A 144,179-nucleotide genomic window follows, 5' to 3' on the forward strand; every position below is an offset into this window, starting at 1 on the left:
ACTGACAGCTCTGGCTGCTCCATGCAGACTGACAGCTCTGGCTGCTCCTGCAGACTGGCAGCTCTGGCTGCTCCATGCAGACTGACAGCTCTGGCTGCTCCATGCAGACTGACAGCTCTGGCTGCTCCATGCAGACTGACATCTCTGGCTGCTCCATGCAGACTGACAGCTCTGGCTGCTCCATGCAGACTGACAGCTCTGGCTGCTCCATGCAGATTGACAGCTCTGGCTGCTCTATGCGGACTGACAGCTCTGGCTGCTCCATGCAGGCTGGCAGCTCTGGCTGCGCTAAACAGGCGGGAGACTCCGGCAGCGCTGGAGAGGAGGAAGGCTCTGGCTGCGCTGAACAGGCGGGAGGATCCGGCAGCGCTGTAGAGGAGAAAGGCTCTGGCTGCGCTAAACAGGCGGGAGACTCCAGCAGCGCAGGAGAGGAGAAAAGCGCTGGCTGCGCTGAACAGGCGAGGCACACTGAAGGCCTGGTGCATGGTGCTGGAACTGGTGGTACTGGATCGAGGACACGCACAGGAAGCCTGGAGCGGGGAGCTGCTACCGGAGGACTGGAGTGTGGAGGTGGCACAGGATGGGCTAGACCGTGAAGGCGTACTGGAGATCTTGAGAGCAGTGTTGGCACAGGATGTGCAAGGCTAGGGATGTGCACAGGAGGCCTGGTGCGTGAGGCTGGCACCAACTTCACCAGCCGACTAACACGCACCTCAGGACGAGTATGGAGCGCTAACCCAGGTGCCATCAAATCCCCAACACGTTCCGTCGGGCGAATTCCATGCAAAAAGCACCAACACAGCAACTCCCTCATTTCTCTCTCCTCCAATTTCCCCATTAACTCCTTCACAGTCTCTGGTTCTGGTCTCCTCCTTGGCTCCTCACGATAAACAGGGAGAGTTGGCTCAGGTCTGACTCCTGACTCTGCCACACTCTCCCTGAGCCCCCCAAGAAATTTTTGGGGCTGATTCTCAGGCTTCCATCCGCTACGCCGTGCTGCCTCCTCATATCTGCGCCTCTCAGCTTTCGCCGCCTCCAGTTCTTCCTTGGGGCGGCGATATTCTCCAGGCTGAGCCCAGGGTCCTTTACCGTCCAGTTCTTCCTCCCATGTCCATTTCTCCAGGTGGTGCAGCCTCTCCCACTGCAGCTGCTGCTGCTCCTGCTGCTGCTGCCTCTGTTGCCTCTCCTGTGGTTCCTGCCTGTTAACACGCTGCTTGGTCCGTTGGTGGTGGGTGATTCTGTAACGGTTTTCTAGTGGTGATGAAGGAGAGTCGGACCAAACTGCAGCGTGTCGATTGCGATCCATATTTATTAAACAAAACGTAAACACGACTAAACACTAAACACTACAAAACAATAAACGTAATGAAAACCGAAAACAGCCTATCTAGTGCAAACTAACAGAGAGTACAAGTAAGACACTAAGGACAATCACCCACGACAAACTCAAAGAATATGGCTGCCTAAATATGGTTCCCAATCAGAGACAACGATAAGCACCTGCCTCTGATTGAGAACCACTCCAGACAGCCATAGACCTTGCTAGACAACCCACTAAGCTACAATCCCAATACCACCACCAAAACCCCAAGACAAACACACCACAATTACAAAAACCCCATGCCACACCCTGGCCTGACCAAATACATAAAGATAAACACAAAATACTTTGACCAGGGCGTGACAATAAATTCATAAAAAATCCTACAATGTGATTTTCTGGATTTCTTTTCTAATTTTGTCTGTCATAGTTGAAGTGTACCTATGATGAAAATTACAGGCCTGTCTCATCTTTTTAAGTGGGAGAACTTGCACAATTGGTGGCTGACTAAATACTTTTTTGCCCCACTGTACATTATCGAGCACATACTGTCTAGTCCAAATACTGACTTTTAGCACATGGGGGTTTATAGCAACTTCCTATGAGAATAGCCTTTAGGTGAGGCAGATGAACCTGTAGCCATATTACTTCCACATCATATGACATGAGATACTCTCTCAGCCTAACAGGAATATGACTCTGGATATATAAGTACAGTGCATATAAGTATGCCCCCAATGCAGTTTTGAAGTGTAATATATCCACAGTGCAATCTCAACAGATATCTATATATATATACATTTTGTTTTTCAAATTAACTAATTGTCTTTTGTTTAATTTATATAATATTCCAACCTTGTTAATCATTATCTAGTCCACATGTGTCAAATTCCACAAAGGGCCAAGTGTCTGCAGGTTTTCGCTCCTCCCTTGTACTTGATTGATGAATTACGGAAACTAATTAGTGAGGAACTCCCCTCACCTGATTGTCTAGATCTTAATTGAAAGGAAAAACTAAAAAACCTGCAGACACTAGGCCCACCATGGAATGAGTTTGACACCCCTGGTCTAATCCAAATATGGCATGTTCCACTATTTTTATCAGTTTCAATCAGTTTCAATTAGGACTTTTATTTTGAAGGCAAACCGCAAACGTCATTATTGTGGCTAAAACGTACTGAGGCTAGTTTCACACAGATTACACAAGTAACGTGTGTTCACTGAAGTACAATGGAACTTGAACTGGGTTCTTTCGCTAGTTAGCAGTGTGGAAGCAGCGGATATACCACGTGGGTGAATGCACCTCAATACCACTTGAACCATATTATGTGACATTTTACTCTTTGTTAGTCAATTGCATGAATTAACAAACACCGCATTTTAAATATTGTACAGAACTATGGACCTAGTATTGAGATGTTTTCACATAGGTGGTGGTAGCTCCAAATGAGGCAGTCATATTTCTGATCAGTAAGTGCACAATTCCAGTGTAGTGAAGTGAGTGAACGCGAGACCATTGCAAGCACCACTCCAATTATGTGAGGAGCATATATATTTTGATCTACTGTATCTCATCCTTAAGAAATTAAGAAAGTGTCCTTTCTATGATCAACAATCGATGTTCAGATTATTGAAGAGGAAATGTTGTTTAGCCTTGAACTCTTGAACTGAGCAGAGATCTGAGGTGGTTCATGCCATAGCTGATGCCTAGTATGCTATTTTTGAACTGTGGTACAACCTGTTAGTTTCACCCTAGTCAACTCAAAGACAGTGAATGCAACAGCCATAGGTGGCCACAGTGACAGGTCACCTGTGAATGCATAGTGCACATGGGGACAGGATAGTGGGTATGGTGCCTTTTCTGGGGATGAAAGAAGAGGCGATATGTAACAATTGTCCTCTTCTTCTGACGAGGAGTAAGAGAGGTCGGACCAATGTGCAGCGTGGGAGGTGTCCATTTTAATATATAAAACCGAACACTACAAAAATACAAAATAACAACGTGAATGAACAAACGAAAATCGAAACAGTCCCGTGTGGTACAGACACAGGAAACAATCACCCACAACTCAAAAGTGAAACCAGGCTACCTAAGAATGGTTCTCAATCAGGGACAACGAATGACAGCTGCCTCTGATTGAGAACCATACCAGGCCAAACACCGAAATCCCAAATCATAGAAAAAGGAACATAGACAACCCACCCAACTCACGCCCTGACCATACTAAAACAAAGACATAACAAAAGAACTAAGGTCAGAACGTGACAGTACCCCCCCTCAAAAGGTGCGGTCTTCGGCCGCAAAACCTGAACCTATAGGGGAGGGTCTGGGTGGGTGTCTGTCCGCGGTGGCTGCTCTGGCACGGGACGTGGACCCCACTCCACCATAGTCTTTCTCCACCTCTTTAACCGCCTCCGTGGCCTCTTTAGAGCGGCGGCCCTCGCCGCCGACCTCGGACCCCCTAGCCACGGGTCCTGAATGGACGGGAGATTCCTGCAGCACAGGACAGGCGGGAGACTCCGGCAGCTCCGGAGTGAAGGGCGATTCTGGCAGCGCCGGCAACCCCTGACTGACGGACGGCTCTGGCAGCTCCTGACTGATGGGCGGCTCTGGCAGCTCCTGACTGACGGACGACTCTGGCAGCTCAGGACAGACGGGAGACTCTGGCAGCTCACGACAGACGGTGTCAGGACCCGGTTACAAACCCGGGTCTCCGGTGTGAGAAACAGTCACTTAGCAAACTGAGCCACGAATAGTCGGCAGAACCCAGAAGATGAGGCAGACACAGCAGTACTTGAGACAGTGTTTTAATAAAGTAAAAGGAAACTTCTTCAGGCAAAAATATAAATCCACAACGTCAAAGTAATTCCAAGAGAACAAAGGTAATCCTCCAAGTCAATGGTAAATCCTCAATTGGCAGGACCTCCTTTCGGACCCGGTTCAATAGCTTGTGCTCGTCTCACGGTATCCTCAACTTGCCACGAGATCGGGGGCCACGATCTTAGCAGCAGGAAGGACACGCATGTCAGTGTCGTCTCGAATGGCAGGAGCGTAGACTCGGGACAAGGCATCCGGTTTGAGATTCTTCAACCCGGGCCGATAGGTGAGGATAAACTGGAATCGATTGAAGAAAAGAGATCATCGAGCTTGTCTGGAGTTCAACCACTTCGCCTGCTGGATATACTCCAGATTTTTGTCTTCACCCCTCTGAGACAGGACAGCTCCAACACCAACCTTTGATGCGTCTACCTCCACCACAAAAGGTTCATCCGCAGTCGGTAGTGTCAGGATGGGAGCAGAGAGGATGCGCTGCTTGAGTCCTTGGAAGGCCGTCTCAGCTTCTTTTCCCCACAAAAACCTTGTGTTGCCACCCTTGGTTAAAGCTGAGAGAGGAGCTGCCACCAAGCTGAAGTTCTTGATGAACTTGCGGTAAAAGTTTGTGAAGCCCAGGAAACGCTGAACTTCCTTAACGGACTTGGGGGTGGGCCAATCCGCTACCGCCCCTACCTTCCTGGAGTCCATTTGGACTCGACCGGGTTCAACTACAAATCCCAGGAATTGTACTCGGGATGAATGGAATTCACATTTTTCCGGCTTAATGTACAAATGGCTGTCTAGGAGGCGTTTGAGTACTTGTCTGACATGCTTTGTGTGTTCTTGAAGGGAGCTCGAAAAGATGAGGATGTCATCCAAGTAAACAAACATAAATATGTTCAGCATATCCCTAAGCACATTGTTTATGAGTGCTTGGAACACAGCCGGGGCGTTGGTCAGGCCGAAGGGCATCACCAAGTATTCGTAGTGACCAGTAGGCGTGTTGAAAGCGGTCTTCCACTCGTCACCGGGTCTGATCCGCACAAGATGGTATGCGTTCCGCAGGTCAAGCTTAGTGAAGACAAATGCTTCCTGGAGCAGCTTAAAGGCTGTGGCCATAAGGGGTAGCGGTTACAGACGGTTATGGCATTGAGTCCCCGGTAGTCGATGCAAGGATGTAATCCACCGTCTTTTTTGGCCACAAAGAAAAACCCTGCTCCCGCCGGAGAGGTGGATGGACGCATGAGGCCTGCTGCCAGAGCGTCCTTGATGTAGGTATCCATAGCAGCTCGTTCGGGAGGAGATAGGGAAAAGATCCGACCCCTGGAGGGGCAGGTGCCCGGAAACAGGTCGATGGGGCAATTGTAAGGTCTATAGGGTGGTAGCATGGTGGCCCTCTGTTTGCTAAATACTGGCTTGAGGTCATGGTAACACTCAGGAACTCGGGACAGGTCGATGGATTCTATAGACTCGGGAGTAGAACTCGGGGAACTCGGGAAGATACAAGTGGCTTGGCACGTAGGACCCCACTGCTTGATAGTGCCCACAGACCAGTCGATGTGAGGGTTATGGCTGTGAAGCCAGGGGTATCCAAGGACGAGCGGGAACTCGGAACAGGAGATCAGATGAAAGTTCATCACTTCCTGGTGTTGGGAAACTGAAAGTCGCAAGGGGGTAGTGACATGAGTGACAAGTCCTGATCCCAAAGGGCTTCCACCCAATGTAGTAACCCTCATGGGGTCACTTAGAGGTTCAGAGGGAACGCCATTCTCCTTCGCCCAGACACCATCCATGATGTTACCTGCGGCTCCAGAGTCTACCAAGGCTTGAAGGTGAAGCTTGTGGTTGTCCCAGGAAAGGGTGACTGGAATGAGCAGACGGGAGTTGGATGGGAGGAGGTTATGTTTCCCATTACAGTCCCCCCAGGTCTGCACGGGACAGAGCGTTTCCCTGGAGCCTGGGACACGTGGAGCGGAAATGGCCCGGTTTCCCGCAATATAGACAGCATCGCTCCCTCATCCGGTGGTCTCTTTCAGCCTGGGAGATGCGTCCAATCTGCATTGGTTCCGGTGGAGCCAGCGAGGATAAAGGTGGGGACTCGGAGCTGGGACTGATAGGGGCTAGGGCGAGAGGTCTACGGTTGAGTTCTCTCTCTCTCTCAGATGCTGGTCAATGCGCGAGGCCAACTTGATCAGGGACTCGAGATTGTCCAGTGGTTCCCGAGTGGCCAGTTCATCTTGGATAGTGTCGGAAAGACCCTTCAGAAAGCACACCGTGAGCGCCTCGTAGTTCCAGCCACTCGCTGCTGCCACCGTGCAGAACTGGATGACATAGTCCGTCACGCTGCGCCGACCTTGGCGGAGAGTCAGGAGCTGTTTGGCTGAGTCAGGGCCTTGAAACACTTGCTTGAATTCCTCAGCAAAGGCAGAGTAGCTGGCACAGCAGGGACTTTGGGCATCCCACACAGCAGTAGCCCAGGCCACGGCTTTTTCCGACAGCAGGATGATGATATATGCGATCTTGGACCGGTCGGTGGGAAACGACAAGGGTTGCAGCTCGAAGGAGAGAGAGAACATTGGGTGAAAAACACCTTACAAGCACTCGGATCACCTGAGAACCATTGGGGAGGCGGAAGATGAGGTTTAGCCAGGGGGTTAACTGAATCTGAATCTGAGGTACTGGGGCGGGAGCTGTTGCCGGGGGAAGTCGATCAGATATCTGCTTTATGGAAGTCAGCATCTCCGACAGAAGATGAGAATGTCTAGCCATTGAGGCCTCTTGCTGAACCAGAGCGGCTTCGCGGCGTTGGACAGTCCCCTCGTGGTGGGACAGCGTGGCAAATAAATCCTGGGAATTGACTGCCTCTGTGTTCATTTTGGCTCTGTGTTTCTGTCAGGACCCGGTTACGAACCCGGGTCTCCGGTGTGAGAAACAGTCACTTAGCAAACTGAGCCACGAATAGTCGGCAGAACCCAGAAGATGAGGCAGACACAGCAGTACTGGAGACGGTGTTTTAATAAAGTAAAAGGAAAGTTCTTCAGGCAAAAATATAAATCCACAACGTCAAAAGTAATTCCAAGAGAACAAAGGTAATCCTCCAAGTCAAAAAGGTAAATCCACAAGGTGGTAGGTACAGCAGAAAAAAGCCTCAAAAGATAATCAAAAATAAATAAACAAGAACAAAAACAGAGTACCACAAGAGAGTCCAACTGGAGCAACAAATGTTCACAGCATCACTGGGGCTGGGTGCCAACATTCAAACACAGAGCAAAGAACTGAGGAAAACTAAGGGTTTAAATACAATCAAGGGAAACGAGGCACAGAATAACTAAATAATAACTGGGAACAAGGGAAAACAAAAGGGTCAAAAAGCACAATGAGGGCATGTAGTGACCAAAACCGGAACAACCCTGGCCAAATCCTGACAGACGGGTGACTCTGGCAGCTCAGGACAGACGGGAGACTCTGGCAGCTCAGGACAGACGGGAGACTCTGGCAGCTCAGGACAGACGGGAGACTCTGGCAGCTCAGGACAGATGGGAGACTCTGGCAGCTCAGGACAGATGGGAGACTCTGGCAGCACTGGACAGGCGGTAGCACCTGTAGGGAGTAGATGGAGAGACAGCCTGGTGCGGGGGGCTGCCACCGGAGGACTGGTGCGTGGAGGTGGCACTGGATAGACCGGACCGTGAAGGCGCACTGGAGGTCTCGAGCACCGAGCCTGCCCAACCCTACCTGGCTGAATGCTCCCCGTAGCCAGGCCAGTGCGGCGAGGTGGAATAGCCCGCACTGGGCTGTGCTGGCGAACCGAGGAGGGCTGGTGCCATGTACCCCGGCCCGAGGAGAAGCACTGTAGACCAGATGCGCTGAGCCGGCTTCATGGCACCTGACTCGATGCCCACTCTAGCCCGGCCAATACGAGGCGCTGCTATGTACCGCACCGGGCTATGCCTGCGCACTGGGGACACCGTGCGCCTCACGGCATAACACGGTGCCTGCTCGGTCCGCCTCTCTCCACGGTAAGCACGGAGAGTTGGCGCAGATCTCCTACCTGGCTTCGCCACACTTCCTGTGTGCACCCCCCCAAGAAAGTTTTTGGGGCTGACTCTCGGGCTTCCATCCCTGCTTCCGTGCTGCCTCTTCAAACCGCCGCCTCTCCGCTTTGGCTGCCTCCAGCTCTGCCTTGGGGCGGTGCGTGTCCAGAGCCCAGTACTCCCTGTTCCTCCTCCCCGCACTCGCCCTGAGGTGCGTGTCCTCGGCCCAGTACCATTTTTCATCTTCACAAACTCTATTTTTTAAACTTATTTTGTACATAATGTTGCCGCTACCGTCTCTTATGACTGATAATAATTCTGGACATCAGGACTGCGATTACTCACCACGGACTGACAGAATCCTTTTTTTCCTTTAACGTGTCTGACGAGCCAGACGCGAACGATATACTGCTTTCTCTGGAACAGGCCTAGATCCCCTTGATTTGAGTGAAGAGAAGGTGGAGAAAAAGAGTCCGGAGGGTGGGCTGCCTTCTGAGAATTCATAGGTGATCGAATAAACCCCACTTCCTTCCATTCTGCTAGCAAACGTGCAATCTTGGGACAATAAAATAGATGACCTATGCGGAAGATTAAACTACCAATGGGACATTCAAAACTGTAATATCTTATGCTTCACGGAGTCGTGGTTGAACGACGACACTAACAACATACAGCTGGCTGGTTATACGCTGCACCTGGAGGATAGACCAGCGGTGTCTGGTAAGACAAGGGGAGGCAGACTATGTATTTTTGTAAATAACTGCTCGTGCACGATATCTAAGGAAGTCTCGAGCTATTGCTTACCCGAGGTAGAGTATCTCACGATAACCTGAAGACCACACTATCTACCTAGATAGTTTTCATCTGTATATTCTGTATTTTTCTGTATTTTTTCGTAGCTGTTTAAATACCATCACAATCAGAGGCTGGCACTATGACAGCATTGAATGAGCTATATTCTGCCATAAGCAAACAGGAAAATGCTCACCCAGAGGCGTCGCTCCTAGTAGCTGGGGACTTTAATGCATGGAACCTTATATCTGTTTTACCAAATTTCTATCAGCATGTTACTAAATGTGTAACCAGAGGAAAAAAAACTCTGGACCACCTTCACTCCACACACAGAGATGCATACAAAGCTCTCCCTCGCCCTCCATTTGGCAAATCTGACCATAATTCTATCCTCCTGATTCTGCTAACAAGCAAAAATTAAAGCAGGAAGCACCAGTGACTCGATCAATAAAAAAGGTGTCAGATGAAGGAGATGCTAAGCTACGGGACTGTTTTACTAGCACAGACTGGAATATGTTCCGGGATTCCTCTGATGGCATTGAGGAGTACACCACATCAGTCATTGGCTTCATCAACAACTGCATCAATGACGTCAACCCCACAGTGACTGTACATACATACCCCAACCAGAAGCCATGGATTACAGGCCACATCCGCACTGAGCTAAAGGCTAGAGCTGCTGCTTTCAAGGAGCGGGACTCTAACCCGGAAGCTTACAAGAAATCCCACTATGCCCTCAGATGAACCATCAAACAAGCAAAGCGCCAATACAGGACTAAGTTTGAATCGTACTACACCGGCTCTGACACTCGTCGGATGTGGCAGGGCTTGCAAACCATTACAGACTACAAAGGGTAAAACAGCCGAGAGCTGCCCAGTGACACGAGCAGACCAGACGAGCTAAACTACTTTGATGCTCGCTTCGAGGCAAATAACACTGAAACATGCATGACAGCACCAGCTGTTCTGGAAGACTGTGTGATCACTCTCTCCGCAGCCGATGTGAGTAAGACCTTTAAACAGGTCAACATTCACAAGGCCGCAGGGCCAGACGGATTACCAGGACGTGTACTGCAAGCATGCGTTGACCAACTGGCAAGTGTCTTCACTGACATTTTCAACCTCTCCCTGTCCGAGTCTGTAATGCCAACATGTTTTAAGCAGACCACCATAGTCCCTGTGCCCAAGAACACTAAGGTAACCTGCCTAAATGACTACCGACCTGTAGCACTCACGTCTGCAGCCATGAAGTGCTTTGAAAGGCTGGTCATGACTCACATCAACACCATTATCCCAGAAACCCTAGATCCACTCCAATTTACATACCACCTCAACAGATCCACAGCTGATGCAATCTCTATTGCACTCCACACTGCCCTTTCCCACCTGGACAAAAGGAACACCTATGTGAGAATGCTAATCATTGACTACAGTTTAGCATTCAACACCATCGTGCCCACAAAGCTCACAAATAAGCTAAGGAACCTGGAACTAAACGCCTCCCTCTGCAACTGGATCCTGGACTTCCTGACGGGCCGCCCCCAGGTGGAAACGGTAGGTAACAACACATCCGCCATGCTGATCCTCAACATTGGGGCCCCTCAGGGGTGCATGCTCAGTCCCCTCCTGTACTCCCTGTTCCCTTGTGACTGCACGGCCAGGCACAACTCCAACACCATCATTAAGTTTGCCGATGACACAACAGTGGTAGGCCTGATCACCAACAACGACGAGACGGCCTATAGGGAGGTGGTCAGAGACCTGGAAGTGTGGTGTTAGGACAATAACCTCTTCGTCAACATGATCAAGACAAAGGAGATGATTGTGGACTACAGGAAAAAGAGGACCGAGCATGCCCCCATTCTCATCGACAGGGCTGCAGTGGAGCAGGTTGAGAGCTTCAAGCTCCTTGGTGTCCACATCACCAACAAACTAACATGGTCCAAGACAGTCATGAAGAGGGCACAACAAAACCTATCCCCCCTCAGGAGACTGAGAAGATTTGGCATGGGTCCTCAGATCCTCAAAAGGTTCTACAGCTGCACCATCGAGAGCATCCTGACTGGTTTCATCACTGCCTAGTAAGGCAACTGCTCGGCCTCCGACCGCAAGGCACTACAGATGGTAGTGCGAACGGCCCAGTACATCACTGGTGCCAAGCTTCCTGCCATCCAGGACCTCTATACCAGGCGGTGTCAGAGGAAGCCCCTAAAAATTGTAAAAGACTCCAGCCACCGTAGTCATAGACTGTTCTCTCTGCTACTGCAGGGCAAGTGGTACTGGAGCGCCAAGTCTAGGTCCAAGAGGCTTCTAAACAGCTTCTACCCCCAAGCCATAAGACTCCTGAACACCTAATCAAATGGCTACCCAGACTATTTGCATTGACCCCCCCTCCCCTTTTACACCGCTGCTACTCTCTGTTGTTATCATCTATGCATAATCACTTTAAGAACTCTACCTTCATGTACATATTCCCTCAACTAAACGGCTAAACAATGACTCTGTACCGGTACCCTGCTATTGTTATTTTACTGCTGCTCTTTAATTACTTGTTACTTTTATTTTTTATTCTTATCTGTATTTTTTTAAACTGCATTGTTGGTTAGAGGCTCGTAAGTAAGCATTTCACTGTAACACCTGTTGTATTCGGCGCATTTGACTAATACAATTTTTTATTTTTATTTCAGAGATTTATGTTAAAATGAATGTCCTTATTTATTGGAAAGGGGAACAGTCAGAGATAATCTACATTCTAGCACATCTTTAAACATGGTATAACATCTTTTTTTATACTTCCTGTACAGGCTCAGTTATTCAAGAGGCTGTTACATGTAATATACAAGTAACCAATCTCCATTATTGTTACATTACTGATTGTTACAAGGTTGTAAACTTTTCATAACACCCAGTTACAGTTTTTGTGACCCTGATGCTTGGGTCACCAATGGTAACATTGACGTGAAGCACTACCTGTAGTACGCATAAAAGGGATGTTGATGTAGGTGTGTTTTTAGACTTTGCGGTTGTGTGTGTGAAAGAGATAAGCTCAAAGCTCTGTTTGTTTGCACAAGGCTTTGGCCCTTTGTGAGATACATGACTGCCATATGCATATGGTGCAGCAAGTCAAATGCATGGCAGCTGTAATTCATAGTAAGCCTACAATATATAATACATTCCTATTTTTGTTAATGCAATAGCATTTTTTGGGGCCAAACTGTAGAACGGTAATAGTGTTGTAATTTAAGTTAGATACAAATTCAGAAGGGGATTAGAGTGCAATAAAATGACAAAAAATATGTAATGCAGACTTTCAGAAAAGGATTATTGAAAAGGTTTGTCATAGATAGCTATATGACCCCTCTCCTATATTCACTTAGTGCCAGTTTCTGACATGTAGAATGTAAATGTAATGTTCTAAGATTTGATATAGTTGGGTGAAAAAATAAAATATTTCGATAGGATACATTCTTATATTTGGCCACTAGATGTCGGGCTTTACATTCAAACCAGGGTGGAGCAGGGATCAAAGCAGAGGAGGATAGCACAGGAACCATAGAGGACCAGATTCATTCAGTGATGATTTTTACCTGAACCGCTGCCATTGATCATCTCAACACCCATCTACATTCTCACATCCCAGAAAACGACCCCACAAACACAATGCAACATCAGGGACTTGTAGGAGAGCCACCAATGTGTTGCTGCATCATCTGCTTGTCTGTCTACCAATTAGAGTAATCTGAATATTATTTTCCTTTTTATGCCTAAATACATGTTTTTCAGTGAGGAAGTGAGCTATAGAGACAAACAGAGAGAAGAGAAGACTGAGGAAGCGGGAGATAGAGATAGAGCGATGCCTGCTGTTAGATTTTATCTAGGTCAACAGGGGGAGTGCTCATTCTCTGATGCACGCCTGTGTACCAAATCTGTGATTGAACATTTTCTGTTACTCAGGCCTGCCACCCACTGTCTCTGCTCTCTGCTCTCATTGTTTCACGTGTCATCCCTGCTTCATTAAATACCCATTCATCACCAGTACATCTGTCCTAGCTGCCATGATGTAGAGCATCCAAGCTCTGGTTGGGGATGTATCGCTCTTAACCATTTCATGTGGAAGAATCTTTATCGCTCTCTCTGTCTAATGAAGGCCAAGGGCACAGGGATGAACTTCTCGAAGGAGAAGCACAATCAGAGTTATACCAATGCAGCTAATTTTTTGGAGAACTGGTGGGTGATCAAATGTGTTAGTCAAATATGTAATCATCTCGCCAACTGCACTGTGCTCATTTCTGTTTCAAAACCCCCCCCCCTGAAGGAAATGAGCAGTGGTTTGAAAATAATCTGAAGAGAGAGCGAGTGAGAGAGGGAGATGTAGAATAAGTTGTGGTGGTGGGTCCTATCAGATGCTGCACATCCTGTTCACAGCTGGGCGACAGTCTCTCAGGCTGATTCAAAACACCTGATTACATTTCTGAACGGATTATTAAAATGGGGTGTCAGTATTGTAGTGGATGCAGGGAGAGAGCTCCAGCCCGCCGATCATGTAGAGTAAGGGGAGCGACATCCCTGTTAACACTGCCACGCCCTATGTTCCTCTGTCTGATAGCATTATGCTCTTTTACACCACATATCCCAGACCTTTAACCTTTTATGTTATCGGAAGACATGCATTACCCATTTACAGCAGCATTGGGTGCCTGACAAAAATTTGAGAGAAAAAAAAATAAGTTGTTTATTTTCCATAGTACTAGTACATGTTTTATTTATCACATGCACCAAATACAACTTGCATAGACTTTTTATTTAACTAAACAATTCAGTTAAGAACAAATTCTTAATTTCAATGAGAGCCTACCAGGGAACAGTGGGTTAACTGCCTTGTTCAGGGGCAGAACAACAGATTTTACCTTGTCAGTTCAGGGATTTGATCCAGCAACCTTTCGGTTACTTGTCCAACACACTAACCACTAGGCTACCTGCCGCCCTGTAGACTTCAAAACTGAAATGCTTGCTTACTAACCTTTCCCAATGATTCAGAGTGTAAAAAAAATATTATAAAAAATAAATAGTAACTAATACAAGGGATAAAATAAAATACACAAGAATTGAGCTATATACAGGGAGTACCAGTACTTGATCAATGTGCAGAGGTACGGAGTACTTGAGGTTCTTGATAAGGACAGGAGTCCGAGACAGGGAAGAGTGTGGGTGTCAGGGGGAAGCCGTTTGACACAGTACAAGCTGTGTCGTGTCTGGACCTTTCTCTGGTGGGTGTCCTGAGCAAACCTGACCTTTACAGGAGTCTAGCTTTCCTGTTCCTGTCACATTTGTGCCACCTTACCAAACAGGTGTTGGGTGGCATCACTGCCACGGGGCGGGCAGCAGATATTATCACTGGCTGTGCCACACAATACCAGACACCACACCACAAACTCATTCTCAGGGACGGGATCGACAACAACAGTGGCTGTTTTACGAGATCCATACAGATTTGAGTCACATTGTCTGGGGATGGAAGATCTTCTTTGAAACTGAAAGCCACTGCTTGCCTTAAGTGGAAAAACAATGCAGATATCACATAGTGAAATGATACAACAGGGTTACTCAGTTGTCACTGATGCCGTTGTGATGATGCAATGTTTGGAAACGGAGAGGCTGGTGTCCTGGTGCTGTGGCTGAGGTGGCGGTCTGCCTGTCTCCCAGGGCGGGCTGGGTGGCTGGGTGTGTCCTCTTGCTTGGAGCTCCTCGACTCTGCTCTGCTTGGCTCCGTACTGCTGGGCTCCAGGGTTCTGTGGGATCCGGGGGAGCCAACACTGTTACCACGTCTGATATGAGAGCCTGATCAAAGCTGCCCCATTCCGCCTGACCGATTTCCACAGGATTAAGGATTAGAGAGACAGGAAGCTGGGAGAGCGGCATAGAGACCATCTGAGAGAGAAGGGGAGAGACAGAGGAAGGGTGAGACAGAATCAGAGGGAGAGAGGGAGAGAGAGAGATGAAGCAATAGTGTTAGAGAGGGTAGAGAGAGAGAGACAGAGGGGAGAGGGGGGATGGGTCACGAGGGACACTGGAAGGGACAATCATTATTATGAATCTGTATCTAGTACTTGTATCTGTCCCTAAATGAGAGCAGCGGTGCTCAGAAGGCACACAGAGGGTCATGATGACAAACAATATTGAGAAGGTTACCTCTGGCTTTTAAATAAACAATACTAGTAAATTCATGTTTCTGACAGTTTGTCAGGAAATACGTGAAAAAAATGTTTACAGTCTACAAGTTGGAAAATGCCACTCATTTTTTTTGTCATTAGCTGGATGTGTGCTTGTGCTTTGCGGTGCGGCAAAATGCTTCTGTCAATGATATGACATTGATAGCTGGTGATCATTTGCCCTTTCAGTTCATCCTCTATTACTGGAGATGATGCTGAGAAAGTGAGAGCTCCGCCAAGAGGATAAACACAAGATATGCAGAACTGGTTGCATGACTTAAAGGTTTCTAAACAGATATATTTCCTGTATATGATCAGATATGCTTCTTGGTCAAAATGCTACTTTGTCAAAGACTGTATGTCTCAGTCTTTTTCCCACACACACACTTTAATTTACTCATAAGGGCAAATATCTAGACATTCTAAATGTAGTTTACAGTAAATCCACAGTAAATCTTTCAATGACAGCCATTTTAGCATAACCCATTTTCCTCTGTAGATTGAAGAAAACCACGTGACTAACTGACACAGGAAGTACTGTATGTATGGGCACCAGAGCAAATATTGTATACCTTGTATTTTCAGGTGAGATCAGAACTAAAGTAACAAAGATAGACCACAATACTGTCTTAGGCATTTTCGGGACCTTTATATACTTTTTGGTCAACATCTGTGTTTTATTCCTCAATGCAAATAACTGTAGGCTACGCACTTTGCACCAGTGGCAATGTGTGATAAATCAGGCCATGTACTGTATGTCAAATCAACTGTATGTGTAAATGTACTTATCTATTAAATCCTATTAGGTGTAAGATGACAAGATGCTATACATACATAAAGACTGTCACAAAGACCGGGTTCTGTAGGTGAACCACAGGAGGTTGGTGGTACCTTTGTTGGGGAGAACTGGGTCATGGTAATGGCTGGAGCCACCCGCCCCTCAGCAGCCTCCTGTAACTGGTGAACGTGTTGTGGTGAAAGCTGCATGATAGTGGCAATGAATTGGGTCAAGAAGACATTGTTTTCATAGGAGGTAACCTCGTCTCCAGGCTTGAATTGCCAGCGCGAGCCGACTGGTGCGTGAGATTACTTATGAGGCAACTTCAGAGAGGCTTTTTCATGCCAATTGTTCATGTCATTACTCGAGAGACATTGGAATGACAGGGTCAATTTTGGTGGCAAACTGTGGATTGGGTATGGAACAAGAAGGCCCCCACACTGTTAAAGGTCCCAATTCACCGCTTTATTGGCATTTCGAAACGTTGTCATAAGGTGGTGAATTGGGAGCTTTAACAGTGTGCGGGCCTTCTTGTTCTATACTATTATTCTTTATTCGCCCAGCACCTATGTTTTTTAAAGATGTGCGTTTGACCACAAACTTTTCTAAACTGTGGATTGGACCATATGCCCTCTCTATATTTAGGTTTTGCCACATCACATTGTCTTATTGGAGGTTATAACTTTCTAGTAGAGAGACAAATAGGTTGAGCCTGTCTCTTCCTCTTCATTTCTAGCTCTCTGCCGCTTTACCTCTTTTGAACTCAAAACACTGACAGATTACTGATTCTTAAATTGGAAGGATTATGAAGAAGATGAAATTCCTCACTTTCAGTCTTCCTTACAGGGTGAGAATGAGAGGCAGACAGAAAGAGAGAGAGAGAGACTAGAGAGAAACTGTCTGATAAGGTCGAGTAGCTAGCATTAGCTCATTAATGATCCATAACTCAGCAGCCAACAGGGAGGGAGGGGCTGCGGTGGGACAATGACAAGCTTCTGGTCCCCGTCACAACATCTGCCTGTCAGGCTGGATTATCAGAGGCTGTGCATTATCATGCTGAAATATGAGGTGATGGCGGCAAATTAATGGCACGACAATGGGCCTGTCATGCCAAATAGTGTCCCCCTCTACGTCACAATGGGATTCCACAGTATCTCGTTACGGAAACCGGGACTCATCTGTGAAGAGTATACTTCTCCAAGGTGGCTGTGGCCTTCGAGGGTGAGTGTTTGCCCACTGAAGTTGGTGACGATGCCGAACTGCAGTCAGGTTAAGACCCTAGTAATGACGACGAGCACGCAGATGAGCATCCCTGAGACGGTTTCTGACAGTTTGCTCAGAAATATTTCAGATGTGCAAACCCACAGTTTCATCAGCTGTCCGGGTTGCTGGTCTCAGACGATCTCGCAGGTGAAGAAGCTGGATGTGGAGGTCCTGGTCTGGTGTGGTTGCATGTGGTCTGCATTTGTGAGGCCGGTTGGACGTACGGCCAAATTCTCTAAAACGACATTGGAGGTGGCTTATGGTAGAGAAATTAACATTCAATTCTCTGGCCTCTAGTGGACATTCCTGCAGTCAGCATGTCAATTGCACGCTCCCCCAAAACTTGAGACATCTGTGGTATTGTGTTGTGTGACAAAACTGCACATTTTAGAGTGGCTTTGTTGTCTCCAGCACAAGGTGCACCTGTGTAATGATCATGCTGTTTAATCAGCTTCTTGATATGCCACACCTTTCAGGTGGATGGAGTATCTTGGTTAAGGAGAAATGCTCACTAACAAGGATGTAAACACATTTGTGCACAACATGGAACATTTCTGGCATATTTGATTTCAACTCATGAAACCAACACTTTAGGTGTCGCGTTTTATTTTTGTTCAGTGTAATATAATTTATTGATAGCATGGTATAGGTGTTCTAATTACAGTTCTCATTTCCTCACTACATCCCCAGCAATCTGATACTGGGTTTATTTCCCCTAGCCAGGGGTATGTGTGTGGCGGGAGGAGGCTCCTTACACACAACCCATATCCTTATTGATGGATGTGCAGTTAGCCTCACGCAGCAGCTTAAGCACTATAACCTGTATGTATATGTGTGTGTGTGTTACCTTATTATGGGTATAAACAGGCCACAAAAGGTCAGTTTTTACCAAAGATAGATGAGAGCTGAGGAGAACAGGAAGCCCTACCCTTTCACATCGCATAGTAGGTAGGATTTTTTATTTGTCAGCATATCTATTTGTTCTTGGTTAGAGCCAATAGCAGTAAAGGAAGTGGTCCCTCTGTCACAGAAACAGTTGGCACGGAAACAGCACATTACACCATTATCCAATCCCCCTCCCAGCCCCATATCGTCATCACTCCTCTCCCTCCCTTCCTCTCCTCTCTTCTCCTCTTCTCCTCTTCCCACTCTCTTGCTCTCTCTCTCTATCGTGCATGCTATTTCAGCCATCAATGAAATCACAACCAATCTTGCTGTTGACTTGTCATAGACCAGAGAAATAGAATAAGCAGGGCTGTTATACATTGAAACACACACATAAGCTGTCCTTTCCATTGCTTCTCATAGGGGTCTCTGTCTGTTTCCCCTTCTCATTGCATGCAGCAGACAGCTTCTATTGTATCCTGTTTTTGTCACAGCCCAGTGTTCTGTTTAGCTTGGTGCCCTTTTACCTCTTTCTCTGTTTCTCTCATGATTTAATCCTGTCCATTTTCCCCTTCTCTCTCTATCCCCACTGACTCCTCCCTTTATTTCTCTCTCCCTCCGCTCTCTGACACACTCAAACACGCATGCACACATACACACACACCCTCCTCCCCCACCGCTGCAGTGTCTCAACTGCCTTGGAGCAAACAAGAGAGGAAATAGAACACAGACAATAATAAGAAAGGCGAGAAAGAGGGGAATAGAAAGAGAGAGAGAGAGAGAGAGAGAGAGAGAGAGGGTGTGAAAGACAGGAGAATGTTGGACTAAGGGTGGAGTGCACACAGCCGTTCTCTTCCAGCAAGTGTTTGTCTGCAGTATCCCTGGTGAATGGATGCTGGACGGTGAAACGGTAAGCCTGCCTGCTTTATTTTCTCACACACCCTTTTTTCTGTCATCACTGCTAAGTTGGCCTCCTTTGGGCCACCTTTGTTTTTCTGGGGGGGGGGATTGCTATGTGACTGTATTCATAATACGGAGGAACAGAACATTTTTCCTCTCCGCTGAGCTCAGGATGGTGATGTTCTGAGATGGAGCCAAGGCAAGGCTGCTTCTCCTGTCCCCTCCTCCACCCTGCCTGCTCTCTATGTAGACCTAGACATGTACAAGGAGAGCTGGTGTCTGCCTGTCTGTGGTGCACATCTCCTCCTTGATACATCCTTGATACATATGGTTGTCTGTAGTGTTGGGTTTACGTGAAATGGGAAGGATACCTCAAAGGTGTATGTGTGCATGCTCTGTCCATCCCAGTGACCATGAAAGAGAGAGAAGAGAGCCAGTAAAAGCACTGTCACGTAGGATCTGCTGTATGGCTCTCATGACTGCCTTAGTTAGACAGTGAATGTGACACTGCGGTGGGAGGAGCACACACCCCGTGGAGCGTTGCTCTGCAGGCAGGCACTGGACTGGACATTGGCTTCACATCGGCATTTAGCAGCACTCCGCCTGCCAGCCCACATCAACAATAACATCAGCACTTCGATCGATAACCGTTTTGACCCAGGATGGGTGTGTGTGGAGGTGTATTTGTGATGTGTGTGCATGAGTGTGATTCTGACAAAGTGAGAGAGTGTGTGTGTTCGCTGCTCTCCATCGGCCACAGCACTGAGGGTCATTTGTTTTATTTAAAAAATCCCTCATATCTCTAATGAGGCATTACCGTGGCTTGTGGAGAGGGGTCAGAGTCAGCAGTGCAGTGCCAGGAGTCTGTCTGTGTGTGTTTGTGTGTATGTGTGAGTGAGAGAGAGAGTGATAACCTGCGCAGGGAGGGGTCGAGGGGCTAGGGGGTTTAACAGCGGGGAGGCAGATGAGGTTGATGCAGTGGAGAAAGAGAGAGAGAGAGAAATGGGGAAAGAGAGAGAGAGAAACGGAGAGAGAACAAGATTGGGAAACAGGAGGAAAACAGGACAAGAGAGGAGAGATGGAGAGAATGTAATGAGAAACATTGAGGGGACAGGGCTGTTTAGCTGAGTGTCACCGGAGATGATGGATGATGCAGACTAAAGAACTGGCTGCGTGCGATAGTCCGAAAGAATGAAGTGAAACAGCCAACATCCAGGCCCTCAGACATCTAAAAATGGAGGCACAAATAGTGGAAGAAAATCCCACAATGCTTTGGGATCTCTGGAGGAAGACAGATCAAATCAAATCAAATGTTATTAGCCACATGTGCCCAATACAACAGGTGTAGACCTTACAGTGAAATGCTTACTTACGAGCCCTTAACCAACAATGTAGTTTAAAAATTCAAAAATAATAAGAAATATGAATAAGAAATAAATGTAACAAGTAATTAAAGAGCAGCAGTAAAATATCAATAGCGAGACTATATACAGGGGGAACCGGTACAGAGTCAATGTGATGAGGTACCAGTTAGTCGAGGTAATTGAGGTAACATGTACATGTAGGTACAGTTATTAAAGTGACTATGCAAAGAGGATAACAGGGAGTAGCAGCGGTGTAAAGGGGGGGATAGCCATTTGATTAGATGTTCAGGAGTCTTATAGCTTCGGGGTAGAATCTTTTTAGAAGCCTCTTGGAACTAGACTCAGCGCTCCGGTATCTCTTGCCGTGCGGTAGCAGAGAGAACAGTCTATGACTACGGTGGCTGGAGTCCTTGACAATTTTTAGGGCCTTCCTCTGACACCGCCTGGTATAGAGGTCCTGGATGGCAGGAAGCTTGGCCCCAGTGTTGTACTGGGCCGTTCACACTACCCTCGGAAGTGCTTTGCGGTCGGAGGCTGAGCAAATGCCATACAGGCAGTGATGCAACCAGTCAGGATGCTCTCGATGGTGCTCTTTGAGGATCTGAGGACCCACCCCAAATCTTTTCAGTCTCCTGAGGGGGAATAGGTTTTGTTGTGCTCCCTTCATGACTGTCTTGGTGTGCTTGAACCATGTTGGTGATGTGGACACCAAGGAACTTGAAGCTTTCAACCGGCTCCACTGCAGCCCTGTCGATGGGAATGGGAGCATGCTTGATCCTCTTTTTCCTGTAGTCCACAATCATCTCCTATGTCTTGATCACATTGAGGGAGAGGTTGTTCTCCTGGCACCACACGGCCAGGTCTCTGACCTCCTCCCTATAGGCTGTCTCGTCGTTGTTGGTGATCAGGTTGTATCATCGGCAAACTTAATGATGGTGTTGGAGTCGTATCTGGCCGTGCAGTCATGAATGAACAGGGAGTACAGGAGGGGAGTGAGCACGCACCCCTGAGGGGCCCCTGTGTTGAGAATCAGCGTGGAGGATGTGTTGTAACCTGCCCTTACCACCTGGAGGTGGCCCGTCAGGAAGTCCAGGATCCAGTTGCAGAGGGAGGTGTTTAGTCCCAGGGTCCTTAGCTTATTGATGAGCTTTGTGGGCGCTATGGTATTGAATGCTGAGCTGTAGTCAATGAATAGCATTCTCACATACTGAAGGTGTTCATTTTGTCAAGGTGGGAAAGGGCAGTGTGAAGTGCAATAGAGATGGCATATCTGTGGATCTGTTAGGGTGGTATGCAAATTGGAGTGGTCCTTTTGTTCGATTAATTCCGTCAATATATATCCAAAATGTCCATTTATTTGGCGCGTTTGATCCAGAAAAACACTGGTTCCAACTTGCGCAACGTGACTACAAAATATCTCAAAAGTTACATGTAAACTTTGCCAAAACATTTCAAACTACTTTTGTAATACAACTTTAGGTATTTTTTAACGTAAATAATTGATAAAATTGAAGACGGGAAAACAAACTGTAGCATGCTTTCTAGTCACGCGCCTCTATCTAACAGTACACTTCAAGTGACCCACGTTCAAGATGGCCGTACTTCTTTATTACACAAAGGAATAACCTCAACCAATTTGTAAAGACTGTTGACATCCAGTGGAAGCGATAGGAACTGCAAGAAGGTCCCTTAGAAATCTGGATTCCCAGTGAAAACCATTGAAAAGAGAGTGACCTCAAAAAATAAAATCTGAATGGTTTGTCCTTGGGGTTTTGCATGCTAAATAAGTTCTGTTATACTCACAGACATGATTCAAACAGTTTTAGAAACTTCAGAGTATATCCAAATATACTAATAATATGCATATCTTATCTTCTGGGGATGAGTAGCAGGCAGTTGAATTTGGGCATGCATTCCATCTGGACGTGAAAATACTGCCCCCTGTCACCAAGAAGTTAAAGGTCTTACATCGGCTTCGGAGAGCGTGATCACACAGTCTTCTGGAACAGCTGGTGCTCTCATGCATGTTTCAGTGTTATTTGCTTCAAAGCGAGCATAGAAGTAGTTTAGCTCGTCTGGTATGCTTGTGTCGCTGGGTATCTTTTGGCTGTGCTTCCCTTTGTAGTCTGTAATGGTTTGCAAGCCCTGCCACATCCGACGAGCGTCAGAGACAGTGTACTGCATTTTGATCTTAGTCCTGTATTGGTGCTTTGCCTGTTTGATGGTTCGCCGGAGGGCATAGCGGGATTTCTTATAAGCTTCCGGGTTAGAGTCCCGCTCCTTGAAAGTGGCAGCTCTTGACCTTATCTCAGTGTGGATGTTGCCTGTAATCCATGGCTTCTGGTTGGGTACGGACAGTCACTGTGGGGATGACGTGATTGATGCACTTGTTGATGAAGCCAATAACTGATGTGGTGTACTCTTCAATGCCATCAGAGGAATCCCGGATCATATTCCAGTCTGTGCTAGTAAAACAGTCCCGTAGCTTAGCATCTGCTTCATCTGACCCCTTTTTTATTGATTGAGTCACTGGTGCTTCCTGCTTTAATTTGAGCTTGTAAGCAGAAATCTTGAGGATAGAATTATGGTCAGATTTGCCAAGTGGAAGGCGAAGGAGAGCTTTGTATGCATCTCTGTGTGTGGAGTGAAGGTGGTCCACAGATTTTTTCTCTTTGGTTGCACATTTAACATGATGATAGAAATTTGGTAAGACCGATTTAAGTTCCCCTGCATTAAAGTCCCCGGCCACTAGGAGCGCCGCCTCTGAGTGAGTGGTTTCCTGTTTGCTTATGGCAGAATACAGCTCATTGAGTGCGGTCTTAGTGCCAGCATCAGTCTGTGGTGGTATGTAGAGAGCTACGAAAAATACAGATGAAAACTCATTAGGTAGATTGTGTGGTCTTCAGCTTATCATGAGATACTCTACCTCTACCTCTTAAAATTTGAGATTTTTGGTTCCAACAGCTGTGTCTTTGTAAGACGCAGAGTAGGTGAACGGATGATCTCCGCATGTGTGGTTGCCACCGTGAAGCATGGAGGAGGAGGTGGGATGGTGTGGGGGTGCTTAGCTTTATTTAGAATTCAAGGCACACTTAACCAGCATGGCTACCACAGCATTTTGCAGCGATCCCATCTGGTTTTCGCTTAGTGGGACTATCATTTGTTTGTCAACAGGACAATGACACAACACACCTCTAGGCTGTGTAAGGGCTATTTGACCATGAAGGAGAGTGATGGAATGCTGTATCAGATGACCTGGCCTCCACAATCACCTGACCTCAACCCAATTGAAATTGTTCGGGATGAGTTGGACCGCAGAGTGAAGGAAAAGCAGCCAACAAGTGCTCAGCATATGTGGGAACTCCTTTAAGACCATTGCAAAAGCCTTCCAGGTGAAGCTGGTTGAGAGAATGCCAAGAGTGTGCAAAGCAGTCATCAAGGCAAAGCGTGCCTACTTTGAAGAATATAAATATTTGTTTAACAGTTTTTTAGTTTCTACATGATTAAATATTTGTTATTATATAGTTTTGAGGTCTTCTAATATTCTACAATGTAGAAAATAGTAAGAATAAATAAAAAACCTTGAATGGGTAGGTGTCCAAACTTTTGACTAGTACTGTATGTCTAGTGTAGATATTCAGATATTCATGTTAAATCTAAATGGCTATCACATGGCTATCACATACTTTCTTACACATTGAAGATGAAACTATCATAAGGTACAGTTTACACGTAGAATGTACTAGAACACACAGAAGGGTAAAAATTAGACGTGGACCAAGCAAACGTAATAACGTCAGGTCAGACATTTCACATAGTTTAAAATCTTTGTGTGCTTTACGTTATGGAGGTATGTCAACAATTTAAACTGGTAACTCTACAGAGAAGAAATGTGACCCATTGTGATGTCACTTCTTGGAAGGTTGGTGCTGCCATGTCAGACACAGCTCCTTCTGCACTATGGGAGATGTCCACCAAAGACAGAACCACATGCCTAATCAGTCCTACAGTACATCATATCACCTCAAACAAAAACGTCATGTAGCCTAGGACCCAGCATTCTGTGTCTGTATTTTCTGTTACGCAATAATAAGTATATCTCAGGAAATAACTACCGGACCACAGGTCAGAGATCTGAAAAATATTTCCTCACATATCCCATTTTCCCATTTCTATTTGCAGATTTGCTTTTCAAGCTAACAGCCTAGATGACACTCTAATATGATGTAGCTTGATAACCCATGCAATTAGAGTGGGATTGAAGCCTGAAGTTGGACTGAGAGGAGAGGGAATTGGAAAGGGCAGTAATGGGGCTTAACACAAAGTCAGAGGTCTCTGGTAACCTTGGCTGTAAGAATGGATGACAGGGATGATATCAAAGTAAATCACATCCCTTCATTGAGCGCTCGCTAAGGTTTTGCTGACACAAATGAGTTAAACTCACACACTCACATGATGCCATTGCCCATGTGGTGTCATACAAGACACAAACTAATATAATTGCCATATTGTCCACAATATATCACATACTTGGAATTTGGGCACAGCAGTACTAGCATAGCACAACACATTTCTGCCATTTTGAATGGGGCTTTTAATAACATGCCAGTAAAGTTCCCCAAAGAACATATCCAGTAGGAAAAACAATGGTTAAGTTCATTTTGACCCCTCCTAAACCCTCTGTAAGGTTGCCTCTGCCCCTCCATTGTGAGACATAATGGCTTGGGACAGCTGTAGCTTTATCGTGACAGTGGCCGGTTTGTCTCTATGTTTTTTGGTCTGAGAAGGACAATGGGGTTGTATCATATGCTTCCCTCATCTATGCCCTTGTAGGTTAGAAGACTTGGCTGACTTTACCACTTAAATTGATTATATTATAGTACGGGGAAATGATACAATATGTCCATCTCCTCTTACACTTAAGAACAATGATTTATGTGGACACATTTAATGTTATACTGTCTCATATTACTCTAGGCCTGCAGGTTGTGGGAATATTCACCAAACCGGCCTCTATGAAATTGTTCTGCTAATTCCTTTAGCAATTGGATAACTCTGATAACCTACTCTGGAATGCAGTAAACACAGAAATAACGACTACTGTGAACCCTTTTTTGAGCAGGATATACCTTTATTATTTGTTATTCTGCTAGGTCCAATACTGTGCCAAGCCTCTTGTGACCCATCATGCTGACTGGCTTCCTAGATTTCTGACTGTCAACTGGACTGAACCAAATTAGGGTGGGGCTTTATCTGTTTGTAGTAACGTTACAGTAAGTAAGGATTAGGTTATCGTTGAGATTTATGTGAATCTACAGAAGTGAATTTCTCTTTCTCTCCTTCCCTCCTCTCTTTCTCCCTCTCTAATCTGTGCTGGCGCTCAGAACTAGGACCCTGTGTGTGTGCCTGAGGACGATGGGCCCTCTTCCCAGCACTAATTACTGAGGGCAGAGCAAAGGAACTAACAGAGCATCTTTGTGTTCCATTCCTCACACATAACATCAGTCATATGATAGAGTACAAGGAGGAGGTGGGGGAGGAGGTAGTGGAGGAGGGGAGAAGAAGGAGGTGGTGGAGGAGGGGAGAAAGAGGTGGTGGAGGAGATGTGGAGGAGGTGGTGGAGGAGGGGAGAAAGAGGTGGTGGAGGAGAGGAGGAGGTAGTGGAGGAGGTGGTGGAGGATGGGAAGAGTGGAGGAAGAGGGGAGGTGGTGGTGGAGAAGGAGGAGGTGATGGAGGAGGGGAGGAGTGGAGGAAGACGGGAGGAGGTGTTGGAGGTGGTGACGGAGGAGGAGGAGGTGGTGGAGGAGGTGGAGGAGGTGGTGGAGGAGGTGTTGGAGGTGGTGGCAGAGGAGGGGGAGGTGATGGAGGAGGGGGAGTGGGGGGAGGAGGGAAGGAGATGGTGGTGGAGGAGGGGAGGAGGTGGTGGAGGAGGAGGTGATGATGGGGAAGAGGTGGTGGAGGAAGGGAGGAGGTGGTGGTGGAGGAGGAGGAGGTGGTAAAGGTGGTGGAGGGGAGGATGTGGTGGAGGAGAAGAAGGAGGAGGAGGAAGGGAGGTATGGGGGATGCTCTGGACTGAAGGACCATTGGGGGTGTTGGAGAGGGTTTGAGAGGTGACAGTTTTTGAGTGTGTGTGTTGGAGTATGTGTATGTGTATGTGGGTGTGTACACTATGTTTGTGTGTGCTGTGACCATAGCTGCTACTGGCTTTAGGTCAGGAACCTTGACAGCACATCCAAAATGTCCCAGAACAACACATGAAGCCTGCATGCTGATGGAAGGTGGCAAGTCTGCAAGGACACCACTGTCTGCAGGTCTAGTAAGTTTTAAGTTTTAAGTCTAGTACGTTTTAAGTAGTAAGTATTAAGTTGATGTGGAGGTCATGGGCCAACAGAAGTCTGTAACTGTGTGTATGTGTGTGTGTGTTTGTGTGTGTGCACACGTGCATGTGTATAGATACCCTTGAACACTACGTTAAATTGGATAATGACATCATATCATTCTTTGTCTGCATCAGAATTTTAAAAAACGTCAAGGTTTGGAGGAAACAAAGTATGTCAGATTGCCTTGTCTTATGACTGATAGCCTTGTCTTATGACTGATAGCCTTGTCTTATGACTGATAGCATCTGCTGTCAGCATGATCTATGGAAGTACTTATGGATACATTTGACTGAGGGCTTATCCACTGTGGAATAATACGCTTTTTGTGAGTTGGTGTATATGGTGCAAAGTTTCCCTGTATCTTAACATGCCATTAATTTGATTTATACACATCTGATACTGTAACGGCTTTCCTCTTCCTCTTCTGAGGAGGAGTAGCAAGGATTGGACCAATACGCAGCGTGGTAAGTGTTCATCTTGGTTTTTAATAAGAACACTGAACATAACAATAAACGACAACGTGAAAAAACAAAACCGAAACAGTTCCGTGTGGAAACAAACACTGACACGGAAAATAATCCCCCACAACTCAAAAGTGAAACCAGGCTACCTAAGTATGGTTCTCAATCAGGGACAACGATTGACAGCTGCCTCTGATTGAGAACCATACCAGGCCAAACACAGAAATCCCAAAACATAGAAAAAGGAACATAGACAACCCACCCAACTCACGCCCTGACCATAATAAAACAAAGACATAACAACAGAACTAAGGTCAGAATGTGACAGATACTGCTCGTCAGTAACCTATACTGCACATTGATTGTAGTCTTTTCCATAGTCTTGCTTGCCAGACTCGTGGTGCGGCAGCTGTGTTGAGAGACTGCCCTACACTGACCAGTATTCTTTCAATACGGCACCCATATTGATGACCCTGTTGCAATACTGGTGTTTCCTATTGCAGTGTATTCCAGCTAAGTTTCCTCATCCTGACCCAATGATGAAAGCACCAACTGCAGGATGTTAACTAACAGTCAGTGGCTTACAGCAGACACAAAATGGCTGTTCACCCACAGTTTCCCTTCTGTTCCAAGAAAACAGTGGCGGCTGCTGAGGGGAGGACGGCTCATAGTAATAGCTGGAATGGAGTATAATGGGCTGGTATCAAACACATGGAAACCAGGGGAGTCGGTCCTCCCCTCAGCAGCCTCCACTGGTCGTGAGAAAAATATAACTGTGTTTGTGCCTGTGTTAGTGGAAAGATAAGTAGCCTGAGCCTTGTCCTGAAATATGATTATGTTAAATAAGAATACTATCAACTGGTATTGAGCAGGTTGAAGAGTGAATAAGCTACAAAGCAGCCTGACTGAGTGTTTACTTTGTCACTCAAATAACTATCCCAGTTTTGTTTCACAGACATTGAGACACACACACACACACACACACACACACACACACAAGTAAATAGACAGACAGACATAGATACAGGCACATATAGACAGACACAACACACGCACACACAGATTGCTGGACTTGCTCCACCTTCTACCATCCTTTCCCTTGAGTGGGCTGGCTCACAGCTCTGTCTGTGCACAAATGTGCCATTGTCAGCGCCGGCTGGCCTTGTGACTCAGTGTGACCCGCTCCATCGGCGGGACGGGAAGGCAGAGGGGCACAGGCAGGCGCTGAGGCGAGGCACACCAAACACAGTCCCTTATCACATAGGATCTGCTAGTAACTACACTGAGCCCCCACCACTACCCTGCTCCCAACCCTCTCTACAGCCCACTGTTTTGGAGGGATGAAAAATGAACACTGCCTTTCATTGTTTACCATGATGTAGGAACAGTGTACCCATGTGACCTACTTGTTGTGTGTATGTACTGACATGTATGTGTAACTGATAGATGCACACACACACACACACACACACACACACACACACACACACACACACACACACACACACACACACACACACACACACACACACACACACACACACACACACACACACACACACACACTACATGTTAATGTTTTTAATGTATGGAAAATGCAACGTTTTTCGTCTGTAATGTATTTTTCATTATGCGTCAGACCCGAGTAAGACTAGCTGTCAACATTGGTGTCGGTTAATGGGGATCCTAATCAATCAAAACCTAGTATCTGCCTCCCACCCAGGGCCAGAAAGCGAGAGAGTGAGTGTACCAAATCATGAACAAACACAATGGTCAAGGCCAGATCTTCAGCCTAAATTTTAAGTGGTCCATGCACAAATGTTCTCAAACAACTGAATGATTGTCGGGGTTAAAAACCAAAACATTTATCAAATAATTCAGTTAAATAACTATTATTACGGCTCCTGGGGATATGTGTGGCGCAAAAGCCCCCAGCATGCAGTGGGTGTTTTGAGAGAAGCTGAGCCAGAGTACTGGCTGAGGAAGCATTCCTTTATACTGTGTGCTTTCTGTGTGTGTGTCCATATTTGGGATGTATGGGGTGAGGCAAGGACAACAAAAGTATTTTTTGTATTCTTAGTTTAAGACATGGGTTTGGTAACACTTTATTTGAATGTTTCATCCTAATCCCTACATAAGATAATCATGAACACGGTTTAGTTATACTTGAATTGTAAGTCTAACAACAGTTCATGACAACAGTATATCACACTGTTAGTCTGTGCGGTAAACATGTTATGACAGAACAAGTGTCATTTCAGCAATGGCCATATTCCCTCCATGATGTTATCCCTGGTAATAAAGAGTAATTGTGAAGTTGGCCAGAAGTCCTACCCCAGCAGCCTCAATAGGGGAGTAAATGCTCTCACTATGACCCAATCCCACACATCCTACACCCAGCTCCCAGAACATGGGAGGACGCCTGGGATTTCCTGAGGCCAATTAAAAGTTCTGGCACGAGTCAGGAGACAACAGAAAGAAACTTATGGGCGACCTCTGATGTACCCCAGAAGGTTTAGGAAATTAATGATTATAATACATTTATTGAACTTGGGCCCAGATATGGTTACAGCACTGATTAATTTATCCATATAGGATCTAAGGAGGCTGCCGGAGGCCCCTCCCCTCACCTCATCCGACAGGAATCCTGGGTCATTCTGGGGGGACTTTGTCAGATGACACATCTTGGGGCAGTAACACACACTCCCCCCTCACTCCCCCTAATCACTGTCATACACACACACCCCCTCTCCCCTTAATCACTGTCATACACCCCCTCCCCCTAATCACTGTCATACACACACTCCCCCCTCCCCTAATCACTATCATACACACACACACCCCTCTCCCCTAATCACTGTCATGTACACCCTCTCCCCTAATCACTGTCATGTACACCCTCTCCCCTAATCACTGTTATGTACACCCTCTCCTCCTAATCACTGTTATGTACACCCTCTCCCCCTAATCACTGTTATGTACACCCTCTCCTCCTAATCACTCTCATGCAACTCTCCCTCTCTCTCCCTAATCACTGTCATGTACACCCTCTCCCCCTAATCACTGTTATGTACACCCTCTCCTCCTAATCACTGTCATGTACACCCTCTCCCCTAATCACTGTTATGTACACCCTCTCCTCCTAATCACTGTCATGCAACTCTCCCCTCTCTCTCCCCTAATCACTGTCATGCAATTCTCCCCCTCTCTCCCCCTAATCACTGTCATACACTCTCTCCCCCTAATCACTGTCATACACCCCCTAATCACTGTCATACACTCCCCCTAATCACTGTCATACACTCTCCCCCAATCACTGTCATGCAATTCTCCCCTCTCTCCCCCTAATCACTGTCATACACACTCTCCCCCTAATCACTGTCATACACTCTCTCCCCTAATCACTGTCATACACTCTCTCCCCCTAATCACTGTCATACTCTCCCCCTAATCACAGTCATACACTCTCCCCCTAATCACTGTCATACACTCTCCCCCTAATCACTGTCATGCAATTCCCCCTCTCTCCCCCTAATCACTGTCATACACTCTCCCCCTAATCACTGTCATACACTCTCCCCCTAATCACTGTCATACACTCTCCCCCTAATCACTGTCATACACTCTCCCCCTAATCACTGTCATGCAATTCTCCCCTCTCTCCCCCTAATCACTGTCATACACTCTCCCCCTAATCACTGTCATACACTCTCCCCCTAATCACTGTCATACACTCTCCCCTAATCACTTTCATACACTCTCTCCCCCTAATCACTGTCATACACTCTCCCCCTAATCACTGTCATACACTCTCCCCCTAATCACTGTCATACACTCTCTAATCCCCTAATCACTGTCATACACTCTCCCCCTAATCACTGTCATACACTCTCCCCCTAATCACTGTCATGTACACTCTCCCCCTAATCACTGTCATACACTCTCTCCCCTAGTCACTGTCATGTACACTCTCCCCCTAATCACTGTCATGTACACTCCCCCTAATCACTGTCATACACTCTCCCCCTAATCACTGTCATACACACTCTCCCCCTAATCACTGTCATACACTCTCTCCCCCTAATCACTGTCATACACACTCTCCCCTAATCACTGTCATACACACTCCCCCTAATCACTGTCATACACACTCTCCCCCTAATCACTGTCATACACTCTCTCCCCCTAATCACTGTCATACACTCTCTCCCCTAATCACTGTCATACACTCTCTCCCCCTAATCACTGTCATACACTCTCTCCCCTAATCACTGTCATACACTCTCCCCCTAATCACTGTCATACACTCTCTCCCCTAATCACTGTCATGTACACTCTCCCCTAATCACTGTCATACACTCTCCCCCTAATCACTGTCATGTACACTCTCTCCCCCTAATCACTGTCATACACTCTCCCCCTAATCACTGTCATACACTCCCCCTTAATCACTGTCATACACTCTCTCCCCCTAATCACTGTCATACACTTTCTCCCCCTAATCACTGTCATACACTCTCTCCCCCTAATCACTGTCATACACTCTCTCCCCCTAATCACTGTCATACACACTCTCCCCCTAATCACTGTCATACACTCTCTCCCCCTAATCACTGTCATACACTCTCTCCCCTAATCACTGTCATACACTCTCTCCCCTAATCACTGTCATACACTCTCTCCCCCTAATCACTGTCATGTACACTCTCTCCCCCTAATCACTGTCATACACTCTCCCCTAATCACTGTCATACACTCTCCCCCTAATCACTGTCATACACTCGCCCCCTAATCACTGTCATACACTCTCCCCCTAATCACTGTCATGTACACTCTCCCACTAATCACTGTCATGTACACTCTCTCCCCTAATCACTGTCATACACTCTCCCCCTAATCACTGTCATACACTCTCCCCCTAATCACTGTCATGTACACTCTCCCCCTAATCACTGTCATACACTCGCCCCCTAATCACTGTCATACACTCTCCCCCAATCACTGTCATGTACACTCCCCCTCTCACTCCCCCTAATCACTGTCATACACTCTCTCCCCCTAATCACTGTCATACACTCTCTCCCCCTAATCACTGTCATACACACTCTCCCCCTAATCACTGTCATACACTCCCCCTAATCACTGTCATACACACTCTCCCCTAATCACTGTCATACACTCTCTCCCCTTAATCACTGTCATGTACACTCTCCCCCTAATCACTGTCATGTACACTCTCCCACTAATCACTGTCATGTACACTCTCTCCCCCTAATCACTGTCATACACTCTCCCCTAATCACTGTCATACACTCTCTCCCCCTAATCACTGTCATACACTCGCCCCCTCTAATCACTGTCATACACTCTCTCCCCCTAATCACTGTCATGTACACTCTCCCACTAATCACTGTCATGTACACTCTCTCCCCTAATCACTGTCATACACTCTCCCCCTAATCACTGTCATACACTCTCCCCCTAATCACTGTCATGTACACTCTCCCCCTAATCACTGTCATACACTCGCCCCCTAATCACTGTCATACACACTCTCTCCCCTAATCACTGTCATACACTCTCCCCCAATCACTGTCATGTACACTCCCCCTCTCACTCCCCCTAATCACTGTCATACACACACTCCCCTCTCTCTATCATGTACACTCCCCTCTCTCTCTCCCCCTAATCACTGTCATGTACACTCCCCCTAATCACTGTTATACACACACTCCCCTCTCTCTGTCATGTACACTCCCCTCTCTCTCCCCCTAATCACTGTCATGTGGAGAGCGAACGCAGACCCAGTTCTGATGTTGGACTCATTTGGGGCTCTTTGAGAAGTCACTGGTGCTCTAAATGTACAGTCTAGTCAAATGAAGTATTCTATCTGTACATATTCTGGGTGTCTGACAGTTGCACTAATGTCTGATAATGTGCTCTGATACTGTATATAGAGGCCTGTTTAGAGGCCTGTTTCTAACGGGTTGATCTATTTTAGCAGCATTTCATTCCTCAAGGACAAACGACATTGAGGACGTCAGGATTGTGAACTGGGATCAGATCTGGGTTATTATGGGAAACCCAGAGCTAGTAGGGAACTAACTAACCAGCATATTGAAGCAACAACTCTATTCAGGCCAACCTCTCAATCTTGCATAATGCAACACAAAGTGCTGAGTCCTGAAGATCACTCAGTCTGCGACCTACATCTACTATGGCTCTGACGTAGGATGGTATGAGTGAGCTCACCGGCAGTGACTCACTACAGCGATACAGGACATTTTTTAGGTTGAAACATTTGCCTCAAGCATGCAAAGCATTCTCATGAAATGTCCATGTTTATTGAACATGTGAAGCCAGTCATAATTTTTGGAGGCAGGAGGACATTGTGCTGTCTGTTTGTGATGGAAGGTTGTAGTGGAGTGACATTGATCTTTTTCTCTGCTGCCTGAGGGATATTATATTGACTTTCTGGTTGTTGTCCGAGTTTTTTGAAGGCAGCCTGCTGGTATCTGCGTTTTGGTATGTGTGTTTTGGTATGTGTGTTTTGGTATGTGTGTTTTGCCTCATTTTAAAGCTATATTTTAACACATTTTTTGAATGAGCATTTCCACTTTATTGGATCAAATTCAATACACTTTGAATTATTATACAATCCAACACTAATGAAACCAAAGTTGAATTACGCCTCAGAACATCTAGGGTGGTCATGGGTCATTTCTCCACCAGCTCTTAACCAAATACTGTAAATCAATCATCTCCAGTTACTGAATTGCAGGCTATGCATAGATAATTAGTCATTTCTCAGTGTTCCAGTAACAGCGAGTTTATCTTTGAAAGTTTTCACCACAATCTCAATCTCAGTACTTTTCACTCTGAATCAGTTATTATTTTGTGACTTGATCTTATTTTCTTATAGCTACAGATCAAATCAATTTTCGGGTTTTGCTCCCTCTAAATTCCCAAGATCCAGCACAGCTCCTAATCTGTTATTAAACTGTAGTGAGGTTAACCCCCTAAATATTGAATATTAATCTTACCAGCATTATGTTCTTAATAATCTAGACCTTTTGTACCTTTAAAGGGATACTGCGAGATTCTGGCAATTAAGCCATTCTCTATTTACCCAGAGGCAGATGAACTCGTGGATACCATTTGTATGTCTCTGTCTGCAGTATGGAGGAAGCTGGAGGTAGTTTCGCGAGCCAATGCTAGCGCAATGACTGGAAGTCTACAGGTACGGTAGCATATGCTAGATTAGAGGAAGCATAGGCCAGCCTATAGATTACCAGTCACGCACAAACGCTAGTTAGCATTAGCTCGTGAAACTACCACTTACAGTACTTCTCCACTAAACATGATAGTGGGTGATGCAACAATGGAACCCATTCATTTTCAATGGAGAAAAGCGAAGTGGGTCCCCCTGTTGGACGATGCAAGCATAGGCAAGGCAGCGTGAACTGGGTGGGACCTAAATTGGGGAAAATTGAATTTTACACAAATACTCAGCGATATCGCTGTGCGATTGACCAGTTTGCTAGAATTGGATAGTGGGTCATCCCCTGTAATGTAATCCCCTGTAATTCCCTTGTATTTCGAATCGCCACGCTAGCTTCGCCCTCATGTATGTGCTAGCAAGCATGCTAGGTAGTGCTTGGTATCAACAGCCAATCCAGTAGGGACTTGACGATAAAGTGAGCTTCGATTAGTCAATCGCTCTGCGATATTGAAGAGTATTTGCATAAAGTTCAGCTTTCCCAAATGTAGGTCCTGCCTTGGTTGCGATTACTTGCCTGTGCTCGCATCGCCCAACGGTCCCCCACCCACTTTGCTTCTCTTCCATTGAAAATGAATGGCTTTCTGTAGTTTCATCGCCCACCTTGTATTCTATTAATACGTACCATAACTTCCTTCATTCTGCACACAGAGACATACACATGGTATCCACAAGTTCATCTGACTCTGGGTAAGTAGAGCAAATATTACAGAAACAATAACAAAGCATTTTCCCCACCCCTGTTTCAGTAACAAGCTGAGGGATGGGTCTGGAGAAATGTAATCACTCTCAAATTCATAGACAGAGTTATGGACGCAAGGACTGGCAAACCATGATTGAACCATGTTTTGAGGCTATATAGTGTTTGTTTACATTCACCTTGATTACAAACATTGGAGTAAGACAAGTTCATGTTTTGGGTTCTGATGGGGTACGACAGTTGAACTATGCTCATTTGGCATTTGTAAGTACTATTCTTCACGAATAAATTCCAATTAATTTATAAGTCCAAAAATGGATGTAGCAACTGCAGATTGCCCCTTTAAACACAAATAGTGACCACCCACTTAAAGGTCTTTTTCCCCACCCCGGCTCTAGAACTAAGACCACTGCTTGGTAAGGTCAGTGGGATTTGTGTAAGTAATACAGATGTAGGATCTTAATTTGATCAACCTGTTGCACTAGAACTTTCCTGCAATGCAGGAAATGTAAAACTTAGTTGTGTATTTGAGGTTTTAAAAAGATTCTGAAGTTTGGAATTTCCACTTTGAAATATCAGACTTGATTTTCCCTTACAAAAAATGTATCAACCCTTTTGTCTTTCTCTAAACTCTATATGTATCTTCCTTTGCCTCCCTGTCCCAGAGTGCTTTGCTCTGAACTGGAGTTATCATAAACAATTAACTGGCTGATTTAAGTCATGTGTACTGTCTCAATCAGTCAGACGTCACAGTGCGCCTCAGAATCCCTAGCTTGTTGCGGAGAAAGATAGAAAACTTGTGTCTTCAATCCAAAAAATAAATGCTCTATAGACCAGAAAATTCCAGGGCCCTGCTTTTTCAAAGTAATTGAACAACATATACTTTATGTGCCTCTGATTTATCGGAACAAAAGGCCTGTGTTGGCTAAAATGAAGGCCCAGATCCATCTCATGGGAAATGTATTGATTTACATTTTTTATTGCATTACTAGTTTGTTGACAATGGTTTCATTGGTCAGTTGGTTGGTCACAAGGCTGGCAAGCCATCATCTCCGTGTCCTTTACGGGTGTTAAACATTTAAAATAAATTAGGATCGTTAACAACTAGGAAAAAAACGTTTTTTTGATGGGGTTTTACACAAAATGTAAATCAGAGTACAGGGAGGTACTGTGAGACCCAAACCATTGCTGGCAGTAGCACAGGCCCCCAACAACAGACATTAGACAGGTAATCACAGTGCTGATTACAGAAATGATTGCAGTTCAAATGCAGCCATTGTCATTGGTAGAGGATGTCGGCTTCAAAGCCCTGATGGCATATCTAGAACCAGACTGCAAGATGCCATGTCGAAAAAAACTGACGGCCCGGATGGAGAAAGTTCTCTTCTGGCTGTGCCGGGTGGAGATTATAACAGTACATGGCCAAGATGTTCAAACGTTCATAGATGACCTGCAGGGTCAAATAATAATAATCACAGTGGTTGTAGAGGGTGCAACAGGTCAGCATGTCAGGAGTAAATGTCAGTTGGCTTTTCATAGCTGATCATTCAGAGTTAGAGACAGCAGGTGTGGTAGAGACAGAGTTGAAAACAGCAGGTCCGCGATAAGGAAGTGCACATCCGGTGAACAGGTCAGGGTTCCATAGCCGCAGGCAGAACAGTTGAAACTGGAGCAGCAGCACGACCAGGTGGACTGGGGACAGCAAGGAGTCATCAGGCCAGGTAGTCCTGAGGCATGGTCCTTAGGCTCAGGTCCACTGAGAGAAGAGAAAGAAAGAGAGAGCGAAAGAAAGAGAGAGAGAGAATTAGAGGAAGCATACTTAAGTTCACACAGGACACCGGATAAGACAGGAGAAATACTCCAGATATAACAGACTGACCCTAGCCCCCCCAACACAAACTATTGCAGCATATTTACTGGAGGCTGAGACAGGAGGGGTACCATGTACTAACCACTTAGAACATGGAGGAGAGGCACACAGAAGAGAACGTAAAAACGGCATTAACCACTATCGTTGCTGAGTGGGAGGGGGTCTAATTCAATCACTTTATTCAATATGGAAACAATCTGATTGGCATCTTACTTTTAGTTTGACGATGACGACAAAGAATAGATTAAAGGACATGTTAAGCTGCTTGGATCTCATTTCTAAGTACAACTGCACCAGGGCAGTCATTGATTCACATGCCGCTGTATAAACGTCAAAGCCAGATAAAGGCCGTTTGGACAGCCTCACGCACACCAACATTTATCTGTCTAAATGATCACGAGTCCCATCAGGTCAGCTCTTCTCACTCCCAACTTTCTGTTCCCGTAATGTCGTTCACCAAGCCAAGCCTACTCACAACCTATTTAGGTTGCGCTGCTTTTCTTGTTATGGTATTTTGGTATTTTATTAGGATCCCCATTAGCAGTTGTAAAAGCAGCAGCTACTCTTCCTGGGATCCACACAAAATATGGAACATTAATAGACAACAACAGCTCAAGGACAGAACTACATAAAAACGTTTTTTAAAAGGCACATGTAGCCTACATATCAATACATACACACAAACTATCTAGGTTAAATAGGGGAGAGGCGTTGTGCCGCGAGGTGTTGCTTTATCTGTTTTTTGAAACCAGGTTTGCTGTTTATTTGAGCAATATGAGACAGAATGGAGTTCCATGCAATAATGGCTCTACATAATACTGTACACTTTCTTTCTTGTTCTGGTTTGGGGACTGTGAAAAGACCCCTTCTGGCATGTCTGGTGGGGTAAGTGTGTGTGTTAGAGCTGTGTGTAAGTTGACTATGCAAACAATTTGGGATTTTCAACACATTAATGTTTCTTATAAAAAGAAGAAGTGATGCAGTCAGCCTCTCCTCAACTCTTAGCCAAGAGAGACTGGCATGCATAGTATTCATATCATCCCTCTGATTACAATGAAGAACAAAACGTGCCGCTCTGTTCTGGGCCAGCAGCAACCTTAACTAGGTCTTTCCTGGCAGCACTCGACCACACGACTGGACAATAATCAAGATAAGACTAAACTAGAGCCTGCAGGACTTGCTTTATGGAGTGTGGTGTCAAAAAAGCAGAGCATCTCTTTATTATGGACAGACCTCTCCCCATCTATACAACCATTGAATCTATATGTTTTGACCATGACAGTTTATAATCTAAGGTAATGCCAAGTAACTTAGTCTACTGTTGTGTCTTTGGCTATATGACATGCTATTCTATAAAATCCTTTCTCTGTAATTGATATTACCTGATTGAGGTAATTATGTAAATGTAATTAACTAGAAAGTCGGGCCACCACGAAAGAGAGTTTATAGAGCTGTTATCTTCCGAATAAACTCTGAAAGACCTAGTAATATTTTACATCAATAGCAGTCAATATTAATCGTCACCTTATTTCAGTCTCATCTGAACATCGTAGAATTTTTGGTTATCTTCACAAACAAGTTGAATCAGCAATACAAAATTGGGTTTAATTATTTATTTACTAAATACCTAACTAATCACACCGAATTATATATACACAGAATGAATCATACCTTGATTACAAATGATGTCATAAAGGAAAATGTCCCTTACGGACGGAACAGATATGACAGCTGGTTACACAAAGAAAAAGGGGTTGGGTTTGAGTGAAAGAGCGGGAAGACTGAGGAACAAAGGGAGAAGCTCTGCTATCGTAAATACAGTATCTTATGCATTCTAAATTACCGCCCATTTGGAAAAGGAAAATGCAATAAATATTTACTCTGAGCTGCGCTTCGGTAGGTTGGTCGTAGATGCTGGCCGTGTTGGCCAACAGAGATCTTCCTGTCCTCGGAAGAATGTCACTGGTGGTAAATTGGATTACGTTGTAGTATCGTCGTTGTGTGTTAGACTGGATACGTCGTCCGTTCTTTCCGAGCCCATGTTTACAGCTGCTGTTGCTAACTCAATGGCTAGGATGTCTCACTTCTGTAGTGAATAAGAGTTCAAAGTTTATACCATTCACAACCAAAGCTCACGCTGAGGTTGGCTTAGTTTTGTAGTTGACATCTTAGTCCTTTTCAACGTATGGACCGTCGTCCTATTGTCCTCAGATCAGATAGTTACATTTTCGTCAAGGGCTTATATAGTGGAGGGAGAGAAGGGTGTGTTTCATAGTTTATAACCCATGTCTCTTCACAGGGGCGGGCCACTGATTGAGCAGAGCTCTAACTTTATGAAAACCCAAATCTCTCATTTGGAAGCTAAAATTACATTGAATCTTTTCACAAATAGTGTCATATTTAAACATTTAAATTGCACAACAATTCCATGTGAATCTGATAACTAGAATGTGTAGACTTTCCCAGATACAGTTTATGTCGTACTGTCATCAGTCATAATGTCTCAGATGTCAACGGAACTGACATCATATTCATTAAGTACCCATGCATATTTTCAACTGGTTCTATAACCGAAATACAGTATGGTTCCTTTCCCCCACTTGTTTGATGTTCCCAGACTCTCTATGTTTAACAAAGGCTATTCAAGAGTCCTTCAGTAGAGTCAGAGAGAGAGGGAAGGGAGAAAGGTATTTATTGGGAGGTCATAAACCTTACCCACAGGCCAATGTCATGACACTACTCAACTTGCTCAACAGCCATACCATTCATTACCAGATTCAGCTGAGGTCTAGAACTTAGGGAATGATTTGTACCAAATACAATGCTCTGAGTTTTAGAGATGTTCAGGAACAGTTTACTACTGGCCATCCATTCCAAAACAGACTGCAACTCTTTAAGGGTTTCAGTGATTTCATTAGGTGTGGTTGCTGATGTGTACATCAGCATACACGGACACACATGCTTTGTTTAATGCCAGTGGCAGGTCAATGGTAAAAATAGAAAAGAGTAGAGGGCCTAGAGAGCTGCCCTGCAGTACACCACACTTTACATGTTTGACATTAGAGAAGCTTCTATTTAAGAAAACCCTTTGAGTTCTATTTGATAGATTGCCGTATCGTCGATTCAGAGCTGAGGTCGAAAAGCCATAACACAAGTTTGTTCAACAATAGGTTATGGTCAATAATATCAAAGGCTGCAATGAAATCTAACAGTACAGCTCCCACAATTTTCTTATTATCAATTTCTTTCAACCAATCATCAGTCATTTCTGTCAGTACAATACATTTTGAGTGCCCTTCTCTATAAGCATGCTGAAAGTCTGTTTACAGAGAAATAGTATTGTATTTGGTCAAACAATTCTTTCCTATAGTTTGCTAAGAGCTGGTAGCAAGCTTATAGGTCTGCTATTAGAAAGAGGAAAGGCTGCTTTTACCACCCTTTGGTAGCGGAATTACTTTGGCTTCCCTCCAGGCCTGAGGACAAAGACTTTCTTCTAGGCTCAGATAAAAGATATGACATATATAAGAGTGGCTATAGAGTCAGCTACAATCCTCAGTAACTTTCCATTGAAGTTGTCAATGCCAGGAAGTTGGTCATTATTGTTCGTTAACAATATTTTTGTTGGTTGAAAACAGTGGAGGCTGCTGATGGGAGGACGGTTCATAATATTGGGTGGATTGGAGTCTATGGAATGGTATCAACCATATGGAAACCACATCGTTGATGTGTTTGATCCCATTCCATTGTCTCCATTTCAGCCATTATTACGAGCCGTCCTCCCCTCAGCAGCCTTCACTGGTTGAAAACACTATAGGCTAATGTGTCACACAACTCAACTGTCTTCATGTCTACTGGGGAAGCTAGGTCAGGGAGGGTAACTGTAACTGACTGACTATTTAGTCTGGTGTCCTCAGTACCCTCAGTCTGCCAGGCTGCTCTGCTACCACAGGAACCCCAGCCTCCAGCAGGTAGTAAACCCCCTTACCCTCCCTCTCTCCAAAAACCACTGTCCCTGTCCCTGCACTGTCATGGACCAATGGGTAAATGGAACATTAGAAACATAAGCGTGTGCAAAACGATCCCTATTTCACAGTTTACTGTCTGTGAGGTTCACGGAGGACCGTTGAGAGAGAGAGATGGGAGAGAGAAAGGGAGTGAGAAAGAGAGTGTGAGAGAAAAAGAGAGAGAGGAGGGAGAGGGAAGAGCGGGAGAGGGGAGAGGGGGGAAGTAACCTCAGCATGATGTAAAGTAACCAGTGACTGTGATTGTTGGGAAGAGGCCTGGGGTGTTCATGTGTGTTCATGTGGTATGCGCGTGTGAGGAGGGGGGCATGCATGTGTGTGTGTGTAGACATGAGTGAAGAGGGACTGGGGCATATCGCACAATGCTGGTGAGATGCTTTACGTAACAACGGTATTCATCAATAAGACAGAGATGCCATTGTGCTTTTTGTCAGGACTTACATAATCTATTTATTGCCAGAGCCAGGCCTGTTCAGTGGCAGGAGAGATGGAGCAGTGGCATACAAGGTAGGCATGGTAACCCTGGGCCTGGGGGAGCTGCTGCATGCTCTCGGAACAACTAGTATGCAGAGTTTATCATATCTAAAACAACACACCTCTTCAGGTGTATTTTTATTTTGAAAATCATACTCCTGTATACCTGTATTTCTACTTGATTATTTATGTTTATTTCAACACATGTCAAGCTGGATGTTGTGTCAGAAACCTTTGGACAATGGACAGTACAGTATGTTTGCTCTCCTTTGAACACCTAACATGATCCCTCTTCAAATACAAAACATGAACACACACACCTGTTCACCTCATTTTTAAACCATTGGTAGTTAACAAAAACCATACTCATCACACACTCTGCTCTGAAAACATAATGACCTGAGAACAACATTACTCCTCTGTCTAGCAACTCTATCATCACTAAACATGACATGAGCACAAAAACAGCACCTGCCTGTTCCTCAATTCTTAAATTGTCTGGCTTTCATTGTCTCGCTCTACAATCTGTATGTGCCTCTCGATTAATTCTATTTAATTCAGCCCAGCCCATCGGATAAAGGAAGGCTAGCAGACTGACCCCATTGCAACCTCTTTCATAGTCCTTTTTTATTTATTAGGAAAAGATCATGTCCACAATACATGTGAAAAGAGTGGTGATTTGTGGATACTCCTGGTATCATATAACGTTACTGAACAAAAATATAAACACAACATGCAACAATTTGTTACAGTTCATATCAGGAAATCAGCCAATTGAAATAAATTCATTAGGTCCTAATCTATGGATTTCACATGACTGGGAATACAGATATGCATCTGTTGGTCACAGAAAATGGGCCTCACAATTGGCCTCAGGATCTCGTTGTGGTATTTCTGTGCATTCAAACTGCCATTGTTAAAATGCAATTGTGTTCGTTGTCCGTAGCTTATGCCTGCCCATACCATAGCCCCACCGCCACCATGGGGCACTCTGTTCACAACGTTGACGTCAGCAAACCGCTCGCCCACACAACGCAATACACGTGGTCTGGTCTGCGGTTGTGAGGCCAGCTGGACGTACTACCAAATTCTCTAAAACAATGTTGGAGACAGCTTATGGTAGAGAAATTAACATAAAATTCTCTGGCAATAGCTCTGGTGGACATTCCTGCAGTCAGCATGCCAATTGCACACTCCCTCAAAACTTGACACATCTGTAGCATTGTGTTGTGTGACAAAACTGCACATTTTATTTTCCCCTGCACAAGGTGCACCTGTGTAATGATCATGCTGTTTAATCAGCTTCTTGATATGCCACACCTGTCAGGTGGATTATCTTGGCAAAGGACAAATGCTCACCGACAGGGACGCAAACACATTTGTGCACAACATTTGCGAGAAATAATATCTTTGTGCGTATGGAACATTTTTGGGATATTTTATTTCAGCTCATGAAACATGAGACCAACACTTTACACGTTGCGTTTTGATGTTTGTTCAGTATCTATCCACTGTACATTAGGACATGGGACGCAAATAACACAATTGCTTCAAGAACATCATACATAACATTTTGGATTTCCATTTGAAGTAATTGTTCATGAAGGTACTAAAGGTCTGTGCGTGCATTCTGTCCGTTAACCAGGAATGTTCTATTTCCCTCTGAGGATTACCATCACCTCCCAATCTAAAATGGTTGACTTTGTTCTGATGGCAAATTGGTGCTTTCCACTATCATGACAGAAATAGCCCATTACACTACCGTGACAGTAGTACATCTGCTCATTTCTAATAATGATTAGATATTGTAATTGTTCGCGGCATGGTCGAATTAGAAATAGGAGAGGAAGCCATTGGTGTCGGTGTGCAACAAGTAGTGAAGGAGAGGCGAGAGAGTGACAGAGCTGGTCTCACCCTGACTATCACATTACCTCAGTGCTCATTAAACATGAGCCTGGCCTGGCCTCTCTCCACGGCCCCTTCCGCGCTCCCTCTCCCTCCTCTCACGTACTCTTCAAAGGGACACGCCCTCACTACGTCACACAACGCCATTATTCTCCACATCACAACTACTCTCCTTGATTCAGTGAACTGGTGAAGTGTGCTCTGGGTAACCAGGTTCAAAGTGTATCCAGTTACACGGTTTCAAAAAGTATGGTTTCATTTGGACACAAAAAGGGTGGGGTATTGTAGTTGCCTGAAATAATATTTGTGAAGTGATACTAACCCCATATGCCCCCCTCTCACTTGGCACGTGCCTTACGAGAAAGAGTGCAAGCAGTTCTGTAGTTCCGTAAGCAGCGGAGGCGCTCCACTGTGCCCATTATACCTGACTATCTGCAGTGTTCAGAGCGGAAGGCCTGCCGAACGACCTCCGACCTCGGGCCTTATCTTGCCCCTGGTGTTTGTGCTTCCACACTAACATAACGCATACCTTGTCATGCCATCGAGTCAGTGGCCTACATGTAGAATTAACTGGTCAACTGAACAATGAAAACAAGCCAAAATGCAGAGACAGGGAGTAAAGTGATACTTGAACTGATCAAAATAATTTGCCCATTGGTGTGTTTCAGCTTTGATCATTTAGCTCAGTTGCATGTTTGCCTTTAAATGCTTGCAAAAGTGTAATGTTAACACCAAAAGACAAATACCATGCTAGTTCGCCATTCAACTAATACCTAAACCGTCAATCTATCTAATCTAACGGAACAAATAAACCCACCATTAAGTGTACAACAGTCTGTACATTCAGAGAGGGAAATGGGTAATATCATTCACAAGAGCCTGCGTTAAATGTGGGGATATTGTTGCGTAATCATGAAGAAATACACATCCCACCACCTCCTCAGCAATTATCTAAAGAAGCATTACCTCTGAGGCAGTATGGCAATGCTGAAGAACGCTGAAATTGCACATTGAAATGAGCTCATGCACCGTTCGTTGTAATAACTCCTTTTATGGCCTCTGAAAATCAGTGATGTGCAGCTTTCTAACTGGTTTGGCTCCGCCATTTTGAGAGCTTGGGCAATCAGGTGCCTGAGGCAGAAGAATAATACTGTCTTTCCTGTTTGCGTTGTGTGGTGCTTCTGCTGTGTCAGACAGTCCTCCGAGTCTTTCTAAGAGTGGATCTCACTAACTTTGGGGAATGCTCTCTCTCTCGGTCTCTCTCTCTCTCAGTCTCTCCCTCTCTCTCTGTCTCTCCTCGTCTGTCTGTCTCTCTCTCTGTGTGTGACAGGTCTGAAGAGTGTAGTCTGGCCAACAAAACTAGGCCACAGCGTGATTTCACATTTGTTACACAACCAATAGCATACGGTCTGTCCTGTCACAATGTGCATCTATTTATCAGAGTCCCAGAGTCCCAGAGTCCGAGCTCAGAATGCAGTCCATTCACTGTAATATACAGTCAGGTCCAAAATGATTGGCACACCTTGGTTCTGATTAGCAAAAAAGACTGTATAAAATAAATAATACAAATACTGAGCTACACTGAGTGTACAAAACATTAGGAACACCTGCTCTTTCCATGACCTAGACTGACCAGGTGAATCCTTGAGAAAGCCTTGATCCCTTATTGATGTCACTTCAATCAGTGTAGATGAAGGGGAGGAGACAGGTTAAAGAAGGATTTTTAAGCCTTGAGACAATTGAGACATGGATTTTATTTGAATGCCATTCCGAGGGTGAATGGGCAAGACAAAATATTTAAGCGTATTTAGGCGGGGTATGTGTGTCAAGAACTGCAACGCTGCTGGTTTTTCACGCTCAACAGTTTCCCGTGTGTATCAAGAAGGGTCTATCACCCAAAGGACATTCAGCCAACTTGACACAACTGTGGAAAACATTAGGAATGGTCTCCTAATATTAAGTTGCACCCCATTTTGCCCTCGGAACAGCCTCAATTCGTCGGGGCATGGACTCTACAAAGTGTTGAAAGCGTTCCACAGGGATGCTGGCCCATGTTGACTCCAATGTTTCCCACAGTTGTGTCAAATTGGCTAGATAGCCTTTGGGTGGTGGACCATTCTTGATACACACGGGAAACTGTTGAGTGTGAAAAACCCAGCAGCATTGCAGTTCTTAACACAAACCGGTGCCCCTGGCACCTACTATCATACCCTGTTCAAAGGCACTTACATCTTTTGTCTTTCCCATTCACCCTCTGAATGGCACACATACACAATCCATGTCTCAATTGTCTTAAGGCTTAAAAATCCTTACTTAACAGGTCTCCTCCCCTTCATCTACACTGAGTGAAGTGGATTTAATAAGTGACATCAATAAGGGATCATAGCTTTCACCTGGTCTAAGTCATGGAAAGAGCAAATGTTCCTTGTGTTTGGTTCACTCAGTGTCATTATTATTTATTTGATACAGTATTTTATTGCTCATCTTTATCAAGGGCGCCAAACATTTTGTGCCAGACTACCTGCAGTATTCCAACACATTAAATGCAGTGTATTCACACAGTGATTATATGACGTAAGAAAATGTTAATAATTCATAAAAATTCACACGGTAGGAAATGTTTTCAGCATTTTTGTAGACAGTATTTTTGTAAGGCAATCTGTTTGTTTTCTGCTCAATATCCAAAGCTGCGATTTTTTTTCCTGACAGTTTTGAACCATGCACCTGCAGGATCACAAATTGGAGGTTGAGGCAGAGATCAGGCTTTGCAGTGGAATGAAACAGTGAGAGGCACCTGTCGGCTTGAGGCAGCTATTTTCCACTGTGATAGTAAATAAACAGCACACATGACATCAGCTTGCAGAGCCTTAGGTAGACAGGAGAGCGGGAGAGTCCAGGGGCGAAGTGAGGGGAGAGCGGCTAGGGGGAGAGACATTCATCTTGCATGTGTTTCCGTTTCACACCCTGGATATCTTTTGGGTTTGCTTTTGTGTGTGGGGATGCGTGTTTGTGTGTATGTGTGTGTGTGTTTTCTTGTGTATGACTCAGCTCAGACTAGGTCTATGGTAACACAGGGCTGCAGATGGAGATAGGAGAAATGCCTGTTAGAAAGAAACAGTAAAGAGGAAGTGAGCACTGGGAGGGACAGTATGGCGACACAGCTGAGGATCTGAGATACAGGTCTGGGCTTTGACCAAGAGAACGGGTGCTGTGTGCTCCACATGCATTGTAGTGGAAATACACTGTCAGTTTTGGGGGTATGATATTTTGTGTCCCTTGTGTGTGTCTCTCTCTACATGTTTGTTTGAGTGTGTATTTTAGTATCTGCATTTTGTGTGTTTTGTGAGACAGAAATGAAGCAGCTCAACTCCACTTCTCGGTTTCCTCTCGGGCTCCTATGCTCTGATTCATCATGACTGTGTTCATTGATCATGTCTCTCCTCTCCCTCTTTTGTTGGCAGAAACGGGGACCTTCAGTTTCCTGAGACGCACCACTGCGAGGAGGAAACGGAGCAGAATATAGCCCAGAGAGGAGGCAGACAAGGCGTGAAGGACTGCCCTGGATGACTGCTGTCACCAAGATAGGGAGCGGTGACGTGAGAGCCATGAGGGAGGAGAGCGAGGGGGATTTGCTGCACCTACACATCATCCCCGAACACTGTCTTCACTAACACCTCCATCCCCATTCCTGCTCCGTAAGTTTCCTCAGGGGGTGACCCCTGATATGACCCCCAGCACCTGTGGAATTAGGCAGTCCAACCCAAGCCCCAGCTCCAGGCTCTGTGTGGGCATCCCACCATGTCCTGGTAGAGCTCTGTGCCAACGCCAGTTCCAAATCCTGGGATGAACCCACAGAGGACCAACGCACAGCCTCTAGATCACGAGGAGAATGAAATATTCCTGAGTCATTCCTGCTCTATGGTTCTCGTTTCCCTCTGTTTGCTCTGAGTGGAAGGTGTCTCTCTTGCTTCCCATCAAGCCCCTGCAGCTTTGAAGATTCCAACGTAATCCTATTCCTGCTCTGACATCCATCCCTCTCTTCGTTACTCTCTTATCTCTGTTCCTTTTGATCTTCCAGATTATTTTAGTTTGACCCCCCCATACGCGCCCCCTTTTGCCACCCGGCACGTTCTCCTCTGTGATCACCACGTTTTCCTCGGTGTTCACCGCGTGGCAGACGACCATGGGTTGCCGGCAGAGTTCGGAGGAGAAGGAGGCGGCGCGGCGCTCCCGGCGGATCGACCGCCACCTGCGCTCGGAGAGCCAGCGGCAGCGGCGCGAGATCAAGCTCCTTCTGCTGGGCACCAGCAACTCTGGCAAGAGCACCATCGTCAAGCAGATGAAGATCATCCACAGTGGAGGCTTCAATCTGGACGCCTGCAAGGAGTACAAGCCCCTCATCCTCTACAACGCCATCGACTCGCTCACACGCATCATCCGTGCCCTGGCCACGCTCAAGATCGACTTCCACAACCCCGACCGCGCCTATGACGCCGTGCAGCTCTTCGCCCTAACCGGGCCGGCCGAGAGCAAAGGGGAGATCACAGAGGAGCTGCAGGGGGTCATGAAGCGCCTGTGGGCCGACTCAGGCGTGCAGGAGTGCTTCTGCCGCTCCAACGAGTACCACCTGGAGGATAACACTGCCTACTATCTGAACGACCTGGACCGCATCTCCTCCAACGAGTTCATCCCCACCGTGGAGGACATCCTGTGCTCCCGCGACATGACCACGGGCATCGTGGAGAACAAGTTCACCTTCAAGGAGCTCACCTTCAAGATGGTGGACGTGGGGGGGCAGCGCTCGGAGAGGAAGAAGTGGATCCATTGCTTTGAGGGCGTGACCGCCATCATTTTCTGTGTGGAGCTAAGTGGCTATGACCTCAAGCTATACGAGGACAACCAGACGGTAAGGGAAGCCATTGGGCAACACATGCAACATTAGCCATTACACAACCAGCCAGTTCCTGTCCACACTCTGTCATCACACCCTTGGGGCCTGCTGTTAGATATGGCACTGTGGTGTTCTCCTTTTCACACTTCTCAGGGTGCATTACATCTAGGGCCACACTACTCATTTCTGCAGAGTTTAATAGACATCATGTGACTTAAAATGGCAGGGGCCCAAGTTGACCTCTAGCATGTGTCCTCAAAATGTTGGAGTTAAAAACAGGTAAATGATCAAGTGACAAACCCTATCTAACCCTTCAACGAGGATTATACTGTATCTGACATTCTGTGTGGATATGATAGCTTTACCCCATGAAAGCATGAAAAGGGAAGACTATTCCTAGATAGAGGGCTAAAAGTTTATTTATTTTTAGTTGTATTTATTTGCACAAAAAAAGGGCTACCTTTTGTGAGAAGCATTAGGAGCAGATAACACAAGAGCACGAGCCTGATGTTATCTCTGCTACGTCAACACTACTCTATACCGCTCTTTACAACCTCCTGCATTTCCTGCATCTAAGGATGAGTCGGACCACAGAGTGAAGGAAAAGCAGCCAACAATTGCTCAGCATATGTGGGAACTCCTTCAAGACTGTTGGAAAAACATTCCAGGTGAAGCTGGTTGAGAGAATGACAAGCGTGTGCAAAGCTGTCATCAAGGCTATTTGAAGAATCACTTTTCTGGTGACTACATAATTCCATATGTGTTATTTCATAGGTTTGATGTCTTCACTATTATTCTACAATGTAGAAAATAGTACAAATAAAGAAAAACCCTTGAATAAGTAGATGTTCCAAAACTTTTGACCGGTAGTGTATATACCTTCCTGTGGCCTGATAATTCACATATAACATAAATAAGACCAGCTATATTAGGCACTCGCTGATTTAGTACATGAAATCAATTATTTTACATTTTAGTCATCTTATCCAGAGCGACTCACAGGCTCAATTGCCTTGATCAAGGGCAGATTTTTCACCCACTCTACCCCGGGATTCAAACCAGCGTCCTTTCAGTTACTGGCCCAATGCTCTTAAAGCTACCGGCTGCCCTTTTTAGCGAGTTATAAATACCTTCTTGAGAGGATAATGCAGTTAGGTGTAAATTGAGTTCATAGTGTAAGGTGTGAGGGTGTACCTGTGAGAATTAGCAGCTTGCGATGGCACTGTTCAGCTGTAGGACGTCACAGGTGCACGAACAATTGACTGAGAGGGGGGTGAAGAGAGAGAAGGAGAGGAAAAAAGGGGATTGTTTGGAGGAAATCAGAGGCCCCACCCTTTTCCTCCCCTTGTCTGGACATTATTTCTGAACTCCGGGTGTGGTTGGCAGCCACGGCTGATTTGGGCCCTTATTAGTGAAGTGTCTGTTGGAACAGTTTCCACAGCTTTCCCCATTATTGCAAGAGGCTTTTTCAACCCAAAGTGGTATGAAGGTTTGAGTGATGACCATGAATAATATTTCATTAATTAGATGCTATGTAATAGGCCTACACAGTGGCCAGTGGCCTACACAGTGGCCTACACAGTGGCCTAGTGCCCCAATCAGCATCATATGAAGTATTCTGTTTATAGAAACATTTGTTTCTGGTGCAAACTAAGTTCTGGTGTATTTCAAGCCTTCAAGCACATACTATGTTAGAAATGACAAAAACAGCTCTAGAAGTATTAGTGTCTGACTCAATGTAGTATTATGTCTCAATGTGTCTCATAAATCCTTGGAGGAAGATGAGAATGCATCTGAAGACAGGGAGACAGGCAGAAAGGCAGGGAGTCAGAGAGGGAATCAGAGAGGCATGGAGGGAGAGAGGGAATCCGAGAGGCAGGGATTCAAAGAAGGAATCAGAGAGGCATGGAGTCAGAGAGGGAATCAGAGAGGCATGGAGTCAGAGAAGGAATCAGAGAGGCATGGAGTCAGAGAAGGAATCAGAGAGGCATGGAGTCAAAGAAGGAATCAGAGAGGCATGGAGTCAGAGAAGGAATCAGAGAGGCATGGAGTCAGAGGGAATCTGAGAGGCAGGGAGTCAGAGAGGGAATCAGAGAGTCAGAGAGGGAATCAGAGAGGCATGGAGTCAGAAAGGGAATCAGAGAGGCAGGGAGTCAGAGAGGGAATCTGAGAGGCCGGGAGTCAGAGATGGAATCAGAGAGGCATGGAGTCAGAGAAGGAATCAGAGAGGCAGGGAGTCAGAGAGGGAATCAGAGAGGCAGGGAGTCAGAGAGGGAATCAGGGAGGCATTGAGTCAGAGAAGGAATCAGAGAGGCAGGGAATCAGAGAGGGAATCAGAGAGGCAGGGAGTCAGAGATGGAATCAGAGAGGCATGGAGTCAGAGAGGCATGGAGTCAGAGAAGGAATCAGAGAGGCATGGAGTCAGAGAGGGAATCAGAGAGGCATGGAGTCAGAGAAGGAATCAGAGAGGCATGGAGTCAGAGAGGGAATCAGAGAGGCATGGAGTCAGAGAAGGAATCAGAGAGGCATGGAGTCAGAGAGGGAATCAGAGAGGCAGGGAGTCAGAGAGGGAATCAGGGAGGCATTGAGTCAGAGAAGGAATCAGAGAGGCAGGGAATCAGAGAGGAATCAGAGAGGCAGGGAGTCAGAGATGGAATCAGAGAGGCATGGAGTCAGAGAGGCATGGAGTCAGAGAAGGAATCAGAGAGGCATGGAGTCAGAGAGGGAATCAGAGAGGCATGGAGTCAGAAAGGGAATCAGAGAGGCAGGGAGTCAGAGAGGGAATCTGAGAGGCCGGGAGTCAGAGATGGAATCAGAGAGGCATGGAGTCAGAGAAGGAATCAGAGAGGCAGGGAGTCAGAGAGGGAATCAGAGAGGCAGGGAGTCAGAGAGGGAATCAGGGAGGCATTGAGTCAGAGAAGGAATCAGAGAGGCAGGGAATCAGAGAGGGAATCAGAGAGGCAGGGAGTCAGAGATGGAATCAGAGAGGCATGGAGTCAGAGAGGCATGGAGTCAGAGAAGGAATCAGAGAGGCATGGAGTCAGAGAGGGAATCAGAGAGGCATGGAGTCAGAGAAGGAATCAGAGAGGCATGGAGTCAGAGAGGGAATCAGAGAGGCATGGAGTCAGAGAAGGAATCAGAGAGGCATGGAGTCAGAGAGGGAATCAGAGAGGCAGGGAGTCAGAGAGGGAATCAGGGAGGCATTGAGTCAGAGAAGGAATCAGAGAGGCAGGGAATCAGAGAGGGAATCAGAGAGGCAGGGAGTCAGAGATGGAATCAGAGAGGCATGGAGTCAGAGAGGCATGGAGTCAGAGAAGGAATCAGAGAGGCATGGAGTCAGAGAGGGAATCAGAGAGGCATGGAGTCAGAGAAGGAATCAGAGAGGCATGGAGTCAGAGAGGGAATCAGAGAGGCATGGAGTCAGAGAAGGAATCAGAGAGGCATGGAGTCAGAGAGGGAATCAGAGAGGCAGGGAGTCAGAGAGGGAATCAGGGAGGCATTGAGTCAGAGAAGGAATCAGAGAGGCAGGGAATCAGAGAGGGAATCAGAGAGGCAGGGAGTCAGAGATGGAATCAGAGAGGCATGGAGTCAGAGAGGCATGGAGTCAGAGAAGGAATCAGAGAGGCATGGAGTCAGAGAGGGAATCAGAGAGGCATGGAGTCAGAGAAGGAATCAGAGAGGCATGGAGTCAGAGAGGGAATCAGAGAGGCATGGAGTCAGAGAAGGAATCAGAGAGGCATGGAGTCAGAGAGGGAATCAGAGAGGCAGGGAGTCAGAGAGGGAATCAGGGAGGCATTGAGTCAGAGAAGGAATCAGAGAGGCAGGGAATCAGAGAGGGAATCAGAGAGGCATGGAGTCAGAGAGGGAATCAGAGAGGCATGGAGTCAGAGAGGCATGGAGTCAGAGAAGGAATCAGAGAGGCATGGAGTCAGAGAGGGAATCAGAGAGGCATGGAGTCAGAGAAGGAATCAGAGAGGCATGGAGTCAGAGAGGGAATCAGAGGCATGGAGTCAGAGAGGGAATCAGAGAGGCATGGAGTCAGAGAAGGAATCAGAGAGGCAATGGAGTCAGAGAAGGAATCAGAGAGGCATGGAGTCAAAGAAGGAATCAGAGAGGCATGGAGTCAGAGAAGGAATCAGAGAGGCATGGAGTCTGAGGGAATCTGAGAGGCAGGTAGTCAGAGAGGGAATCAGAGAGTCAGAGAGGGAATCAGAGAGGCATGGAGTCAGAAAGGGAATCAGAGAGGCAGGGAGTCAGAGAGGGAATCTGAGAGGCCGGGAGTCAGAGATGGAATCAGAGAGGCATGGAGTCAGAGAAGGAATCAGAGAGGCAGGGAGTCAGAGAGGGAATCAGAGAGGCAGGGAGTCAGAGAGGGAATCAGGGAGGCATTGAGTCAGAGAAGGAATCAGAGAGGCAGGGAATCAGAGAGGGAATCAGAGGCAGGGAGTCAGAGATGGAATCAGAGAGGTATGGAGTCAGAGAAGGAATCAGAGAGGCATGGAGTCAGAGAAGGAATCAGAGAGGCATGGAGTCAGAGAGGGAATCAGAGAGGCATGGAGTCAGAGAGGCATGGAGTCAGAGAGGGAATCAGAGGCATGGAGTCAGAGAGGGAATCAGAGGCATGGAGTCAGAGAAGGAATCAGAGAGGCAATGGAGTCAGAGAAGGAATCGGAGGCATGGAGTCAGAGAGGGAATCAGAGAGGCATGGAGTCAAAGAAGGAATCAGAGAGGCATGGAGTCAGAGAGGGAATCAGAGGCATGGAGTCAGAGAGGGAATCAGAGAGGCATGGAGTCAGAGAAGGAATCAGAGAGGCAATGGAGTCAGAGAAGGAATCAGAGGCATGGAGTCAGAGAGGGAATCAGAGAGGCATGGAGTCAAAGAAGGAATCAGAGAGGCATGGAGTCAGAGAAGGAATCAGAGAGGCATGGAGTCAGAGGGAATCTGAGAGGCAGGGAGTCAGAGAGGGAATCAGAGAGTCAGAGAGGGAATCAGAGAGGCATGGAGTCAGAAAGGGAATCAGAGAGGCAGGGAGTCAGAGAGGGAATCTGAGAGGCAGGGAGTCAGAGAGGGAATCAGAGAGGCAGGGAGGGAGACATGGAGAAAGGGGCTGTGGTGAGCCTCTGAATTAGATTACTCAATGAGCTCTCAACTTGATGCCACTCAGTCTCAAATGGAGTTCTCTCTCTCCTCTCTCTCTCTCTCTCTCTCTCGACTCTCATGCATGACAACAGAAAGGGGGGGGATCAGAGAGGGCCTGAATAATTGAGTCTTAAACATTAATATATTTTAGGTACTCTTTTTTTGTGTGTATCCTTGATGGACTGTCTGAGACAAGAAGGGATACCTGAGGCCCTGACACTATCTCTAGGCAGTTTACTGATTCCATTTTTTTGTTGTCAGTGTATGTTTTATGGTTTAGGTTTTGGGACTGTTACTAATCAAAAGAGATGAGTTGAGGTTGAAAGACCATGGCAAATAGAATGGGACTGATAATTACTTTCACGTACATTTCAAATTAAGTATTCAGATATTTTTTTATTTTAAAAGTAGTTGAATATTGGAATGTACTTGGAAAGTATTGGCATGTATTTGAAAATGCTCAAATACACTCCCATGCATTTAATCCAGGTATTTGAAAATAGTATTTGAAAATACTTTCAAAGAGTAGGCTATTTTATATAACAAATAATCAAATACACATGTATTTGAAACCCGGACTGATTAGGTGAGAGATAGGAAAAGGGAAGGACACAAAGGAGCAAGATAAAGCTTCCTAGAGAGTGTAGCAGAACTGGGAGAAGAGTGCTGAGGTTTCGACACTGAGAAAAAGCTCTGGATCTACAATTACTTAATTAATGGAGATCGTACGGCCCTATAGTACAACCTCCATAACTCACTAACCACAGTCATCATTCAGCCATGCTCTATAACAAAATGGACTCAGTTGCAATGGTGGCCTTAAACTTAAACTCTTAAATCTGTTTTAACATGCGCAATTGGCTGTTAAATGCAAAATGTTAAAAAAAACAGGAGTCTAGGGGAACACATGATGACCTCAGATTATGATATAGTAACATGGAATAGAAGGCTGAATGACATCACCACCTGAGAAACCAGCAGGAAATGAATGGGCAGAATCAAGAGTACTGTAACCATGAACTAGGAAAAGAGACTCGGCTCTCTCTTATTCCATCATATGGAGTGTAGTACTGGATCACTGGTAGGACATGCTACACAGGGTTTTTCAGAGAGGATGGCTGTCTTTGTGAGGAAAAATTAAAGTCTTGCAATTCTTTCCCCACCCACCCATTCCCTGATGCATTTTTCCTGTCCCATCCCTGTCTTCATAATGAATTGGTTGCCATGGCTTCAGTTGCCTAGTAACAGACCAGTCAAATGCTCCTAATAATCCTGGGCTGTTGACAGTGAGCTGTGACTTAGGGAGGGTGTGTGTGCGCGTGCATCCACATGTGTGTGTTCTGCCTGCGTGCGTGCGTGTACTGTAAGCGAATAAATGTTTATATGCGGTAGTGTGTACTGTGTGTATGTGAGGAGAAAACAAAGTACAAGTGATTTCTGGTTGGAGTGGTGTACAGGGGACATACATTTCACAGAGCTGCTACAGTGACATGTGATTGCACTCTAAGCCCCATAGACATAGTAGAGGTGTTAAATTAAAGTGTCCCCGTGACTCCAGAGGATCCAAAATAGGACCACACGTTCTACACTTCTAAAATCTCCTAACAAGCGTAAGCACACTTTCTCACGCTGTTAATATGAAAGTCATAATTGACAAAGTTAAGCTAATAGAATTTCATGTTAATGAATGGGGAATTGTGTCTAATTGGAAACTGGGTTTCACAGCAGATAGGATGACAGAGTAGGACCATTCTTGGGTTAGCTACTGAAACACTGACCAACTATGAGGTGTTTAAACAGAATTTAACATCAGAGTTTAAGATCTCAATAATGCTCTTGTGGCAACAAGCAGGTGTCCACATACTTTTGGTCATGCCCTGTATGTTATGAATTCTAGCTAGGTGTTAGGGTTAAGGGGTTAGGGTTAAGACTTTGAGTTAGGTTAAGGGTTAAAGTTAGGGTTAGGGAAGGGTTAGCTAACATGTTAAGTGGTTGCAAAGTAGCTAAAAAGTAGTAAGTAGTTGAAAAATTGCTAATTAGCAAAAATGCGAAAGTTTTCCGTGATGAGATTCGAACTCGCAACATTTTGGTTGCTAGACATTTGCGTTATACGACCACCCATCCACCCCGACCAACCACTGCCTTAACTAACCACATGACTTATGTTACCATACCAGACATAACACATCATACTAATTTGGGTGTCCTGAATTTACATTTGCTATGTTAAGTCTAGTCTATGAGACCAGGCTGCTGTGAGAGTAAAGCATAAATCATAGTCCACAGACACTGAGACGCGACAGTCCGGCGTCCCATTGTGACATGGCACTCAGACCACCACCGAATGTGCATCTTGCAGTAAACCAACCTCGACTCTGGAACGCGTACTCTATTAATTTGAATGTGTTGGCAAGTTGGAGAAATTGCTTGAGCTGCGCTGAGAATTCGAAAAGTTTGAAAGCCAACGGTGCAATATTCTAGAACACTGGTGTGTGTAGGCATACACGTTTTGGACTATGATAGACACTTTCGACTTTAGGGTCCACGAGGAATGTATACATTGTAAATCACAATTTGTTATGGTATGGGGGTGTATTGGGGAAATCCATCACAGTAAAATGTTGAATCCATTCAAATGAATCATGGAAGCTTCTTGAATTGAATTTATCCTGGAATGAAATGTTGTTTATAGGCTGCACATTTAATTGAATCTTGCAGAGCCCAGAGATTGAAGGAGGCTGCAGTGAGCAGCAGCACAGCGTACAGACACAGAGAGAGTAGAGAGGGGTGGGGTGGAGTAACAAGCACTAAAGACAGCTACAGAGCATCGGGTGAAAAAATGTGAGGTAATGCCAGCTCAAAATATTCAGGTAGCATTACAAAGCAGGGAGAGAGCGATACCTTGATTCAAATAAACGTGTAGTGTGTATAGAGATACCTATTTTTGAGGCTCTGGCAATTATAATGAAAAATAATGATGGAATACGTTGTGTATGATATTCTTGAGGCAATTGTATTATTTGTGTCCCATGCCTTAATGTACAGTGTATATACAGTACCAGTCAAAAGTTTGGACACACCTACTCATTCAAGGGTTTTTCTTTATAAAGGGTGGCTACTTTGAAGAATCTAAAATCTATTCTGATTTGTTTAACACTTTTTTGGTTCCTACATGATTCCATGTGTTATTTTGTTATTTGTATTTTTATCATATGTGTTTTTTCCACGTGTTATTTCATAGTTTAGATGTCTTCACTATTATTCTACAATGTAGAAAATAGTTTTTTTTAAATAAAGAAAAATATAAACTCAACATGTAAAGTGTTGGTCCCATGTTCCATGAGCTGAAATAAAAAATCCCAGACAGTTTCCATACGCACAAAAAGCGGATTTCTCTCATTGTTTACATCCCTGTTTTTGAGCATTTCTCCTTTGACAAGATAATCCATCCACCTGACAGGCCTGGCATATCAAGAAGTTGATTAAATGGCATGATCCTTACACAGGTGCACCTTGTGCTGGGAACAATAAAAGGCCACTCTAAAATGTGCAGTTTTGTCACACAACACAATGCCACAGATGTCTCAAGTTTTTAGGGAATCCATAGATTAGGGCCTAATGAATTTATTTCAATTGATTGATTTCCGAACTGTAACTCAGTAAAATCATTGAAATTGTTTCATGTTGAGTTTATATGTTTCTTCAGTATATAAGGTAGTGCCATTCGAATCTAACCTTAATTGAATTATGTAGGGGTGGCTCCTCACTCACTCCAGAGATTTGTATTTACTTGAAACAAAGCATTAACACAGGATTGAACCTCCTCATTAATACTTCATCTTAATTAAGGCCTGTGTGTCTAGAGTGCTCAGGGAGGGGGGCTCTGCCGGTTGGCCACGGGGTGGGATGGTGAGGGGGCTCTGCCCATAGGCCACGGGGAGGGATGGTGTGTTCAGGGTCTAGGGGAGGGGGAGCTTCCTGCTGTGTGCTGCTACCCTAGTATCTACTCCTCTTTCCCCTCTTCCCTCCTCTCTCCCTCTGTAACTCTAACGATGACGGAGTGAACAGGTAAGGAGTGTAGAGAGTCCCAAAGCACAGTGGGTGGGCTGCTGCCTTCCTCTCCACGCAGCAGGGTTCTGGTGTAGACACCCTGAGAACAAATGGAGGGGGAGCTTCTGGCTCTGACCTTATTTAGTGTACACTGCTTAGGGTCCTAAGCTCAGTCCCTAAGGATGCCTACTTATGCCAGAGAAAAGAGGCTTGCGTCTCGCGCCACAGCACCGGATCCATAACAAGTCTGTATATTCATATGATTGGTTCCTAGAACTTATATAGAACATAGAATGTACAGTATACAAATGAGTTAATTTGCCTAGTCCCTTGTTTAACATTGCAAAACACTACATATTGTACGCAACAACAAATAAGTGTGGATGGTTTATAGTTCAAGTAAATGAGACAACAGTGACTTTATAACTTACAACCCTCTTGTTGTTACACTATGTTTAATTGCACTTGCCCACCTATTGCTCTCTCTCCTCCTATCGCTCTCTCTTTCTCTCTCTCCTTCAATCTCTCTCTGAGCATATCTTGTGATTTGCTCAGAGCACCATGATGTTTTGTGTAACCTTTTAAACAGCCGTCCAGTCTTCAAACTGAACTCCTCACTCAGTCACAAGCTACTGGATTCACACCACATGCCTGCAGCCTCCCATATCTCTCTCTTACAGACACACACACACACACACACACACACACACACACACACACACACACACACACACACACACACACACACACACACACACACACACACACACACACACACTCTTGCAGTATGTCTAGTATTAATAATTTTAGTACCGGGGACTTTTAATGGAATATGAAATCTATCAGGCCACAGATTTTTGTTAATCTCATAGATATTGTACATCTTGGGAAAAGCCTCATGCATGACAGAGCTCTACTTGCTGCATCTGTACTGATGTCAGTCAGACTGTTCTTTTCACATTTGGCTTCACCAACTGCCCAGCACTCCCCTATGCTCAAACTATGATTCACTGCATGACCAACAACTGTTTCCTTGTTCTTCTTTGATATATAACAACTCCTCTCCCCAGTAATATATGAATATATATTTCAGTATGACAGTGATTTAGGGAGCTGTTAACTTTTTACACGCATGGGAATTGGCCTACTGTATATGGATAGGGCTAAATTGAAATGTTTCTTACAGAAGAAATATGAAAAGCATATGCATAACCATGGTAGCAATTGAAAGGGAACAGTTTGGAGATTATGGGGAAATTATTAGACCAAAGGTCAGGACACAACAGTTGACCTGACACAAGACTGATTGTGTACAGGTTTGGATAGATTTTAGCCATGTTGTCAATTTAAATGTAAAATTACAATAATCAGTGCAGCTTCTCAAGTCCATGGGCATTGCATTCCAGTATATTGTAGCTCTAACAGAGAAGTCCGATTTTACTGTGTTGAAAAGGGACAACACAATCCCCTCTAGTTACTGCTTGTTATCCTGGAGGTGCTTTTCCTTGAGCATGATATGCCGGCATAGGGGTGGAGGGGCAAGACCATGCAGGATCTTAAAGACAAGGCGTGCATCTACATTCTGCTTAAAGCTATCCAGACTAAATAAATTATGTTTGTAAATGATATGACAATGGTGGTAACTGTTTGGTTTGTTATCAAAAATCTTAAGTGTTTGTTTGTAGAGTGATTCAATTGGTTTCAGGATAGTAACTCCTGCTTGTGACCAGCATGTGAGGCAACATCTCAGATGTGAGATATATAGCATGCATATATAGTTTGGCGGCCTCCAGAGGAAGGAAAGGTCTTGACCGTGTTAACCACCTTCATAAAACTTCATAAAAATGACAAGGGTTTGAGTGAGAGGACTAACTGAGTTCTCCAAGTGGCCACACTCCTCTCCAAAGTGTGCACAGTCCCTGAGTCATTTCAATGCACTTGTATGACACAAAGAAGAGTCTTCAACTATAAGGTGCTTTTTTGAGCTCTCCTAACTGTGCCTCTGAGGAACTAGAGCAAGCACACTTGTCATTGTTTTGTTTGGAACACAGACCTGTATCCCCACCATCACACAATTACTGTTGTTGTTTACACAATCCAAAAACGGCCCAATATTAATTAGCAATCTGGGTCAGGTGAGCATAATTTGAAAGCTTGTTCTACTGCCAACATGACTAGCTAAATTCTAAAATACGATGTTATAGTGTTAGGCTTTCACAAGGCAATTCAGAGAAATGGAACGTAATTGTGATGCACATAGAAAGGAGTCATGAGTGCATTCAGGTGCACGTTCTGAGACAAATTTTCTTCAAAACAGACAATCATAGGCTCATTGTGTTCAGAACAACCCAGGCTATGACACCATTTCATGTTGTAACTGTATATCAAACAAAGTGATCATAAACATTGACACTGTATATGACATTAGTTTCATGATATGGAAATGTCAAGTGCACATTTGGACTCATGGGTGTTTGGCTTGCTTGTATGACTGCGATCTGGACTCAGGGGTAGACATAACATAGTAAACGAAAATCCAGGACACTCAAATTAGTATGATATGTTACGTTTGGTATGGTATGTATTAATTTGTGGATGTCTATCATCCATTTGGTATGATATGTTACAAATTCCAATTCGTATGATAGAGTATGTTACGAATTGCAATTCGTACAGTATTTACGAATTTACAATACGCAAATGATATGCTACGAATTCCAATTTATTGTGGCTAAAGTTAGCTAGATGGCTAACGCTAACGTTAGCTAGGCTAGGGGTTAGGGTTGGGGGTAAGGTTAGGGTTGAGTTTAGGAGTTAGGTTAAAGGGAAGGGTTAGCTAACATGCTAAGTAGTTGAAGGTAGCTAAAAAGTAGTAAGTAGTTGTAAGGTTACAAAAATGCTAAAGCTCTCTGTAATGAGATTGGAACATGCAACCTTTGGGTTGTTAGACGTTCATGTTTTTCTTCTTAAGTTAAATTCTGTCTTATGTAGCCATACCAAACATAACATATCATACTAATTTCAGTGTCCCGGATATTTGTTTATGTCTAATCTGAGACTAGCCTGTTGTATGACATCAAAGCAGTAGTTATTATAATCTTTAACGTCTCATTAATTTACAGCATTTCCCTCACTCAGATGACAAAATTGTCCAAAAGTTGCTCAATTAGCGGGAGTGATGGGGCAACTTGTCTCATGTGGTGCTCATGTTCAGAACAGCTGTCAGACAAAATCCTACAGCGCTGTGAAGTGCAGAGCATTTTTAGCATTTTATAGCATTTTACTGTACAGCTACTGCATTCCAATTTAGGCGATTATCAGGGCCCAAATCTGCCATTTTCAACACGTATATGGGTACAAGTGTAAAGGTCTACGGTCCTCTTTGGTTTTTCATTTTGTATTTCATGTGTTTTAGAGGTTTGAAACACAAACCTTCACAACAGATTGCATTTTTGGGAGCATGTGATCTTGACAGTTATGACTGTGGCCCTCATGGCTACACATTTGAACAGAACTGGCTCCCATTCATGAATTTGGAAAACATCCTAGGAGGAAAATAACATTTATCCTAGGGGTTTGGATAATACACAGCTGACATCTCCAAGGCAACACAAACAAATGGGCCTTGGTCTGGTAGCAGAAAACTAAGAACCACAAGATTGTATATTGCTTAATTTAATATGCCTCCAAAAACACAATCTTGCAATCATAGAAAGAAAACAGGCAGTGAAGTTGTGTTTTGGGGCAAAGCCAATGTCAGGCAGGCTATGCTTTTGCTCCCATGGCTAAAGCTCAAAAGTAGAGTAAATATGTCATCCCTGGGATGGGCTTAAGAGATGTACTCAACCTATCAAGTTTATTCTGTCGCTTAGTCCATCTGTACACACTGAGAATTGTTCCTGTTCATGGTTATGTTCAGTGTAAAATACCATGGAAATTCCCTGAAACGTATTTCAAATCAACGGTATTACATTTCATACTCATTTCACCCATTTGTCTTGCGTCAGAGAGGGCAAGGCTATCTGTACATCTGTACATCATCTGACCTCAAAAACAAGACTTTGATGTGTTTTTTAACTGTGCACAGTTCCAGTAACTCATTTAGTGCTCATCATGTGGGCAGTAACAGTTCTCTACTCATGCTAAGCTTGAAGTGAGAGAGAGAAGACCTGCTCTGTTTGTTTCCGGGTTGAGAGTTCAAGTGCAGGTCTCCAGCCCATGTTTACACAACACATGAACCACACCTTTGGCTGCTCGAGTGGAGATTTTTAATCTACACTACAGGGTCAAATTGTGTTCTCATTTTCAATTCGTTTTTTGGAAACATATTTTATTTTTGGGAAGATTTAGCAGTTACAGCAAATCATACTCACAATCACTAAAAATGACTAATTTAACGTCATCTTCAGCTTTAGCCCAACGTCAGCCTCTTTCTCTTACATGCCAATAGGGTGTGTCTCACGTGAGGGAACAACAATTTTCTCATGATTGCCTCTTCTCTCTCCCTTTCCATCCCTCCTCTCTACAGAGTCGTATGGCAGAGAGCCTGCGTCTGTTTGACTCCATCTGCAACAACAACTGGTTCACCAACACCTCACTCATCCTCTTCCTCAACAAGAAGGACCTGTTGGCCGAGAAGATCAAGCGCATCCCTCTGACTGTGTGCTTCGCCGACTACAGAGGTCAGAACACCTACGAGGAAGCGGCAGTCTACGTGCAGCGGCAGTTCGAGGACCTCAACCGCAACAAGGAGACCAAGGAGATTTACTCGCACTTCACCTGCGCCACAGACACCAGCAACATCCAGTTTGTGTTCGACGCCGTCACGGACGTGATCATCCAGAACAATCTCAAGTACATTGGGCTGTGCTAGGACTGGGGATAGGGTGGGGAGGGGAGAGAGGGCTGCATGGCAGCAGTAGACCCATTCGCTACCAGGCCCGTTACACACAAAGCCTGTCTGTCAGTCTCTTTGAGGAAGTGTAGGAAAGAGAGAACCTGCAAGGTGGAGCAAGGGGGTTGGGATTGTCAGAGACGGCTATAGGATCAACTGATCTGCTTGAAATATTAGAGTTGAGGGTCAATGGTCAAGATGGGATTTACCCAAGGTCAGCATAAATGTGTTTGCACTGAATATATGAGTATGTAGAGACACACACGCGCACACACACACACACACACACACACACACACACACACACACACACACACACATGCTTATGTTTGCTCACACACAAGGACTTGGGATCAACTGTCAAGCACTTGTTTGGCGTGGAAACAATGGAAACTGAAGACAACCCCTACCCTCTGCCTGCCAAACCTGGTATTGAACAGGAGTTCTTGACTGGCAGTTTCAGAGTTACGTTTGTCATTTTAGGTTGTTTGATTTGCCTCAGTCAATTAATGCTGCTTTGCGAAAATCAATAAATTCCTGTGGATTTTCCCCTAAAAAGCTGGACAGCGGGTTTACCTGGCAAGGTATAGGGAGATGGTGAGTCACAGGTGTCCTGGGAAAATAGTTGGAGGACATGACTTATGTCACAGGGTTTCTATCCAAAGGAGAAAACTGCCACAGTTGAAAGCTGAAGTAAAGGGTATTTTCTACACACACTGTATCTCATTTCTTGAGGGCTAAATGGCTCTTTAAGGTTATTTGTTGTCCCTCTTCATTTTGTTTTCTGTTTTTGTTTTGTTTAAAACATTTTTTATGTTTGTCAAACCTGCCCCTTAGAGCAGGTCTCTGACCTGCCAGGAGAGTGTTACACTCCATAGAGTGGATGGTGTTCTCTAAGATCATTCCAGTTTCCAGCAACAAAGACATCAAAAACAGTGCCAATTTTAGTGTAAATAAAAACAGATCCCATCAATAAATGTTGGTTTTATTGACAGAAACATTAAAACATGCATGATTTTGTTAATTGGGATATTGATCATTTTTTTAATTTTGGATTTGTTTTCTGTTATTTTAGGTTTAACTAATATATTCCCTGAAATATATATACAAGTCAAACACTGTGTACGATAGTACAGCTGTTGTCTAAGAGGAATTTATTGAAAAGAGTACTATAAATTGAGATTATGATGAAGATGGTGACGATGATGATGCCAATGGCAAGCTCATTACAAACCCAGCATGAGATGATAGAGTGGGGGGTTAAAGGGAAAAAAGTTTGAAGACTGCAAAAAATATGAATGCGAAAAAACAAACGCTTCAGTTTAATCCTCCTTGCGCTATCTACATGGTAATTGTTATACAGTGGGTATGATGTGTAAATATACTGTAAGGTTCACTCTGTTAAAACAATAAATAAAAGGTTGAGCTGGAATACTGTAAGTGAGAGAGAGAGAATGTGAGAGTGAGAGAAAGAGAGAATGTGTGTGAGAGAGAGAGAGAATGTGAAAGAGAGAGAGAGAGAATGTGAGAGAGAGAGAGAGAGAGAGAGAGAGAGAGAGAGAAAGCCCTGCTCTACTTCTCTCCTCCAACCCTCACCTTTTCAGCGAAGAGGAAACAACTCAGCTAAGGGCTTCAGGCTTGACTTTACAGGATGTTCACTTCAACAAAAAACAACCAATTTAGCCAAACAATAAAAATAATAAATAAAATGAATTATGCAAATTCTGGTTGTGCAGAGAATGTGTTTTTGGGTGGTGGTCATGGGTAGGATGGGAGTACAGGGACATACAGTACACACTACTATGTTTCAGATCTTTATGAGAACAGGCTCCACACCATGCTGATGAAGCACTGGTATTATGTTTTGCTGTCTCGTATGCCTTTAATTCTAATCTAACACCACACCCGCAAACAAAAAAAGTATTTTCTCATTTTTGAGTGGGACATGCTGTTCCTAAGCCATCTCTCTCTCTCTCCTAAATCACAATTAAAAGAGCCTGTTCTTATCTGAGCTACCATGCTACACTACAAGGGAGGGACAAATAACTAATACACAATTAGAGTAGGCAATTAAATTACGAGTAAATTGTTGCAGCAAGAGATTTGACAGGGTGGCAGAGGTGGTTGGGATAGCCACAAATTCAACTCGGGAGCACAAACCCTGATTGACCCCCTTCCTACTGCTAATGGTTCCACGGGTCATTGTTTGGCCAGCCACAGCGCCTGCTTCTTATGGCTGGTTTACAGTCTGTAGACAATTGTCGTAGCGACATCACGAACATTCCATTGTCTTCCGACATCAAACTTGTCATTGTTATTATGAAAGGCCAGTTTAACGACACGTCTGTAGACAATTACAATGCGATTAGTGGCGCTGGTCAAAACAACATTTCATTTATACTCTGGTGAAATGTCTGTAGATTGTGACTGTCAGTTTCCTTGTAGCACATGAAAAAAGTCTCTGCGACTGTCGCAACGTCCATTGTCGTGGTTACCGGACTGCCACAGTTCTAAAATGATCAGATAGAATGAGCTACTTTTATTTCGTCACACTGTGGCCGTAAGGGATTTTCTGTAAGCTCTCCATTACCTTGCAAATAATAATGTTGTTGGGTTTACTTTCTTGTAATAATGAATAAAAAATATGCTAAAGTTAAGACATTGTCAGCTACCCTCTGGTCATTATTTGAACTGGCTAGCCAGCTAGCTAACTAGTATTTAATAACGAACCAAAACATTGTTTAAAAAATTGCTTTTAGTTGCCTGGCTTGATGATTGGTTGACATTTACCAAATTCATTTTTTAAAAACAGATGGGTTTATTGGTGTTAAAATAGAGAAATTATGCTATCTGGAGCACCTGACTGCTTATACTTTTTCATAACGTTCATAAGTTTGGTGTCGGACGACAATAGAATGTTCATGATGTCGCTACGACAATTGTCTACATGTCGAGAGACGGACTGTAAAACCAGCCATTTAACTTTTTTCATGTCAGTGCTACAAGGAAACTGATAGTTGCAGCGACAATCTACAGTCATTCCACCGGAGTATAAATTAAATATTGTTTTGACCAGCAACACTTGTCACATTCTAATTGTCTATAAACATGTCGTTAGACCAAGTATTAACCGGCGATTACATAACATGTATAGCAACAGAATCGATGCATTTTTGCTTCATGAAGTAAGCTCACATGGAATGATAGACGTTTCTGAAAAATAAAAATAATGTATCTTCCAGCTCATCAAATAACAATGCATTAAAATGTGTTAAAATGCAATGCATTTTAGTCAATAATGTATCAAGTTTCAAGTGTAATTATTAGTTGTATGTGCATGATACGCATGGCAGGCGTAGTACAATGAAATGCTCACTTGCAGATTCCTTCTCAAACAAATCAAAAATCAAATACAATTTTATTAGTCACATGCTCCGAATACAACAGGTGTAGATCTTACAGTGAAATGCTTACTTATACGCCCCTAACCAACAATGCAGTTGAACAAAATATGAATAAGAAATAAAAGTTACTAGTAGTTAAAGAGCAGCAGTAAGATAACAATAGCGAGACTATATACAGGGGGTACCGGTACGATAGCACCTTCCTCTGACACCGCCTGGTATAGTCCTGGATGACAGGAAGCTTGGCCCCAGTGATGTACTGGGCCTTACGCACTACCTTCTGTAGTGCCTTGCGGTTGGAGGCCGAGCAGTTGCCATACCAGGCAGTGATGCAACCAGTCGGAATGCCTTCGATGGTGAAGCTTTAGAACCTTTTGAGGATCTGATGACCCATGCCAAATATTTTCAGTCGGAGGGGGAATAGGTTTTGTCGTGCCCTCTTCACGACTGTCTTGGTGTGCTTGGACCATGTTAGTTTGTTGGTGATGTGGACACCAAAGAACTTGAAGCTCTCAACCTGCTCCCCTGCAGCCCCGTCAATGAGAATGCGGACATGCTCAGTTCTCCTTTTCCTGTAGTCCACAATCATCTTCGTTGTCTTGATCACATTGAGGGAGAGTTTTTTTCCCTGGCACCACATGGCCAGGTCTCTGACCTCCTCCCTATAGGCTGTCTCATCGTTGTCGGTGATCAGGCTTACCACTGTTGTGTCATCGTTAAACTTAATGATGGTTTTGGAGTCGTGCCTGGTCGTGCAGTCATGAGTGAACAGGGAGTATAGGAGGGGACTGAGCATGCATCCCTGACAGGCCCCTGTGTTGAGGATCAGTGTGGCAGATGTGTTGTTACCTACCCTTACCACCTGGGGGCGGCCCGTCAGGAAGTCCAGGATCCAGTTGCAGAGGGAGGTGTTTAGTTCCAGGGTCCATAGCTTATTGATGAGCTTTGAGGTTACTATGGTGTTGAAAGCTGAGCTGTAGTCAATTAATAGCATTCTCACATAGGTGTTCCTTTTGTAAAGGTGGGAAAGGGCAGTGTGGAGTGCATCATCTGTGGATCTGTTAGGGCGGTACGCAAATTGGAGTGGGTCTAGGGTTTCTGGGATAATGGTGTTGATGTGAGCCAGGACCAGCATTTCAAAGCACTTCATGGCTACAGACATGAGCGCTACAGGTCGGTAGTTATTTAGGAAAGTTACCTTAGTGTTCTTGGGCACAGTCAATATGGTGGTCTGCTTAAAACATGTTGGTATTACAGACTCAGACAGGGAGAGGTTGAAAACGTCAGTGAAGACACTTGCCAGTTGGTCACTGCATGCTCGCAGTACATGTCCTGGTAATCCGTCTGGCCCTGCGGCTTCGTGAATGTTGACCTGTTTAAAGGTCTTACTCACATTGGCTGCGGAGAGTGTGATCACTCTGTTGTCCGGAACAGCTGGTGCTGTCATGCATGTTTCAGTGTTATTTACCTCGAAGCGAGCATAGAAGTAGTTTAGCTCGTCTGGTAGGCTTGTGTCACTGGGCAGCTCTCGGCTGTGCTTCCCTTTGTAGTCTGTAATGGTTTGCAAGCCCTGCCACATCCAACGAGCATCGGAGCCGGTGTAGTACGATCTTAGTCCTGTATTGACACTTTGCCTGTTTGATGGTTCCCCGGAGGGCATAGCAGGATATCTTATAAGCTTCCGGGTTAGAGTCCCGCTCTACTCTTTAGCTCAGTGCGGATGTTGCCTATAATCCATGGCTTCTGGTTGGGGTATGTATGTACGGTCACTGTGGGGACGACGTCATCGATGCACTTATTGATGAAGCCAGTGACTGATGTGGTGTACTCATCAATGCCATAGGAAGAATCCTGGAACATATTCCAGTCTATGCTAGCAAAACAGTCTTGTAGCTTAGCATCTGCTTCATCTGACCACGTTTTGATTGACCGAGTCACTGGTGCCTCCTGCTTTAATTTTTGCTTGTAAGCAGGAATCAGGAGGATAGAATTATGATCAGATTTGCCAAATGGAAGGCGAGGGAGAGCTTTGTATGTGTCTCTGTGTGTGGAGTAAAGGTGGTCTAGAGTTTTTTCCCCTCTGGTTACAAATTTAACATGCTGATAGAAATTTGGTAAGACCGATTTAAGTTTCACTGCATTAAAGTCCCCGGCCACTAGGAGTGCCGCTTCTGGGTGAGCGTTTTCCTGTTTGCTTATGGAGGAATACAGCTCATTGAGTGTGGTCTTAGTGCCAGCATCAGTCTGTGGTAGTATTTAGACAGCTACGAAAAATACAGATGAAAACTCTCTAGGTAGATAGTGTGGTCTACAGCTTATCATGAGATACTTTACCCCAGGCGGGCAAAACCTTAAGACTTCCTTAGATATCGTGCACCAGCTATTGTTTACATAAAGGCATAGTCCGCCACCCCTTATCTTACCAGACGCCGCTGTTGTATCCTGCCGATACAGTGTATCAACATACAGCTGGCTGATTATAATGTCGCCGTTCAGCCACGACTCCGTGAAGCATAAGATTTTACAGTTTTTAATGTCCCATTGGTAGTTTAACCTTCCCCATAGGTCATCAATTTTATTTTCCAATGATTGCACGTTAGCTAGAAGAGCGGAAGGCAGGGGGGTTATTCGATCGCCTACGAATTTTCAGAAAGCAGCCCGACCTCCGTCCTCTTTTTCTCCGACGTCTCTTCAAGCAAATGACGGGGATTTGTTCCTGTTCCCGGGAAAGCAGTACGGCATTCACGTTGGACTCGTTAAAGTAAAAAAATAATAATCTGCCAGTTCGTGTTGAGTAATCGCTGTCCAGAAGTTATTTTCGGTCATAAGAGACGGTAGCAGCAACATTAGAAACAATGCAAAAAAACTAACATAAAAACACAATCGATTAGGAACACATAAAACGTCAGCCATCTTCTCCGGCGCCGTCACTGATTGCAACAACAATAAGACAACAATAAGAAATAAAAAAAGATATGAATACAAACATAAAATAAATGGCTCAGTTGAACAGAATAAACATTTTAGCATAAGTATAATACAGGAAGGAACCATTTATAGTATTTACACGTGTATTGGGGAGGGGGGATGGGGGCCAGTGATCAATGGGGGCCAGTGATCAATATAATAAGAGTCTGGTAGCAGCAGTTGTGATGTGTGTGTAGCATGAATGTATATGTGTGTGTGTGTATATGTCTGTGTCGGTGTGTGAATGTGTGAGTGAATGTGTGCTCAGGTGCGTAGAATCAGAGCAGTTGGTCAGTCCAGTTCAAGTGTTCCACCATCTGATGGCTTGTAGATAGAAACTGCCTCGGAGCCTGTTGGCATCACACCTCATTCTCCGATACCGTCTGCCCGACGGTAAGGGAGTGAACAGCTCGTGGCTGGGGTGTGTAGGGTCTTTGATAATGCTTCCTTCCTCAGGCACCCGTTTCGAGTAGATGTCCTGGATGGGTGGGAGCACGATATATATCCATCCCTAATTTCTACATCTCAAATTATGCTGATTGAGCTATGCAGCTCTGAGGGGGAGGATGCTCAGTCTGACCCTCAGCAGATGAACAGAAATTACTATTCCAGACTGGGGACTGGACAGTGGCTGTAAGAATCTGATTCCTTCATCTCAACCCTGACCTAATGACCCTGTAGCCGCACATGGTTTTAACCTTGTTGAGATCAAAGCCTCATCTATAGAGAGAGAGAGAGCGTCTCCATCAATACTCCTATTTTGTGAGTATGGTTATGGAGGAATAGTAATAGTGGCCATTTGTTTGAGTTTTAGATGTTTCTACAACTTGATTGGAGTCCACCTGTGGTAAATTCAATTGATTGGACATGATTTGGAAAGGCACAACCTGTCTATTTAAGGTCCCACAATTGACAGTGGATGTCAGAGTTTTAAAAAAGACAGTGGATGTCAGAGTGTCGAAGGCACAGATCTGGGGAAGGGTAACAAAACATTTCTGCAGCATTGAAGGTCCCCAAGAACAAAGTGGTCTCCATCATTCTTAAATGGAAGAAGTTTTGAAGAAGCTTCCTAGAGCGGGCCACCCGGCCAAACTGAGCAATCAGGTGAGAAGGGCCTTGGTCAGGGAGGTGACCAAGAACCCGATGGCCCAGCCAAAGCCCAGACATGAACCCATTCTAACAGCTCTGGAGAGACCTGATTATAGCTGTGCAGCAACGCTCCCCATCCAACCAGACAGAGTTTGAGTGGATCTGCAGAGAAGAATTGTAGAAACTCCCCAAATACAGATGTGCCAAGCTTGTAGCATCATATCGAAAAAGACTCAAGGTTGCAATCACTGCCAAAGGTTCTTCAACAAAGTACTGATAAAGGGTCTGAATACTTACGTAAATGTTGTTTCAGTTTTCTATTTTGTATAAATTAGCAAAAATGTCTAAAAACCCGTTTTTGCTTGTTATTATGAGGTATTGTGTGTAGATTGAGGGCAAGTAAAAAAAAAAAGTTTAGTATAAGGCTGTAACGTAACAAAATGTGGAGAAAGTGAAGGGGTCTGAATACTTTCCGAATGCACTTTTTATTTCAGGATGTGTATACTCCTTGGTAGCAGGTAGCCTAGTGGTTAAGTACGTTGGGCCAATAACCAAAAGGTCACTGGTTCAAATCCCCAAGCTGACTAGTTGAAAATCTGTTGATGTGCCGTTGAGCCAGGCACTTAACCCCAATTGTTCCTGTTAGTTGCTCTGGATAAGAGTGTCTGCTAAATGACTAAAATGTAACCCAGAAAATATTCTGAATTTATTTACACATCACAGTTTTGAAAACATAGCTTGTCCCCCCCAAAAAAGTGGTCTCTTAGTACAACTTACCCCATGTATTGGATAAATTAAGCTGCCTACAAATGTATGTATTGAATGAAATATTACCACATTATTTTAAAGCATGTCTATCTTTATTTCCCAAACACAATTGAATACTATCACAATAGCTTTTTAAAGTCTTTTAAGCATTTTAAACATATTTAACACAGACTTAACACCTAACACAGACTTTGTACTATTTTTTACACTTTTAACATAGGCTAGGCCCTGTTGTTACCTCATATCCCAGCAACAAGTCTGAGAAGAAAATACTTCAATTTGATCAACTTGCTATTGGCTCAACCATTGGCTCAACTTACACAAAGGCAAACATTTTGACTATATTAGCCCACACAACTACAAGGATGCACTTTCATTCTAGGTTCAGGACCTCATATTGAAGCTTAAACAGACCCCAACACAAAAAATGTATTTGACTTGGTGGAAATATATATATATATATTTTTCCCACCTTGACTTGCTTACCACTTTCTCCATGTGGTTTCTTCCTTCACAGACTCCATGAAATGACGGCATCTTCCTAAACATTTGGTCAAATTACGAATTTTCGGTATCGTTTCCTAGAAACAAGGGTGGCTCAACTTACCTGTTTGGCTCAACTTACCCCACTCGCCCCTACAGAAAACATTTGAGTTACTGGATGATAGGAGAGGTGGTTATGAGTGTATAATTGAAAGTGTATGGAGAACAGACAGACAGGACCGTCAATGTTCAATATTATCCATCCATCAACGAAATATAATTTTAAAAAAACTCAATATGTCTTACAGTAGATCCCATTGCAAAGGCAAGAACCACTGTGGTATCCACAGCAGACTGACCATCTATAGTATGAATGTTCACAATGTTGTTGGTGGGCAAAGTGGAAACAATGCAGAACAAACCGAGCAGCCACACATAGAAACACGCTTTGCACTCACAAATGGTTAGGAATTATAACATTTGAGAGTCTAGAGCAATGTTTCTGGAGCATGCTTTTTGTTTCCACCAGAAATGCTCTTAAGGTATCTACTGGTGTTGAAAAGCAAATGGCTTCATATCTTTTATATGCTTTGTATCTTGTTGTTGGAACTCCATGGGATCACAACTAGATTTATATAGATTTCTGTGCAATTTGCAGCTTATGACAGACACCTCAAAAGGCTCTGTGCTCAAATGATCACATTAAAGTGCAGTAGAAATAGAAAATGACTGAAAATGCCATTTGCCAACAGAGGTGTTGAACATACACAATATTTGCATGAAACAAACACAATAACAGGCCCGAGTTCTATGCTGAAAAGCAGAGGGGACACATGAATGTCGATTGAAAAGTCATCTTCCAGACGGTGTGATATTGTCCTCTACTAAATTGCCTATCTGCCACCTGTCTGTCCTGTCTCTGTCACTGATAGACCCAAATGGCCTTGCAACAGGATAGCATTAACATTGGGGAGGTGAGAGGTGCAATTAAGCCTCATACACTGCCTTACAGTCCATCATTATTGATCAGTGATGAAATGGAATTACACCTTGGGTGAAAGGGAGCTATTGTCCCACATGCATTTGGTTAGTGGACGAGGACATTACTTAGCACTGACAACACTTTGGCACAGATCCTGATAAGGCTCCAGGCCTGGGACCTACTTGACAGTTGGACAATCCTTTATAATAATAAGATAGGAAGATAATGTAGGTAAGTGGGGTAAAATCAAACCTGTTTTGCATGACACAGCCAGCAGTATGCATGGGTGGCTCTGTATCTAGACCTCTGCTGCCTCCCAGTGGCGAGAATGGAACTTGCAGCAGTTCACGGCATACTGAGAAGACATCTGTCTGAGAACAGAGGTGGGATATTATTTAATAAATGTATGTAACATTGCCCACCCCCCACCAGCCAGATAATTGCCTACCTGTGCCCACTTAGAAAAAGTGCTTAGCAGTGAGTGGCCTCTACATGTCTCCCCACTGAGACTCTTCCAGCTGATGAGCCAATACATTCTTAATGGGAGAGGGAAATTAAACCTCTCAGAACTATGGATCATTTCAATGATTGGTCTTATTAACTGCCTTCTCACAGACAATTTCATCTGCAGTCACCTGGAGGTCCAAAACGATCAATTACATGTTTCTCTGTGTCGTTTTGAGAGCTTGTGTGTTCAAACATGCTGACGAGAGAAGAGGACGAGAGAAGAGGGGGAGAAAGAGATAGATCATTATTCTTACTACAGGAAGTGCATAATACTAGCAACAAAATCAAACACATACTTCAGTTTCTTTAGTGTACTTGCCAGGATTTCTTATCAATGCGAAAAGATGGAATAGACTGCAGCTAGCTGCACACGGCCCTTGTTTTCACAGGAGCAGCATACCCGCATTGACCTAACGTAATTTAGAATTCTACATGATTCCAGCTACTGGAACATCCAAAACATGTTTGTTAGAATGGCCACATTCCACTCGATACATGTGACATGTTAATAGCCTAACAATCGTTGAATTTACGCGTTTCTGCCTGGCTGCCATGCTTTTATCACATGACAAATATCCCCGTAGGGCACTGAAAGGTAGTTGTCATGGAGATGAGGGGTAGATCTGATGCTTGCAGCTCGAGATTCAAGTGAACGATTTTTTTTAGCAGCAACGACGGAACAGTTGACAAGAATCCGTGAGTAGTTTACACATCATAATTGATTTGCGGATACTTTCATTGGCCAAATGTTGCCATCTCATTGCGTCCTGCTATATTGTAGCGTAGCCACTTTGTGTTCTAGAATATAGAAGAGTAAACAGTCATCATAGCTAGTTTCCACCGCAGTACTTGCACACACAAGTCTAGATTCTCCACACTTCATAGTGTTTTTTATTTATTATCACTGTCGCTGAACATACCTTTTTTGTTCATCCGAGAAATGTTATCGTTGAGTCATCTTCAGAGCTTTTATGTAGGCTATCTAAATATTATATGGACACTGGACTTTAAACCTTAGGCCGCTGAAGCCTAATTTGTGCACGGCCTACATAATAATGAATGTGAATCCCCTTCCCTAAAACACTCCAGTATTCACACATCATACTGCAGTGTTTTAGAGAAGGGGGTGCACCCTTCACAGGAGCCTGCACACTTATGGCATGGGAATTAATATAGCTAATCAGTACATTGCCCTGGTCATGGCCAGGATTCTAGTTCACAGGCAGACCACCCACACAGCCTTACCAAAATGCAGATGAGGAACGGGATGATGCACTTCCCACCACCTGTGAGCAGAGACCGGGTCATATCCAAGTTCCCAAAGGTACCTGAGCACACACCAGCAGCCTGCTACCAGCCTGCTACCAGCCTGCTAGCCATCTGGATCAACTCAAACCTACCATGTTTTAGTGGCTCTGGTGTACCGTTTGTTAAAAGTCACAAGTGCTGTCATTCAAAACAGGTTGGAATGGAGGGGTCAAAAGTATGTGGTTGATGTTATTGAAACCGTGTGACATCCACACAGGGGCTTACAGTTGTCTGAGTGTGTGTGATCACAGGGCTGGCTATTTCTGAAAACAGCACTAATAAAGTTAATGTTGTCTAGTAACCTACTGTACCCAATGAAGCCTCTCTGTCAGCTGTTGCTGAGTAGGCCCAACTCATAAGTTCAAACAGCATGCAGTGACACCTAAACTCTCCCTGGTCAGGACAGTATTCTGAGTAGATAATATAGGACCACAATAGAAACAAATGTCTTGACTTTTTTTGTATATGTATCCTCGACAATGTATCCGTTGCCTGATGTTAACATTTTATGTATTTTAAATTGTCTCGTCAAGACTCTGTAGTGAATATGTAAATTGCCAGGGCTGTAAAAGCTTCAAAGGATGTTGCACACATACTGTGTTCCTAATACGCAAAGATTTAGCTATTTCCCCCCACAGTCTCCTGGTGCCGTTTCAAAAGTAGATTAAATTAAAAGTTCAGGGGAGTTTGAGTGACATTTTTCAAGCCTGGATATGAGAAGAGCTTTTACAGTAATGTCAGCAGGAATCACTGGAACAGCAAGACTTTGTAGACAGCTGGTATTTTCATGACACATCATTAAAAATGCCTTCAGTCTGTCAGATGGAAGCTCATAACAAAATAAACATCAGTGCTGCATTATTGTTTTCATTACAGATACCAAACAATGCACTTAAACTCTTCTGTGTGATTGTACATCAGAGAGTGATGTCTGTTATTAACGTTGAAGCGACTGTTGTTTCCAGTGTTATACTCCACAGGCCTGTCTGCAGATTAAGGAGGATTGGGATGCCAAGGCTGCCTGCAAAGAAAGAACTGACAGGCATCAGGGGTGAGTTGCCTGGTTAGATGTATTGATTGATTGTCTGACTGATTCACTTATTGATTGGTATTGGATTTATCTGGAAAAGCAACACTGGATTTTGCTGTTCTATATTTCCTTTGAAGATGGGACAGACTGAAGATGTCCAAAGCAGTGGTTGTTGGTGACGTTAATGTGGGCAAGACCTGCCTAATAAACCGGTAAAGTATTCGGCTTGCGACCTGGCTGCTATATCATGTTCCTTTTAGGTGGTAAACAGCCTTCTAACATGTTTGTGTATTCTGTTCTGCATTTTCAGGTTCTGCAAAGATGTATTTGACAGAGACTACAAGGCTACCATAGGAGTGGACTTTGAGATTGAGAGGTTTGAGCTCTCAGGAGCTCCATTCTCCCTTCAGATGTGAGTGAGGGTCATGCTCTGGTTTGTTTGAATATGTGCTTTATTATTTTATTAGAAACTTGTGATTCTTTACTTGTATTCAAAGGTGATTTTTTCCCCCCCTTCTCCTTCTCTTACATAGCTGGGACACAGCTGGCCAGGAAAAATTCAAATGCATTGCTTCAGCATACTACAGAGGAGCTCAGGGTAAGATAGAGACAGCCAATGAGATGCCTTTGGCTGCGTTTACACAGGGAGCCAGATTCTGATCTTTTTTTCACTAGTTTCACAGCTCTGAAAAAATCTGATATGATTGGTCAAAATACTAATTAGTAAAAAATAAAAAAATAAAAAAAAGATCAGATTTTTACTGCCTGTGTAAAAAGCAGCCATTGTAGACTAGGGAAACCCTGAGGAGTTCACTGTTGCTGTAGCCAAGCCTCTGTGTTTTTATTACAGTGATAATCACAGTATTTGACATGGCAGACATTAAGAGCTTGGAGCACTCATGGTAGGTTTATTTAATATAATATGAAATCAAGAGCGAGCACAAAGATAAATCAGAACAATCAAAGTAAAATGTCTTCTCAAATGAAATGTCTCTATCTCTCACAGGCAGTGGTTAGATGAGGCCATGAGGGAGAATGAACCTGGCTCCTGTTCTGTTTTCCTGGTCGGAACCAAGAGTGACCTACTTGTGAGTGCACAAACATGTACATGGTTCTTGGCAGATAGATAGATATTGTAGATGGGCACACATAGGTGTATAATATGCTCCCCCCATATCCGTAATGAAGAACCATATCCATTAGCTCTGTCTTTTGGCTCCTTTTTATGCTTTCAAATACAATTCATTAATCTTTTCTCTCTCTGTGCCCAAGGCTCCAGAGGAGCGCCAGAGGACTGAGAGAGACGCCATCAAGATAGCAACTAAAATGAAAGCTGAGTTTTGGTCTGTTTCGGCCAAGACAGGTACAGACCGGAGCAAAAAACCCTATTATAACATGACACCATGACTTCATTGCGATGTTCATGTTGACGATAGCATATCAAATCAAATGTTATTGGTCACATACACATGATTAGCAGATGTTTATGCGAGTGTAGCGAAATGCTTGTGCTTCTAGTTCCGATAGTGCAGTAATATCTAACAAGTAATCTAACAATCCCCCAACAATGACCTAATACACACAATAATAGCTGTGGTTTTAGAGACCACAGGATAATTACATAGAGATGGTCTCCAGGTGTGCAATGTGCTTATTGTGTAATCAGAGGTTAAGCTGTTTCACTGTATGGAGTGTGTCTGGGCCATGTGCAATCAATGCAGCTGCTGGTCTTGTTACTGTAAATAAGCATTTTGATGATATGATAATGACACTCACTATCGGTGTGACTGTGTAGGGGAGAACGTGCAGGGGTTCTTCTTCCGGGTGGCATCTCTGGCCTTTGAAGACACTGTACTGAAGGACATGGAGAAAGGGATCACCTCCACTCGAATAGGAGGAGGAGACAGCATTAGTAAGAGACAACTCAAAGGACAACAGAGGGGTTTGGGTCAGAGAGTGTAGGTGGAGGGAAATATATAGAGAGGAAAATAGTGAATGTATATTTAAAGCTTTGGGAATAAATATGTTGTCAGTTGCTCATCTCTCAGATGGACTTGAATTGAGGTTGGAAATTGCAATACTCAGTATTTATGTTCTTGGTATCTTTCCCTTTAGAATCTGACAGAGCCAACCTGGAGGAGCCCCAGTCCAGAGCAGTGAATACAAATTGCTGCTGAGAAAAGAGAAGAGGACTTGAAGTAGGAGTCAAGAGAAGGAAGGAGAGTGAGATGTGTAGAAAGATATTGAAATAGTGGATTTTAAAAGTGGAAAGAGCTGTGACTGACATGTGCCTCTTTTTCTCAGTCTTCACTGGTATCATTCATATAATCATCATTTAGTACTGCCATTTTGGGATGTAATGTATCAACTTCCTTGATTTTAACCCGGTCATCAATGACCTTTATTATATGCATTGTAAAGTATTTTATGAATTCAGTATTTTGTCGAATGTTGGAAATTAGGGTGCATTTCAGACTCATTTGTAGAAGTGGTTTGATAGTTTATGTAATATACTGTATTATCATTATGTATTGTGTAGCCCTAACATTCTGCAGATACATTTACAATAATTTTATTGCATATTTTTGTTATTACTGCTAACCTCGTTCCTAGGCTGAATTGTTTCTGCACAGAGACAGAGCTGGATGGTGATGACATTACCCCTAATCAAAATAAAGTTTCATATTTTTGTATGGGTCTTCATGACATCTAAATATCTCAGTTCCTTTCACTGGATGACTCTAACTTAGTAAAGTGCTACAGAGCTAGTTACTGACCGAGTTCACAACTGACCAAAAACAGTGACAAAACAATTCAAAAAGAAAGAACAGTTAGCCACTGCATTTACACAAACAGTAAATTCAAGAAATACAAATGCATGAACTTAAAGAATCACCTCAATGGAGGACAGGTTCAATAAGCTACAACATTGTGTAACAAGATATGTGATGCTGTTCAACTAACCCTGTGCTTGGGGATACTTTCTTCTATCCCCATTCAGAAAGAAAAGTGTATCTTATAAATGTCCGTGTCCAGTTGCAGGTGGTTCTCCAAAAACCAGACACAATTCAGAATTATATTAAATCCATGTTTTGCCTCTTGCATATGTGTAGATCTTTGTTTTGGTCAAGATGTCATCTACTTTTTAATTTGGCCTTGGCCGCAGCGCATGAAAACTTCCTGTTCCTGCAAAGATGTTGTGAAGGACATAGTGGAGTAGGCTGGTGGGTTTTCAGTAAGTGTAGGGTCGATGGTAGGGTATTTGTTGATTTCTTTCTTTTTTCCCCCATGTTTTCTTCAAGCAATGTATAAGGGAGTTATACTCCAGTCTAGTAGGTGGCAGTAATGAAACATTTATTAGATGCCAAACACTCTTAAATGTCATCAAAGAAGAAAGATGTTGGGAAATGTAAGATGTCTTACAGCTAAATTGGCTAGGGAACTTATCACTCTGTGCAAAAAGTGGATTTAATATCATTCTGAATTTTCTCTGGTTTTGGAAGGACCACATGCAACTGGACACAGACAGTTATAAACTATTGATAAGTTACACATTTCTTCTAAATTGAGAATGAAGAAAGTATCACCAAGCACAGGTTCCTTCTGTGCAAAGCTGTAATAGCGATATGCAGTGCTTGACTTGGACTAAAATAGGTGCTGGAACTCATTTTGGATGCCGGTACTGTTTACATTTAGCTGCAGGAGCTCCATAATAATTTTCTGCTAATATTCTATAAGAAGAACAGGAGCTCCAGCAGTAGAACATTTGAGGTGCTGGTACTCGGCTTCGGTGAACTCCTGCCCGTGTCAAGCACTGGCGATATGGAGCATCATATATCCCGTTACAATTCTGTATCTAGGGTTCAATATACTGCTTGTACCCCCATCAACATCTCTCCAAAAACAAAAAATGAACTGCAAACAAGACATTACTGCAGTGGCATAACTTGTTAAGGGATACATATTCTGTACAATTTGAATAAACAAACACTGATACAGAGAAACAAGCATACCTTATGAACAAATTTGACCACACACAAAACAATTGCTTAAGACAGCATGGTCCCCAAAATGGTTCCTACCCTGTCACACTAGAAACTTTTTATTGTATGATTACTTGAGGTTAAATATCTTATTCATTAGTAGAATAGTAGGACATCACTATGTTAGAAAATATATATATTTAACCTTTATTTAACTAGGCAAGTCAGTTAAGAACAAATTCTTCTTTACAATGACGGCCTACCCCGGCCAAACACTAACACCGGATGACGCTGGGCCAATTGTGCACCGCCCTATGGGACTCCCAATCATGGCCAGTAGTGATACAGCCTGGAATCGAACCAGGGTCTGTCGTGACGCCTCTAGCACTGAGATGCAGTCCCTTAGACCGCTGCGCCACTCAGGAGCCCAAACTGCTGCTATTAGTCTAAGAAATCCCAAACAGAAGTATATGCTGGAACCATAGAATTAGGATCTTTATGGCTGGAACAATGATCGGGGTCGTTTTGCATGGCCTGGTGCCCCGGTAGGTGGAGTGTGGGTCATTTTAGACCACTCCATTGGTCCTTAAGGGACATTTCCACTGACCCAGGCCATGCCAATTGAACTCCACCAGTGAGGGGGTTAGAAAGCGGGGAGGGAGGAGCGCCCTTCTTAAATGGAATTGTAATCTGCGCCACTCGATCATGTTGTTAAAAAGCCATCATCCAGAAACATATAACATCTCTTTTCCATAAAATAAATGTGAGAATTTTCGAACTAGTTTTCATTGGAAAGGCAGATAACCGTTTTTATCAAAAGCCATCACTTTTGCATGTGAAAGCAGTAAACACTGAATCCTGCTCATTACTACACATGCTTAATTATGTCACATCACCGGCACCTGGCTCATGTTCGGGTGGCAGCCCGGTTTAAAATCGAATGCCATCAACTTTCAGCCAGTGCAAAACATGCCTACATGGGTGCCCGGGTGAGAGTAATCGAACCCCCACCCCGGGGGGATCTCGGGAGCACGTGTAGATGGATTTTGCACCGGATGAAAGTTGATTGCATTTGATTTTGAACCGGGCTTGCCTCCCAGACCTAAGCCAGGTGCCCTGCTCAAAGCCCATGGCGAAGTCTGCTCAAAACAAAAGTGACGTAATTAAGCATGTGTAGTAATTACTAGGGTTCTGTGTTTTCCCAAGGGATTGCTTTGGATAAAAAACATGTTATCTGCCTTCCTAATGAAAAATAGTCAGACAATTCTAACATTTATTTTATGGAAAAGAGATGTATCTTTCTGGACGATGAAACCATGCTGCCTTGTCGACAAAATGGCCGACAGGCACATATTACTGTTCGATTTGAGAAGGGCGCTCCTCCCTCCCTGCTTTCGCCGGCTGACGTAATGGGCCATAGACCGGTGTCCCGCGGTTGGGCATAATCGTATCCGCCCAGTGTTGTAGGAAGCAACCATTGGAGGAAACACGTCCGCACAGGGCAGGGATGGGCAACTTTGATGTTGGTGGGGGCCACAAATAATCTGAAGTCATCACGAGGGGCCGTAGTTGCCCCCCAGATAGATTTTTAAAAAATTGTGTAAATTCTACACTTTTGCCATGGGGTGTGGAGAAGATGTTGCTGTTTTAAAGCTATTTTGCTGCAATTCCACACATTTTGCCATGGGGCGCAGAGAAGATTTAGCAACTTTATAACTAATTTCATGCACATTTTGAAGTTGTATGTTTAATTTAGTGCAATTATACTCAGTTGCCATGGGGCAGAGAGGAAATATGCAGTTTTACAGCAAATTTCCTGCTATTCTACATATTATGCCATAGGGTGGAGAGAGTGAAACTGACTAACAAATCAATGGGGGCTCTAATTCGACCTTGATTACTACAAGTTTAGATAGCTGGCTAATTTACCAATCTATAAATGTTTAGCTGCCATGGGCTAATTGAGTGACTATCAGTGACTGACACAAGAGAAAAACTGTTGACACACAAACAAATTTCAAAATTGCATATTGTGTATTCTACTATTCTACCTCGCAACAGTAAATTGAGTCCCCATCCCTGGCCAATGGAGACTAGAGTCACAGAGGAAGAGGGGAAGTGAAAGCGATAACTGTCCAAAATCTGTCTTCTCCAGAAAGTGGCGTAATTGTGGCGTTTTTTTAATGGATGTCTATGAGAGAGTGTCGAATTTGGTTAACAAAAAAATTAGTGGCTTATTTGACCAAATAGAAGTTTCCTAATGATTAGGTTGTTACGAGCGTATTGATATAAGACGAAAAAACACGTTATATAGGAGTTGTGCCATCTCGTCATTGGTTATCACAGCCACAAAGTCATAACTCCCGCCTATTTCTAGTTTCTCTTCTTAAAATATGATTTTAAACATAACCTTGACCACACCGGTAAACTTATGCCTGCCCCTAACCTTGAATTTAAATTAAAAATGTGATTTTTTGTTTTCATAAATATTTACGATATAGCCAAATTTAACTTTTGGCTGTGGTAACTAGTGGAAACAGTTTTGCACACGAGTATCTGTCCTCACATTGTCTAGAATGGTCTTGCCTCCTCCAATACTGCCTTCCATTGTTGAATAAACGTATTTTCATTGTTAGAGCGAACACTAGAATATGTGGTTAATATAAATAATCCGTGCTAAAGTGCACGGGAATTAAAATGAAGCACACCCAGTGTGCTCGTAAATTCATTATGGAGTGCCAGAGAGCGGGTGTTGGTAAATCCAGAGCGTTGTCAGATTGTCCGTTGGTAAATGCGGAGCGTTCAGAGCGCATACTGGACACTAGTCGAGGAGTAAAGGTTGATCCGAGCGTTCTAACCTCACAATGGCAGTCAAGCAACCAAGCTAACATTGGCTAGCTTGCTAGCTACTTCAAGACACAAATGAGAGAATAATTCACTCTGACCATTTTACTCTCCCGCGCAGAAGTGGTTTAGGCTGTTTCATGTTATACAGAGCGTTGGTGACTGTAACTGTGCTGCTGACAACAATTTAACAATTTAATAACGTTTTTTTGCCGACGTTTACCGACACCGGTCGTATTCAACGGGTGTTGAGCGTTCGTAAATTCCTCATTTATTCTACACTCTGACACACTCAGACGACAGTGCTCTGAAGACGGACTAGATGGGCAGAGTGAATTTACGAACGCACTCCCAGTAGCCAGTACCACTTGGTACGCTGTATTGCGAACACCCAATCAGCTAGCGTCAACAACTGACAAGAAACCAATCGTTGAATGACTTTATAATCTGTGGGCGGTTATACTCCATGTTTTGCAGGAAGTTGAACCCTCGCTGTGTAGTAAAAACAACAATATACGACACGTCTAATTTCAATAACGTTTAACCTATTTTTCATATTAATGCGTTGTAAAGGCAAGTCTGAACTTCATCCAACTTTTGTGTGCATTGTCTCACGTTGTGTTTCCAGGTAGATGTGAGCTTTTAGCAAGTTACAAGTTAGCTGTAGCAGCTAACGTTAGCCACCATCACGAGACCGTCAAGTCAGTGGTGTCCCATGCGTGGAGCTCTGTGTTACTAATAGGGTGTTATTTGTGTCTACAAAACTTCTCGTTTCTTCGGATTCATAGAGTTGGGTGTAACCGAAAGGTTATATAACATGTGTTCTTGGTAACATGCATTCGGTGTACCTTCTTTAGCTTGTTCATCATGAAGAATAAAACATACAAACTTGTGGTGCACAAGAAAGGCTTTGGAGGCAGTGGTGAGTGAATTCCTTTCAGTGACGGTGTAAAACGGTTCACAGTGTTTTATCATGTGTTGGGTGAAATGAATGCTGTTTTGTCGTTGACAATAACCCCTCCTTATACACAGATGATGAGCTTGTGGTGAACCCCAAGGTGTTCCCTCAAGTTTCCCTTGGGGACATAATTGAGATTGCACACCCCACAGATGAATACAGGTGAGGATGCATGCCAAGAAGTTATCTTTTGCCTGGGTCTTATATGTTGGTCCAAAGTTATGATGATTCTCCTCATTTTCCAACAGCCCTCTGTTGCTGCAGGTGAAGAGCCTCAAAGAAGACCTCCAGAAAGGTAAAGCATGATGAATTTCCTCCAGATTTAGAGGAAGCCCCTATAGAACCTAGCTAGTGAACTGATCAATATCCCATTTGATTGTAAATGACATGCACAAGGAACGCTCATCAGTAAATCTGTAGCCTAAATACAATGCATTCATCCTCTCCTCCAGAGACAATCAGTGTGGACCAGACTGTGGCGCAAGCCTTCAAACTCCGGGCATACCAGGATGTCGTTGTAAACATTGTGGATCCAAAGGTGTTTTTTCTATGAATCATATTTCCAATAGTATTTGATTGAATTACAGTATTCAAGCTGATTTTTAAAGCGAGCTCATGCTGTATATGGATTTCTGTGTAAGGATGTAACTCTGGACCTCGTAGAGCTCACGTTCAAAGACCAATACATTGGAAGGGGAGACATGTGGCGACTGAAGAAGAGTCTGGTGAGAGGGAGTCTGTTTGAATACCTCTGTATATGCTGTTGGTGTTTTGTTAAGGTAGCCTACTTCTTGAATCTGTGCCTATTAGAACTTCATTAACATTCTATTTATCTTAGGTGAGTACCTGTGCTTATGTGACACAGAAAGTGGAATTTGCAGGGATCAGGTATGCAATACCATTCTTAACATATTAATAATAATAAATATGTTATTTCATGTGTAAATATGTTTTATGTTATTATGTCCCTTACTGTCCCTTACGTTGTATCCTGTCTCTGTTACCCTCAGAGCCCAGGCCAGTGAGTTATGGGTGAAAGGAGAGAAGGTCACCTGTGGCTACATCAGTGAAGACACCAGGGTAAGCAATGTCACTTTCAAAAGTAACTGTCTATTAAGATATTGCAGGACACTGTATGTAGTTACTAAATATGTTCTCCAGTGTCCCTACGATAGAGTGCCTTTCATATTTGTGGTGTTTAATGCAGGTGGTGTTCAGGTCGACCTCTGCCATGGTGTACATCTTCATCCAGATGAGCTGCGAAATGTGGGACTTTGATATCTACGGTTAGTTTCTCTTCTATCCCAGGTTATCAGGTGTTGGTATTGTTGAGTGTGTGAGATTGAGGCTGTGTTTCTTCTGTCTTGAGTGAGTGGGTGGTTTACTGAGATTGGCATTGAGCAATGAGCCCTGTAGTTTGTCAATGAGGAGGAAAATAAAGTTTTCATTTGTTTTCAGGGGATCTCTACTTTGAGAAAGCAGTCAGTGGTTTTTTGTCTGATCTTTTTGCCAAATGGAAGGTTTGTGACTTACGTTCTGTGTTACTCTTGCAATGCTTAAACCATTAATTAAACTTAATCAACACATTTCTAGGCATTAAACCAGGAGTGGGCAACTCCAGTCCTCAAGGGCCTGATTGGTGTCACACTTGTTCTCCATCCCTAGCAAACACAGCTGATTAATAAAATTGCATTTTAAACTGAAGATCATGGTTAGGTGATTATTGGAGTTGGGTGTGTTAGCTGGTACTGGGGCAAAACTGTGACACCAATCAGGCCCCCGAGGACTGGAATTGCCCACCCCTGCATTAAACAATGCAGTTCTGAAGGTATTTATCCTTGTGAGATTTTGTTGACTTTTTCAGGAGAGGTATTGCAGCCATGAAGTGACAGTGGTGCTTTTCTCACGCACTTTCTACAACGCTAAAACCTTGGGTGAGCCCTTTTATTTCTGTTTTCATGAGACATCAGGAATATCACATGCTAGCTATTATTAGATTAAATGTTCTGTTTTTCTTCCCATCTTCTGTAGAGGAGTTTCCTGAGATATTGAGAGGTTCCATCAGACAGGACCACGAGGGCCGTTTCTATGAAGATTTCTATAGGTTTTACTGTCTTCCAGCCTCATTGTCTATTTCAATTATATTTCCACAATGTCCGTTTTTGTATGTCTACTTATTTCTAGTTTTAGTTACCAGTTGGAACTTTTTTCCTCATCTGTCAACCGTCTGACTGACTCATGGTTTTTCTCTTGTGTTGTGTCTTTGTAGGGTAGTGGCTCAGACTGAGAGACGTGATGAGTGGACCTCTCTACTGGTCACCATCAAGAAGCTCTTCATCCAGTATCCTGTCTTGGTGCGGCTAAAAGAAGCGGGTAATGAATCAGACACAACTTTGTACATTTAACGTCATGAGCAGGGCACTTGAACGTTAACAAATTATGTATGTTTACTTGTGTACATGTGGTTATTTTTGTGATAGTTGGTTTCCCCTCCGGCCATAACTCTACTGCTGCTCAGGGGAATTACCTTGAGGCCATTAACCTGTCTTTCAACGGTGAGTGCTTCATCTACTCATTATTTTGTGTGATTCTCAGTGTTCATATTGAGCCACATATTATCTTGTCTCCTTATGACTTTCAAAAATACGGTCCTGTGCCTTTTACAGTCTTTGACAAGCACTACATCAACCGCAACTTTGACCGCACCGGTCAGATGTCTGTGGTCATCACCCCGGGGGTGGGCGTGTTTGAAGTGGACCGACTGCTCATGATCCTAACCAAGCAGCGCATGATTGACAATGGTAGGGAGTTATAACAACAGTAATAGGATGAACAGTCATATGCAGTGCCTTCGGAAAGTATTCAGATCCCTTAACTTTTTCCACACTTCGCTACGTTACAGCCTTATTTTAATCCTCAGCAATCTACACACAATACCCCATAATGACCAAGTGAAAACAGGTTTTGAAATGTTTTGCTAATTTATACGACGAAAAAAAACAACACACAAACGTATTTACATAAGTATTCAGACCCTTTGCTATGCTACTCGAAATTGAGCTCAGGTGCATCCTGTTTCCATTGATCATCCTTGAGATGTTTCTACAACTTGATTGGAGTCCATCTGTGGTAAATTTAATTGATTGGACATGATTTGGGAAGGCACACACCTGTCTATATAAGGTCCCACAATTGACAGTGCATGTCAGAGCAAAAACTAAGCTCCGAGACAGGATTGTGTCTAGGCTCAGGTACCAAAGCATTTCTGCAGCATTGAAGGTCCCCAATGGCCAGTGGCCTCCATCATTCTTAAACCACTAAGACTCTTCCTATAGCTGGCCGGCTGGCAAAACTGTGCAATTAGAGGAGAAGGGCCTTGGTCAGGGAGGTGACAATGAACCCGATGGTCACTCTGACAGAGCTCCAGAGTTCTTCTGTGGTGATGGGAGAACCTTCCCGAAGGACAACCATCTCTGAAACCCTCCACCAATCAGGGCTTTATGGTAGAGTGGCCAGACGGAAGCCACTCCTCAGTAAAAGGCACATGACAGCCCGCTTGGAGTTTGCCTAAAGGACTCTCAGACCATAAGAAACAAGATTCTCCGGTCTGATAAAACCAAGATTCAACTCTTTGGCGTGAATGCCAAGCGTCATGTCTGGAGGAAACCTGACACCATCCCCACGGTGAAGCATAGTGGTGGCAGCATCAGGCTGTGGCGGTGTTTTTCAGAGGCAGGGACTGAGAGACTAGTCAGGATCGAGGCAAAGATGAAAGGAGCAAATTACAGAGATCCTTGTTGAAAACCTGCTCCAGAGTGCTCAGGACCTTAGAATGGGCTGAAGGTTCACCTTCCAACAGGACAATGACCCTAAGCACACAGCCAAGACAATGCAGGAGTGGCTTTAGGACAAGTTTCTGAATGTCCTTGAGTGGCCCAGCCAGTGGCCGGACTTGAACCTGATCAAACATCTCTGGAGAGACCCGAAAATAGCTGTGCAGCGACGCTCCCCAACCAACCTGACAGAGCTTGAGAGGGTCTGCAGAGAAGAATGGGAGAAACTCCCCAAATAAAGGTGTGCCTGGCTTGTAGCGTCATACCCAAGAAGATTCATTGCTGTAATTGATGCCAAAGGTGCTTCCACAAAGTACTGAGTAAAGGGTCTGACTACTTATGTAAATGTGATATTTCTGTTTTTAATTTTTTTTATAAATTTGTGAAAATGTATAAAAACCTGCTTTTACTTTGTCATTATGGGATATTGGGTGTAGATTAATGAAATAAAAAAAATGTAATCAATTTTAGAACAAGGCTGTAACCTAACAAAATGTGGAATGAGTCAAGGGGTCTGAATACTTTCCGAAAGCACTGTACATTGTTGATGCTCATAAATGATTTGCTATTAGGTGATAGGACTAAAGTGATTTTTCTGACATTTGTTTTCCTTTGCCAGGTATCGGTGTAGACTTGGTGTGTATGGGAGAGCAGCCACTTCATGCAGTGCCTCTATTTAAGGTGAGATGGACTGAACCCAAATATAAGCTCAGAGGTTAAAGTTCTCCATCACTGCAACGGATTTCTGTAATATGGATGATGCATGAGGGTTTTAGTAAACAATTGTATTTTCTATTATTATTATTTATTTTTAAAGCTCCAGCCACACTTGAACATCTAAAACTAGAAAGTTTGGAGAAATTATAATGGCCCTATATGTTTTCAAATAATTGCCATTTTTCTGGCCCGCAAATCAATTCTGACAAAGAAATCTGTCGTAAAAAAATCTGTGCGACCCTCCCAATGTTGCCCTCGAGCCAAAAAGTTTGCCTGAGATGGACTTACGTTTCAGTTATGGATACATTTTTTTCTTGAAACCCTGGAAATGCCTCAATCCTCATTATGACCAAATGATTTGGACTCGAGTCGATGTGCAGCAGACCTGTTTTAACGGCTTTGTGGAAGGGGAACAAATAGTTACTTTGGCGGTGACCTCATCTATTTGAAAACAGATCCTCAAAAATGACTACTTTTTAAAACGATTTAAATACAGATCTCAGAAAGTGACTGCTTTAAAAAAAAATAAGCAGAAGGCAGTTTTGGGATATTTAGTTTCCTTTCAAAACATAATAGCCATATTTTGTTACTTTTAGCATTCTCATTAACACTTAACATTAAACTGTCCTTGTGCCTGTTTTAATAATCTCTACTTTTTGAGCAACATTTTATTAGCATACATAATACTTTGGTCAATGCATTTGAATTGCATTGCAATGAGCTGAGTTTTGTAACTACTGCACACAAGGCATAGTTACTGTTCCTTATTCCAATTATGTAATAACTCCATTATTATAAAGCAGTTTCCAAAGTCCTATATAGCAACTTCACTTTTTTAATAATCACTAAGTTACTGCACATGTATAAGAACTTGATGTCAAGTGTTACTGTATTACCTTACTAATTTACTTTTGTCAATCATTTTGAAGCTGCTAAAATGGTCTACTCTAATGTTGAGGTGATTCCATGTCCTCCATGTATTTAATTCTAGGCTATAGGCTATATTAATATCTATGAGCCATCCGAACCATGTGTTTTATTATATTCAGACTAATTCAACTAACTTGTAGTTTTCAAATAACTTTCATATTTTCAAATAGCTTAAAATATGATTTGGTTTTCTGAGACCTGTATTTGAATATCAAAGAAAATAGCTGCCTTTTAGTTGAAACTGTATATAAATTATATTTGACTTTGAGTATTTGAAGAGTTGGTATTTTCAAATAAACTACAAAATATAACTATTTTCTTCCCCGGTTTGATGTGCAGATACAGAATGTCTGTTATTGCTACCGTTTTCTGAGGTATGATTTTCTACTATATGTCACCGTCTTTGTATTGGATTATTACTGTATTTTCCCTGTGATGTTGACAAGCTGCACAACAGGACAGTGCCTGGAGACTCACGACTGGGTGATGACTACAACCTGCCCCACTGGATCAACCACAGGTAAGACCAGACACAGCTTCTGGATAGAGATGGAGGAGGACAGAGGAAGGGTAATATGGATAAGCTAGGTTAATATATTTCAGGATGGGAGACTGTTGAATATTCCTGGTGAAGAAATGAAGGGGTTTTAGAGAAAGGAAGGGATGTTTTTCTAATGTTATCTCTTTCTGTTACCATGACCACAGCTTTTACACATCCAAAAGCCAGAACTCCTGCAGCTGCTTCACTCCTCGCATCAAGCTGGCAGGACGCAAGGTACATATATAGACCTAATCCAGATGCAGCCAATATTTTGAATTTGGCTTACAGCTGACCTGTCATTTATTTTCTCCATTTGTTTACTTTTAGCTCCATGCAGAAAAATTCAAGAACAACAAAGAGCACAGTAAGAGAGGATGTGTTTATTGATTAAACCCCCCTACGATGAACTATCATTCTCTTTTCTTCTCTAACAAACGGTGCCTCTTCTTCATTGCCTCTCAGCTCTTGGGGCTCCGAAGGACGAGAACAGCCTTCCCATCCAGGTGGACTACGATGCCCATGATGCACAGGTGTTCAGACTCCCCGGGCCGTCCCGAGCCCAGAGGAGCACCAACTTCAGGTGCCGCTCAAACACAACCACACATTTATTGCACACTTCCAATAAATAGAGTTAAGAGTAAGGATAGGAGTAACTCAGTGTGACGGTCTTCTAGGGTGGTCCGAGAGAGGGAAGTGAGTGGAAGGAGAAGCTGGGGGTCTGCGGATGTGAGTGGGGTTCTAGTGGGCGGTGTGTCCCCCCCTGTCCGCTCTTGTGGGCCTGACGAGCAGCGGAGCCTGGCCTCTGATGACAGCCTGGGCAGGGTGTCCAACATCCTGCTGATCCCCCGTCTGCCCCCAGCCCAGTACGGAGAGGTCAGCAGCTCCCTGGGCTACACCAGCACCAGAGGTACCAGGAATAAACCCCTTGTATGAGTGATTAGTGTGATGTTTAATCGTGATGGTGTGGTTTCGATTCATGTGCTGAGTAGCCATAAGTGTTTATTTCAACTGTGCTAATGTCTCTGTCTGTCTCTCTCTCTCTCTCTCTCAGAGTTGTTGGAGAAGATGATGGAATCTCAGCGGGACTCCAGTGCTCCGGGGAGGTTCACTGTGGGGAGTGCTGAGTCCACCCTCCATGTGCGCCCAGGGGGCTACACCCCTCAGAGGGCCCTCATTAACCCCTTTGCCCCCTCACGCATGCCCATGAAGCTCACCTCCAACCGCAGGCGCTGGATGCACACCTTCCCTGTGGGTGAGGACACAAACACACACACACACACACACCATCATCCACTTCGAATTAAACACAGACTGAAACCCGCTAGTTGAAACTTTTTCTGTGTCTCAGAATCCGCATCAGCCAATTAAAATCTTTCACGTAGTTCTCGTGATAGAACGCTGAATGTTAGCTTTTCCCTTAAAATAACATGGCACACTTAGCTCTGTTCTGACAACACCAGCTGGGCATGATTGTTTTCTGTAATTCTGCATCGACCAATTACAAATGTTGACGTAGTTGGACGTGATATCATTTTTGTCATAAGAGTGTCCTTAACAGAGGTCAAACGGCAACATCTGCTAATCAAACACGCAAAATGTCAACTGGATGATTAGCTCACAGTGTAGCGAGCCTGGCTCCTGGTCATTTTAGCTGTTTGCGGCAAGTTCGAATCCCGGGGTGAGATACAGTATGTTTTTCCTTTGAAATGTAGATTTATTGTGTGTTGCGAAGGGAAGTGCATCCAATACATTGAAAATTAAGATTAAGAATACATTTAATAAGGAGCAGTATCTTTCTTCAGCCTTGTAGACAAGCTCTGTTAATAATCAAGTGCATTATTTGAATCGAGCATCGAGGACCAGTAGTGAAATGTTTTGTCCTTTAGCAAAAAAGCTTGGATGTGAGGGAGCCTCGAACCCGCGGTTACTGTACCCTGCAAATTTACTGTTTAGCGGTGTATGCCACCTGGCAGTGATTAGTGGAGGTACATGACAGATATTTGACAAGACCATGAGGCTCTTTGATGGACGATAAACTCAAATGTTGTATAGACCGCCTTGATCTTTTTCCCGTAAAAGCATATAAATGTTTGTAAAACGGATAAGGAAAAACTTGGGGTTTTGTCATTTAATTATAATTTTAAAAAAAATGTTTATTCTAACGTTGGTATCTACAGTGGGGCAAAAAAGTATTTAGTCAGCCACCAATTGAGCAAGTTCTCCCTCCCAAAGATGAGAGGCCTGTAATTTTCATCATAGGTACACTTCAACTATGACAGGGAAAATGAGAAAAAAAAATCCAGGAAATCACATTGTAGGATTTTTAATTAATTAATTTGCAAATTATGTTGGAAAATAAGTATTTGGTCAATAACAAAAGTTTATCTCAATACTTTGTTATATTCCCTTTGTTGGCAATGACAGAGGTCAAACGTTTTCTGTAATGTTTTCTGTAAAGGTTTTCACACACTGTTGCTGGTATTTTGGCCCATTCCTCCATGCAGATCGCCTCTAGAGCAGTGATGTTTTGGGGCTGTTGCTGGGCAACGCGGACTTTCAACTCCCTCCAAAGATTTTCTATGGGGTTGAGATCTGGAGATTGGCTAGGCCACTCCAGGACCTTGAAATGCTTCTTACGAAGCCACTCCTTCGTTGCCCGGGCAGTGTGTTTGGGATCATTGTCATGCTGAAAGACCCAGCCACGTTTAATCTTCAATGCCCTTGCTGATGGAAGGAGGTTTTCACTCAATCTCACGATACATGGCCCCATTCATTCTTTCCTTTACACGGATCAGTCGTCCTGGTCCCTTTGCAGAAAAACAGCCCCAAAGCATGATGCTTCACAGTAGGTATGGTGTTCTTTGGATGCAACTCAGCATTCTTTGTCCTCCAAACACGACGAGTTGAGTTTACCAAAAAGTTATATTTTGGTTTCATCTGACCATATGACATTCTCCCAATCTTCTTCTGGATCATCCAAATGCTCTCTAGCAAACTTCAGACGGGCCTGGACATGTACTGGCTTAAGCAGGGGGACACGTCTGGCACTGCAGGATTCGGGTCCCTGGCGGCGTAGTGTGTTACTGATGGTAGGCTTTGTTACTTTGGTCCCAGCTTTCTGCAGGTCATTCACTAGGTCCCCCCGTGTGGTTCTGGGATTTTTGCTCACCGTTCTTGTGATCATTTTGTCCCCACGGGGTGAGATCTTGCGTGGGGCCCCAGATCGAGGGAGATTATCAGTGGTCTTGTATGTCTTCCATTTCCTAATAATTGCTCCCACAGTTGATTTCTTCAAACCAAGCTGCTTACCTATTGCAGATTCAGTCTTCCCAGCCTGGTGCAGGTCTACAATTTTGTTTCTGGTGTCCTTTGACAGCTCTTTGGTCTTGGCCACAGTGGAGTTTGGAGTGTGACTGTTTGAGGTTGTGGACAGGTGTCTTTTATACTGATAACAAGTTCAAACAGGTGCCATTAATACAGGTAACGAGTGGAGGACAGAGGAGCCTCTTAAAGAAGAAGTTACAGGTCTGTGCGAGCCAGAAATCTTGCTTGTTTGTAGGTGACCAAATACTTATTTTCCACCATAATTTGCAAATAAATTAATTTAAAATCCTACAATGTGATTTTCTGGATTTTTTTTTCTCATTTTGTCTGTCATAGTTGAAGTGTACCTATGATGAAAATTACAGGCCTCTCTCATCTTTTTAAGTGGGAGAACTTGCACAATTGGTGGCTGACTAAATACTTTTTTGCCCCACTGTAAGTCAAGGATGTATCATGCAATATTGACTCACTACACTTATGACCGACCAAGTGAAACAAAAGTCAAATTTGGAGGTTTAAAGTATCTCTGGTGTCCAAGTTAACCTATTTTAAGAAATGCCGTTGGGTTGGTGGATATATAGTCTACGATCTTTGATAGGCTGATGTGGAATTTGTTACAGGAAATAATCACTGCCACCTGGTTAGGTTAGCATAGGGCTAAATGTGCGAGGTTATGTAATGGGAACAGCTAACATGTAGCATTTCAGCACGTCCAACTACATTGACGATTCTAATTGGCTGATGCTCATTTTGAGACAAAAATACAAAATAGAAGTATCAGTGTACCACAAGCACAGGGCAGTCATGATGCTACAGGTACAATGCGTACGTTCCAGTACAGGACATCTTTCACGAGGAACGTAATTAATGTGTCATGGATGTGTTCCAGGTCCGTCAGGAGAGGCCATCCAGATCCACCACCAGACTAGACAGAACATGGCTGAATTGCAGGGCAGCGAGCAGAGAGACCCCGCCCACACCTCCGCCGAGCTCCTGGAACTGGCCTATCACGAGGCCACTGGCAGGTTAGACACGCCCCAGGGGGAAGGTCATGCCTCTTTCTTTAAATGTAATTATAGTTGTCAATTGATTATTTCCCCCCCTGTGGACTATGTGTTCAGACGGACAGCCTCAGAGAGACGACAGGCAGGAGAAAATGGGCTGTACTCCAGCGGAGGGATGGAGGAGTATACTCATGGCAGCCCAGCCAGCAGCAACAGCACTGGTACACACACACACACGCTAGTGCATCTGACTCACTATATAAGCATTGTATACATCACACACAAACCCTGACAACTATCTTTTCTCTTAATGTTGTATGGTTGATGGTCACGCTGTTGGTTTTAATGCTGATAATGTTTGTGCAGGAACACCGGTAAACCGTGGCTCCTCGTTGGAGGACTTTTCCTCTGGCAGTCCGGATCCAAGTGAGTCTGTGCTGCCCTAAGAAAGAAAACACACTCACTACACAGACACACTTGACACAGTCACACACATGTCATGTACACAATATCCTATCAGTTTGGTTGTGAACATTGCCTGACAGCCGAACTGATAATTGGAATAAGCCCTCACATGATGAAATGAGAGCTTATTCAGCTGAACCCCTGATTGGCTGATTCCTCCGTTCGGTGTCTGTCTGTGAGGGAAAGACTAGGGTTCATAAAGGGTCACACGTTTTTGGGTCATGCATTTACCCCCCCTCTCTCTAACGTCCTTCTCTCTAGCTCTGGGTATCTCTCACTTCCATTCTTTATCTTCCAGCTTCTCTAGCTCTTTCTCCATTTTCTCCCTCAGGCTTCACACCTCTCTCCTCAATGTATCTCCTATCTTTTACTCTATCATACATAATAATATTAGAGTCTCTGCTCTCAAGTGTATGTGCTTAATTAGCCTCTTCCAGGTATTTGTGTGTGTGTGTGTGTGTGTGTGTGTGTGTGTGACTCCTGACTGTCTGCATGGGTGGCCGGTGGCCTAGCGGTTAAGAGCGTTGGACCAGTAACCGAAAGGTTCGAGTCCCCGAGCTGACTAGGTGACAAATATGTCTGTGCCCTTGAGCAAGGCATTTAACCCTAATTGCTCTGGATAAGAGCGTCTGCTAAATGACTAAAATGTAAACGCATGAGTTTCTGTCCATTTTTCTGTGGCATGTGTAGTGTGTTTGTTTTGCATGTACTGTGTGTGTGTATATATAACATATATGTGTGTGTGTTTGTATGAGCCATATATGCGTGCATGTTGTAATCACACTGCTGATGAGATCACTGCTTATCACATGCTTATCACATCATCACAGATTGCCAGGTCGATTGTCACAGAGCCTCAATCTCCTGCATGTGTTGATCAGAGCTCCACTTCTGTCAGTGACACTGGAATCATCATCATCAGGTGTAATGAAGGCAATGAGAATAACCCTCTGCTCTTTTTTTCCTTCCCCCTCTTTTCTCTCTCTCTTTCTCTACTTTTTATTTTTGTTTGTTTCTGTCTGTCGTTGGCTGTGTTTTTCCCGCGCCACTCTTTTTATCATTCCAACCTGTATCTTTGTTCTACACTTTCCTCTCCTACTTTATCAACCACCTCTGCACACCTTCCTTTCATTCCAAATGTATTTCTCTCTTTTGCTTGTCCTTTTCCTATTTCCTTACCTCCTCCTCATCCACAAAATGCACCCTGTTGGGTGGTATGTGTGTTTTCCACGGGGCACTTGTTTGTTTGTGTCTGTCTCTGTGTATGTATGTATGGTATTTTTGTCTGGTTGGCTCCGTGTGTGTGGCGGGGGTTCCCCTGAAGCCCTGCTGCTGTCTGCCCCCCCGACAGTGCCTAGCTTCTGTTGCACGGTGGGGGTAGACTGGAAGTCTCTGACCACACCCGCCTGTCTGCCTCTCACCACTGACTACTTCCCTGAATGGCAGACCCTGCAGAACGACTACACTGAGGGCTGCTACGACCTGCTGCCACACACTGACCTGGAGAGGTACAGGAAACATGTTTGTTTTACTATTCTTGTGGGAGCCAAACAATTGATTCCCATTCCAAATCCTATTTTCCCTAACCTCAAACCTATCCCCTAACTGTAAGCCTAATTGGAACCCTAATCCTAAAATAGCCTTTTCCTTGTGGGGACTGGTGAAATGTCCGCACTTGTCCAAATTTTCTACTGGTCAAAACAAGGATAGTAAAACCAAAAATACACACAGACACGTTGTAGAACGACTACACTGAGGGCTGGTACAACATGCTGCCACACACTAACCTGGAGGGGTAGAAAATGTAACACGGGGAGTACACACCTCACGTAGTATACAAAATGACTACTGCAACACTGACTGACTGCATGGTCTACTGAGAAATATATAGCAACTAATTGATCAACAGGTACGTGCAGCTGTTTCAGATGCTCCACCCCTCTCACCCTGTCTCTCTCTGTCTCAGGCGGGATGATGAGGCCCCGGTCATGAGTGCCCCTCATGTGTTTGAGGAGTTTATCTGTCAGCGGCTGATGCAGGGCTACCAGATCATTGTCCAACCTAACAAAAGGAAACCCCAGCCTGCTGTGGCCCCGCCCCTCAGCAGTAGTCCACTCTACACCAGAGGTGTTCTATACTGTCTCTGTCCGGGCGTGTGGCTCAGCTCTGACACAGTTACCTAATAACACCACAGTCACAGTTAGCTACTGACTGACACTGTTAACTTAGAGAGGCTAATGGGTCTGTTATACGGCATATTGACTTGCATAATTTAATCATTTGGTAAATTACAGTAATCTCAGTTTGGACCAAGTGCAGTCATGTACCCTCTGTCTTTCTCTTCCTCCTTCTCAGGGCTGGTCTCTCGACGCAGGCCAGAAGAGGAGGAGAGTCTGTACTGGCTCAGTATGGGCCGTACCTTCCATAAAGTCTGCCTGAAGGATAAAATCATCACTGTTACCCGCTACCTTCCGAAGTAAGTCTCCAGCCTTACATTAGATCCATACTCCCAGCTAATCATCAGACTGTACTGTTTGCATGTCACTCACCTGTAGTGTGTGTGTGTGTGTGTCAGGTACCCGTATGAGTCAGCCCAGATCCAGTACACCTACAGTCTGTGTCCCCCTCACTCTGACGCCCACTTCCTGTCCTGCTGGGTGGAGTTTGGTCACGAGAGACTGGAGGAGTACAAGTGGAACTACCTGGACCAGTACATCTGCTCTGCTGGCTCTGAGGACTTCAGGTACCTATGCTCAGCAAACACACAGTTACATACGGAGCCATGTTCAGCCCCAGGGAAGGCTTTAACACATTAATTTGGACCCCTTTCTGTTGGAAAAGAGTTTGCCATAGCCAGCACTGAGTGTACAGAGTCAACTATACTGAACAGAAATATAAATGCAACATAAGGTAATCAGTCAATTGAAATAAAGGCCCTAATTAGGCCCTAATCTATAGATTTCACATGACTGGGCAGGGGTGCAGCCATGTGTGGGCCTGGCAGGGCATAGGTCCACCCACTTGGGAGCCAGGCTCACCCACTGGGGAAAAATACGTTTGTCCCCACAAAAGGGCTTTATAACAGACATAAATACTCTTCAGTTTAATCAGCTGTCCGGGTGGTTGGTCTCAGATGATCCCGCAGGTTATGAAACTGGATGTGAAGGTCCTGGGGTGGTGTGGTTATACGTGGTCTGCGGTTGTGAGGCTGGTTGGACGTACTGCCAAATTCTCAAATGACGTTGGAAGCAGCTTATGGTAGAGAAATTAACATTCAATTATCTGACAACAGCTCTGGTGGACATTCCTGCAGTCGGCATGCCAATTGCACTCTCCCTCAAAACTTAAGTAATCTGTGGAATTGTGTTTGACAAAACTGCACATTTTAGAGTGGTGTTTTAATGTCCCCAGCACAAGGTGCACCTGTGTAATGATCATGCTGTTTAATCATCTTCTTGATATGCTTGGCATAGGACAAATGCTCATTAACAGGAATGTAAACTAATTTGTGCACAACATTTGAGAGTTAAGATTTCAGTGTGTATGGAACATTTCTGGGATTTTTTATTTCACCTCGTGAAACATGTAACCAACACGAGTGGCGCAGCAATCAAAGGGACTGCATCTTAGTCCTTGAGGTGTCACTACAGACACCCTGGTTCGATTCCAGGCTGTATCACATCCGGCCGTGATTGGGAGTCCCATAGGGCGGCGTACAATTGGCCCAGCGCTGTCCGGGTTTGCCCGGGGTAGGCTGTCATTGTAAATAAGAATTTGTACTTAACTGGCTTGCCTAGTTAAATAAAGGTTAAATGTAAAAATAAATAAAAAATGTACGTGTTGCATTTATATTTTTGTTCAGTATGTATGCATGTATGTCACACTTCCAAATAACTCTTATTTCTACCGGCCGTGTGCCATAGTTTGATAGACTCTCTGAAGTTCTGGCGGACCCGCTTCCTGCTGCTGCCGGCTGGGGGGGCTAGACGTGTGGCGGACGGGGAGGGGCACTGGGACGTTTACGGGGAGGGAGTGGGCACGGTGGCGGGCAGAGAGGGCATGACGGGCACCGGGGACTGGGCCCTGCTGGATGGCTTCATCCGCTTCCTGGAGGGACTCAACCGCATCCGCAGACGCCACCGCTCTGACAGGATCATCAGGGTAACACCCTAAAACACTGTCTTACTCATTTCAGAAGACTAAAAAAACTGCAGTCTTGCAAACCCAGCTAAGAGAGAAACTGACTGCCAGGAACAATGATCCTATGCCAAATGTTGTTGTCTTGAGCTGTTTTAAGCTTCCTGTCATACTGTCTTCCCCTCTCATTCTGTCTGTAGAAAGGACCGGCGATGAAGGGTTTGCAGGTGACTGGTCCTCTCTCTGCCTACCCTCCGGAGCCTGTAGCGCCCCCTCTGGGCAAGAAAGGCACCTCCGCTTTATCAGCTCTCCTGGAGTTGGAGCAGAACCAAAAGTGAGTGTAGTTGTCCTGTCTGTGTTCTTCCAATGGAACCTTGTGTGTTTCCAAATCATTAGAAGCACAGGGTATCTGACATTGATGCTACCGTTCTTACAATGAGGATACATTTCCTGTCTGCAGGACTCTAGAGGAGCAGCAACAACAGGGGAAACCCTCAGCTGCCACCAGTGAGTCTTCCACTGTCACCATGACCACTACATATGTGGACAGCCCTCGCAAGGTGGGTGTCTTTGTGTGGTTTTGGGAAGGAACACAATGATCAAGGGCTTTCTGTCTTGGGTAAAAGGGAGCTCAATTTCTGGCCTGGGTAAAAGGGATCTCAATTTCTGGCCTGGGTAAAAGGGATCTCAATTTCTGGCCTGGGTAAAAGGGATCTCAATTTCTGGCCTGGGTAAAAGGGATCTCAACTTCTGGCCTGGGTAAAAGGGATCTCAATTTCTGGCCTGGGTAAAAGGGATCTCAATTTCTGGCCTGGGTAAAAGGGATCTCAATTTCTGGCCTGGGTAAAAGGGAGCTCAATTTCTGGCCTGGGTAAAAGGGAGCTCAATTTCTGGCCTGGGTAAAAAGGAGCTCAATTTCTGGCCTGGGTAAAAGCGAGCTCAATTTCTGTCTTGGGTTAAAGGGAGCTCAATTGGGGCGTTTTGGTTGAGGGCATTTTTTGTTGTTGGTGTGTATGGAATGTTGGTTTGCCGTTTTATAGGGGTTTATCTTTGCTTCCTTATTATGGGGTTTCGCTTTGCTTTTGTTTCCTTCTCTCCTTCCCCAACTTTCTCTCCTTGCCTTCTTTTCCTGTTGATGGACTTTGGGTTTTTCGTCCTGTGGTGTATCCCTCTTCCTATGCTAACAGGATGCTGCCTTCATTTTGGATTTTATACGTAGCCCTCGTTCCTCCTACATCTATCACACACAGGTCAGTAACTAGGGGCACTGGATGCCGCTGCATCTGTTAGAGTAGAAGTGTGTGTGTTGTCCTGTTTCAAGTTTTAATGTCACATGCACAAGTACAGTGAAATGCCGTTCTTGCAAACTCAAAACCCAACTTTGCAATAATCAATAACAATGTAAAACTTGATAAAAAAAACGATATATAAGAATAAGCGATATGAAATACACAAAGTAGTAAGCCTACTATATACAGTACCAGTCACAAGTTTTGACACACCTACTCGTTCAAGGGTTTTTCTTTTCTTTTACTATTTTCTACATTGTAGAATAATAGTGAAGTCATCAAAACTATGAAATAACACATGGAATCATGTAGTAGACAAAAATGTGTTAAACAAATCCAAATATATTCTCATCAAAGTAGCTACCCTATGCATTGATGACAACTTTGCATTGATCACTCTTGGCATTCCCTCAATTAGCTTCACCTGGAATGCTTTTCCAACATCTTTAAGGAGTTCCCACATATGCTGAGCACTTGTTGGCAGCTTTTCCTTCACTCCGCGGTCCAAGTCATCCCAAACCATCTCAATTGGGTTGAGGTCGGATGATTGTGGAGGCCAGGTCATCTGATGCAGCACTTCATCACTCTCCTTCTTGGTGAAATAGCCCTTACACAGCCTGGAGGTGTGTTGGGTCATTGTCCTGTTGAAAAACAAATGATCGTCCCACTAAGCGCAAACCAGATAGGATGGTGTATCGCTAAAGCCATTCTTAGCCATTCTTGTTAAGTGTGCCTTGAATTCTAAATGAATCACGTACGGTGTCACCAACAAAGCACCCCCACACCATACCTCCTCCTCCATGCTTCACGGTGGGAACCACGCATGCGGAGATCATCCGCTCACCCTACGCTGCGTCTCACAAAGACACGGCGGTTGGAACCAAAAATCTCAAATTTGGACTCATCAGACCAGAGGACAGATTTCCACCAGTATAATGTCCATTGCTCGTGTTTCTTGGCCCAAGATAGTCTTTTTTTAAATTATTGGTATCCTTAGTAGTGTTTTTTTTTCTTCTTCCAGAAATTAGATCATGAAGGCCTGATTCATGCAGTCTCCTCTGAACAGTTGATGTTGAGATGTGTCTGTTACTTGAACTCTGAAGCATTTATGTGGGCTGCAGTCTGAGGTGCAGTTATTCTAATGAATTTGTCCTCTGCAGCAGTGGTAACTCTGGGTTTTCCTTTCCTGTGGCAGTCCTCATGAGAGCCAGTATCATCATGGCGCTTGATGGTTTTAGCGACTGCACTTGAAGAAAGTTCAAAGTTAATTTTGCGGATTGACTGACCTTCATGTCTTGAAGTAATGATGGACTGTCATTTCTATTTGCTTATTTGAGGTGTTCTTGCCATAATATGGACATGGTCTTTTACCAAATATGGCTATCTTCTGTCAACCTTGTCACAACACAACTAATTGGCTCAAACGCATTAAGGAAAGAAATTCCACAAATTAACTTTTAACAAGGCACATCTGTTATTTGAAATGCATTCCAAGTGACTACCTCCATGAAGCTGGTTGAGAGAAAGGCAAGAGTGTGCAGAGCTGGAATCAAGGCAAAGGTTGGCTACTTTGAATAATCTCAAATGTAAAATATATATAGATTTGTTTAACCCTTTTTTTGTTACTACATGATTCCATATGTGTTATTTCTTAGTTTGGATGCCTTCACTATTATTCTACAATGTAGAAAATATTTTTTTTAAATATGAAAAACCCTGGAATAAGTAAGTGTTTCCAAACTTTTGACTGGTACTGTACATTAAATATTAAAAAGCCAAATGACATTTACAGTGCATTCAGAAAGTATTCAGACCCCTTGACTTTTTATACATTGTAAGTTACAGCCTCATTCTGAAATGGATTCAATTGTTTCTTTTCCCCCATCAATTAACACACAATAGCCCATAATGACAAAGCAAAAAGTTTTTTTTTAAATGTTTGCAAATTGGGGGAAAAAAGACATTTACCTTAATATTCAGACCCTTTACTCAGTACTTTGTTGAAGCAACTTTGGCAGCGATTACAGCCTTGAGTCTTCTTGGGTATGGAGCTACAAGCTTGGCACACCTGTTTTTGGGGAGTTTCTCCCATTCTTCTCTGCAGATCTTCTCAAACTCTGTCAGGTTGGATAGGGAGTGTCGCTGCACAGCTATTTTCAGGGGTCTCCAGAGATGTTCGATCGGGTTCAAGCCCGGGCTCCGACTAGTCCACTCAATGACATTCAGAGACTTGTCCCCAAGCCACTCCTTTGTCTTGGATGTATGCTTAGGGTCGCCGTCCTGTTGGAAGGTGAACCTTTGCCCCAGTCTGAGGTCCTGAGCACTCTGGAACAGGTTTTCATCCAATCAAATGTTATGTCACCTGTGCCAAATCCAATAGGTGTAGACCTTACAATGAAATGCTTACTTACAAGGCCTTAACCAACAATGCAGTTCAAGAAATAAGAGTTAAGAAAATATTTAATAAATAAACTAAAGTAAAAATATATAAAATTCACATAAGATATTTACATAATATTAACGAGGCTATATATAGGAGGTACCGGTACCAAGTCAATGTGTGGGGGTACAGGTTAGTCGAGGTAGTTTGTTAAGTGATTATGTATAGATAATAAACGGCGAGAGGGGGCGGGGGCATGATGGTGTTGATGTGAGCCATGACCAGCTTTCCAAAGCACTTCATGGCTACCGACGTGAGTGCTACGGGGCAGTAATCATTTAGGCAGATTACCTTCACTTTCTTGGGCACAGGGACTGTGGTGGTCTGTTTGAAACATGTAGGTATTACAGACTCGGTTAGGGAGAGGTTGAAAATGTCAGTGAAGACACTTGCCAATTGGTTTGCGCATGTTTTGAGTATACATCCTGGTAATCCGTCTGGCCCCGCAGCTTTGAATGTTGAAAGGTCTAGCTCACATCGGCTACGGAGAGCGTGTTCACATAGCCGTCTGGAATAGCTGGTGCTCTCATGCATGCTTCAGTGTTACTTGCCTCTTTGCGAGCAAAAAAGGCATTTAGCTTGTCTGGTTGGCTCACTTCACTGGGCAGCTCGCGGCTAGGTTTCCATTTGTAGTCATAATTTTCAAGCCCGGCCACATCCAACGAGCGTCAGAGCCGGTGTAGTAGGATTCAATCTTAATCCTGTATTGACGCTTTGCCTGTTTGATGGTTCATCTGAGGGCATAGCGGGATTTCTTATAAGCATCCGAATTAGTGTCCCGCTCCTTGAAAGCGGCAGCTTTAGCGGCAGGATGTTGCCTGTAATAATAAAGGATCTCTCTGTACTTTGCTCCTTTCATCTTTGCCTCGATCCTGACTAGTCTCTCAGTCACTTCCACTGAAAAACATGCCCACAACATGATGCTGCCACCACCGTGCTTCACCAAAGGGATGGTGCCAGGTTTCCTCCAGACGTAATTCTAGGCATTCAGGCCAAAGAGTTGAATCTTGGTTTCATCAGACCAGAGAATCTTGTTTCTTATGGTCTGAGAGTCCTTCAGGTGTGTTTTGGTAAACTCCAAGCGGGCTGTCATGTGCCTTTTACTGAGATGTGGCTTCCGTCTGGCCAGTCTACCATATAGTTCTGATTGGTGGAGTGCTGCCATAAACAATTAATGAACATGCACCTGTGGAACGGTCGCTAAGACACTAACAGCTAACAGACGGTAGGCAATTATGGACATAGTTATGAAAACTCTGTTCTGGAAGGTTCTCCCATCTCCACAGAGGAACTCTGGAGCTCTGTCAGAGTGACCATCGGGTTCTTGGTCACCTCCCTGACGAAGGCCCGTCTCCCCAGATTACTCAGTTTGGCTGGGCGGCCAGCTCTAGGAAGAGTCTTAGTGCTTCCAAACTTCTTCTATTTAAAAATGATGGCGGCCACTGTGTTCTTGGGGACTTTCAATACTGCAGAATGTTTTGGTACCCTTCCCCAGATCTGTACCTCGACACAATCCTGTCTCAGAGCTCTATGGACAATTCCTTCCACCAAGGCTTGGTTTTTGCTCTGGCATGCACTGTCAACTGTGGGAGCTTATATAGACAGCTGTGTGTCTTTCCAAATAATGTCCAATCAATTGAATTTACCACAGGTGGACTCCATCTCAAGGATGTTCAATGGAAACAGGATGCACCTGAGCTCAATTTTGAGTCTCATAGCAAAGGGTCTGAATACGTAGGTAAATAACGTTTTGTTTTTAATACATTTGCAAAAATGTCTAAAATCCTGTTTTTGCTTTGTCATTATGGGTTATTGTTTGTAGATTGATGAGGGAAAAAAAAATATTTAACCAATTTTAAAATAAGGCTGTAACATAACAAAATGTGAAATAATTCAAGTGGCCTGAATGCACTGTACATGTGCAGTGATACTGGAGTGATGAAGGTAGATATGTATTGGGGTAAGGGGACTAGGCATCAGGATAATAGATAAACAGAGTAGCAGCAGACATGTGAGTGGGTGTGTGGGTTTGTAGAGTGAGTGTAAATGTATGTGCATATTATGTGTGTGTGAGCAAATGATGGAGTGGGTGTGTGTGTGTTGGAATGACAGTGTGTAAGTTTATGTAGGGCCCTGTGAGTGTGCACATACATAGGTCAATAAAGATACAAGGTAAACTCAGCCCTTGCATCCTGCACTGTCCTTCTGGCATGAAATCTGCATGTCTGCATGTGTCTACCATAGACACATCATTGTTGTTTGTGAAGAGACCACACATTACACTAGTACCTGGCAGATTTAAGCCAAGTCAACCAAGGTAATGTATCTCAGATGCGAGTTATCCTCTTCAGTATCTAACTATCATGAGACCAGAGGTGATTGATATGTAATGTAATGAAATAAATAGAAGGCAGCATAGTGACTGCCTGAGATTGACTTTATTCTAACCTTTTGGTGATTGGCCTGTAGGTTTCTACAGATCCTGCTGAAGGAGGGACCACAGACAAAGGTGGTCAGGTAGGGGCTGGGGTGGTGGCGACCGGTGGGGCTGCAGCCCAGGCAACAGGGGATACAGGGCCCAGCTTAGCCACAGAAACCAGGTGAGGAAAGAAATATTGTTTTTCAGATGTATAGTGTTCAAAATCATGTTTCTAATTGGAAAGTGTTATGTTAACGATGATGACATTAGTCATAGTTAACCAGACTTATGTCTGTGAGTTTACAGTGGACAGTCTGGTACTGGAGCCTTATGTTTGTCCTCATCCTCCACCCTGATGGAAATACTAGAGGCCATCAAACACCCCACGTAAGACCCTGTGTGTGTTTTGTCCCCACAAGGATGGTAAAACATGTGTGTGTTGGCGTGCACCACAACACATACCTCAAGTGTTTTAGTTGTGGTTTGTTGTTGTCCCTGCAGTTAGATGGGTGTGTTTGAGCTACTGTTCTGTTATGTGATATATATATATATATATATATAGAACAGGTGTGCAGCTTCTACCTGAGCAGAAGGGCCTGCCCCCTAACTGCTTCATCAGTGCTGAGATCGTCCATTGGCTGGTCAACAACGTAGAGGGTGTGGCCACACAAGGCATGGCTGTCGACATCATGCAGGTAGGTATATGTTTATCTGGTTTTGTTAAAGCATGTGCCGGATACACACTGTATGTAGTGAAGCCAGCATTTGTGTGTTTGTGTTTTTAACAGTATTGCTGTGTCCCCTGTGTTTCTGTAGAAGATGCTGGATGAGGGCCTGGTTACCCATGCATCAGGGGATGCCATGAGGACCTTTGTCTATGGCTTCTACTTCTACAGGATAGTGGCAGAGAAAGACGGTGAGCGAGGTTAGAGCGACACAGTCTGCACAACGCTAATCTGAAAACGTATCATTTTAAAAACGTTGGTTTGCTCTCCTAGGACAAGGTAGTCCTCCATGCTGCCCACCAGACATGGGGTCAATTCCATTTCAATTCCAGCCAATTCAGGAAGTGCACTGAAATTCCAATTCTTTTTGCTTTTCAATGCAGCAAATTTGGAATTTGGTTTACTTTCTGAATAGTAATAGAATTGACCCCAACCCTGCCTCCTCCACACACTGACTTCTTTCCAGTCATTGATTCTCAGTCATGCCGATATTGATTGTTCTCATTTCGAGAACAACTAACCAGACTCAATAATAACCATACATCTATCTCTCCATCTCTACTGTACTCCAGGCCCTACATCCCAGCTGCCCCCTCCTGTGGCACAGGGCTGGTCAACGGCAGCCCTGGAGGACTTTGCCCTGTTTCAGAGGAAGTGGTTTGAGGTGGCTTTCGTCCTGGAGGAGCGTCGAACTTGTGACCTCCCGGCCTTCCTTCTGCCCTGGCTGCCCAGCCGGCCCGCCTCCTATGCAAGTAGGCACAGCTCCTTCAGCCGCAGCTTTGGAGGACGCAGCCAGGCCGCAGCACTGCTAGGTACACACAGGCTGCTCCTCCCCCAGAGCTGAGCCTCAGCCCAACCACCTCAACCCCACCCCAAAATGGGCATCTCCCCCCACAATCAGAATGAGCATGCCTCCCCCGTCCCTTCCAGTCAGACACACGCCCTGGAACAGGCCCTCAGGGGTTTGGGAGGGAGGGTCCCATAGCAGGTGTCACACAGAGCCACCAGACAAGATTCCTGCATGCCTCTGTATGCAAATATGAAGTGGTGCTAACTTGGTCATCAGATTGGGACATGGTTGGTTGAGATCCGGTTAGACATTTTTCCATTAACTTGGTTTGTATTGTTGACAATAAGTTCCCAAAAATCATTAGCAACTTGTTAAAAGCTGATCTCTAACTTACCATTCCATAACTGAGGAGCTACTATTCTATTTGATTGAGGCATTCAGGGAATTTACAAGCATCCATCAAAACCATCAAACTCTCACTAATTTATTCTTAGGTTTGAATAATTGGCCTATGATTCATTATATACTAATGGCAATTTGACTCATTAAGTACTTTCCATGACTTGAATTTCTCACCATCACAATGTTGCTCTCACATCATTGAATCAATGACTTGCCATCTGAACTAATAATTATCCTGGTGACATTGTTCCTTCTGTGTGACACAAGGCATTGGACCTCAGTACCCATCCCCCATACGGGCAGCAACAGGGCTGCATGTGATTGCTGGTGATCTATCTACTCCAGCTTGCAGAGCTTGGGTTGGTGGCACACCTAAACCTCTTCCCATTCTCATCCCAACCCCCTCTGCCTCCAATTGGAGCTTGAATTGGCATGTCCGTATGTAAAGTACAGTACATATTACATCTAATGGTAGTACTCGTGCCACTGTTGACTGATTTGAAAACAACTCCATCCAATCAGATCGTTGATGGATGTGATTTGCATCTACTTCTTCCAATTTGAGAAGTAATCGGTGTGGTAGTTCTCCTTTCCGTCCAATTAGAGAACTAGTTGGTGTGGTAGTGTTTAGTGCATGCTGTGGTAGCAGTGGCTGTGTACAGTAGTGCAGTGGTGTGCAGTGCACTGTCCTCTTTGCTTTCTGTCTCTATACTGTTTAATGCGTTTCATCTATAAAATGTTGTGAGAATGTTAATGCATTTAGGGATTCTTGACCAATCCTTCTTTCTCTGTCTCACTGTGATTTTTCTAACTGTGATTTGATGCTGTTTATGCTGCCACTTTCGTAATGATAAATACTCATTTATTCTGGAAGAATATAACTTCTAAATGACTCATGCTTAGTTAAACTGTCATACCCCATGAGAACCAAAAATATAAGCTTGTTTTACTCTGTTTGTAAATGTGAAAAAACACTGTATAGCCTTAAAATATGGTTGAAACTATCATTTGTATATCTTGGATGGTCAACCCTTGCATCCATAGCTCTATCTATTCATTTGAGAGTGGTTACATTTCTCCAGGCCCATCCCTCAGCTTTTTCCAAAGCAGGGTGACCTCTTTGTAATTGTTTCAACTAAGGATTGCCCCTTTAAATTACTGATGAGTTTGGAATTGATTTCTGGTTTATATAAACCAGCTTATTGCCATGAAAATGGCAATAACACGGGGAGAGAAACACCTCCAACTGTAGGCTATGCCCCCATCTGCTCAGAAAACAGATATGGTCATTATACCCAACATTGCTGAAAACATAAATGCTAAACTTTTCTCCCATAAAATCTGGTTTATTTGGACACATTTCTGTGAGATTACGAGTTGTGAATCATAATTCAGTACCTTAAAATAAAGTCATTTATACATAAACTCAATGGTTCCTCTCCAGGAAATCATGAAACAATGACACCAAAATCTAGCTGTAGAAAGAATTTATTGTATGCGTATGTTTGTCATGATGACCATGTTTGTGTTGTCTCCAGTGATTAACGGTGTACTGGTCATTTAAAACCTATAGGCCTATTTTTTTTAAATAAAACACTCACCTTTTCAGAATTAAATAACCATATGGACAAACAAATCATGATTTCTAAAGAATTGTGATGTAATTTGGAGTAGCATTCTAAATGTATGCATCATTAGCACATAATCAGTACAGAACAGGTTTGGGGTCAATTCCATTTCAATTTCAGTCAATTCAGAAGGTAAAACAAATTCCAAATTGTCCTAACTGAAAGGTGTTGAAGAGAAATTGAATTGGAATTTCAGTGTACTTCCTGAATTGACATGGAATTGACCCCAACCCTGGAGAGAAATTCTGAGCATAAGAGGTATTTCAGGGCAAGAGAGGATGCTATGGTTGAATATTGTGGCTTCACTGACTTTCGATAACTTACTAACATTCTTTGTGACGTTTCTAACTCCATCACAAACATTTGTGCCGTATACTCCAACAACTCTCACCCTCTTAATCTCATAATATCCATGTAAATGTCCTCTTCCTGCCTGTCCATCTCTACAACCATCTCTCCCTTTGGGCCTGATCTCTGGGCCTGTCCCTCTACTCCCTTGCTCTCTCGCTCCCCTCCCTCCTTGTCTCTCTCCTCAGCTGCCACTGTACCAGAGCAGAAGACAGCCACCTTGGATGTGGACGTTAACAATCGAAGCGACCGCACCGAGTGGTGCAGCTGCTATTACCATGGCAACTTCTCCCTCAACGCTGCCTTCGAGGTCAAGCTGCACTGGATGGCCGTCACTGCAGCTGTTCTCTTTGAGATGGTAAGACAAAGACAGAATGAGGGGGATTGTCCATTGACTCACTAGAGACACTCAGCGCTTCAAACTGTGACCAAAATGCTCGCATTTGCGACCCTTTGACTTGACAATGTTTTATTGGTCGCTAGGGTGCCAGTGAATTTTTTTGTTATCTGGTCACGTTTGTTTTTGGTTCACAATGTGCTTTTATAAAAATGTATTCTAACAGCAATGGGTATGCAAACCAGGTATTCAAAAGGTTTGGTCCGACGTCTTGGTTGAATGTTTGCGATGCGCAGTTCATTCATCATGCTCTGTTTTGAATTTACATTTCTAAATGCTTCCCCAAAAAACGGCCCAATTTTAATTGGTGCGACCAAATCATGTGCTAGTGCCATCGACCGAAAACTTTGGTAGTGCCACCAGTGGAAAAAGTTAGTCCAGCACTCGACACATTAAGACTAAGATTAAGACTTCCTGTCAGAATGATTTAATGTAAGATCTTTTTAAGACCTACTGACACATTTCTTGATGTTGCCACAGATATGTAGTAAACGTCTGAATTAAATATTTCAGGATGTCATATAAGGCATGCCAGCTAATAATTAAACCATAAGGTCTCAAAACAGCTCACTAATTCCCGACATCACAACACTACACATGACATTATGCTTGCTTGGACGAGAGAGTTTGACAACAAGACACACTTTATCTTGACTCTCCACCATGTCTATCTTGGACTCTCCACCATACTCCCATCTCGACAGGTCCAAGGCTGGCACAGAAAGGCTGCCTCCTGTGGGTTCCTGTTGGTGCCCGTCCTGGAGGTGCCCTTTGCCTTACCCTCCTACCTATATGGTGACCCGCTGCGGGCCCAGCTCTTCATCCCTCTCCACATCCACCGTCTGCTGAGGGACGGCAGCGACAACCTGTTTGAGGGTGAGGAAACACTAGGAGCTTTTTACACCACTGTCATTGTACAGTCGTGGCCAAAATTTTGAGAATGACACAAATATTAATTTTCACAAAGTCTGCTGCGTCAGTTTGTATGATGGAAATTTGCATATACTCCAGAATGTTATGAAGAGTGATCAGATGAATTGCAATTAATTGCAAAGTCCCTCTTTGCCATGCAAATGAACTGAATCCCCCAAAAACATTTCCACTGCATTTCAGCCCTGCTACAAAAGGACCAGCTGACATCATGTCAGTGATTCTCTCTTTAACTCAGGTGTGAGTGTTGACAAGGACAAGGCTGGAGATCACTCTGTCATGCTGATTGAGTTTGAATAACAGACTGGAAACTTCAAAAGGAGGGTGGTGCTTGGAATCATTGTTCTTCCTCTGTCATCCATGGTTACCTGCAAGGAAACACGTGCCGTCATCATTGCTTTGCACAAAAAGGGCTTCACAGGCACCTAAATCAACCATTTATCGGATCATCAGGAACTTCAAGGAGAGCAGTTCAATTGTTGTGAAGAAGGCTTCAGGGCACCCAAGAAAGTCCAGCAAGCGCCAGGACCGTCTCCTAAAGTTGATTCAGATGCGGGATCGGGGCACCACCAGTACAGAGCTTGCTCAGGAATGGCAGCAGGCAAGAGGAGTGAGTGCATCTGCACGCACAGTGAGGCAAAGACTATTGGAGGATGGCCTTGTGTCAAGAAGGGCAGCAAAGAAGCCACTTCTCTCCAGGAAAAACATCAGGGGCAGACTGATATTCTGCAAAAGGTACAGGGATTGGACTGCTGAGGACTGGGGTAAAGTAATTTTCTCTGATGAATCCCCTTTCCGATTGAAAAAAAGCTTGTCCGGAGAAGACAAGGTGAGCGCTACCATCAGTCCAATCATGTGTGGGGTTGCTTCTCAGCCAAGGAGTGGGCTCACTCACAATTTTGCCTAAGAATACAGCCATGAATATAGAATGGTACCAACACATCCTCTGGGAGCAACTTCTCCCAACCATCCAGGAACAGTTTGGTGACGAACAATGCCTTTTCTAGCATGACGGAGCACTTTTCCATAAGGCAAAAGTGATAACTAAGTGGCTCGGGGAACAAAACATCGATATTTTGGGTCCATGGCCAGGAAACTCCCCAGACCGTAATCCCATTGAGAACTTGTGGTCAATCCTCAAGAGGCGGGTGGACAAACAAAAACCAACCAATTCTGACAAACTCCAAGCATTGATTATGCAAGAATGGTTTGCCATCAATCAGGATGTGGCCCAGAAGTTAATTGACAGCATGGCAGGGCGGATTGCAGAGGTCTTGAAAAAGAAGGGTCAACACTGTAAATATTGACTCTTTGCATCAACTTCATGTAATTGTCAATAAAAGCCTTTGACACTTATGAAATGCTTGTAATTATACTTCAGTATTCCATAGTAACATCTGACAAAAATATCTAAAGACACTGAAGCAGCAAACTTTGTGAAAATTAATATTTGTGTCATTCTCAACTTTTGGCCACGACTATACACAATTTGTCTCCATTTTATAGAGCACCTGTCTTTAACATAGATTGTAAGTAAATGTACAGGGGCATAAGCATAAACAACTTATTGGGTGTTGCTGGGTGTTCATGCTTGTCAATATTATTCCCCTGTGATAATTGTTTGACAGGGTTTGAACCAGAGACGTATTGGGATAGAATGCAGCTCTTTCAGGAAGCCATACTATACCGGTAGGTGATTCTCTATACATAGTTTAGAGACCAGCAGGTAGCTTAGCGGTTAGAGCGTTGGGCCAGTAAACCGAAAGGTTACATGTTCGAATACCCGAGCCGACAAGGTGAAAAACCATTGCGCAAGCCTCTTAATCCTAATTTGCTCCATGGGCGACGCACTACTATGACTGACCCTGTAAAACTACACATTTCACTCCACCTATCTGGTGTGTGACAGTGAAACTTTTTTGTTGTTCTCTGTAAACATGGGATGGAGATGTCTATAAATAAACTCTGAGGCACTATATGTGATGCAAAGGGCTTTAGGTATTTATCCAATGATTCTCTCACTTAACCTCTCTCGCTCAGATTCGGTTTTGTCCAAGACAAGTTTTCTGCCTCTGCTTTCAACTTCCCGTCAGAGAACAAACCCCAATACATCCACGTAACAGGTAGGCACATATTAACATAAAGATGAGCATAATTTCTAATTGTGTCACACATTTTTTTTTCAATATGCCCTTTGATATTGCTAACACCCTCCCTCACAGTACTGTTTTCCTGCCCCTCTTTCTCTCTTTTTGTCCTCCCTGCTCCCCTTCTACCTCCCTCTCTAGGCACAGTGTTCCTCCAGCTGCCCTACTCCAAGAGGAAGTACTCTAGCGGGCAGCAGCGGAGGAGGAGGAATTCAACAGCATCAGCCAGTCAGGGCCTGTTTGGCTCGGAAGAGCTGGTGGGTTACTACTGGGCCTACAATACCATGCTGACCAAGGCTTGGAGGACGGGTGTGCTTGGGGATGAGAAGCTGGCTGACCGCCTGCTCAGAGACTTCACTGACTTCTGCGCCAACAAAGACAAGAGGCTGGTGAACTTTTGGGACAGCTGCCAGGAGAAAATGAACGCTAGTGCTCCATGAAGACGAGATGGAGAGGTGAAACTGAGAAAGAGAGACAGACAAATCTATTGAAATGGGAATGCAGTGGCTGCAGTGTTGACGTTTTTGGGAAGAATTCTCCTCAACAACACCTTGTATAAGTGTGCTATGTCCCATCTGTGGCAGGATTTGTGCTTTGCATCTAGGTCAAGGTGGCAGGTCAAGTGCTATGACAGTTAACATGAAGACTATGCATGAGGAGCAGAGACTGCTTCCTCTGGTCCTGCTACTAAGCTGCTACTTTTTCTTCACATCAAGTGAATAATAAAATAACTAATCTGAACCTGGTATACGCCTCTACATCAAATCACGTTTTATTGGTCACATACACATATTTAGCAGATGTTATTGAATAAAATACAGTAGAATTAGAATACAGTATTTACATATGAGATGAGTAAAGCAGTATGTAAACTTTATTTAAACATTATTAAAGTGACTAGTGTTCCATTATTAAAGTGGCCGGTAATTCCAAGTCTGTACAGTTGAAGTTGGGAGTTTTCATACACTTAGGTTGGAGTCATTAAAACTTGTTTTTCAACCACTGCACAAATGTCTTGTTAACAAACTATAGTTTTGGAAATCTACTTTGTGCATGACACAAGTAATTTTCCCAACAATTATTTACAGACAGATTATTTCACTTATAATTCACTGTGTCACAATTCCAGTGGGTCAGAAGTTTACATACACTGAGTTGACTGCCTTTAAACAGCTCGGGAAATTCCAGAAAATGATGTCATGGCTTTAGAAGCTTCTGATAGGCTAATTGACATAATTTGAATCAATTGGAGGTGTACCTGTGGAAGTATTTCAAGGCCTACCTTTGAACTCAGTGCCTCTTTGCTTGACATCATGGGAAAATCAAAAGAAATTGTAGACCTCCAAGTCTGGTTCATCCTTGGGAGCAATTTCCAAACGACTGAAGGTACCACATTCATCTGAACAAACAATCGTATGCAAGCATAAACACCATGGGACCACACAACCGTCATACCGCTCAGGAAGGAGATGCGTTCTGTCTCCTAGAGATGAACGTACTTTGGTGTGAAAAGTGCCTTGTGAAGATGCTGGAGGAAACCGGTACAAAAGTATTGATATCCACAGTAAAACGAGTCCTATATCGACATAACCTGAAAGGCCGCTCAGCGAGGAAGAAGTCACTGCTCCAAAACCGCCAATAAAAAGCCAGACTGGTACTTTTTGGAGAAATGTCCTCTGGTCTGATGAAACTGTTTGGCCATAATGATCATTGTAATGTTTGGAGGAAAAAGCGGGAGGCTTGCAAGCCGAAGAACACCATCCCAACCGTGAAGCACAGGGCTGGCAGCATCATGTTGTGGGGGTGCTTTGCTGCAGGAGGGACTGGTGCCCTTCGCAAAATAGATGACATCATGAGGTAGGAAAATGATGTGGATATATTGAAGCAAGATCTCAAGACATCAGTCAGGAAGTTAAAGCTTGGTTGCAAATGGGTCTTCCAAATGGACAATGACCCCAAGCATACTTCATAAAGTTGTGGCAAAATGGCTTAAGGACAACAAAGTCAAGGTATTGGAGTGGCCATCACAAAGCCCTGACCTCAATCATATAGAATATTTGTGGGCAGAACTGAAAAAGCGTGTGCGAGCAAGGAGGCCTACAAACCTGACTCTGTTACACCAGCTCTGTCAGGAGGAATGGGCAAAAATTCACCCAACTTATTGTGGGAAGTTTGTGAAAGGCTACCTGAAAAGTTTGTCCCAAGTTAACAATTTAAAGGTAACGCTACCAGATACACTCCATTAGCATGTAAACTTCTGACCCACTGGGAATGTGATGAAAGATATAAAAGCTGAAATAAATCATTCTTTCTACTATTATTGACATTTTACATTCTTGAAATAAAGTGGTGGTCCTAACTTACCTAAGACAGGGAATTCTTACTAGGACAAAATGTCAGGAATTGTGATAAAACAGAGTTTAAATGTATTTGGCTAAGGTGTATGTAAACGTCCGACTTCAACTGTATATAGGGCAGCAGCCAATAAATGTTCAGGGTTGCGTAACCGGGTGGAAGCTGGCTAGTGATGGCTATTTAACAGTTGAGATAGAAGCTGTTTTTCAGTCTCGGTCCCTGCTTTGATGCACCTGTACTGACCTCGCCTTCTGGATGATAGCGGGGTGAACAAGCCGTGGCTTGGGTGGCTGATGTCCATGATGATCTTTTTGGCCTTCCTGTGAGATCGGGTGCTGTTGGTGTCCTGGAGGGCAGGTAGTTTGCGCCCGGTGATGCGTTGGGCAGACTGCACCACCCTCTGGAGAGCCCTGCGTTTGCGGACGGTGCAGTTGCCATACCAGGCAGTGATACTAGTGAAATTTAAAACTTTGAGGAGAATTAATTAGTTGCAGAAATGAATACAAAATAAATATCAAGAGGTTATGGGGTTTGTTCAGGATGTTTTATTGCATGGGGATAATATAATGCTAGTTTCCCTTCTCAGTGACTGGTAGCTGATGTTGGGGAAGCTACTCTGGTAATATAGTTTACCAAGCTACCAATTACTTCACACTGGAAGACGTTAAGATATACTAAAGCTACCCTTAAGAAAAATATAGTTTAACTAGTTACTTTGTAAAAGGTTAGGAGACCATTTTCCCTAATCCTTGTCCTAAATTGTCCTTAACCTAAATTCTCCTAACTTGCTACGAACTAACTGAGATTTTGAGGGAATCTCAGTTAGCTACACCGCTACATGGCAAAAAAGTAAAAAACACTACCTAGATTTGAATTTAGTTCAACTACCACCAAGCTGCTGCAGTCTGCAAATTGTACATAGGCCCACCTACTGGGGAGCCGGGGGCTTTATTTCAGACTCCTCCGTTTCATCAGCTGTCCGGGTGGCTGGTGTCAGATGATCCCACAGGTGAAAAAGCCAGATGTGGAGGTCCTGGGCTAGCGTGGTTACACGTGGTCTGTGGTTGTGAGGCCGGTTGGACGTACTGACAAATTCGCTAAAACGACTGCTTATGGTAGAGAAATTAACATTCAATTTTCTGGCAGCAGCTAAGGTGGACATTCCTGCAGTCAGCATGCCAATTGCAAAAATGTAGACATCTGTGGCACGTGACAAAACAGCACATTATAGAGCGGCCTTTTATTGTACCCAGCACAAGGTGCACCTGTGTAATGTTTCATTTTTTAACTAGGCAAGTCAGTTAAGAATAAATTCTTATTTACAAAGACGCCCAAACCAGGACAACGCTGGGCCAATTGTGCGCTGCCCTATGGGACTCCCAATCACGGCCAGATGTGATACAGCCTGGAATCAAACCAGGGTCTGTAGGGATGCCTCTAGCACTGAGATGCAGTGTCTTAAACCGCTGCGCCACTCAGGAGCCCATGATCTTGCTGTTTAATATGCTTCTTGATATGCCATACCTGTCAGGTAGGTAGATTATCTTGGCAAATGAGAAATCCTCACTAACGGAAATACGTTTTTTGTGTGTATGTAAAATTTCTGCAATCTTTTTATTTCAGCTCATGAAACATAGGACCAATACTTTACCTGTTGCATTTATATTTTAGTTACATTTAGCTCACGACTCCCCAACACTGCTGCTAGCTAGATGTTCTGCTACATTCTTGGAATAATATCACATCCCAGATCATATACAGAAGTGTGTCACACACTCCTCCTCCTGCCCAGTTACCGGGAAGAGATGATGCAACGCTGGAATAGGGAGTGATTTTCTTTTAGGGATGAGGGGAGGGAACAATTGTCAGCAACACAGAGGTCTTCTGCACCTTTCAGTGTCATGTTTTGTACATTACAGCGGTTGGCATAAATGCTATCATGGCTTTGGGACTGGGTAGATGTAAGGAAAGGCACTACTTATGTCCTATATGTTCACATCTCCATCCTACTATGCTTGGAACCATTACTTGTATGCCAAATGTGAGGTCACGCTAGCTGCAACCCTACACGCACGCGCTCTCAGTTGCTGCAACCGATGCAGTACGTTGCACTGCGCAAGTGCACGCCTGCAGCGTACGTTTCTATTTTTAGAAAGTGACGTCATCTTGAAATATCAGCAGCAGCCTTCACCCCCCGCCCCGGATAGACAGGACTCTTGGAACAGCACCCCATGTCGATAGCAGTGGGAGGCCGCAGTAGCTAGTTAGCCACCGGTTGTTGAGATAGAGTCTGTTAGGGGTTGGAGCGAGGACTTGGAGGGGAGCCACTGATTATCTTAATTCTAATTTGCGCCTCGGCAGCATTAAAAAGCGTATTGTTTCACCATTGTTTAGCTAGTATTGTACGTGGGTTTTTAGAGATAATCCGCAGTGACATTTGATGTGCTGTGTGTATCGTAGGACGTCATCGGGAAAATACACATTGCTTTCGAATACACCTAGCTATCGTCAATAGCTTCCCGTATCTTGGAACTGACTGCCCGACCTTCGGCACATCAACAGCAACAATGGCAGATAGAGAGCAACTGATCCAGAGAGCCCGTATGGCTGAGCAGGCGGAGCGGTACGATGACATGGCCTCAGCGATGAAACAGGTAGACATGATTTTGCATAATGTGCAATGCAGCTCACTTGGAAGAATGGCCAAATGTGACAGTAATTCATATCAGTTTGTAACAAAGGTAATCTATTATTACATTATTCACTAGTCAGACAATGTAGCCTCTTGCTAACTAGCTAACTAACTATAGTAACTGGGATTATTGTCTTAATCTAATTAATAATTTCCAGAATTCTGTGCAATATCATAAATCAATGTGAAACCTGGTGCACACAATACCAAGGTTGGCTATTTTGCTTCTGTTGCTATGTTATTTTGCCATATATTTTTTAGAAGTGAATGTGGTAGCTAAAGAGCTAGCTGAGCTAACAATGAAACTGGTGGTGGTCTGGTTTCGTGGCTACGGCTTGTCTGTGATGCAGTAGTAGCAGCACTAGCCTAGAGGCTGAACAGGGACACACGTTGGGTGCGTTCGTTCACTACAGCACTTTGGGCCGATTTAATAAAACTAGATATTCCAAGCTTGAAACTGGGTTTACCTTTCCTGTAATAGACTAATATACAGAATAGTCGTCAAATGTATGCCAGACAGAGGTACAATTTCTTAAATTACGAACAAATATGATGCAGGAAGTTTATAGACGACCAGGTTTTGCTCCTTTAACGCACCCGCAAACCTGTCTGCAAGGGTGGAAATGGCTGCAGTTTGATGGATCGACGATGATGGATACATATACTGCTTATGACTTAAATGTAGCCTGTTTCTCAAAAGGCATAAGACAAGCACCTTTATTTGAAAAAAGAGGGTTTTATATTCACAGTTAAGAATCAAGCACAGCTTCAGCCACAAATACAGCACAGTCTAGGCTTTCTCCAGCTAGGCATGTATGCACCCTGCAACGTCACACCTTTGTCATTGGTCAATTTATAGAGCTTTTATTCAGGATAGGAATGTTAGGTCAATGGTAAAAAAAAAATTAAATTAATGGAAGGTTTATGATTCGGTAGCATTTTCACATCCTGACACCATTCTTTGCAACACTTCTATGTCCTCACCAGGTGACTGAGCTGAGTGAGCCTCTGAGTAACGACGACCGCAACCTGCTCTCCGTGGCCTACAAGAACGTGGTGGGGGCCCGGCGGTCCTCCTGGCGCGTCACCTCCAGCATCGAGCAGAGGGCCATGGCCGACGGCAACGACAAGAAGCTGGAGCTGGTGAAGGCCTACCGGGAGACCATCGAGAAGGAGCTGGAGACGGTCTGCCAGGACGTGCTCAACCTGCTCGACCAGTTCCTCATCAAGAGCTGCGGAGAAGACCAGCTGGAGAGCAAGGTGTTCTACCTGAAGATGAAGGGCGACTACTACCGCTACCTGGCCGAGGTGGCCACGGCCGAGAAGAAGACCTCCGCCGTGGAGTCCTCCGAGGGAGCCTACAAGGAGGCCTACGAGATCAGCAAGAGCATGGCGGCCACCCACCCCATCCGCCTAGGTCTGGCCCTCAACTTCTCTGTGTTCTACTACGAGATCCAAAACGCCCCCGAGGAGGCCTGCAAGCTGGCCAAGGAGGCCTTTGATGAGGCCATCGGACACCTGGACAATCTGAACGAGGACTCCTATAAGGACTCCACCCTCATCATGCAACTGCTGCGGGACAACCTGACCCTGTGGACCAGCGACCAGCAGGACAGCGAGGGGGGAGAGGCCCAACCCTGAGACCACCTCCTCCTAACCCCTGATAGTCTTTAGCTAGAGTTAGCCACTCCCCTTCCCACTGCCCCCCCACACACACATTCTTTACTAGTTTCAGATCTTTTGTTCTCTAATCTCTTCCTCATCGCTCGTCTCTTTGTGCCATTATCATGCTCAATTAAGGCCTCATCAGGAATAATCTGTTCTCTAGTGGCCTGTTGTTTTTGTCCTACATTCTCACCTCTTCCCTTGCTGCATTCACCCTCTCATACTGTCCTCCTCAACTCTCTCCCTCTTTTCTGTCCTCCAAGGCTTTCTGTCCCTGGCCCACTTCCTGTGCGCTAGGTGGTATTTTTTTCTGCTTCGATCCATTCCATCCCCTCCCTTCCATAGTTGCTGATAATTAACTGACTAGTTGGTATTCAAGTGACATTTCCACAGGATGTTCTCGTGAGGACAATTTAGTATCGATCATGAGTGGATGTCTGTAATTCTAATTAGGGAAAATGTATTTCATTACGTTACACAGCATAGTGGAAATGTTACTATTGACCAGAATGTGGTTGTGATCTCCTCCTTGACTTGAACCCTTTCTATGCCCCCTGTCACTGTAAGATGTCTGTCTGTTGTTCCTCCTCTCTATTTCCTGTCTGTTGCCCTTTCCACTCTGCCCTCTGATCTCTGTGTGCATTGCTAGCCCCTGTGAATGTGTGTGCCAGCAATCATACCATTTTGAAATGTCCACCTTCTGAAGGTTGATGGGACAGTGTCTGGAGTTTTCAGTTGTGCAAAGTACATTTGTTTATTATTATGAATAATGTGTGGTCATTAAAAGAATGCCATTAAAACATGACCTACCCTGGGAACTTGTGGGTTTATACCCTGTTCTGTGTGAACGCTTGGATGAACAGCATGCGCATCAGTCGCCATGAGTGAATCTGTGGCCCTGCGGTCATGAGCTATTTGGTCATGATGTTTCCTGCTGTACGTGTATTTAATTATTCAGATTATCTCTGTATTACACACACACGCACACACACATTTAGTTCACTGTGTAGGATTGTATTGTGTTTTTTGTGAGAATGTTCTTATTGTATTCCTCCCCCTGATGGACAAAGTCAGAATGGGGTCTTGGTGCAGTATACATTTCCAATGAATTAGCTGCAGACTTCTATTGAAGTGAAATGGACAGTAGGTTAGTAGTAGGTGTAATATGACCCATTTTAGTTTTCTGTTGCAAATGTTTTTGATTCTATATGCCCAATTGAACACCACCCTGGCTTGTTTTACCACTTTTTTAAAAACTTTTTTTTTAACCTTCCTGGCTCTTTGTTGTGCTGCATTTTACCATGTTAAGCTCCAGACCCGATACTTGCCTGGTGGTTGTTTCTGGTACTTTTACCCTCTCGACTACAGGGTCCATAATAACGTAACAGTCCCATTGAAAGGTTTTTTTTTTTTGCAATCTTTTGACTTTATCATTGATTTATAGGTCTATGCTGAGACTGGTAAAACAAACATCCCACTACAAAGAATACAAGGATGAAAGAAGTAGAAAATAATCATGTTCTATCAATTAAATTGTCAGTCTTTTATAATGGTACAGGCTTATCTTGATCATCTCAGGGAGGAGTGAGGTTGGGCATAGTTCAGGCTTTGAAATTGCTGAGATAGAAGCTCAGGGTCAGGGAAGAAGCATCAGGTGATGATGATATACGAGCATTCAAGGGTGGGGAGTAAAATGTAATCCATAACATGTAAGGGATTACAAAAAAATGCGTAACTGTAATCCATTACGTTAACAGAAAAAATATTGTAATCAGATTGCACAACTGAGCAAGAGGACAAGTACAATAGAGTGTCTAGTTTGAGAAACAAGATGCCAGCTTCATTAAGTAGTCCCCGCAAAACACCAGTCTCAACGTCAACAGTAAAGAGGCGACTCTGGGATGCTGTCGTCCTAGGCAGAGTTGCAAAGAAAAAGCTATATCTCAGACTGGCCAATAAAAAGAAAAGATTAAGATGGGCAAAATGAACACAGACACTGGACAGAGGAACTCTGCCTAGAAAGCCAGCATCCTGGAGTCGCCTTTTCACTGAGATTGGTGTTTTGAGGGTACTATTTTGTGAGGTGTCTGTTTCTGAAACTAGACACTAATGTACTTGCCTTCTTGCTCAGTTGTGCACCTGGGCCTCCCACTCCTCTTTCTATTCTGGTTAGAGACAGTTTGTGCTGTTCTGTGAAGGGAGTAGTACACAGCGCTGTACCAGATCTTCAGTTTCTTGGCAATTTCTTGCATGGAATAGCCTTCATTTCTCAGGACAAGAGTAGACTGATGAGTTTCAGAAGAAAGTTATTTGTTTCTGGCCATTTTGAGCCTGTAATCGAACCCACAAATGCTGATGCTCCAGATACTCAACTAGTCTAAAGAAGGCCAGTTTTATTGCTTCTTTAATCAGGACAACATTTTTCAGCTGGGCTAACATAATTGCAAAAGGGTTTTCTAATGCTCAATAAGCCTTTTAAAATTATCAACTTGGATTAGCTAACACAACGTGCCATTGAAACACAGGAGTGATGGTTGCTGATAATGGGCCTCTGTACGCCTATGTAGATATTCCATAAAAAATCTGCCGTTTCCAGCTACAATAGTCATTTACAACGTTAACAATGTCTACACTGTATTTCAGATACATTTGATGTTATTTTAATGGACAAACAATGTGCTATTCTTTAAGAAACTAGGACATTTCTAACTGACCCTAAACTTTTGAACGGTAGTGTATATCTAATTTATAACGTTGTTAAAACAAACATTTTGAAATCATGGGTCCTTGCATCTATAGCTCTGTCTATTCATCTCAGAGTGGCTACATTTCTCCAGGCCCATCCTGGCTTTTTACCAAAGCAGAGGTCGGGGCGGCCGTTTGGTTATTGTTTCATCTTTGGATTGACCCTTTAAACAGCTGCATATTATCAAGATATCAAAGTGTCACCAACAAAAAGGTAAACAATAGGCCTATAGCAAATGCATCATAAGGCATTCATTTTTCACATGTAAATAGCACTTTTCAGTAGTTCTCAAAGCATGCCACTCCATGAGCACAGCATTTATTTTTCAACTCGAATCAATGAGTCCAATTAGTCTTCCATGACAACAAAATCATAAATAACAGATTAATAAATCCTTAGTTTTGGGGATATACTCAGGTAAAACAACTTGGCTAATCTATATATACCATATTTCCAAGTCCTATTCTTGAAGATGAAGGGGTATAACATTTATTGGAATGACTGGAATTCTGATAGACTGGTTTTTAATATAAAGATAGAATTGAATTGTATTATTATATGTAGTAGAAAGCGATGGGTTAGAAGAAGCCTACATAACCAGCCCATAAAGTAATTTAACATCCAAATATGGCCAGCTATGTAAACTTTAACGTTTATTTATCCTGCAATAGATGTTCAATTGCCTCTTAAGGGGAAAGTAATCTAAAAATAACTTTATGTAATCAGATTACATTACTGAGTTTGGGTAATCCAAAAATTACGTTACTGATGACAATTTTGGACTGGTAACTAGTAACTCTTAACGGATTACATTGAAAAAGTAACCTACCCAACCCTTGGAGCAGTACAAGGGTAAGAACATACAGTGACATTGTAAATGTTATATACCTGTAGAGACTAATGGCTGATGTAAATGTATGTGAACAAGATTGTTCGAAGCTGTGATGAGAGAGATTAATACAATTTTATGGATAGCCCCTTATCACACGCACACTCAAGTCTTCACCAGCAACCTGAAGAGGAATGGAGGAGGGGCAGAGTAATCATTAACCCACTATCTGTGTGTTTACTCTGTGAGTGAGGTCGTTTTGTGAAGAAAGTACCTTTTTGATTGACTGTTACCTTGATTCAGAATTTGTTTCCTTGTGGAAATAAGTCTTAATATTGACAGAAGAGTTCATGGACTGGGCTTACAGTCAACAGCCATGTCCATTAACATACATTTAATGCTAGTATTACTATATTTCCCCATTAAACATTATAGCCAATAAACCCTTCCTAATGGTTGTGTTCTATCAAAAACCCAATATATTGTTTTTCCTGTATGCTCTTTGGTGTGCTCTTTCTCCCAGGAGTCCACAATTCACCTGCTGCTACGGCACTTTCACAGTTGATGTATCTACCTACAGTAGTCACCTACTTTCAGAGTTTTATCAATCAGCCGTTTCCATTAGGACTAGGGTTAGTGTAGTTCTGAAAGTGGAGTGGCTTACAAGTTGTCTTTTATAGGATTTTTTTTTCCCTTCTAAGTATTTTCGGTTCAGCTGATCGTTAAAGCGTCAATCAGAAGTAGAAACAATAACGAAGCTACTGCCTGCCTGCCACAGTTTTGGTAAAAAGCCATTTTTTGGAGAAATGCAACCATTCTCAAATTCCTAGACAGAGCTATGGATGCAAGGACTGACCAACCATGATATCAAAATGATCGTTTTTATGCTATATTGTGTTTATTCACAAACATTAGAGTAAAACAAGCTTATATTTGGGGTTCTGATAGGGTACAACAGTTGAACTAAGCTCATGAGGCTTAAGTTACTGTACATTCTTCAAGAATCAATGGGTACATATAATTAATTTATAAGTCCAAAAATGGATGTAGCAACTGTTGATTTCCCTTTCAATTACCCTTTGTTTGCCATAAAGCACATTCTTTGCATTGTCTCAAACATACTATTAACCAACACACCAGTGGTGGTTCGTGCCGTTTAAGATGAGGGACAACAATCTTTTTTTATGAGCTTGTCCTTATTTCTACTACAGCACATTGGATGACTGTCATTCATATACAATTAACCCAGCTCAATGTAACATCGACAGATTTAGGCTACTACATGATAGTTGAATTTTACCTATACACATCATGAGCTTGCTACAACCTAGCCTATGAATGAAAGCTTACAATGTAGGAGCACAGGTCGAGAGAAATTTGAGTTATCAAGGTGACAGACATTGACACATTCGACACTGCCTTGCACACTCTTGTTGCCTCTAGCTGATCTAGTGTGTAATCATTTGTCCAACAGTTGCAAACAAGATTTTTCTATAGGACACATTCAGGTACATTTCTCATATTTTGTTCCTTTTGCTTCCGTTTAAGATATGTTTTTATAACAGAATCGGCGAAATGAATACACCCCTGATCACACGCAAACAGAGTTCACTTTCATTGCAGCCACATACAAACAGCATGATCCTTTTGATCATTGTAGAATTTCTTCTCGCATCTACGCACTCCCCTCTTCTCACCTTTTCCCTGCGCTTGTAGACTTCCGTGCACAACACATCAGCTGTCTGTGACCAGATGAAAAACCTTTCCAAACCAAACCTTCACATCATAACCACTAACCGCTACACAGATCCTACATCGTTTTCACCATATTAAATAACGTCATAGTCAACATAGCTACTAGAACTAAGGTGTTAGTAAACTCGCTACGATCATGCATTACAGAGTACCGTCAGCAAGGAGTTTAGCAGTTACACTGGCGGGCAATAAATTAATAAAACCAAAAGCTTACCTTGACTTCGAAGAGTTCCAGTGTTGGATAGCAATAGCCAGCTAGCTACCATAGACAGCTAGCTAACATAGTATTCATCTCTGTTTGAGCAGGGTGTTTGAGTAGGCTAAACTAGCTAGGTAAGTGAAAATGAAAAAAAATACAAAATCTCGCTCTTTCTCTCTCTCTCTTGCTTCTCATTCATTTTTGAATAAATGAATTTGTTCAAAACTGTTGAACTATTGTTTTTCTATCTCCTTGAGTCAACTACTCACCACATTTTATGAACTTCAGTGCTAGCTAGCTATAGCTTATGCTTTCAGTACTAGATTCATTCTCTGATTCTTTGATTGGGTGGACAACATGTCAGTTCATGCTGCAAGAGCTCTGACAATTTGGAGGATTCCTTTGGAGGTTGTCATAATTACTATGTAAGTCTATGGAAGGGGATGAGAACCATGAGCCTCCTAGGTTTTGTATTGAAGTCAATGTAACCAGAGGAGGGCGGAAACTAGCTGTCCTCCGGCTACACCATGGTGCTACCCTACAGAGTGATGTTGCGGCTACTGTAGACCTTCATTGCAAGTGCAGTGTGTTTTAATCAATTATTTGGTGATGTGAATATAGTTAGTATAGTGTCATCTAAAAATGATAACTTTATAAATGTTTCACTATTTACATTTTTCTGAAATTCACTGTTGAGGACAGTCCTCCCCTTTCTCCTCTGAGGAGCCTCCACTGGTCCACACGCACACGTACATGCGTGCTCACATGCACACACATACCTATCTGTGGGGTCAGTAGTACATAAGTAGCATTGCAGGTGACAGGGGAGTCAGTAGCACAGCAGTAAAGGAGAGAGGCTTCTACAATACACCTGTCCTCTGGTCACCTCTGCAGCTCAGAACAGACAAAATGACACAGGATTATTTTGGGTTCTCCTTAGTTAGAAGTGTGCCTATTAATGGCACAGTGGCAGTCAACAACCCGGCGGATATCTCTGTGATTGTGATCTACTTTGTGGTTGTCCTGGCAGTCGGAGTATGGGTGAGTTCCTTAATCTTTCCATTGACACATTGACACTAAAACAACTCTGTGTCTGTGAATAGTTAATCCCTCAGAAAGGAACAGAGAGCATGTTTTAGTTGAATCTGGAAAAAAGTTGTGTTCTCTGAATATGATTTTTTTTAAATAAAAAAATAGAAGCATCTTCATAGTGTTTCGATGAGTTTTCTTCTGAGTGATAATATGTCCTTATATTTACGAACATAAAATATCAATTATGATATTCTACACTTTCTATACAAAGTTATTCAGATGGCCTCCAAAAAACATAATCACTAATGGGTTAATGGCTGGACTCATGCAGTACACTTGTTGCTGCAGATATTGTCCAACCTGTGCCAGGTACATTATGCAGAAATTCTCCTCAAGGGTATGTCAAGTCGCCTATGAATACCAAATGTCAAGTAGCCGATGAAAACCAAGTGTCAAGTCGCCTATGAATACCAAATGTCAAGTAGCCGATGAAAACCAAGTGTCATGTCGCCTATGAATACCAAATGTCAAGTAGCCGATGAAAACCAAGTGTCAAGTAGCCTATGAATACCAAGTGTCAAGTCACCTATGAATACCAAATGTCAAGTAGCCGATGAAAACCAAGTGTCAAGTAGCCTATGAATACCAAGTGTCAAGTAGCCTATGAATACCAAGTGTCAAGTAGCCAATGAATACCCAGTGTCAAGTAGCCTATGAATACCCAGTGTCAAGTTGCCTATGAATGCCAAGTGTCAAGTAGCCTGTGAATACCAAGTGTCAAGTAGCCAATGAATACCCAGTGTCAAATAGCCTATGAATACCAAGTGTTAAGTATTCTATGAATACCAAGTGTTAAGTAGCCTATGAATACCAAGTGTTAAGTAGCCTATGAATACCAAGTGTTAAGTAGCCTATGAATACCAAGTGCACTGACATCCCATTGAAGTACCTGAATTGCTTCAATTTATGCCCAGCTGCAAAATGTATAATATTGACAGACATTTATAGAACAAGTCACCAAGTATGTTTGAATTAAATTGCTAAGGAATACATTTGCATTTGTCATATTGTTTCAGATGTGTGGAGAGTCGATACAGTACTAACTACACACCCACTGGGCACAGACGTCAAACTAACATCTATTCTATTCCTCATCTATTCTATTCCTCATCTATTCCTCATTGGTTCAACTTACATGTAGTTTCATTGAAATGATGTGGAAACAACTTTGATTCAACCAGTGTGTGCTCAGTGGTTAGTGCTGATTGATGATTGACCCAAACAATGTTTACAAGATGTAGTAAACCATCAGTGTGAAACTAACAGACTCCAATTAAACACCATATAAACAAAAATGTATATTGACCATGTATATATAACTGAAAAAGGTGCAAATGACCGTATCATGTAACAAGGTTATTGATCAACATGATCCCTGATACATGAATATGGTATCTCAAAACAACTCAATTAACCAGTCTCTCTTTGCAGGCTATGGTGAGCACAAACCGAGCCACCGTAGGTGGATTCTTCCTGGCAGGAAGAAGCATGGTGTGGTGGCCAGTGAGTATAAGTCTTCTCTCAGGACAGTCTATTACATATTATAAACTGGGTGGTTTGAGCCCTGAATGCTGATACATTATTACGTTCAAAGGCATCGAACTCGCTCTAATTTACTGGCCACTGTTTATGACAGTGGCACATATTTGGAAAGACACACCCTGTTCCCCTGAACTATCCTAATCCGTGCCTGTATTCCATGGAAGTGTCCAGCCCATACTTAAATCAAGGTCATAATCTTTTATCTTGATGTGTTGGAAGCCCATAAATCATATGCCCTTCATTTGAGACGGCTCCTAATGACTCAATAATGACTGATGCTGATTGTACCAGTACACGTGAGGTGTCTAACTTAATTGCATATTTCCCTTCTATGGACCATGTACTTGGCAACCTTTGCCCCATTATCTTACATGGTACACCTGTTGTTGTTGTTGTAAATGTTCCTTTATGAATGAAGTTCTTCTCAATGACCTTCCATATCCAAAAACTGTAAAGAATATCATTACTTTCTGTATAAATTGATCATGAACATTCCTCTGTCCTTCCTCTCCAGATTGGGGCATCCCTCTTTGCGAGCAACATTGGCAGTGGGCATTTTGTTGGCATCGCAGGGACTGCAGCTGCAGGTGGACTTGCCATTGGCGGATTCGAATGGAATGTGAGTGGCAACGTCTAATGTAAATAAATACCATGATAACCTCTCACTCAAACATCATCATAACCTCTGAAACGTACCTGATATTATCACTCATCTCATCTCTATCTCTATTATTATCTCATCTCTATCTCTGTTATCATCTCATCTCTACATCTGTTATCATCTCATCTCTATCTCTGTTATCATCTCATCTCTACATCTGTTATCATCTCATCTCTATCTCTGTTATCATCTCTATCTATGTAATCATCTCATCTCAATCTCTATTATCATCTCATCTCTATCTATGTTATCATCTCATCTCTATCTCTGTAATCATCTCATCTCTATCTCTATTATCATTATCTCATCTCTATCTCTGTCATCATCTCATCTCTATCTCTATTATCATTTAATCTGTCTATGTTATCAACTCATCTCTATCTCTGTTATCATCTAATCTCTATCTCTATTATCATCTTATCTTTATCTCTATTATCATCTCATCTCGATCTCTGTTATCATCTCATCTTTATCTCTAGTATCATCTCATCGCTATCTCTATTATCATCTCATCTCTATTTCTATTGCACTCTGCAATTATTTGTATAATAGGTGCTCTTTTTTATACACGTTTATTATCTATATTGGGTCTGATAAGCATGTAGGTTAAATGTCACTATATGATCGATACTAGAGAACAGCAGTGGGCGAAAGCAGTAACACGTCTAGTAAAAGATAAATCTGTCATTTCATGAATTCCCCATCTGAACCCTTAGGATGTGTGTTTTTCAGGCCCTTGTGGTGGTGATCATTCTTGGATGGCTCTTTGTTCCCATTTACATCAAAGCTGGGGTGAGAACAACCTTTTCTGCTATTACAGTGTAATTACCATTATACCATGCCATTTCGTACATTTCTGTAGCATATAATCTAGTGCTATTCCACAATGTAATCATGTCGACTGGATTTGTTTAGGTGGTGACCATGCCAGAGTACTTGAGGAAGAGGTTCGGAGGCCAGCGCATCCGCATCTATCTCTCAGTGCTCTCACTCTTCCTCTATGTCTTCACTAAGATCTCAGTGAGTCACTCATATCACTGTTCATTGTATATTACTGTTGAAAACAACAAGGTACACTGTATATATACACTACCGTTCAAAAGTTTGGGGTCACTTAGAAATGTTCTTGTTTTTGAAAGAAAAGCTAATTAAATGTCCATTTAAACAACAGTTTTGCGGGTAATATTTAATGAAGCTGCCAGTTGAGGACCCTGTTTCTCAAACTAGACAATCTAATGTACTTGTCCTCTTGCTCAGTTGTGCACCGGGGCCTCCCACTCCTCATTCTATTCTGGTTAGAGCCAGTTTGTGCTGTTCTGTGAAGGGAATAGTACACAGAGTTGTACCAGATCTTCAGTTTCTTGGCAATTTCTCGCATGGAATAGCCTTCATTTCTCAGGACAAGAATAGAGTTTCAGAAGAAAGTTATTTGTTTCTGGCCATTTTGAGCCTGTAATCGAACCCACAAATGCTGATGCCCCAGATACTCAACTAGTCTAAAGAAGGCCAGTTTTATTGCTTGTTTCAGCAAGGGGCAACAAAGTTTCATCACGTTGTTAAAAGTCCATGTTAATTTATGTACGTAGAAACAGACTCAACTTCAAGAATGTTTGTTTATGACAGTTATTATATTGAATTTTTTCTTCATCCAAAATCGTGTGCTAGCCCTATAGAAGCCCTTCCTTTGTCTTTAATCCCCCCTCTCTCTCTCTCTCTCTCTCTCTCTCTCTCTCTCTCTCTCTCTCTCTTTCTCCTTCTCTTTCTCTCTCTCTCTCTCTCTCTCTCTCTCTCTCTCTCTCTCTCTCTCTCTCTCTCTCTCTCTCTCTTTCTCCTTCTCTTTCTCTCTCTCTCTCTTTCTCTCTCTCTCTCTCTCTCTCTCTCTCTCTCTCTCTCTCTCTCTCTGTCTCTCTCTCTCTCTGTCTCTCTCTCTCTCTCTCTCTCTCTCTCTCTCTCTCTCTCTCTCTCTCTTTCTCTCCCTCTCTCTCTCTCTCTCTCCCTCTCTCTCTCTCTCTTTCAATCTCTCTCTCTCTCTCCCTCTCTCTCTCTCTTTCAATCTCTCTCTCTCTCTCTCTCTCTCTCTCTCTCTCTCTCTCTTTCAATCTCTCTTTCTCTCTCTCAGGCAGATATGTTTTCTGGAGCCATCTTTATTAACCAGGCTCTGGGGCTGAATATCTACCTTGCTGTGATTCTCCTGCTAAGTATCACGGCTCTATACACCGTCACAGGTATATCAATACATACTCTCAACTTATACACTACACAACTGTATGTAGCAGTGATATACACTGAGTGTACAAAACATGCTCTTTCCATTACATATACTGACCAGGTGAATTCAGGTGAAAGCTATGATCCCTTATTGATGTCACTTGATAAGTCCACCAATCAGTGTGGATGAAAGGGAGGAGACAGGTTAAAGAAGGATTTTTAAGCCTTGTGACAAGTGAGACATGGATTGTGTATGTATGCCATTCAGAGGGTGAATGGGCAAGACAAAATATTTACGTGCCTTTGAGCGGAGTAGGGTAGTAGGTGCCAGGTGCACCAGCTTAAATGTGTGTCAAGAACTGCAACGCTGCTGGGTTTTTCACGCTCAACAGATTACTGTGTGTATCAAGAATGGTCCACCACCCAAAGGACATCCAGCCAACTTGACCAAACTGTGGGAAGCATTGGAGTCAACATGTGCCAGCATCACTGTAGAATTCTTTCCACACATTGTAGAGTCCATGCCACATCGAATTGAGGCTGTTCTGAGGGCAAAAGGGGGTGCATCTCAGTATTAGGAAGGTGTTCCTAATGTTTTGTACACTTAGAGTATAGCAGCGATATATAACTAATTCACTGAGAGGAGCCCTATATCGACTATGTCCATTTAAACCAATATGGAGTTCTTATCTGTAACCATGGCAGAGTGGAGTAAAGTCCATCCTGTATCGTTGTATTTGAGTCTTAATAGCAGACTATGTCTGACAGCACAAATGCCTTCCTCCAAGGCTGTTTATGTCCTGTACCACATGGGTAATTACCCATACTCCCTGATAAAACCTTGTTGTTCACCTCTGTAATGATGCATTCATTCCTGGATTTTAGTTCACTGACAGGCCTTCAGCAAGGTCAGTGACGCAACACTGTCTCTGTATAAGATTGGGTTTCCATAATACTCATATAAACATGTAATGTAGATTAGTCTAGACTGTCTACTGAGTGGCACAGCAGTTTAAGACACTGCATCTCAGTGCTAGAGGCATCCCTACAGACCCGGGTTCAATTCCAGGCTGTATCACAACCGACCGTGATTGAGAGTCCAATAGGGCGGAGCACAATTGGCCCAGCGTTGTTACGGTTTGGCCGTCATTGTAAATTGCCTCGTTAATTAAAGGTTTCAAATAAAAGTCTCTGTATAGGATTAGGTTTGCATAATGCCACATGTAGTGGAGTTTAGTATAGGTTTTGTAAATATCATACATGAAGGTGAGTTACCTGCTGAAAATAGAGTGACTCACAGCATCAAATACTGTCATGCACACGTGACACACCGATGCTTTCGAGGTGCAGTCAACAGCAAAAGTGCACTGTTATTCTTTGCTAGGGCTTGATTTTCAGTCTGTAAGGCAGCCCGCGCAAATGTATGTAGGCCACCGTATCTTCTTTATTACCATTGTGCTCAAATGAATATCAATGACCTACATGTATATTCATATACCGTACACAACTACTGAGGGGAGTTATAGAGTCTATGTGATAGACAAACATCAAACAAACAACTGGACCACTAACAGGCTATCCCTTTTGACCAAGGGCAATCATTAAAGTAAAAAATAAACATCACGTCTACAGTGTAAATGAGTACTACAGTGGTTTTCCACAGCTTAGTCATTGACTGTAACCCTGTATAAGTAATGAGCAGGATTGTGTTGTGCTGACTCTCACCATGTGCACTCTGCTTCAGGTGGACTGGCTGCAGTGATCTACACAGACACATTGCAGACCATCATCATGGTCGTGGGATCTTTCATCCTCATGGGTTATGGTAAGGTATTTATTCATCCTCATGGGCTATGGTAATGTATTTATTCACCCTCATGGGTTATGGTAATGTATTTATTCATCCTCATGGGTTATGGTAATGTATTTATTCATCCTCATAGGCTATGATAATGTATTTATTCACCCTCATGGGCTATGGTAATGTATTTATTCATCCCCATGGGTTGTGGTCATGTATTTATTCATCCTCATGGGTTATGGTAATGTATTTATTCACCCTCATGGGCTATGGTAATGTATTTATTCACCCTCATGGGTTATGGTAATGTATGTATTCATCCTCATGGGTTATGGTCATGTATTTATTCACCCTCATGGGTTATGGTAATGTATTTATTCACCCTCATGGGTTATGGTAATGTATTTATTCATCCTCATGGGTTATGGTAATGTATTTATTCATCCTCATGGGCTATGATAATGTATTTATTCACCCTCATGGTTTATGGTCATGTATTTATTCATCCTCATGGGCTATGGTAATGTATTTATTCACCCTCATGGGTTATGGTCATGTATTTATTCATCCTCATGGGCTATGGTAATGTATTTATTCATCCTCATGGGCTATGGTAAGGTATTTATTCATCCTCATGGGCTATGGTAATGTATTTATTCATCCCCATGGGTTATGGTCATGTATTTATTCATCCTCATGGGTTATGGTAATGTATTTATTCACCCTCATGGGCTATGGTAATGTATTTATTCACCCTCATGGGTTATGGTAATGTATGTATTCATCCTCATGGGTTATGGTCATGTATTTATTCACCCTCATGGGTTATGGTAATGTATTTATTCATCCTCATGGGCTATGGTAAGGTATTTATTAATCCTCATGGGCTATGGTAATGTATTTATTCATCCCCATGGGTTATGGTCATGTATTTATTCATCCTCATGGGTTATGGTAATGTATTTATTCACCCTCATGGGCTATGGTAATGTATTTATTCACCCTCATGGGTTATGGTAATGTATGTATTCATCCTCATGGGTTATGGTCATGTATTTATTCACCCTCATGGGTTATGGTAATGTATTTATTCATCCTCATGGGTTATGGTAATGTATTTATTCATCCTCATGGGCTATGATAATGTATTTATTCACCCTCATGGTTTATGGTCATGTATTTATTCATCCTCATGGGCTATGGTAATGTATTTATTCACCCTCATGGGTTATGGTCATGTATTTATTCATCCTCATGGGCTATGGTAATGTATTTATTCATCCTCATGGGCTATGGTCATGTATTTATTCACCCTCATGGGCTATGGTAATGTATTTATTCACCCTCATGGGTTATGGTAATGTATTTATTCACCCTCATGGGTTATGGTAATGTATTTATTCACCCTCATGGGTTATGGTAATGTATTTATTCATCCTCATGGGTTATGGTAATGTATTTATTCATCCTCATAGGCTATGATAATGTATTTATTCACCCTCATGGGTTATGGTCATGTATTTATTCATCCTCATGGGCTATGGTAATGTATTTATTCACCCTCATGGGTTATGGTCATGTATTTATTCATCCTCATGGGCTATGGTAATGTATTTATTCATCCTCATGGGCTATGGTCATGTATTTATTCACCCTCATGGGCTATGGTAATGTATTTATTCACCCTCATGGGTTATGGTAATGTATTTATTCACCCTCATGGGTTATGGTAATGTATTTATTCACCCTCATGGGTTATGGTAATGTATTTATTCATTGCCTCTTTTCCTTTTCCTATAACTCTATATCTCTTCTTTGTCCTCCCTTCTTTATTCCCTTCCTCCAATGCATTCCTTTTTCTCCTTCCCCCTTTCTACAGAGTATAATTTCCTTGATTTATTCTCTTCTTCCAATTCGTCCAACCTCTCTCATCCCTCTTTCCCAACCCTCTTCGGTCTGTCTCCTCAGCCTTCAATGAGGTGGGAGGTTATGAAAACTTCCAGACGCGCTACATGGAGGCCATACCCACTCTGACTGGGGTCAACATCAGTGAGAGCTGCTACACCCCTCGGCCTGACTCCTTCCACATCTTCAGGGACGCGGTGACAGGGGACCTGCCCTGGCCAGGCCTGGTGTTTGGCCTCACTGTCCAGGCCACCTGGTACTGGTGCACTGATCAGGTAGCCTACTGCTCCGTAGGGAATGAATAAGTCTAACACCCTCCCTCAGTTACATGCACACGCACACACACTAATGTGTGTATCATTACCATGGCCATTCTTTCCAGCCAGCTCTCAGCTTGTCTTAGCTTAAGTGGCTGCCTTATGAAGAGAAGCATGCTTTTAGTTAGACCCAAATGCACTTCCTTCCCACAGACTTAAATAAGACTAAAAGCCGGGAACACAGAGGTGACTGTGAAAAAAGAACAGGATATTGACTTACACAATCACACACACGAGCGAGCATTCACTCACACACGTTAAATACGCAAGTTGAAACAGTTTATTCGATTAGTAGAACTCAAAGCTTAAGTTTCTCTAATTCAGATATGATAGCGCCATGCCTTCTTCTGTGATCAGCAATTTGGGTCACGTTCGGAAAGGGAAACATTTCCTTTGATGAATATTTCCGTTAGAAAAGCTGCATACACATTTGTGCCTGTCAGAAGATATGTGGCTGTATGGTGCATGGAAGGAATGACGAGTACATTTGACTTCAAACCCCTTTCATTCCCCTCTACTCTTGATATTGACATATTCAAGCAATACAGAGGCACCATACTTCTGTTTGACCATGAACACGTAATCCATCACCTCTTCAGTCACTGGAGGGTTGTTATCTCTCCTGTCACCTAGGTGATTGTCCAGCGCTGTCTATCTGCCAAGAATCTTTCCCATGTCAAGGCTGGCTGTATCCTGTGTGGCTACCTGAAGCTGCTGCCCATGTTCCTCATGGTCTTCCCTGGCATGATCAGCCGAATCCTCTACCCAGACGAGGTGGCTTGCGTGGAACCAGAGGAGTGTCTGAGGTACTGTGGGGCCAGTGTTGGCTGCACCAACATTGCTTATCCCAAACTGGTGGTGGACCTCATGCCAAATGGTGGGTAACAGAAGATACTAGTCCATCTAGTAACAATGACAGTCCTAGCACCACTATCAAATTAGATGAAATTGTATTTGTCACATGTGCCGAATACAACCTCATCGTGAAATGTTTACTTACAAGCCCTTAACCAACAATGTAGTTCAAGAAATGGAGTTAAGAAAATATTTACGAAATAAACTGAGGTAAAAAAAAAAGGTCATTAAATAACACAATAAAATAACAATACCGATACTAGCGAGTAGCAGCAGTGTAAAAACAAAGGGTGGGGGGTCAATGTAGATAGTCCAGGTGGCCATTTGATGAATTGTTCAGCAGTCTTATGGCTTGAGGGTAGAAGCTGTTAAGGAGCCTTTTGGACCTAGACTTGGCACTCCAGTACCGCTTGCCGTGCGGTAGTGGAGAGAACAGTCTATGACTTTGACAGAAAATAAATAAATTAGGACCTTCCGGATAACGAGCAGTTGCCATACAGGAGGTGATGCAACTGGTCAGGATGCTCTCGATGGTGTAGCTAAAGAACTTTTTGAGGATCTGGGGAACCATGCCAAATATTTTCAGCCTCCTGAGGGGGAAAAGGTGATGTCGTGCCCTCTTCACGACTGTCTTGGTGTGTTTGGATCATGATAGTTTGATGGTGATGTGAACACCAAGGAACTTGAAACTCTCGACCTACTCCACTTAAAAAATGTTGATGAGAATGGGGGCGTGTTTGGCTGCAGTCCACGATCAGCTCCATTGTCTTGCTCACTTTGAGGGAGAGGTTGTTGTCCTGGCACTGCACTGCACAGGGACTATGCTACTACAACGCTGTTACTACTGCTACAAATAGTGGATTCAATAAGTACTACTCCTTATTCCAGGAAAACAGTTGTTGCTGCCAATATAATCAACCATCACATTCGTTCATCTCTTCATTCCTTCTCTTTTCTCTTTTCTACACCTATCCTAATCTGCCTTCCCTCCATTCCTGTTCTCCTCTGCATCCCCTCCCTCCCTGCCCTCTCCTCCCATTCTCCCCCTCTTTCCTGCAGGTCTGCGAGGCCTGATGCTGTCGGTGATGATGGCGTCTCTGATGAGCTCCCTGACCTCCATCTTCAACAGTGCCAGCACCCTGTTCACGATGGACATTTACACCAAGATACGCAGCTCCTCCTCCGAGAAGGAACTCATGATCGCTGGGAGGTACAGTAACACACAGCTCAGCCTGCTCGAGTTCTTTGGACTTCACTTGCTTTAATACATGTGTGTATATGCTTGTGTTTGTGTATGTTTGCATTTAGATAAATGGGTAATATTGATATTGATGTATTATTCTTGGCTGTGTAGGGTGTTTATCCTGGTTCTGATCGGGGTGAGTATAGCGTGGATCCCTGTGGTCCAGTCTGCTCAGAGCGGCCAGCTCTTTGACTACATCCAGTCAATCACCAGCTACCTGACTCCGCCCATCGCTGCCACCTTCATGCTCGCCATCTTCTGTAAGCGCGTCAATGAGCCGGTGAGTCTCTTAACAAAAGTCAGTGTGATATAAACTAGTTTCCTTGAGCTACTTGTGGTTTGAACTAGTTTATTTAATCTGTTGTCTAATAAAGCAATAAGGTACCTGAGGGGTTTGTGGTATATGGTCAATATACCACAGCTAAGGGCCGTATCCAGGCACTCCGCGTTGCGTCGTGCAATAAATGACAGCCCTTAGCCGTGGTATATTGGCCATATATCACATGCCCCTCAGGCCTTATTGCTTAAGTAGTTTATCTGAACTCTGCTGGCTAGGCTCAAAGGACCCTGGTTACCACTTTCACCATTTACTGCCTTGTTCGTGTTATACGTGATGTTTGTGCAATTGGAAGTGAACCATGAAAATGTGTTGAGTCACAGACCTCCCCCACTTTCAGGGTGTGTTCTATGGCCTTACGATAGGCCTGGCTATTGGCTTAACCAGGATGATCAGTGAGTTTGCCTATGGGACAGGAAGCTGTGTGACCCCCACTAACTGTCCTGAGATCATCTGTGGGGTCCACTACCTCTACTTCTCCATTATTCTGTTCTGTATCTCCTGCCTGCTGATAGTCAGCATCTCCCTCATGACCAAACCCATTGACGACAAACATGTAAGTTACAACTGCCCCCAATAGTCAAACTTATTTAGTTATTCTTCCATCCGTGAATGTTAATTGAATAAAAACGCAGTCTCTCTGCCATCTCTAAATTAATTTCTCCCCATGTGTTTGTCCTGTGCCTCTTCCTCCCTCCATCTGCAGTTGCACCGCTTGTGCTGGCAGCTGAGGAACAGCACAGAGGAGAGGGTGGATCTGGAGCTAGACAATTGGAAAGAAGATCAAGAACCTACCTATGTGGATATTGATGATAAGAGAGGTCTCTCTCCAATCTCTATCTGTTACTCCGTGACACACATACAGATTTTATTTCTCACATTTACAACCACACACTGTTTCCTCATCCCTGTGTTTGTGTGTCTGTGCAGAGCCCACCGAGGAGCCAGGCTGTTGTAAGAAGGCAGTGTTGAGCTTCTGTGGCTTGGAGAAATCGACTGCTCCCAAGCTGAGTGCTGAGGAGCAGGCTGAGCTGCAGAGGCAACTCACAGACACCTCAGAGAAACCCATGTGGAGGAACGTGGTCAATGCCAACGCCATCATCCTCCTGTGCGTCTGTGTTTTCTTGCACGGCTTCTACGGTTAAACATCTCCTCATACTGGAACCCCCCCTGCCCTGGAGTCTGGACTGTCTAACCATAAACTTGGGTAGTCTCCTCTTTCAACCCTGAAATCCCCCCTGACTCACAGGCCCACAATACACTGTGAATTGCCACCTCTCTTACACTCCCTCCCTCTATCCATCATCTGTACTGGAGTCTGGACTGTCTAACCATAAACTTGGGTAGTCTCTTCTTTCAACCCTGAAATCCCCCCTGACTCACAGGCCCACAATGCACTGTGAATTGCCACCTCTCTCCACCTCTCTTACACTCCCTCCCTCTATCCATCATCTGTACCTCTTAACTCTGTAATCTCCACACCCCCGCAATGTGGTCAATGCTACGAACACCTTACCTAGCTCCATACCTGAACGGGCCTAGGCCCTCTAACTGGGAGTCACAACGCTCCTTTGTTTGGTGTTCTTTGTTCTTTGCTTTGTGGACTTTAAATGTATGTACCTGTATGTTGAATGTGTAATGAAGATCATGAGGATGATGAAGAGGATAATGATGATGATGATACTGATGATGGTGCTGATGAAGGATCTGAATAGAACTCGGTGTCCAATGGTATCCAATGTTCACTTTGAACTTTCTGCCCTTCATGAAGTTACTATGGTTTGGTATATTAACCAGGTGGGGCTGCAGTAGGAATAAACTTGCATAATTTAAGATTTGAAAGAGTATCATTACCAAGATAACACTGTACAGCCAGTGGATTTTTAAAGCATTGACACATCAAATGTTGTTGGCAATGAGAGGAAAAAGGCCAATACAACACATATACTTATTGAACTTATTGAACACATATACTTATTGAACTTATTGAACACATATACTTATTGAACTCGTATGACACGTATCTGGTAGCTTTCTTTTACTGCATTAATAAAGTATTCAACCTTAGTTGAATACTTTACGGTGAATGGGGCCTGGCGATCAAAGGTCCAAAGTGGTGCCATATTTCCTCTTTCCTCATGCTATTTCGCTTTGCTATGTGTTAATGAATGATATCTCAAAGATGGAAGGAGCAGTATATTTCCTCATGGTACTGGAGTAATAACCCACTCCATGCACAAGCACACACATCCGAGCCATTCTTCTCTGTACTGCCCCCTGCCTGTCATAACAGTAAATGCATCTGGAGGACCAAGAGTGTATAATATCACAGTCACATGGGGGGGGGGGTTACACTCTATTCGTGGAAGGGCTCTCTATTCAATCCACATCGCGGAAGTTCCTTTTAACAGCGTTTATTGAAATGTAAAGGAAATGTTCCCGCATTAGCACAGACTGCATTCACAGTAAACCGCTGCATATGTCAGTTCAATCAGAAATCACCTTTACATTTCTATCACACAACCTGAAACGCTTCAACTGTACAGATTGAATAGAGCCCTAAGTATACCTGTTACAAGTAGTGTCCCCTAACCCTAGAATGGTATTCGGGTTGTTCCATGTCATTTCAGCAAGCCATGACACCCACCATCGCAGATTGTTCTAAAATGGTTTCTGTAGTTAGAAACCGATTATTTTGTTGAAAGACAATTTGAACTCTATGGATTGCACCCAAATTGGCCATTTTAATTGATAGGATTCATACAATTCTCCGCTGTTCTGGTGCACTGGCTACGACGCTGTGAACAGCGTGAAGCGAACCCGTGCGCGTGAGCAGATACTGTGTGTGACTGTGTGAGAGCCAAGTCTTGCATCTCGCTCATCTCAATATCTCCGGTGCTGCTCGTGGCAACATGATTTTGCTGAGTTTACTTTTAAGACATATGAGGATTCCAAATAAATGCTCAAAAGCCACCAACGGACGCCCCAAACCCCACACCAAGCCCACCCCAATGCCCAGTAGGACTAAACAGTTTCCGTTTTCTGTGTCTGACAAGTAGTACGACGCTGCGGCCTGGAGTATTTCTTCATACTATGTCATGTATTCCCAGTGAATCTGGTCTTGTTTATTAACCCCTATTCAGAGAAATTAGCAATTGAAGTCACTTGCCTTATATTGCATCTAACCCTAACCCTAGAATGGTATTAGAATGTCCTACAGCTGTAATACTGAGCGCAACCATAACCCTTTAACGTCAAGTGTGCTATAGTGAGGTTTTGGATTGAATCCTGCCGCAACTGTAAAAGTCCCTCTAACACGGTGCCATCTTATAAGCGTCTGTCTCTCGTCTCAAAACATCCACGTATGAATTGTATTCTTTTTGCACACAATCTCTCTCTCTCTCTCTCTCTCTCTCTCTCCCTCTATCCCTCTCTCTCTCTCTCTCCCTCTCTGACATTAAGTGGATTTCCTGCAAACATCCTTATTTCATCATCATAACAGTAATAACATAATAATAATAACAGTTATAATAATAACATAACATCATCATAAAGATAACCTCATTTGTTTTTCAGACTGTTCAAGGGATACATCGGGATTTTGGCAATTCAACTCTTTATCTACTGCCCCAGAATATACTTCCCTAGTGGATACCATTGTTATGTCTCTGCGTGCAGTTTGAAGGAAGTTGCTAACTAGCGGCAGAGGAATAACTGGAAGTCTATGGTAACTGCTAGCATGCTAGTAGATACCATAGACTTCAAGTCATTGTGCAAACGGTAGCATTGGCTCTTAAACTACCGCTAACTTCCTTCATACTGGATGCAGAGACATAAAAATGGTATCCATGAGTTTATCTGACTCTGGGGGAAACTGTATCTAGCTCATACAATACATATGTGTATAGAGAGAGAGATATTTCTTTCTCTGTTACAGCCAAAGTATAAAGAATCAAGCAACTTCAATGGAATGTTTTCTCAATGCGTGGGTTATGCAGAAGCACACACAGATATTCTTTCATAGATCATCTTTTCAATCCGAGTTGAGGATTATTTATAGGTCAACATGCAGGCCTGTGGAGATGGGAAACTGATTCAAATCCGCGTTACGTAATGCTAGTCTGTGACGGCTGAGGCTGTGGCATGACGGCCAGACAGGGACACTGATTTTAAGTGTCTGCCACTTTGTGTTTGTGAAAGCGAGCTGATGACATGAATATCCCTTGTTTCTGTGATACTGCGTTTCAGTGAAATCTCACCACGAGTATTCAACATTTCTATGTTGTTTTGAAAAATGCAGTGGTGGTCATGTGGTCTGTTTTCCCTATATGAACTGTGTGGCTCATTATATGTATGTTGGCCTGTAATGTGATGCAATAGGATTCATGGGTGTTTTGCTGTTAAATATTCCATATTTGAATGAATTTGTTTATTGGATTTATGTTTAGTGCTGCACTCTGCAGATCAGATCTATTTGTTAGCAGCTTCCTGTATTTCCTGTGTGCCTGGCCTGTGCACCGAGAATATGTTTTTGTTTGTGTGTGATGGATTAATATTGTATATGGAGTATGATTCAGTGCTCTCTGCACATAGCCTCCATCTTTCAGTAGGTGGTGTGAGTGAGTGTAGGGTAGAAGGGGGGTGGGTTTTCAGGGCCCTCATTGGCTGAAATATTTTCACTGGCAACTAGAAAACGTGATCCAGCCTGCAGAGGCACTGCAGCGGAGACTGCAGAGAGAGAGAGAGGGAGGGAGGGAGAGAGAGCAAGATAAGAGAGAGAGAGCAAGGAGAGAGAGAGCAAGAGAGGGGGAGGAGAAAACATGCAATAGAAATTGTCAGGTCCAGAGACAGAGATCGAGAGAGAGAGAGAGAGAGAACGAGGGAGAGAGAGAGAGAGCCACATACATATGGTAAGGGAGACAGAAACAGAGAACAAGCGTGTGTGTGTGTATGCGTGAGCCAGTGTGTGAATGTGTGCACAGAGGCGCATTGACAGCAGCGGAGAAGGAACAAGGCTAACAAACGGCAGCCGCGAGAGAAAAGGAGCACAGTGACGCCACTGGGGGAGAGATAACGACTGAGTGGAAGAAAAGAAGAGAGGATGAAAGAAAGACATCAGTGAAGACCTGAGGCTCTGAGACCAGAGAGAGAGAGAGAGAGAGAGAAAGAGAGAGAGAGAGAGAGAGAGGAGAGGAAGATACCCAGAGAGGCATCACAGGAGCACACGTAATTACACAACCTATTTGGCTGGCTGACTGACAGGCAGAGAGAAAGAGACAGGAGGAGGGATGGAGAGGGAGCTGCTAGAAACTGCTGCTCGGCCACACCGCAGACGACAGGGTGAGAGGGAGAGAGTTTGAAGGACGAAGGGAACCGACAGAGGAGAAGAAGAGGTGGGCTCCACCACCAGTCTCTGTCCTCCATCACTGTGACTAAAGGAAGGAGTGACGCATCCATCCTTCGACAGCTCAGCCTCCATCTTACCTTCCCTTCCTCCCTCCACCTCCATCGTTTGTGTTCTCAGGGTCTCACAGAGAGGAATGATCACCTTGCCTCCGTCGCTCCTCTCCTCCTCCTTCTCCTCCTCTTCCTCTGCCCCTCTGGCAAAACACCTTCTGTTCTACTCTCAGACGAACTGAGACCAATGGGCCATGTTATCAGCTTCACACGCACATGGAAGCTTTACCCTGTAACAAGACTATTGTCACCTCACAGCACAGTAATATCCAAAACCAACAACACACAGCAAGGTGGTAAGAGAACTGGGAGACGATATGTTACGACAGGACTAAACGACAACACAGGTAAAAGGCTTGATCAAGGATGCATCAATGTGTCCGTGTACACCGAAAGGGGGCTCTGTGGAATATTTGTGCATGTGCGTTCCATATTGGGTGTGTGCCAATGTATGTGCTGGTGTGTGTGTGTGTGTCTGTGTGTGTTTGTCCAGATGTCAGATCTTACCTTGATCACTCTTTTGTCGCTGAGAATTTTCCTGCTGCATCAGGAATTAGAATGAGCCTCGTAAGTCCCTGATAAAGAGCAGTTATCTTTCTCTCGATGCGGGGGCAGTCGAGTCATTTGGATCAGGGCTTGCTATCAAAATCATTTTCTCTCTCCCTCGCTCAAACGCTAGGCCTAGGTCCTATTACTACAACATTCAAATGTACAAACATGTATTTCAAATGCAGCAAAATTGAGTTCAATTAAGGTCTTGAGGTTAGGGCCACATATAGGTGGTCTACTGTGTCGCCGTGGGTTCGATTCTGGCCCACGCCCTACTGGCACAACTAACTCAATCCCCTAGATTGACTTGATATGTTCACATATTTCAAATGGACAGTCCAGGGATATTTTACCACCGATCTTGAATAGAAATGACGTTACCAGACCCTTTTGGATAACATAAATAGGAAACTAATAAAATAATAACAATAGGCTACACCAACATTAGTTTCCATTCATACAAAGAGTCGGGTAAATTGCCACGATAGATTTTCTGTGGTAAACGAGGAAACACTATCATTATTATACGGAATTCTTGTCAAATAGATGAATTGCCCCTAGTTTGTTAAAAAGGACTACGTTGTTTCCGATTACAATACCAGCCAGAGGGCGAAATATCTCAATTTACTTTGGTTGCAAGCAGGACTCTGGAAACACCGACATCATATTTTAAGCAGCGGTAGAGGTGGCCAATAATGGTTGCAATTGAGATCAGCTGTGCAGGTGAATTTAGAGCGTATTGATGAGACATCAGCTGGCGATAATCTAGTGCCATCGACAGTTGCAATAGGCCCCTTGTTAGTTGATTATATTCCAATAGGCTACATTCTGTAGGCTAAGCCTATCATTGTCACATAATGAAAGATGTGAAAACGGATAATATGCTACTGTGTTTACCTGTCAGAGTTGATGAGCTGATTTGGGCCATCAGTTGATTGACAGATGTAGCACGACTGTAGAACGATACACTTTCCTCCAGTGTGGATGCTCATCCCACCCTTTATACTTAGGCTGTGTATTATTTGTCAACATAGTTCTGGTCTTTGGTGTGGATTGAAAGCCTTGTATTGTGTGGCTTTAATATGTCATTTCGTGAAGCTGTCAAGATGTTAATGCATTTGACCCAAAGACGACTTTGTTGAGCTGAGACACTTCTTTGATGTGTAAATTATCAGACTATTTGTTTTACTTCTTGAAAACATTGAAATGAATGTAATTAACTTGTGGGCCCAATGTAGACTCAGGCTGGCCACGATATCGCCCAGCACTCGCGAGGCTCGGAGTGCGCTGCTTAGACCACTGCTCTATGGCAGTTCACTAAGAATGCTATGAATACTGATGATCCATAGGCGTGTCATTTTTTATCATTTAGTTTTAAGACTTCCCCAAACCACAGCCCTAACGTTAACAACTCGGAATTAACGCCTAAACTGTTAACCTTTGACTTCTGTTTCAACCCTGTAACCAAGAGGAATCAACCCTGTAACCACTCTGAATTAATGTGTCAAAATATAGACGTTCATCCATGAGTCAAAGGGCCAGATTCAAACCCACACCAACTCTGGCATATGTGTGCCAGTGTCAGTGGCTGTAACCACTGGACCACACAGGCACTGAGAAAACCATTAATTTATTCTGCCTATTGCTTGCCTTCAACATATAATAAGACAATTGATCTAAAGAAAATGATTTTCCCAAATGAAAAATGCATCTACCCCCTACAAAAATGTTAATTTATGATAATCCACATAATATTTAACACGAGTCGCGCTGTTGCCTGCACGTAGCCTACATAAGGTAAAGTGTAGTTACAGTGTGCACTGTATACAAACACCACTTTCAGCTTCCCTCTGGCGGCGATTCTAACCACTTCTTCAGATATTCAAATCCTCCTGCTGCAGAATTATTCTCCTCCTGCGGCAAAAGGGTGTCAAATTAAAATCCTACAGCTGTAGTACCGTGTCTTTGTTGCAGATGAGAGGCTTGTTGCATCACAATCCTCCATTCCTTGGACACATGCCCGCGCCCAGACATACACACAGACGTATGCAGAAGCTACACACACTCATGCACGCACACACACAAACCTGGTGGGGGGTCCGATTCAGTCCACAGATATTCCATTGTCAGTTGACTGCAGGGGAAAGAGTATCTTAAGGCTACCTTTGGTATCATATCCTCAGAGGTCATGACATATGACAGATCTCTGGGAGGGGAGGGGCTTGGACCTGGCTGGAACTGCCTGTTCTGTAGCTGTCAACAGCACTGAGGGATCTCCATATTGACCATGCACTGTGCTGGTGCTGACTGCAGTCCGAGTGCTGTTTCCTGCTACCATGCTGTGATTGCATAACTGCTGCTGCCACTGTCGCACCACTCCCACACGCTGCCACCGCGCTAAACCTGCTCCTTCCTTCTCACTGAGGCAAGCTCCCCAAATACACACATGCTCATCAGTTACAGATCTCCATCTACACCCCTCCTCATCGCAGCAACAGTGTCTGTGTCTGCTTCTCCCTGAGCTGAGGCATAAGTCTCCACAAAAATCAATCGAGCCACTGGGATATTGATTTGTATGTGGCTCGACGTGTCCCTCATAAGTCCTTCATGAGGCTGTGTGTCAAGAGGGGCCATTATCGTTATAGTTTTTCTGCTGGTGTCGACACCAACTAGCTCTGTGGCCTGCCATGTTGCCATGGAGAGAGAGAGAGAGAGAGGCGAGAAGAGAAGAGAGAGAGAGAGAGAGAGAGGCGAG

At 43.8% G+C, this 144,179-nt stretch overlaps 6 protein-coding genes across 17 annotated transcripts in view; all 6 read left to right on the plus strand.

Moving 5' to 3' along the window:
* Positions 1–18,725: 18,725 nt before the first annotated feature.
* gnaz (guanine nucleotide binding protein (G protein), alpha z polypeptide) lies at positions 18,726–62,822 on the plus strand. 3 transcript variants are annotated; one of them, XM_024380608.2, is made up of 3 exons: positions 18,726–19,007; positions 46,914–48,358; positions 62,062–62,822. In XM_024380608.2, the coding sequence occupies exons 2-3, from the start codon at positions 47,636–47,638 to the stop codon at positions 62,404–62,406; spliced, it is 1,068 nt and encodes a 355-aa protein (XP_024236376.2). In that variant the 5' UTR covers positions 18,726–19,007; positions 46,914–47,635; the 3' UTR covers positions 62,407–62,822. The 3 variants fall into 3 exon arrangements, with proteins under 3 accessions (XP_024236376.2, XP_024236378.2, XP_024236377.2); XM_024380610.2 differs by lacking the exon at positions 18,726–19,007 and adding an exon at positions 34,975–35,171; XM_024380609.2 differs by lacking the exon at positions 18,726–19,007 and adding an exon at positions 46,578–46,709.
* Positions 62,823–73,043: 10,221 nt separating this feature from the next.
* On the plus strand, positions 73,044–77,673 carry rab36 (RAB36, member RAS oncogene family). Of its 2 annotated transcripts, XM_024380606.2 has the most exons (11): positions 73,050–73,323; positions 73,835–73,951; positions 74,901–74,986; positions 75,103–75,177; positions 75,276–75,377; positions 75,499–75,563; positions 75,816–75,867; positions 75,972–76,053; positions 76,238–76,328; positions 76,761–76,877; positions 77,081–77,673. In XM_024380606.2, the coding sequence occupies exons 2-11, from the start codon at positions 73,877–73,879 to the stop codon at positions 77,140–77,142; spliced, it is 807 nt and encodes a 268-aa protein (XP_024236374.1). In that variant the 5' UTR covers positions 73,050–73,323; positions 73,835–73,876; the 3' UTR covers positions 77,143–77,673. The 2 variants fall into 2 exon arrangements, with proteins under 2 accessions (XP_024236375.1, XP_024236374.1); XM_024380607.2 differs by lacking the exon at positions 76,761–76,877 and having other exon boundaries at positions 73,044–73,323.
* A 4,229-nt stretch (positions 77,674–81,902) lies between these two features.
* On the plus strand, positions 81,903–111,962 carry depdc5 (DEP domain containing 5, GATOR1 subcomplex subunit). 8 transcript variants are annotated; one of them, XM_024380600.2, is made up of 43 exons: positions 82,222–82,365; positions 82,650–82,714; positions 82,825–82,912; positions 82,999–83,045; positions 83,203–83,288; positions 83,392–83,475; positions 83,589–83,638; positions 83,761–83,830; positions 83,958–84,036; positions 84,209–84,270; positions 84,615–84,684; positions 84,782–84,854; positions 85,020–85,123; positions 85,231–85,305; positions 85,417–85,551; positions 87,203–87,264; positions 88,677–88,750; positions 88,936–89,005; positions 89,099–89,135; positions 89,234–89,351; positions 89,446–89,678; positions 89,823–90,023; positions 92,985–93,120; positions 93,217–93,320; positions 93,466–93,525; positions 94,889–95,072; positions 95,531–95,691; positions 95,920–96,040; positions 96,140–96,307; positions 97,488–97,725; positions 97,902–98,035; positions 98,162–98,261; positions 98,889–98,951; positions 103,900–104,030; positions 104,156–104,236; positions 104,412–104,544; positions 104,666–104,774; positions 105,147–105,386; positions 107,931–108,100; positions 108,844–109,015; positions 110,698–110,758; positions 111,110–111,192; positions 111,358–111,962. In XM_024380600.2, exons 2-43 carry the CDS (start codon positions 82,660–82,662, stop codon positions 111,654–111,656), a joined length of 4,821 nt encoding a protein of 1,606 aa, XP_024236368.1. In that variant the 5' UTR covers positions 82,222–82,365; positions 82,650–82,659; the 3' UTR covers positions 111,657–111,962. The 8 variants fall into 8 exon arrangements, 7 of the variants coding, with proteins under 7 accessions (XP_042158167.1, XP_024236370.1, XP_024236367.1 ...); XM_024380602.2 differs by having other exon boundaries at positions 82,219–82,714; positions 94,916–95,072; XM_024380599.2 differs by having other exon boundaries at positions 82,220–82,714.
* A 3,791-nt stretch (positions 111,963–115,753) lies between these two features.
* On the plus strand, positions 115,754–118,746 carry ywhah (tyrosine 3-monooxygenase/tryptophan 5-monooxygenase activation protein, eta polypeptide). Its single transcript, XM_024380598.2, has 2 exons — positions 115,754–116,225; positions 117,251–118,746. The coding sequence occupies exons 1-2, from the start codon at positions 116,139–116,141 to the stop codon at positions 117,902–117,904; spliced, it is 741 nt and encodes a 246-aa protein (XP_024236366.1). The 5' UTR covers positions 115,754–116,138; the 3' UTR covers positions 117,905–118,746.
* Positions 118,747–124,260: 5,514 nt separating this feature from the next.
* slc5a1 (solute carrier family 5 member 1) lies at positions 124,261–137,251 on the plus strand. Its single transcript, XM_042302234.1, has 14 exons — positions 124,261–124,498; positions 125,981–126,052; positions 126,606–126,710; positions 127,485–127,544; positions 127,668–127,772; positions 128,872–128,977; positions 130,705–130,785; positions 132,730–132,941; positions 133,617–133,860; positions 134,898–135,048; positions 135,193–135,361; positions 135,759–135,974; positions 136,125–136,239; positions 136,349–137,251. The coding sequence occupies exons 1-14, from the start codon at positions 124,367–124,369 to the stop codon at positions 136,561–136,563; spliced, it is 1,983 nt and encodes a 660-aa protein (XP_042158168.1). The 5' UTR covers positions 124,261–124,366; the 3' UTR covers positions 136,564–137,251.
* A 2,935-nt stretch (positions 137,252–140,186) lies between these two features.
* The window catches only part of rnf208 (ring finger protein 208), a 10,259-nt gene continuing 6,266 nt past the window's right edge, over positions 140,187–144,179 (plus strand). Inside the window, exon 1 of one of the 2 annotated variants that reach the window (XM_024380594.2) lies at positions 140,187–141,222. The gene's annotated coding sequence lies outside the window, so the exon portion shown is untranslated. The remainder of the gene's footprint in view (positions 141,223–144,179) is intronic. The other variant, XM_024380595.2, reaches the window with a different exon arrangement.

Source organism: Oncorhynchus tshawytscha, linkage group LG20, assembly GCF_018296145.1.
Source record: "Oncorhynchus tshawytscha isolate Ot180627B linkage group LG20, Otsh_v2.0, whole genome shotgun sequence".
NCBI classification, from domain to species: Eukaryota; Metazoa; Chordata; class Actinopteri; order Salmoniformes; family Salmonidae; genus Oncorhynchus; species Oncorhynchus tshawytscha.

Excerpts from the sequence above, each read along its gene's own strand:
- gnaz (XM_024380608.2), top strand. The coding sequence starts at position 47,636 with ATGGGTTGCCGGCAGAGTTCGGAGGAGAAGGAGGCGGCGCGGCGCTCC. Across the intron at positions 48,359-62,061 it reads TATACGAGGACAACCAGACG|AGTCGTATGGCAGAGAGCCT; the intron begins GTAAGGGAAGCC and ends TCCTCTCTACAG.
- rab36 (XM_024380606.2), top strand. The coding sequence starts at position 73,877 with ATGCAGATGAGGAACGGGATGATGCACTTCCCACCACCTGTGAGCAGA. Across the intron at positions 75,378-75,498 it reads GCTCCATTCTCCCTTCAGAT|CTGGGACACAGCTGGCCAGG; the intron begins GTGAGTGAGGGT and ends TCTCTTACATAG. Across the intron at positions 76,054-76,237 it reads GAACCAAGAGTGACCTACTT|GCTCCAGAGGAGCGCCAGAG; the intron begins GTGAGTGCACAA and ends TCTGTGCCCAAG.
- depdc5 (XM_024380599.2), top strand. The coding sequence starts at position 82,660 with ATGAAGAATAAAACATACAAACTTGTGGTGCACAAGAAAGGCTTTGGA. Across the intron at positions 97,726-97,901 it reads GCTCTGACAGGATCATCAGG|AAAGGACCGGCGATGAAGGG; the intron begins GTAACACCCTAA and ends TTCTGTCTGTAG. Across the intron at positions 98,952-103,899 it reads CCTACATCTATCACACACAG|GTTTCTACAGATCCTGCTGA; the intron begins GTCAGTAACTAG and ends ATTGGCCTGTAG.
- ywhah (XM_024380598.2), top strand. The coding sequence starts at position 116,139 with ATGGCAGATAGAGAGCAACTGATCCAGAGAGCCCGTATGGCTGAGCAG. Across the intron at positions 116,226-117,250 it reads TGGCCTCAGCGATGAAACAG|GTGACTGAGCTGAGTGAGCC; the intron begins GTAGACATGATT and ends TGTCCTCACCAG.
- slc5a1 (XM_042302234.1), top strand. The coding sequence starts at position 124,367 with ATGACACAGGATTATTTTGGGTTCTCCTTAGTTAGAAGTGTGCCTATT. Across the intron at positions 124,499-125,980 it reads TCCTGGCAGTCGGAGTATGG|GCTATGGTGAGCACAAACCG; the intron begins GTGAGTTCCTTA and ends CTCTCTTTGCAG. Across the intron at positions 127,773-128,871 it reads ATGTCTTCACTAAGATCTCA|GCAGATATGTTTTCTGGAGC; the intron begins GTGAGTCACTCA and ends TCTCTCTCTCAG.